We start from the raw sequence: 131,065 nt of genomic DNA, 5'->3' as shown, positions 1-131,065 counted from the left end.
TTACGGTTTGTGCTTTTCAAGCTGTGAGTTGCTTTCTGTACTTACGCAGGGACCCGGAAAACTCTAAAACTAAACTTGTGTTTAAATGGGAGGAAAATGCTGACCACAAGCCAATAGTATTTAAACTGTTTAAAATAACTGTATCTGAACGAAATACAAGTACCCGCTTGCTTGGTGGCAGCCTACCTGAATTTACTGCTTTTACTTCAACTTATTTTCTTAACAAAACTCAGCCACCAGAAAAAAAGCTAGTACTTCATACTTTGCCAGGAGACTTTATATGCAAACATTTTTTAGTCACTCTTGCTGGCAGGGGTGTACTGTTGTGTAGTGTCAAATTGATATTAAATGTGAATTAATGCATTAGATTAATTAGAGTAAGAGAAGACAAATTTTTTCTTTACTTCTTATAGGCAGTACCTAACTCTTTTATGTTCAGGAAACCCATTTACTGATAGGTTTTTATTTTACAAAAAATCAGACTAAGGAATTGATAATGTGAAATTGTGAGTACTCTTGTTTCCTCCTTAGCACTCGTGCCATGGTTTCCAGAGTACACTGATAAAACCTCAATTATTAAATCAAATGCAGTTTCAAGTGCATCCTTTGAAAGATCAGACCTGAAAGGCTTATGGCCTATGCTTCCATTATTTTCACTAGCACTAGATGCCCAAGGGAAAAAGATTATATATATATATATATATATATATACATACGTAGAAAGATGTAAATATACAAGTGAACTCTTAATGTGACGAAAGACTCACAAATGTGTATTTCACACATGGAGTTGAAGGGATCTTAGCCGCTTTTGCCAGCGTTCACAATTCAGTAACTTCGCCCAAACTTTCTGCATTTAATGTGGAAAAACATTTCTTTCTTATGTCCAATTACTTTAACAGCACGGTTTCTTGCTCATTTTATTCTCATTTTGTCTTTTTTTTTCCTTTTGTTATTGAGAAAAAGACTTCATATGTAACAGTAACTAAAGATTGCCAAAAACTCAACAGCAAGATTTTTTTTCCTTATGGAACTGTAGCAGCTATCCCACAAGATGGAGCAGCTAATAAATTAATTTGGTTCCCAGTTATAATAAAGATTGTTTAAAGGAATACCTGCTAGAAAGGACACCTGTGTATGGAGGCACGTAAGCTGAGTGCTTTCTGAAAGAACAGTTGTGAGGAACTGTTGTTTGCTGGTTAAAGCAGGGTCTCTGAGTCTCTGCCTACAAAAAGCAAAATGTTGGTCTAGTAATTAAAAAGGTCATGGACTAGTGAATTCATGTTGGATTTCACCAAAGGTTGTTTGAAACGAACTTTCTGCTGTTGCCAGAATGGACAAATCCTAAATGGTAAGTGCAAAAAAGGGTAAGTAGTAAAACTGGTTTTCTAAGACTGAACCACAAAAGAATATATAGAACAGCAACTGAGTTCTTTTCTAACTGACAAGTATTAATAGACTGCAAAACTTTTAAAGAGTTTATTTTTTCTGGACTTGATCTGACATGTCTGTAGCAATGACTCACCAATAATAACAGAATTGTATCAACAATTCAGAGAGGATCACTTGAGGCTCTCTGGTTGCTAGACTTGGCATTTCTACAGCTATGGTATTTATTTCTGCTTTACTGAAATTACAAAACAATGACCAAAATCTTCAGGTTATTATATTCTTATAGAATATAGAGTTAGAAATAATATAGAAAATAATTTTATGTCAGTGCATTCAAATATTTATAGATTTAATAAAGTAGTCAAAGTGCTTGATTTGGCTAATAAAAGATTAACAACTGCAAAAATAGATTGCTTTTTTTTAGGATTGATTTTTTTAATAAAAGGAACTAAGCATCCTAGCAGAGTGAAGAGTTACAATAATGTGATTGCTAAGAACCACTTGGTATAGCTTAGTAACTTATTTAGTAAACTGGGAGTACAAATGCCTTATTCCTGCCTGAGTGGCGAAGGAATAGTGTTGTTGAGAACATGGTATTTTTAGGGAAGAGTCAGGGCACATTCTTCTCAGGAAGAAAAAAGGAAACATGGGAGGGAAAGCTAAAATTCACTGGAATTATTCCAAAAAGTGACTCAGGAACTCTGGCTTACTTGAGATGATGCAGGAGAAGCAATGCATTCCACATTATGGGCTTGCAGGCTCTCCAGACAGTCTCCAGTAACAGCTGCTTGCCAGAAGACAGGCAAGAAAATTACTCTGTTAACGTGTTTACTTGGATGATGCAAATTCAGACTCATACATTGGCAATTTTCCCTATTATCTTCTGTATCTGCAGTTAGTCTCAACTTTGGATTTTGCCCACCTCTAACATGCATTTGCAGCATGGTTGCACACATTTCCATGCTCTGGGGCAATGGAAATCTAGGAAACTCCTGAACGTTGACACCACACTCCTCCTATTTTAGCCCTTTGTAATGGGGCCATTACAGCTTCTACAACTACAGCTTCAACAACTACAACTTCCACAGAGGTATTTCTAAAAATGCCACTGCCTATTTTTTGTACTGCCTGAAAGCTGGCTTGATTTTATGGCTGTCTTAGGAACATTTTGTTTTGTGGACCAAAGCAGCATACTTCCAGCATTTCTACTTCAACAGAATCACTTTTGATTTTCTGCTTCACCATGACATCTCAATGACCGGAGAGAGGACAGAGAAGTAGAAATGGGATCCCAAAAATGCTAGCCCTTTATTTGTATTTGATAAATATAGCTGTTTAGAGACCCAGATGGAATTTCCCAGCCTAGAAATTTAAAAGATAGGAAGGAGTGACTTCTCTTGATAAGATTTGCTTTGAGGGTACAAAGAGTGCACATCCTGCCTTTCTCTTGTCACTTGAGCACATACTCACTGGCAAGTGATGAGTGGTAGGGAAGAAAACAAGAAAGCACAAGCCAAATAAGAAGTGAAAGCAGTAAAACTTTACAATCTTGCTTTGACAATTCCAACTATTGTCCCACAGTTCCACAACTTCAAAAAGCTTATACAAAATAATTACTAGGAAAATATCCTACAACTCAGAGAAGCAAAATGTTTATAGATTGAAGACCAAAAAAAGAGTTTCATTGCACAGGTAACAATGACTGGCCTATGACCAGGATAACATTCTGGACAAAAGGTGCACTATGTGTCTTATTTTAACTCAGAAAAAGCTCTTTCTAGGGTGGAGAATAAGTAAAAATCATTTATTGGAAGAGTCTTGCTCCATAGTCACAATTTGCAATTTGCAAAGTCAAATTAAAATTAATTTGACCTTTACTATTGATGTTCTCAATAGCAAAGGTCAAATGGTTCTGTTGCTTAGGCATGGAACTCAGTACCAAAAAGAGTAAAAGAATCATCCTGGTTTGTTTGTGCCATTCAAACATTGATTACCTGAACTCCTTTGTCTGGATTACTTCTGGTAAGATAACTTCTACGGAGGTATTTCTAAAGCTTCCACAACAGTCAGTTAAATTAGCTGCCAGAACAAAACTGACTGGACAATCTCAGCACTTTTGTTTGTTTATAAAATGAACAGCCACCAGGTTTCTGAAAAACTCATCCAAATGCTTTAAGGGATACTGTAACTTATCTGGAATATCCAGGTCTAAGGCTTAGATCTTAAATTACTTGTCCAGCATGGAAAAAAAAAGATAAAATTGTAGCTGGTAAAAGACTCTAATCTTACTCTAAGTACAGCTCAGAGAAGTCAGTTATCGGTCACTTGAAATTAGAAACACTTCCTCTATTAAAAATTTACATGAGAAGCAAAAAATAATGGCCTATGGTGGCATGGTGTGTTGCTTAGATGAGCATTTATGTACAGTTATGTTTAGGCTGCTGCTCTCAAAATGTATGAATGGTATAGCAATGATGCCAGCAGTTGCCAAGTACCATACGTGTAATACTGGCAGGAATCCATTGCTACCTCTTCAAAATAATCTGTGAATCTTTGTCTGTTTCGTAGGTCTTTTGTTGGCTGTCTACTTTGAAGTTTTTCCAGGTCTGAAGTCACAGTTATCCTACATCTGACAATGCAGCAGCCCAAAGAAAGAAATGCATGTTAGATCATGTCCCAACAGAAGTGCTAAGAGGGAATATACACTGACAGAGTTGGTAATGTACTGGAAAGATATCATTGTCCCTAGGAAGCTCTGGAACTGAGTAGAGTTTGAACTGCTGTAGAATCTATCCACAGTAATGATTAACAAAACCAGGTGTTTATTGCATCCTTGCAAGGACACTTGAAAGTCCCATACAGGATAGTTTCATTTTTATGTGGGGGGTTATTTTCCAAACAGATTATCAAGTGCGTCATTCAGCCCTCAGCAGTCAACTGTATCATGTTGAGTGCCCACCCCAAGTAAACATGAAATCCACTCAGACATCATAGCTGTGCTAAGGATTGCTTCTGATTCTGCACCAATCTGATATTTGCACCAGGCAGGCAAGAAGAGGTGGAAGAACAGGAAATGCAGAGAAATACAGGCCAGAGTTACTAATGGTACTGCCTGAAATCTCTTCTGCATTACAGATATTCCATAAAGAGCATTTCACTTTGTCTAACAAATTATTTTGCACTTTGTTCTGGTTTGGTTTATTTAAAAATCTCTAAGCCTTAGCATTTCTTCAATTATAATTATTTTTTAAATTGTTCATCATTACTTGTTAAAACTAGGCTTCATATTCAGCTCAATGGAATTTTGTGTCTGATCTTGTTATTTGCTGCTTTAATGGGGTAAACCAGTTTGAGCTATAGGAATTAATGGAAGTCTTCTGAGAGATACAGTTGTAGCTTAAGTAAAATCCACTTGAGAAGATTCCTAAATGGGACTTTTGGGATACTGGATGTAATCAAAGCTTGTTGAAATCAGTGGGAACTGGAAGCATTTTGCAATTGGGAGATTTAGGTTCATAGGAGGCAAATTAAAATAAACATTTATGTCAGTTTTTATGCTTTACAGAGACAAAAGTAAAGTTTTTCTGACCATAATATTAAGATGACCTGTGTGCCTCATAAGCTAATGACAATCTGGCAAGATTATGCATGAGTGCATTCATCAGAAGATTTAGGGCTTGGATCTTCTCTTAGATGCTGTGAATTGTGAAATTTAACAATACAAGTGTTCTACTTGCCATTGTGAGTAGAATGAGTAACCAGTTAAATCCTGAGGGCAGGTCACACCAAATCCATGCAAACTAAAGCTAAATATCTTTATACAAGTGCTGCTCAAGTCAAGCTTTTCTTTAAAATGTCAGGGTGTATTTTTAGGGGATTAAAGACAATAATGAATAAATATATTTGCATCCCACTCCAATCTGGCTTGGTCTCCATGTCTCTACGTAGGTATTTCCAACACTTTAGTAAGTATGGTGTTTGAATTGGCAGTATTCTACCGAAACTATTTTAAGTTTCATAAAACCATTTCCTTTCATTTTCTAGGCCTCAGTTTAAGTGTGAGATACCAGAGAGATCAAATGCTAGCCAGAGTACATAGTATTTTTTTCTCTCAATCAATTAACGAATTTCTAATTCATATGGAGGTTAACACTATATATATTTTTAAAGTAAGCCAATCAAATACCAGAACATTAGTGTTGAATATATGTTCGGCGTATCCTCCTACCACATTTGGCAGGCTTCAGAGCCAGCTGAATGTTCTACACCAAAACAAAAAGTAACTGCTGACTACGTGACTTGACCAAGCTGGTCTAATCTATCATGTATATTTTTGGCAGGTCTATTGTCTCTTTAGCAATTCTGTTTTTTTTCCTTCTGTTTTCCTCCCTAACTTCCCTACAATGGGCCTTTTCATACCTATTGGAATTGTCTAAGTTTTATGCATTCCCCTTCTTTGCTAGTGGACATTTGATATATTTGTGCTATTCAACAGAACAACGTCCATATCCTCCTGCATACTTAGGCCAGACTCCACATATGAAACTGCTTAGTATCTGTACTATATTTGGAGCGCTCAGTCAATCCAGTGAGAAGGGGGCGATCATGATGGCAAGACTGTGCTCCAGGTAAGTACATCAGTATCTTTAAGTGCACTTCTCCTCCTCTGCATTTTCTGTGCGCGCTGTCTGTCTCTTCCTAGCAGCACTCCTACTTCATCTATAAGTGCTTATGACTGTGGTGGCTTATCTTTCTGGCGGGTCTGTGAACTCCCCAACCTCCACAACAGCCTCTCGGCACAAAACCCGTGACCACCCGCTCACTTCCTGGGCTGCCGGGGAGAGCGCAGTCGGGCTGCCACCATGGCAGGGGACAGGCTGACACAGAAAATTATTTTCTAAGGCGGATTTCTGACTGCGACGGGACGCTCGCAGAGGGCAGGGTGGAGGGGCGCGGAGGATCGCGGAGTGCCGCCCTGCTCCCGCCCCTGCTGCGTCCATCCCGCCCCGTCCTGTCCCGTCTCGTCCCCTCCCGTGCCCGCCGAGCCCGAGCCCGCGCACAAGCCCGACCCCACCCGGCCGCCGGCCTGCCCCTCCTTCGCGGCGCTCGCTGCCGCGCACGGGGCTCGAAAGATGGAGGACTACGGGCGATTCTTAGCGCTCCTGGCCTCTTCGCTGCTGGTCGGCTTCGTGTCGGTCATCCTCTCCCTCGTCTGGGTCTTCCACTACCGCGAGGGGCTGAGCTGGGACGGCAGCGCGGCGGAATTCAACTGGCACCCCGTCCTCATCATCACGGGCTTCGTCTTCATTCAGGGCATCGGTGCGTCGGGGGCCGGGTCGGCGCGGAGCTGCGGGGGAGCCGGGCCTGCCTGGGGCCGGGGTGGCGCGGCCGGGGCTGCGCGGCGCGGGAGGCTCCGGGCGGAGCCGCCGGCACAGCCCGCGACCGGGAGCGGTCACGGCGGGAGCGCAGCAGTCGCTCCGCAGTGCAGGGAAGCCAGCGCTCCCGGGAAGGGACAAAGAGTCCCTTGTAATAAGCCAAAATTGCTACATATGGAGTTTGGGTTGTTTTGGGTTTTTTTTTTTCTGCAAGCACTTGTTTATCCTGGCCCGAGGATTGCCATGTACTTTGAGTAATGCCTGCGAGGTGTGTTTTTCCTAGGCAGCTGGAATTTATGCAAGTTGAAAATCGAAATGCCAGAAATGTTGCCCTAGGAAAGTTTCTCTTCTGGCTCTCTTCCATGTCCCAAGAAGAGAAAGCAAAGTTCAGTACTACAGAAGCTTGATCCAGGAACAGGGTTTTTGCCAGAAAAAAATGCAGCACCACAAGCATTATTAAAATTCAGTTTTCTTCAGGCTAGACTTAGGATGAATTGTTTTGTAAAGCATTTATTCTGTTGCTTAAATAACATATAATCTTTAAGATACAGGGTTGCTGCTTTTTTTTTTTTTTTTAATTTTATTTATTTCTTTATGAGTGTATGGACTTTGGATTTCATAGAGTTCAGTCGTGGACTAACATTTTCCCATTACACTTCCAGCCAGTCAAAAGGCTGGAAGATGCTAAAGGCTGTCTTGTTCTGGCTATGAAAAGAATGTTGTGATTTGAACATACACTGTAAATTTTTGGTTTTGAGTGGGAGTGGGACTGTTCTCAGCCTTCTTGTGGCTTCAAGCTGCAAACCAGTATTGAGCAATAAACCATATTTTGAAGTTGTTTTACATAATATTGCTCAACAGGAAGTGTAATTGCAGGCTATAAATAAGCAATGAAAACCACCTGTTGACTTCACTAAGATCTATACTACTTAATGTGCTCAACCTATTTTTTTTTAATAAATAAGCATAGAACTTTTGAAGAAAATAGGCAGAGGCTTTCTGCAGCTTTTTCCTACGTATTTTCTATTTTTTTTCCTCTGACACTCAGTTTCTTCCCTGTGTCACAGAGAAAGGGTGTTGCCCCAAGCCCTGTTTTGCTAAGGATATACATAAAGTAAATGGAAGTTTACCATAGCTAAGAAACCACATGCATACAAGGAATTCATTAATAATACAGCATAATTTAGGGAGGAACTCCTATTACATAATAGGAAAAGCAAAGTTGGAGACTGAAGGGGTATTGTAGTAAATCAGATGAAATACCAACAGATAAGATACCACTGTGGATCTGATTCAAATTTGGCTGATGGAAGTCTGCCGCTGAATTCAAAGCAATTTGGATGAGAGTGAGAAATCAGATACCTCTTTGGACACATACAAGAAAGATAAGTAGTTGAAAGAAGGAAGGTGTAGCTAAAAAAAAACTTGGTTAAATTTAAGTAGAGGATTTAAAATAATAATTAAACCAATTGTTTCTTGAGTTTATTAGTCTATACAAAGGATGGAAATGTTGTATTGTTGGTCAATAACTCTAGAATTTTGCCCTGTGCATTTGTAAAAGGACAGATGTCCCATGCCATATAAAAATATTGCAAGGTAACTCTGCTCTGTCTGATGTGTTTTAAAATAATAGTTCAAAACAGGAGTAAGGTCTGAGTCAAAAAGCTCAGTCCAGGGTGCCTAGACTGTCAAATTTCTTAACAGTACTAGAAATGTTCTGCCTTGAGAAGGCTCTTCATGAAGCTGCTTCACCATGTCACCAGCAAACATTCTAATTGAATGTTTTAACCTGGGCTGTTTAATTTTGACATGAAATTACACATCACATCTGAGTATGTTTTTAAGAGCTTGTACTCACTGAAAGGTGAATCTTCCTTCTCTCTCCAGACTGTCTTCTTTCCTCCTGCAGATTAGAAAAGCACCACTTATGAGAAAGCCAGGGAGAAAGACACAGAAGGGGTGATGGGGAAATAAAACTGTCTTTTCACAGTGATTAACAAATCTGCTGAAATTTCAATGCGTAAGTTCACACAAAGCCCTCACAGAAAGATGAAGATGATTAAACCAAACTATAATACCATTTCTATGGCCTGGGCTGTGGCATGTAACATGGTAATGAATGTTAACAACCGGCCAAACCATTACTCATTTGGTAATGAATGGTATTGTTAACAACTGGCCAAACCATTAGTCAGTTATTCCTTGGTTTTCTATTGTAATGTTGATGGGAAACAACTTTGAAAATTCAAGGCCCAAACAGAGATCTGAGACTATGTGAACAAGTGACTAGGGAGTTTGATAGTGCTTTTGGAAGTTAAATAACCTAGATGACAACAAAAAAATCTTGCATAAAAATTTTAGCCCAGACTTGGCCCTCTGAGATCAAAGACTAAAAACTGAGATAAGAACCTATGCTCATTAAGTTTTCTTCATACAGAGTCCAGTACTCTGCTGCACCATGAATAAATTATTGACAATACTGTGGGACATATGGTAAGAAGAATTTATTAGGAATATCCTCATGGGACGTTGAAATTTGTTTTGGGGCCTTTTGACATATCTGATTTACAAAATTAGAAGTCATTATCATTAGTACTAAATTGGTTAATAATAGTCTAATGCAGGATATTATTGCCAGCTGGCTGAACATGAGCCAGTGTGTGCCCAGGTGGCCAAGAAGGCCAACTTGTATTTGTTAAATACTTTTGTCTCTAAAGTCAGATTATGATTCCCTTACGCTGAAGAGCATTTTCCCATTCAAAGTAGTCTTATTGATATCAATGTAATAGACAGTCATATCAGTATCTATGCAATTAGAGAATAGCATTATCCAAAGTTGCAAAGAGAATAAATATTATAAAATAATCTACATGCTTTCTCAACAAGTGATCTTCTCAATATAAAAATCGGGCTATATTGCTCCAATCTGACTAGTAGCAGAAAAATCAAAACCCTATGCCAAATCCCTGTTAAATCAATTTAATGACTGAGGAAAAGATGACACCAAGTTATTTACTGGGTTTTTTTTTTGAAACACACTTAAGTTTGTGGGATTTTTTATAATTGAGAAGAAATCCCTAAGAAGCTATATTTAAGCCTCAGTTGTATTTTCAGAGTATGCTATGCTAAGTGTATGAGAAAAAAACCTTTTAACAGACTTTTTAGAAGACTTAAGGTTGGATTTTGCTGTAATTTACAATGTACCTATGTGAATTATGCATAATTATTAACATCTGAAAGAAATTATTCTATAAGGCCTAAAATCTTGTTTCTCTTCTTTCTTCAGCTATTATTGTGTACAGATTGCCCTGGACCTGGAAGTGCAGCAAACTCCTAATGAAGTTCATACATGCTGGATTAAATACTATAGCTATGATTCTTGCAATTGTTTCTATGGTAGCCGTGTTTGATTTCCACAATGCCAAGAACATTCCTAACATGTACAGTCTGCACAGCTGGATTGGGCTGACTGCTGTTATATTTTATTCTCTCCAGGTCAGAATCTAACTGTATTTATAAACAGGTTGTAAATTTGAAGAATGTTTTTAGTAATTCAGGCAAAATAGGCTCTTGCTAGTACACTGTAACTACTGGGATAGCCATTTTACACTCTGATTTGGCAAATTATTATGTAAATGTACAAATACTGGATCACTGACTTTGAAGAAAAATGCATTTTTAAGCCTATTTTGTTTATTTGCTGGCATAATGGCCATTAACCTACAATACAGTTACAGTGTAGTGTGTTTCTAAGCCCTGTTAACTCCTGAATTTACAGCAAGTTACTTGGTTTGTTGGCAGCATATTTAAATACAGTTAGAGCATTTATTAAGGAAGTCTCAAATGAAGAAACAGCGTGCGTTTGTTTGTTTGTTTGTTTGTTTGTTTTTCAGCTATCATAAATTTAAATAGTCACTTGGCCTCAAGACTTTTCTAATCACCAAAACAAGTTCATCAGGGAGCAGTAGAGATGTAAAGGATCTGACACCTGAATGAGCTACTACTGGCTAACCAGTTTTCCTGAATCGGCAGAACTTTGATAGATGTTTGTGGGCATGCTTTTAACTGCTCCTCTTGGCAGAGAATTAGCATTATTGTAATGTAAAATGAACTAACTTAATGTGTTTTGCATTTGGCAAAGAAGAGTAACCATGCCCTGAAATTTACAGAACACATACAGATGCTTCTGCATATACATTCTGAACCCCCTATACTGTTATTACACTACGGAAATTTATTTTGTTCCTTCAAATATTTTTTTCCCAAAACACTAAAAAGAAAAAAAGACTTAATTATCTATGATCAAGCACAGGAAAGCCTCAGCTAAGGTATTTGGGTTCTGGACTTTATTCTTCACTGCTCAGGCCAAGAGGTACAGGAAACAGCATTGAAATAGTGTTTTTAATATTTATAAAAAAAGAAAGCATGTTGCAGCGTTGTTGAGTATATTCTCTACAGCTGAATAAATAAAGAAGAATGAATATGAATGAATAAGAAAAAACCACTTTAAAATTAAGTTTGTCCTAATAATGCAGCTATTTCAAGGAAGTCTGTGTTGCCACATCACTGAGTATCAGTATTTTTTCTAATGGTTAAATGAAGAATTGTGACTAAAATCTTAGTTCTACTTTTCATTTTGCTACTATAAACATGATCAATGTCACTTAATGCCTTGCCTGTCACATCAAAAGATTCTTGGTGTTCCTTCCTCCAATCTGGGATGTAAATCTCCAGTCAGAGACTGATGTTTGTTAAGCAACTGAGCACTATAAAGAATAGTCATAAAGCAGTGTCTTTGTTAACAGAGAAATCACTTGGCACTTACCAGAAGGGGCATGTCAGTCGTATGCTCACATAATACTCTGCCTGCAATATTGTAACTATATTGTAATTAGCCAAATGTAGGTTAATACAGTATAGTACACTGACATAAATGTAAGAATAGGGCAAAAATGTAGAAAAGTAAAAAGCAACAAACCCAAAGAAATTCTGGAAAAGTAATTTGTGGGCTGGAAAAGCTATTTTCCATTGCAAGACTTTAAAAACTCCAGCTGTTTAGAAGATCTAAGATTAAGAGATGATTTGATTATGGTGTACTAAAAAGCTGCCCAGGGAGAAAATATCAGGCTCTCTAATCCATTATGGAAAGATAAAGCAAGGACTGAGTTAAAGCAGGATGAAATACAAATTCATGCACTCTGCCTAATTTAGCAGCAGGGATGAGTAACAGCAAAACAAACTAAAGAAGGGCTGCAACCTCAGCATGACTGGGCAAGCCTGTGGATGCAGCCATGGCACATGATGGGTTATTTTCCATCACAAAATTAGTGCTAATAGGAGGACTAATGACCCTGAACAACTTGATGCCACCCATACATGTCTTCACTCTGTAAATGCCATGTGATCAATATATTGAGAGACCATTCCCCTTCTAAAGATAGGCACTTAAATTTAACTGAAATTCTAACAAGATAAAATTATATAATCCACTCAAGTCAGAAGGTTAGACTGTCTTCTGGTGTTCCTTTATGTGCAAATATGCAATAGAGAGAACAGGACTCAACGAGACTGTGAAAGTGTGGCTCCTCACACCTTTACTATATTAGTGAATTAGTGACACTGAAAACTTGTGATTCCAGTACTTGGTTTGGTTGGAGTTTTAGCAATATCAGTAAGTTTGGACACTGATATTACGTAGGATAATTTATAAAATATTTAATGTCTGCTTCCCAAGTGCTAATCCAGAATTTTGCTTTGATTTTGATAGGAAACACATTCAAAAATAGAAATGCCAATTATTTTCAAATTTTTACCTGAAGACATAATAGAATGGAATTTTATTATTATGTTTGTTCTGCTTGAGGAGTGCAGCTTGTTTTCCATCTAGCCCTAACTATGAATCTGTTTTGGTCGTAGCTGTTCTTGGGTTTTGCTGTCTTTCTGCTCCCGTTTGCTCCAGTTCGTCTCCGCGTAGCTCTCATGCCAATACACGTTTATTCAGGTCTCACCATCTTTGCAACAGTGATTGCAACAGCTCTCATGGGAATCACAGAAAAGCTTATATTTGCATTGTAAGTATTTGTTTCCACTTGTTTATTAAGGCTATTCATTGCAAATACACTTCCATTTGCCCAGAATAATAAGCATCCAGTACTGGGACACTGTTTTGTTTTGTTTGTATTAAAAGACCTACCTAGCTGGAGACTGCTGTTTTTATAACAGGATTGTCTTTAAAACAACCTTTTCTGACCTCTTCTTTCTTTTTCCCCTTTCAAAGGACAAATCCTGCATACAGTGAATCCCCACCAGAAGCAACTTTGGTCAACTGCCTTGGTCTTTTGCTTGTCATATTTGGTTCACTTATTTTGTGGATGGCAAGCAGGCCCCATTGGAAGCGGCCCGCAGCAGAGAATGCTAAAATTCTGAGGCCCATTGGAGCAACTCCTGAAGGCACAGAAGTAGAATCCACAATGACAAACAGTAGTAATGCAGATAAATCTGATCTGAGGAGCAATACTGAAGCAGCCAGAAAACAAAACATCAAACATGATGAAGCAGGACTAAGATCAACTATGTAAAGAAAATACACAGAATAGAAGTACTATTATACCTCCAAATTCCCCCTGGTGAGGGTCATTCTAATGTAGTTATATTGATATATAAGTAGGTTGGGGGTTCATTTTCAGTATGGCTTGCTGAAAGATACTCAAGTTTTCTGCATATGTATTTAAATTGCTGTAAGTCCCAAGCATATTTTATTGGTCCATGACTAGTGCATGCCTTGTTTAAAAAAACAAGAGCATGAATGACATCACATAATGGGAAAATCACATAATTGGAAACTGTCTTACATATCACTTCTTAATTTAATGCTTATATCTCTTATAGTCATGAAAAATTTAACAAGATTCCAACTAAATTTTGCTCTTGAGTGCTTTTGCAAGTTATGAATCAGCCATGAAGTATACCACATAGAATAATTTAGTTTGTCACACACAACATTTCCTGGTAATGTTCACTTTTTTAAAGCTCTGATTTCTCTAGCTGATTAACCCCTTGACTGGCTGCTTGAGGTCATTCTGCACTTTACAGAGTTGCTTCATAAAAATGTTTATTCTAAAATTTTTAATTAAAAAAAAAGAAAAGTTTGCTAGATATCTTCATAAAATGTTATACTTCCTTTAGAAACTTCTGGGGGTTTTTGGAGTTGTTTTTTTTTTAAATCAGAATGTATCTGTTGACCTTTCAACAAATTCTTCCAAATACACTGTATACAGATAATATTTGGCTTTGAATTATGTGCAATTATTAGTGTAATCTAAGAAATGTTAAGACATCCAAATGCAGAATTTGTCTTATTTAAAAGCTATAGAAACACACTTAGAAAATGTATCACTTAAACTAAGTCTTCCTTTTATCCCAGAAGGCAGCATTTTAGTATCTTTATTTGATTGCACAGTTCTGTTGATTTATGGTACTAGACTAGAAATTAGGAGGTTAGAAACCAGAAAAATCAGCTATTAGTCTCACAGAAAAAAAATTGTCTTCAAGTGAGAAATACTTTCTCTGAGCCACAGGTGAGCTTTGTTCTTTTAATAAAATGCTGCCTGTTAACGGAAAGCCAGTTTGGGTATCTCCACACTGACATCAAAAGCATTATTATCACAGGCATGAAGACATGCTTTAGTCTGTAAGAAATCTATACAAACTCTATGACTTTTTAATTTGAAATTACAGTTTTAAAGAATGCAATTTTCTCTAAATAGTGAAGAGTCCCTACTGGCACTTTACCTTTATAGCTCTTTCTAGTAATTGAAGTATTAATGTATTATGCTCATTCAGTAATTTCACAGATACAAACAATATTTATACTTTTACTATTATGGAAGAAAAATTATAGTAGATTATTTGGACTGCACATGTCCAAAATGATGAGCCATTCTATTATCTCTTGTAAAAGCTGCAGAGCCCACTACAAATACAAATTTACCACTGTTCATGCTGGAATATAGATAGTTGCAGACAGCAAATAATTTCCTATTTTTAAATACTACATAAATTTTTATCTACTCCAGCTTTTAAAAACATTTTAATACATTAGCCTTCAACAAATGTGCCATTTTTGTAGTTCACTGTGTGTTAGTACAAACTATTTTGGACATTTGAGTTATTTTGGGTCTTCTCTGACAAGAAGTGCCTCAGTTCCTGGTATTTGATTTGTAATAATATTTTATTATTTGGTGAATGCAGTATAGAAAGCTAGCATAATAAAATATTTTAAAAACTTTTCTGCTGCACCATTTGGTACTCAAGGACCACATCCCAGAGTTCTATGGTTTCACTTATGTTTGTGGGTGACTGGGAACAACCTCACATTGGTGTATTTTTCCACTGTAGAAAAGACCTGCTTTTAATGTACAATTCAGGTATGACAGAAGGAACACTAATCTAAACTGCTAAACTAATGTGTGAGCATTCCTCCAGTCCCACTATGTGCAATGAATCAAACAGTGAAGCATGACAGAGAAAGTGAATAAAAGAGGTCACTTGCAGTAATTTACTATGTGGCTTTCTATACTGCACTCACACAGGCAACAGCATTTTAAATTGTTATGTATTGGCCTGTTACTGTGTCTCATCCACCTGTGAAAATGAGCTCACTCGATCCTTGCATAGTACTAGCTCACATAATAAAAGCATATGTTTGTATGGAAAGTAGTCAGTTGCCTAGGGATTGTTCTGGAAGAAAGTAACGGTACAGTGTACTGGAAAAAACACAGAATCCATGACTTCTTTTGTTACAGCACTGAGTTGAATGTATTGAAATGAACAGCTTTTAGGTGCTTGGTTCTATATGCTGTTAAATAAGCAGCATGCCTTCTGGTTTCCATTTTATTCCATGTACTGTTCAAGGGGAATGCTACTTGAAAAAAGAATGGTGGCATTTCTTTACTTCTCTATTCTCATGAAGCGCAAGGTACAAGTAACACCAAGGTTGTGGGGTCAAACCCCAGATGGGCCATTTCCTTAAGGGCTGGACTCGATAATCATTCTGGGTCCCTTCCAATTGCAACCATTCTGTGATTCTGTGATATAAAACTAACTGAAAAGCAAGAATTAGCAACCTTTTGAGGGGAGCCTCCCAGAACATAATTTAGGTTTTCAACTTAGAGGTTAAACATGATAGTAGCAACTCAGCGGAAGCTGGAAGATTCCATTTGGGGAATTGATAATCAGTGATATCTCATGGGCATTCTGGCTGCTGATCTTTGGAAGGCTCCCATGAGATGCAGTAGCTGTGAGCTCCTAAACCTTGATCAACCTTGGTGTGTGCAATTTAAAATTGACAAAACATACTATAGACTTCTGGCTTAATTCTAAATTGATTTAAAAGGCCTCTAAGTATCCTTGTAAAAAAATGAGGTTAGTTCAATGTTAAATAAAAATGCATAGGTACTATGCTTAGGTATTACTCTTTGGAGAGTAATAGTCCTAAACCTGCTCCTCAAAGTGGCCTTCCATTAACTTTCCTGTCATGCAAACTTTCTTACCTGTATTTATGAGTTATATAAATACAGTAGCAACATAGGAAATGAAAATGTATTTTCAGAGATACAAATGGAAGGTAGAACTCTAGCTTTTTCATTGGGTATTTTTCTGCATGTTTGGAAATCGTCTATATGGTTGTTTTTACAGGAACGTGGTTGTAGAGCTTACATTCCAGGTTTGGATTCCTATTAAAAACAGGAAGTTACAAAACCTAACATTGAAAGTGCTATCTTTTTAAGTTGCCTGGGAAAAAAAAATACTGTATTTACATGCTGTCATACAGTACTATGCACAGAAGCAGAAGAGTGTTTTTTCCAACATTAAGGAACTGAGAAATGATGGTGCAAATTAGATTCTAAAATTGAATGTAATTACATGTATACATCTTACTACATGTAGCCAAGAATATTGCATATGATAATGTAAATATGGATTACTTGTTTACATGGATATTTTATTGAGTGACTAAGATATTGCCAAATATTTTCTATTTCAGAAGTCTCTCTCTTTTGCTTTTATTTCAGAACATTCCTTCCTCTGTTTTTAACTGTTCACAAGAATCTAAAAATTTATTTTATTATCCAAAGTACTTATTTGTAGATGAGAGCAAATATTTAATTATAATGCCTGTTTTCCTTATTCTTTTTTATATATTAATAAAAGTGATTTTTTGAGCTTGTGATACTACTGAGTACAGATTTTTATTATGGTACCAAAGTATAACTTTATAAATTTTGATAAAAATCAAATTATTCGTAAATTACTTTTTGAAAACAGGAGGACAGTTGTACAAAGTTTCTTACATGTGTCTTAATTCCAACTATTTATGCTGATCTTTATGATGAAATTTATGTAGCCTGTAGTCTTAGGAATATAGTATTTAACAGAAAGAATTCACTGTATAAACAATTAGTATTTCACCTTCTGACCATAACAGAATTTCCTCAGCAGTTGTTAGAGGGAGGTAAAGAACAAACCAAAACTATCCTGTCATGAGAATGCAATTGGGAAGATCAAGAATTCTGATATTTAATGGTAACATAATGCACTGTAAGACTGAAATACCCTCAGATAAGTAACAGCCAGACTAAGCACAGACCCCATAGAATCCTACCCAATTCAACATCCGCATATCAAGTTACTCATAAATAGGCTAATGATCATAAAATGCTATAAAAGTAAAATCATCTGTATGAATATATTAGTAACAACTAAGTATTAAGGTATTCTTGAGTTTAATAAGTTTAATTGAAAATTCTCCTGAAAGCATAGAGCATAAATTATTTGTGAATACGATAAGCTGTTGGCTAAAATTTTCCAACATTTTCATCATCATGGATTAAAAAAACCATACCATTACAAACATCAATGTAGCGGAAAACCTGTTGTATTCAAACCTAACATTCAAACCTGTATTTAAAATTGAAAGAGGGGACACAAATTTTGGTAGGAGGACTAAATTTGTGTGGAAAAATGTATTTTTTTTTAAGTAGTGGAGGGAACCCTTGTAACTTACAATACAGATATTTGCACTGTGTTAGGGTATGAGCAACACTTGTGATCTCTGTAAGACTAGTGGGCAGTAATGAGGGGTAAACTATTAATCAGGTAGAATTTCGAGTCCAGGTCAACAAAACAGATGACAACTATTCCAGGCAATTCAGCGAAGAGAAGAGGAGAGGAGAGGAGAGGAGAGGAGAGGAGAGGAGAGGAGAGGAGAGGAGAGGAGAGGAGAGGTAATGTTGAAAAATCCAGTTACTACTATATACAAACCAGAAATCTAAAAAAATGACAGGGCCCCAGTGAACTGTTATAGAAGAAGCAAAAACAATGGGTATAAATTTCAACAAGCTCAGTTATGCTCACCAAATGTACTCATCATAGAGCCTCAGCCAACATATGTTAGCATGTTTACAGCTGAGTCCATGGTCACTTACACTGACTAATCATTGGCTCTCAAATTTCATTATTTTGCTGGTCACCAAGTCATGTCATAGTTGCAAATACAGCTGTCAAATAAAAGTTTTCAAAATGTTTGCAATTTGTAGTTCAATTCTCACAAGCTTTTCATTCAACAAAATAAAAAACTCCATTGAGTAGTACTCAAATTCTGCAGGATATAATCAAATATTAGAGTGATTAATAGTGTGATGGTCTGTTTTTGTGGCAGATGATCCTGCTCATATGTGCATACAAGCAGTAATCCACTAGGTGGCAAGCACTACCAAAACGGCCTTTGGATTGTAACTCCACAGAGTTACTTCACTTTGAAAAAAAAGGTATTTTTAAGAATTGCTTCCAGAGTTCTTAGCTATCTTCAGGGAAAGGAGAATTCCCTGTTACTCCAGTCTCTGACTGCACTTGTACTCCATTTGTACCTGCTTTTAGAATGAAGTCAAATATTCTGGCACAGAATCACACAGAGTGCTTTTGATTCCTTCCTTCGTAAGCCTATGTCAGCCATCATGGAGTCTTTGTACTCTGTTTGAACCTCTATTTTATTTTCAACTGTAATTCAGGTACTAACTATAGGAAACTCTATCAAGGAATCTACACATGGTTTGAGCTCATCACAGCAATGCCTTGGTCTTCCTAAGTGAAGAGGTGACTACAATCCTGTGAGCATTCAGAAATTTCTGCACATGTTCCTACAAACTGTATTATTTTGCACTTTCTAACATTATGCTTTCCAAGCCACTGAGGTACATGTGCTCCATTCACTAATTAACATTCCCCTCTTATTCCAAACTCCTTTCTCCAGTTCTTCTGAGGACATTTTACTCCTATCTTTGTATTCCCTGAATCTCTGCTCTAGCAACAAAATCTTTATATTTCTCAATATATTTTCTCTGGTTTAAAACCTAATCAATCTCTCATCCTGGGGAGGGTAGCTCACTTTAGTCTGAGTAGGACAGTTCTCCTAATGCCTTAAAGGACTAATTCACTCTGAAGTAAGCTCCTGTGGAACGTAATAAATGGTTATAAAGACATTTTGTACATCAGCCCAATAAGTACAAATTCAAATTATATCGCAAACCCTACTATCAGTTTTATTACATTGTCACCTTGCTTATGATAGTTATTTTTATTATATTTAGTGTTCTTTTGCCTATCTGTAAATATTTAAACATCCCTAAGCAAATAATAACAGTAATAAAAAATAACTTGGGGTTTTGATCTAAAATTTTGAATTTTCAATTAAAAATATTTTTGAGGCTTTAGAGCCAGTCTGTAGATAAAATACACAAAATTAATTCCACCAGCTACATCCAACGATTTTTGGTTACTTTGTAATTTCAAGTCTGACTCATTTTGAGAGAAGACAGCTTGTGTAGCCTCTATGTAAAACACTAGGAAAAGAAGAAACTTCAATTTGTTCTCTTTATAGATTTGTTTATTCAGAAAGAAGCTTTGAAATAAAAGGCTTTGAAAGGCTGGCTGAATAAGGAGTTGTCATTCTTTGAAGCCATATTATCTTTAAAAATACAAGGAAACCTGAGGGTTTGTTTCTAATGAGTAGAATCCTTTATTTTTGAAAGAAAATAAATGGAAGAGTTTGAAAAGATTTTTTTTCTTGTAGTTTTTTTTTCCTCCTCCTGGAGCTGCCTGTTGCTCTTATGTGGAAGCTTCCTGCTGATCTGACTTTTTATTCTGCTGTGAGACTGATGCCAAGATTTACAATTGCTACGGATAGGAACTGGATTTAGCATAAGGAAGATAACTGCTTTTCCCCCAGGGAGAGGCAGAAAAGGGAAAGACAGAGTGGGGCACATAGACAATAATATCTGAAGCTATATTCTTGGTCAATTATTTTATTCATCCTCAATTTTAGATTATGCTCCAACTCATAAAAGGCAAGAAAGCTACTGGTCTCAAGGCAGGAACACAGATAAGCAAAGAAACTATTTGTGGTTTCATGCAAATGTCCAACTATAATGGAAGCAATGTACTGTTTTTATATAGAAGTGACACAGTGCCCCTTGTAATGTAAGTGTAATTAACAAAAACTCTCATCAGAATCTGTCAGACAGAGATTTGCCTTCTACACAGTGTCCTTCAGCAGAGAGAAAAGGGTGAGTGTAGAACTGTGCATCATTACAATTATTTTAGCAATTCATTGTCTGTATAGCCTTTTGCACATTCTGCAGTTTTTAATTACCTTCTCTAGACATTTAAACAGGGCAAGATTTTTGCTTATAAGGCAGACTTGTGCAACTTGAAATTATTTACAGCCAGCTGTCAGACAGCTGTCTTCTGTTAACCCACAGTGCCCACAGAAAATGCAATTTTTTGAGACACTAGAAAAAGTTTGCATCAAAATGCAGGGAATTTCCCAAGCAAGGCAAGACTCCACCCTAAAAGCAAGACAGCAAAATGTAAAACCCTAAACTAAGTCTCAATTTGCCATGATTTGCAAAGAAAATAAATTCTTCTCGTAAATCCACCCAAAGATAAAATTATGCATACTTCTTTGTTGCTTGAAATAAGGAAAAATCTCATCTAGAAAGTGAGCTTAACATTCTGCAAGTCAATACGGTTTATGCATTGTTATCATACACATGCAGCCATTTATTACAGAATAAACAAAATGAAAACTCTTTTATGTTTTACTAGGTCAAGAAGCACTGGGAAAGACTTGCTTCAATTCATCGCAGTGTCACTTGAAATCTAGCTTTCATTAACATGAAGCTTCCTTTCTGGATATACAACCAAATCACACTGAATTTGATCACAGAGAGCTCATCCAATTAGCTTTCATTGACTTAAATATATGCTTCTGTTTCTTAGCTGTTGTCAGTTTTACAACAGTATTTTTTATTCAAGGTTGGCAAAAAGCATTTAACCATATCTTAACTGGACTTGGCTGCACAGTTCTGGCTGGTGGCAGATTCTGCTAAAATCTCTTGACTCTTCAGAATAGTTTTGTGTATGATAAACCCTCATCCACTATCTTTATGCAGCTGTACACAGGATCAAATCAAAATCAAGGTAAAAAAAGCTTGCAGAAGGAATCAGTGAACAGTGTTTAAGAGAGAACTGAGTTTCTAAAGGAAATTTTAAAATGTGTCACAGGTTTCCTGATGGTATGACAAGTCTAACATACTGTAGAGTAAGCCTTCCATCTGAACGTGTGGCAGGAGAAATACAAAACACAAAGTTAAAAAAATCCAGTAAAATTGTGAAGTCTTTTGTGGTATTGATTCTACAGATCACATTACCTCTTGAGTTCAGAGACAGAATCTCATATGCAATCCTTTTCCAAACAAAACAGGCATCCTAGTAAAAGACAGTTGTGTGGTCTAGCACAATGTTCTAGAAGGTGTTTGAGATATATGCAATATATGTGGGATGTTCCTGCATCAATATATTCTAGCATCATGGTTTTGCACACCCTTCAGTACAAAATCAGTTCTAATTTATACCCCACACCTTTATTCAGCAGTCTCAGAAGCTTCATCCTGCACACTTCCCCAGTGTCCTGCCACCTATTTTTGCACACCTAGCTGTCTTTCTGTTATTTGCTTGGCACAGTCTCTTTTCACTTGAAGCTAAGTACGGAATAAAACATTTCTCTTTAAACGCCTATCCTCTCTCTTTTTCTGTGGTTAGCCTACACACTTGGTAGCCTTCTGTTTACCTTTCAAGCTATTTCAGAACATAACAACATTTTTGCTCTAATTTTAGAACCTTAATCAGGACTTCTTTCTTGCATTCACATGCAAAACAACAGCAAAACCTCACTGTTCCTTTAAAAACTCAGAACACCAAGGTTTGATCAGTATTCCGAAAGAAGTCCTTTAAAAATGGAAATCTGGGGAACACTTACTTTTGAGCACTACAGTACAGAGCAGAGATCTTTGGCATACTGATGACAGAATCTGCAGAGTCCCTTTTAGCTCTCTGGGGAGTCCTACAAATTTGAGATGCAGCAGTCCATGGTTCAATTACTTGCTGGAATGGATTCTCCACAAGTAGGGATAATCCTTCATTTGATGTTTATTCACTTGGACACATTTCTCTATTTCATACTGGCCATTCCAGGCATTGCAATGCTTATTTTTTCTTCCCAGAATGTGTTTCTGCATTAGCTGATATTATTACACTTATTTGGATGAAATGGCACTTTTCTTTTATGAACTTCTCATTAGCTTAAAATAACTTTTCAAATAAATTATCTCTAGACCAATACCTATTGTGCTTGTTCTCAGGCTGTCACATTTTTTTCTGTTTTTAGTTTGAAGAGAACCACTCAGTAGTTCGTGAGGATCAGACTTTAAAGTATATAAAGATACAGTTGGTTTCATTAAATACTTATCAAATGCAGTAGTTCCTTATTTTTATTATTTTTAAAAATTTTTCCCTCCTAATTATAATAACCCCTCAAACACCACTTTTAATTTTTTCCTGTTTTGAAATTCCTCCTGAAGTTTATCTTCTCTCTGGTTTTGTAATAACTTTAAGGTATTTAGACCATCTTTTGTCTTGACTCAGTATCTGAATTTATTAAATAAAATTAATAACAACCTCAACATCTTTACTACAGGAACTATGCATAAGGTAACATGCATACTGTATGAAGTATTGCTATGTTACCTACATTACATAATTTTCGTTTATAGAAAAATTGTAATAATAAATATGCTGTCTCATATCTAGGTAAAATACAGCTTAATCACAAATTAGAAAACACAAAATACACGTTAATGCTGTAATTTTTAAATCTATAAAAGCAGTAGTTATACTGCTAAGATTTCAAAAGAATATGTTCTAGGTAAATAGAGCACAGTGAAACACACATATTATGACCTCATGGTGATACAGATAAATATACACTTCACAATAATGCAGTTTAAGGAAACAAGCTATGGCACCTGAATGACAGCAGATGAAGAGGGCAGAAATGGAGAAATTCGCTTTATGCAAATCTTACCCGTACCACCTGCCAGCTTGTGTCATTCTTCAGCCATCACTGGATCTCCTGTGAGCAATGAAATATTCAAAATTAATACCAATCAGAACAAGCCAGTCTTTTTACACTAAATACTGTTTAATCTTTCTTAATAATTATATTTTTTGTATCCACTATTACTGAACTTTAGTTGGTTAAGAAAATTCTAAAGCATTTTCAACATTTTCTTAGCAGACACTAAATCAGAATTTCAAATTGATACAGTATCACATAAAAAGTCTATTTAAAATTAATTTTAGTCCATGTCCTGACAGAGCAATTTCTCATTGCTCAACTTCCTAGTACCAGCACTGTTCTTCACAGTGCAGAAACAATCCAAAACACACAGAATCACGCCAGCATTCTATCGAGTCCCACATGTTCTAGCAAATAAAACAAGGTGGTTTGACAATCACAGATTGTCATGACTGCTTAATCTTTCTGGATAAATAAAAGCCAGCAAATTTAAGCATCTTATTTAATTTTGCACAATATTGTGGGATTTATTTTAACAAAATGAACTCTAAGGCCTAATTGATTGGTTTCCATCTGTAATTTAGAGAAAGATTTTCAAAGGCATGAAAGCCTATTAAGAACGCATTTAATTGATTTTTGGAAAGAGCTGGGGTCTTGATGCAGCATTTACTGCACTCAGCAGTGAAATTTCCATTGATTTCAATAAGAACAGGTTCATACCTGCAGACACCTAGCTGCTATTTATGCATTCACAATAGCCCCTCCATAGCTAGAGATTTCTTCCCTTTGTTTTTGTAAAAATAATCTACACACTTTTGTATGTACACTCAGTACAATTTGCTTTATAGTAAAAGAATAAAAAAGTCACATTTCCAAAGGTAATGAAAATTTTAACATTGAAGAGTGAACACAGTGCAACTGCCATTCAGTTTTATGATGCCTCTCTTCACTGAAGTCAATGGCATTATTTATGAGTAAAACAACCAAAATGTTGAATATGTAGTTACTAGGTACTAAGAAGATTACTCAAACAAGTTTGAGTAATTATACACAGAACTATGGTGTTACTGCTGCAAAAGTGAGGGAAATGCTACAAAATATTCAATTCTATCAATAAATGAAACACTGATTTTATTCTGGTTTATTTAGAAAAGAAATGGAACAGAATATTTTTAAAGTATTCCTGTCTAAGAAATAAGGCTTTTCAGAGAATTGTCTCACTGATATGTGCAAAGATCAAAAAGGGGTGGTAGTGTTAGCATTCCAAATTCATTTAGATGAAACAATAAGATAATTAGGTGTAAAAAATGCACAGTCTTATGTTCAATGCAGTAAAGGATCAATTTCATCTAAAGGCAAGTGGAGTGTACACTATATCATCTGATCCAAAGGAGTGACCTTCTTGATTCAAATGCAAAATGCCTGTGCCTATTGCAGATGGAATTTACCAGGACAAAATGTTCAATAGAAAGATTACATTTCCACTGGGGCAGAAAGGTATTTGTCAGTGTCTCATTACAGTTTTGATACAGACATCTTGGATTTCAATTAGCATTGAGATAGAACAATAATCCAGCATTGAAAATACAGACAACCCTTTGTTTCTTACACCATTATATGTGGATTTTTGTTTCATTTGCAATAAGATATTGTAAGATTTCCAAAAGAAATAAATAGAAGTAAATAACATTCCAGCCATTTTAGTGTCAGCAGTATCACTTAGTGATTGTCTGTGTGATAACTTTGCACTAGGAGGTGAGGGTGACATAATTTACATTTCTTCCAGCATAAATGAAAAGTGCTGAATTCTTTGAACCGTGAGTGTCCCATCAGTTCCTCTACCCTCACTATCCCACCTCCTATTATTAACATAGCATATCCACTCTGATGCTTTTGATCCTTTTCCAGGAAAAGTAGTTTGCTTTCCCTGTGGAAATAAATATGAAATTTGCTTTAGTGCATATCAGGAGTTCAAACAACAGCCCATAAAAATTTCTACCCTATTGAGGTCATATTTTAACTTCATAAATTTAGAGCTTGCCTTCACTTAAAATGCTTACTTCTAAATACTGTTTGATATTTAAGAAAACTTGGTTCTTCTGAACTGATCATGGGACTAAGAGAAGGAAGGGAAATTTTTAACCATCAATTGAGTATCTGTGACTAATCTTAAATCAACTCCTGTAAAACTCTGTGTAGTATTTGTCCCCTTTACTTCACACCTGTGTCACAAGGATAACTCTGCCAGCTTCTGAAATGTGGCAGGAAGAAAAGCTCAGAAACCACATAGGTATGATTCAGTTGTTGATCTCCTTGTCAGGACAAAAGTTATGAACTATTCCATGCAGATATGATTTTAATAACACTCCAAATTATATATGGTGCCTTCCACTCAAAAGGCTTCCTTTCAAATATCAAATCACATAGCCTTAGCAGTAAGGAATATTGCTATTGAAATCAGGTCACTTAATTTAACACACTAAGCAACTAAGAGAAAATAAAGACATATTTGTAACCTGGTAACCAGTGACACAAACTGTGTTACCCAGGGCAAAACACTGCTCTTCCTCCCATGATATCAAGGTGAAAAAGATAAGGCTTAAGTCACTTGACCCCACAATTCCAGAGCAAAGGCAAGAGCTGGAGAAATGTTCCTTTTAAGATGAATTTTTTCAGGTACTAGCAACAAGCTTTTTTGGCTCAGAGAAAGAAATACTACAAAATGCTAGATTTATTAATAAACATAAAAATTAAACCCAGAAAATGATAAAATCTCAGGGATCTGAATTTTTTACTTCCTCTTGGACTCTTAATTGTTGTCATAGATATATCACAACAGCTGATCAGTACCTGTCTGTGGACATATATGATCAATTAAGCATACATAACAGATGTTTTTACATCACTCCTGAATTGCAGCCATTTTTAGTATAACTAATAGTGAGAATTCTCTATTACTATAGTGAAATTTAAAATAATTTTTGTGATTAATGACAGTATTGCTTGAATATCACACACTTCCACTGACTTCAAAACCAGCCATAAATACATTCTGCTCCTACAAACATGTCTGTTAATGTGTTGAGCTTGTTAGCATTAGAGACATACACAATAGGAACAAAACTAATGCTGTTTATTTCTTGCCATATTGCTATAAAAAATTAAACAGATTAGACCATGCCTTGTATATGTAATACAGAACAAAACCTACCAAATTATATGTGTAGATTTGTTCCAGAAGAATATATATGTGTGTGTGTGTGTGTTTGTGTGTGTGTGAACTTGTATAGACTTAAGTCAGTGTCCATGTTTCCCATGACACATGGTTTTGAGAGGCAATAGATCCAAATTTTTCTTCAAAAAATGCTTTTAACCATAGGTGTCATCACCACAGGTCTTGACAGATGTTAGTGTTCATCTTTCCATTGAGTCAAATCTTGCCATCTCCTTTCTGCTCAAGTGCTTTGTAAATATGGAGCCTGGCTTCTGCTAGTAATAAATGCATTTTCAACTATCTACTGCCTTGCAACTTATGTTAAAAGTAAAGATTTAAGCTAAGTAGTAGGGGATATTGTGAGAATAATTTTACATTAAAAAATTGATGCTTATGTCTTTGCTTCATAGTTTAGCTGCACTCTGAATGCATGTAATTTTTCAGGGCTTCTGCCAACACATTGGCAAGTTTCTCATGAAAGAACCAGAAAAGGAAAAAAAATTATTTCTGTCTTTAGTAAAATGACTCCATGTTCCCAGTCTTTATTGAATAGACCTTACTGATGCTGTGAGTCAGTGACTCATCTAAGTTCTTAACAATGTGAAAATACAAAAATTTAACTGTTAGAGCTAACAGTTACAATAGATAAAAAACTGCACACTTTCTGTCTCCTTATTTACCCTCTGATCTTTTTGCTAACATAATCCATACAAAAGGAATCTGTTATCATCCTAACAAATATTCAAATGTATTTTCCTCTTTTGATGAGTACACAAACTTCCATAAAAGTCAGTAGAGACAGGTGCACAAACTGAGGGCAGAATATAGCCTAGCATACAATACACCTGAAAATAGTTCCTTTGGGCTGATCTCTTGGCACTTCTCATACTTTCTCATAAAATCACTTGAACTAGTGCAGGTTTTGGTGAATTACAGTATTCACTAAGAAGATCTCATTATCTCCTGTCTTAACCACACAACAGAAAAAAATTGAGAGTACCATATCAGACCACACTGAGAAAGGAGAACTTGGAATTTTTCAGCTGGTTAACCTGTTTTCTACAGTGCATGGCAGGGAATCACCCTCAAGTGCTGGACCATTCACTAGTGTATATTTTGTGCTAAAGGTTACCAGACTGCAAAAGGGTTCTTATGTCAGAAAGGACCCATCATTCATCATCACCTTATTTTGACACGACAGAAAATAAATATGTCCATCTAGCAGGAACAGGAAAGAGGGGAGAAACTCTTACAAAATGTATGAAGGTTATTAAATTATCAGAAGCCATCTAAACAACAAAGGGTTTTTCTAAACTTTTTGAGGTACAGTATAAATCCTGACTCACATGGAACACTACAGTGGAGTAAATAATCAAGACTGATTCCTGCAGCAATTGAAGTTTTCCTAGCAGCTATCCCAGCGAAGTACCAACCAACCTGTTCACTTTATTGTACCTAGCAGGACTGCTACAAAGCCAGGCTGCCAATGAAGCCTTTTTCCAGGACTTGTCAGGACAAGTTTCAAAAATACACTTGCCAGGCATAACTATTTGTAGATCCAGTCATTGCAAATAAATTATTCCAATTCTGTAATAGCAGAAAAATTAACCTGCTCTGGGGTTATAGCCTCCAAACGTTTCGTTTCACAGGGTGTTGTGAACAGCAATCTTCCCTACAATTCTGCTTTGGTAGGCACAGTTCTGGCAGATCAGCAGGCTGGGGGACCCTGCACTCCCCTGAGACAGAAGTCAGCAGCACTAGCCCAGCAGTAACCAAAAACAGGTACAGGATTCTGATAGAGGTTTCCATTGGATACAAAGGACAATATACTTATTTATTTAGGACGAGTGGGAAACAGCAAAGTCACTTGCTACCAGTTTGGAGCTGCATCAAAATGAGCTGTGTAAGTTCACTCCTGCAGGACGCTCACGGTGGGATCCGCCAAGTCGCCAGGGCGGCCCAACGCCACCGGCTACCGAGCACCATCTGCGGCGGCCATTTTGTCACGGCCTGACGCCCACACCGCACCAGGCTCTTACACTCGTTATCGCCAGGTCACTGCAGGGATCATGGCTACCGGCCGCACCTGGGCCCCGCGGTTAAAACCGTACAGTTCCACCGACGTGACTGGTTTTCACGCTCGGCTGCAGGAGGGGACTAACGTGGATCGTCCCTCACTGCCCGGAAGCCAAAGCAGAGGCGAGGGCGCTGTCCCGCACAGGGATCCCGCACACGGATCCCGCCTCAGCCCGCCCTGCCTGCCGGGGCCGCTGCCGGGGCGTCCCTGAGGGGAGCTCCCCGCGCGTCCCCGCCCCCAGCGAACCGGGGCACGGCGCGCCTGCGCGCACGCATTCCACGGCAGGCGGTGGCGCTCGCTCTCCGCGCCCTGCGGGCGCCGAGTGCAGGGTGCTACCGTGTCCCCACTCCAGAAGACTACAACTCCCATCATGCAACGCGTGGCAGCGCCGCGGCCACGCCCGGGGAGCATCGGCGACGAGAGCCTTCCAGCGGTGCGCGCTGCATGCTGGGTGTCGTTGTTCTCTAAGCGATTTCGCCAGCGAGTGCCCCGCCAGAGGGGTGTGGCGCCGGGCCTCGGGAACCGCCCGGTTCCTGCGTCGCTTCGCGCTCGTTCTCCGTGTTAATTCCTTTCCGATTGCCGGCCCTGACGGTGCGGACGAATGGGGTATTGGGTGTTTTACTGCACAGATCTCAGTGTCCTTCCGCACTTTCCGTAGATTTCCGCGCATTCCGCAACGCCTTCGGAGCTGGTTTGACCCTCGGCGTCTGCCGTCAGCAGCCGCCTGCCAGCTGTCGGCGCCTTTGTGCGGCGGCGGAAGGGGCGCGGGGCCGGGGGCGGCGGGCGCAGGGCAGGAGCTGCGGGAGGAGCCGCGGGCAGGTGCGCGGGGGGCCGAGGCGCGCCCAGCGCTGCTGCCGCCGGGTGGGAACGCGCCTTCCTTCGGCCTCGCCCTGTGCAGCGAGGGCTGTGGCAGCCGGGTGGGGCCGGGGGCGGTGCGGCTCGCTGGGTCGCAGAGGCCGGGAGTGCCGCCTTCTCCCGGCCGCGGGGCGTGGGGCGACCCTGTCCGGGTTGCCGGGCGCTCTCCCCGGGCCGGCCACTGTGGGGTTTGGGTGGGGACTTTGGTTCTGGCGACACCAGGTACGCACCGCGGTCATCTCCAGGCGGGATGGGCTGGGCTCCCCTCCCCTCGGCTCCGCTCGGTTTGTGCTGCCGGCACTGGACGGGCGGCAATCCATGGTGTGACAACGCGCTTTTCTACTGCTGCTTTAAAGGGACACGGGAGTGCCATTGGAAAATGCTGACAGTGGTTATTTATTTATTAGCACCTTAGTGCTAACAGACAGCGTGAAGGAATACATACATCCGGTATACATGTTACTAGATGTGGGGTCAGACGTATGAGGCTTTTTGCATCCCTTTCTGTGCTTAGCTGTGCAAACACTTGCAAGTATTCTTTATTTTGAACTAGCACACAGTCATATTACTAATGCCTAATCTTGTATATTTATTGTCAATCTTACTGTAAAAGCATTTATAGTCGTCTCATTTGTTGTAGGACCACTTGTGCATTTTCTTTGCTGACTTGACTTTGCTTAAAAATAGTGAAATTAAGTTCTTCTTCACCTAGCGCTTTCGCACAGTTTTTTTACCTGTGTTCTTAAGTCTTTGTGAAGTTCTAAACCTAGAGGGTTTCCACCTTTTGTTGTTGACCTTCATGTTTGTATTTGAGTTAGTTACATAGAAAACTTTTTGTAGCATTTTTGTCTTAAAACGATCCACCAATTTATTAGCAGGATAACAGTTTTGAAAAAAAAGTTATAATGCACGTGTTTTACAGTTTTCTTTGACCACACACTTGTACTTGCATTGCCTTATCATTTATAGTAATCCTACTAAATGTTTTAATAAATCTTTACTTTGAATCATATAATGGTCTGTAGAAGGATATATAACTTACATACTGTTAAGTTATAGCCTGCCAATATTTAGCTGTTGAAGTGAAAAATGACAGAGAAATATTGTCTTGCAGCTTTTCTTGCTGTTTTCAGTCTTGCAGGTGGTTTTGTAGCTGCAAAAATCTTATGGCAAGATCAAATAGTCACATCAGTGCCCAAGGTTTCTTTCAAAGTAGTTTCTTCAAAGAGCATCAGACCTACCTTAGAAATGGATGCTGTCATCATGTCATGTTTATATCTGTTAATTTTAAATCAATCACTTTAGTATTGAGAATGTGTTAAGTGAAAGAAAAATAGAAATAGGAATGTGGGTTTTTTCAATTATTGTTGACTCGGGCTTCTGGTAAGCTGGTTTTGGTAAGCTAGGAAGCTAGGGTAGTTTCTTTGCAGATAGCTTCTGGAAAGAAAAGCTGCTATCTTGGGAAAACAAAACAAAACAAAAAAACCCACCCCAAAAACCCACCCAAACAAAAGCCAAACAGTGACATGATTTCTGTTGCTCAGTGTTTCAGCCATGTCTGACAAAAGCGAGCTGAAGGCGGAGTTGGAGCGCAAGAAACAACGATTAGCTCAAATCAGAGAGGAGAAGAAGAGAAAGGAGGAAGAAAGAAAGAAGAAAGAAGTAAGAAATAATTTTCACTTTACCTTGCATATGTTACTTGCCTGAAATTTAAGAGTAGGTTCACATAATCTACCAATCATTTTCTGTGTCCTGTTCAGGGAGTGTCTGTTTAATGGTTGGTGCTAATATAAATGTAGCACTTTAATTTTCTAATAATGTAAACACCTACTCTTTTCTTTTTAACCGTCTGTATGAGAAACTGGATTTAAAAAAATAAATTAGTATCTTACACTAGCATAACATTCAGATTTCTAGAACTATCTCTGTGCATGTGCCATCATTAAACAAATCACTCTGATCCATTGCATGAAAGCTCTGCTTAATGAGTTGTGATAGGTCTAATCTAAAGAACTAATTTCTGAAGTATGGTTCTGAGGATGTCTGTAGGAGTTATCTGACTGCCAGTATTGTCATTATACAAACACTGTGCTATGCTCTCCTGCTCTTTGGCCTATCTATAGGCTGAATTTTAAAATGAGCAACACTCAGGATATATATGGTGCTTGTATGTTACATTGAGTTTGTTACAGTCTTCTGGATTTCTCTCTGCTGTGTAGGTGATAATCAGTGATAGATTACTGTTTCTCCTGAATGCAAATTGTATCTCATAAAAGAAACTTCTACTGGTATGTTTCGGGTACTTTTTCATTACTTCTCTCTGTTTTGGTTATGATCTATTTGGCGTTCTAAATCAGCATATGACTGAAGACTGGGCAGCTGCCAACCACATGATTCAGACAAAAAGGAGAAAGAAATAGCTCAAATTATGTCCTAATGACCTTGTAGCAGTGTATTGCCAGAATTGCTCTTTTAAAAAGCAGCTAAGAGTAGAAAGATACAGAGTATTTGGCATCTTTTGCAATAGAGCTTGCACTATTTCTAAATCAGAGGGTGGGGGTGTAATTTTTTATATCTAGCAGATAACACAAAGAAAACTACTTTTGTTTGACACAGTTATTGTCATTTTAAAATAGGAACCACATGACTATCTCTAAAATACTTTTACACCCAGGTACAGGATGGTTTTGTCATTATTTGCATTTTACAGTGCTTAGGATTAGTGTAAAAAAGGTACTCTTAATCTTATAAAGTGTAAGTCATTTTGGCAAATACACAGACACTTTTTGCATGTTTATAGATGTCCTTTAAAGACAGTACCAAAACTTTGGAACATTGTTATTCCTGTCTGTTTACTTTATCTGCTAAAAAGAACCATCAGAATTACTGACATTGAATATCTAGTATACTTGATAGGTTTCAGTATTACAAAAACCCTGTGGGGTCTCAAAAGAAATGAAAGGTTAAAGGCTGTAACTTATTTATTAAATAATTTTTAGACTGACCAGAAGAAAGAAGTTCTTCCAGTACAAGAAGAATCTGATCTTGAAAAGAAGAGAAGAGAAGCAGAAGCATTGCTTCAGAGCATGGGGTTGACACCTGAGTCTCCTGTTGGTAGGAATGTTACTGTTTGTTTGAAATAAATGTTTGGGAGATTTTTGTGTAGTCTTTTTTTTTTTGGATGAAGTGTTTTTTGGTGCTTTGTGTTGGTTTTCTTTTTTGTGGTAGTGGGCTTTTTTGGTTTTGTTTTTTTTTTTAGGATTGAGGTATTTATATAACTAACATAATAATTCTCTGGCCACTTTTTCAGGGGTTATACATGTCTGGGTTTTATACTCTTTTGTCCTTCATATCTGTTATAAATGTCAAATGATGTGCTTCAGTACACATTACATAACATTATTTTATAAAATAACACCATTCACACTTAGTGGATTATTTGAAGTATATTAGTTAAAATATAATGTATGCATTTTCTTTTCCACTCCTATTTTTCATGCTCATTATTCTCCTGTATTTTTTTTCCTTACTCTTTTCCACAATGCCAAATTTCAATGCTGATATTTTTGTATGGAATTGGCTTGTTTCTTTTCCACATCTTTTACACCCTAGTTTTTCTTATCTCAAATGCCTGACTGACTTTGATGGAGCAATAACAACACTAAGTATAAAAATTAGCTTCCAAGGGTGATGATTGGTATCTGTGCAGCTCTTGGATGTGGTAGCATATTGGCTCTTGCTTTTTGCCTTTACTTAGGGACATCCCTATGGAAGATGAAAGCAAGGAACATGATAATGGAACTCTGCTTTTTGTCTCCAATTCTGAAATCAAAGCAGTTTAAAGCTTGTCAGTTTGGCTTCTTGGGGCTCTATTCAACTGGGTTTGTAAATAAAATAGTAATAATTACTTACACATATATCTGCGATTATATTTTCATAATTGCTTTTGTGTAATCCTGAAGTGTTCAGAAGTGAACAGCATTATAGCTGCTCAGATTCCAACAGCCCCAGCAGTCATTTTTGGTAATTCAAACTGTTTTAATAGTTGAGAGACTCCATTTGGCTGTGTTAGCACCAGTGTGCAGCTGTTTAAGAAATCAGTTCTGACCAGCCACAGATTTTCTTTGCTAGACTAATAGTTGAACAGTTCCCTTGCATATAGTGTGCTAAGGCGGTTGATTGAATTTTTGTAGGAATGTATGTGGTTGTTGATTTTTTTCACATCTGGCAGAGAATCTATAGCCAGTATAGGACAGTATAGCCAGTCCTCAAAGCAGGTTAATGTGTATGCTTAGACGAGGTGTTCATGAAAAGCTCAGAGGTGCTGACATGCAAGAGGGGGCACACCCCTGCATGTTGTGTTTAATTCCACTGAACTGCTACTTAATCACACCCTTCAGTGTACACAGGGAATTCAGTCTGTCTCCTTTTGAGATAACCAGGTCTGATATTGATCCTCAATCAAGTTAAAATGTCCTACTTGCCTGCAGTTAGCATGCCAAAGGCTCGAGCTGCTTTTCTGCTGACTGGGTGCCAGCAAGTGCAGTGATTGTGTGCCTGAAGTGATGCTGACTCGTGGCTGAGCTGATTGGTGTGCAGCTGAGGTAGCTTGTGCTCACACTGTCAGTGGAGGGGGGTTGCTTGACATTATATTCTTTCCTAGAAAATTGTGTTAATCCTAAGGCAATTCCTGTGCTGTTAACTTCTAGAGAGAGAGTGTTCTGTTAGAGGAGAAGGGACTGTATCAGTGTTAGTACGGTTTGATATCTGCCATACTAACTATATAAGAAGCCTTAAGTTAGTGAACCAGAATTATTTTCAAAAAGATTTTACAGTTTAATCCGCTGGGGTAGGTGAAATTCCATCAGGTCTTCGTAAGACTGTTGGTCCTTCAGTGGGGCTCGGCTCAGTTTTGGGCAGGGTTTCCCGAGAATCGCTTTCTCCACAAGAGAGCGCTGCAGCACCAGCCCTGGCCCTGCGAGTGGCGCTGGGGCCGCGACCTCACCGCGTCCCGAAAATGCACACAGATGGCAAAGCAAAGGCCTGGGGCAGCTCCTCTGCTCTAGATTAACCTGGCGAGGATGAGTTAAGAATTTATATATTCTTACATGCCCCCAGTTGTATAAGTATAAAGTCTAAATGTGTGTATGTATGAATTTATGAAAAACAACTCAAGACCTATAAAAAAGGTCTCTCCCCTAGGAGGAATGAAATTTTTAATAAATTGAAGAATTCACTGTTACTTTGGCAAAATTAAGGGAGAATTTTTGTCAATCAGAGCCGTGTCTCTGTTTTGAGATGGGGTAGAAAACTTCTTTAGAATTCACAATATACTTGTGATTTCTAAAAATTCTGTAGAAACCTTGCAGACCTGAATACAGAGTTCTCCCATGCTTAACCGCCGACAGAGTAGGCAGCAGTTTAAATAATTTGTGTTCGGTTGATTAAAGGGTTTTTTAAAGGTTGCTAAGCAGTGAATGCTTTACATATTGCTGAAAAAGGAAGCATATAAATACCTTCAAAATTCCCTTGATTCTTGTGTTTAAACCATAAGTTTCATTAGAAAATGACCATTTCTAAAAAACAAAAGTTGAAAGAAATACCAAAGTAGCTTTGTATTTGTATCAGATTGCATGATGTCATTCACTGTGTATCACTTCCAGAAAGAGTGTTACTTTTCAAATGGTAAGTGCAGTCTTCATCTACTAGCAGGAAATGGACTGACACTTAAGAATTTAAATATACTGGTACTAGACTGTTTACTGTCCAGCAAAAAAAAAAAGTCATTCTCAAGACCTAATACTAGAAACTTTGTAATACACAAGATTTATGTTGATTTGATTCAAACTAGAACAAAAATAACAGGATGCTGTATGACACAGCCACTTTTTTGGTCCACAATTTGGTGATTATATGTTTTGAAATAACTTTGCCAGTTAAACACATTCATTGTCTAATCTTTAAGAAAGACTAATGTCAGAGCTGTATTAACAACTCTTTTTTCTATATTTAAGCAACATGAGTCAGTGGAAATTATCCTTTGGAAATCAGTGTCATCATTTGTCAAAAGTTCAATTTAAAAATATTTTTTTCAATTCATTTTCTCTTAAATGTCTTCCCCTCCATGTCTTTTTGTATTCTCCAGCTGCATAAATACCAAACAATTGCATGAAAATCCAGCATGAATTGTTAACATTGTCTTTTCCCCTCTCTTTCTGCTGTTCATTTTCATCCATGTTTTTCTTTCGTTTGCCATCACTTTTTTTTTAATCCTTCATTTTTAATTAATTTGCAAACATCCTAAGCTGTGCATCCTCTGCGAGTAGTAACAGCGGATACCTGTCTGTTTCACTATTTAGTCCCTCCTCCTACCTCTCCGTCCTCCAAATCCGTGAGTACGCCCAGCGAGGCTGGCAGCCAGGACTCGGGGGATGGCGCTGTTGGATCCAGGTACGTCACTTTCCTTGCCCTGTTCCTTTGCTCAAGACCTGGGTTCTGAGTAATTAAGCTTTAGAAGAAATCAAGGTTAATTATTTGATTATAATAAAATGAGTTTACAGTGTTGAATCTGACAAAAGTGACTGTTTTGCAGAAATACTTTACTTTAAAATTTGAAATGCAACTATACTTCCTGATTTGCCAGCATTAATGTGGAGTTGTTTAAACTTGCAAGTTTGAAGTAAAATGAGTATCTTGGGACAATAACAAACTCAAAAACTCCTACACTCTTCCCAGCTTCCTCTAAAGGAGGATGGGTATGGATGATTTGCTTTTCCCCATACCTGGTTGATCTGATAAAAGGTGCTGTCTACAAACTTTGCATTACTTCTGATTTTATTTTTCCCTTACTTAGAACCATATTTCTCATTATTTTACTTCATCTGTGTAGTACAACTACAGCACTTGGAATCTTTTCTTTTGTCAAAACATAGCTCCATCTTAGTACAGCCACTGTCGTTTTGACCTTTTTTGAGTGCCAGTACTTGTCACCTTTGTTTGACCAGTTCTTTGAGTGGTTTGAGACATTCTGCTCTAAAGAAGAGTCAGATAAATATTTCTGTTAAACTTTTCAAGTGGTGATATATGGGTGATAAGATGTGAAAGTGCCACTTCCAAAGGGTATTTCTACTGTTTCCTATGCACAGTCTGCAAACAAGAGCAGTAGCTGCCTATTAATATTGGTAAGATATTCTCAGCAAGTGATGTTTATGTACTTGAAATTTAGTAAGTGTAGACTGTGGATGAAGTTTAGTTAAAGCACTGTAACTGTAGCAGTTATCAGTTACTGTTGTCATTTTGGAAAAGGAGTCAAAGGTTAGACTGCTTTGAAACATCTTATAAAAAGACTGCAGTAACATCTTGTATGCATGTGGATTATGCATGAATAACAATATACATCTTAATCTGAAAGTATTCAAGAGACTAATGACCTGAACAAAGGTTACGTGGTGTCTGTTTCTAAGTAGAAATCGCTCATTTAAAACAGAATATATCAGACAGCAGATGTGAACCCAGACTTTTTGTTAAGAGTGCTCAGGTATGATCTTGTTTGCCTGTCGTGTTAATTAACCAATATAATTGTTCCTTAATTGAGTGGCAAGCAAATTTTAATTATTTTAAATTGTTGTTTATTGCTTATTAAGTTGTCTTTTAAGAATATATTTATATATCTGTTTATGTTCACTAGAAGAAAAAAACCAAGAAGTATTTGATGATGACTTTTTAAAAGAAAATATTTTCTTTCCATTCACACCTAATTTAAATTCAGTATGAAACCATATGCATAGGCCACATACCTGGAATGGAATGCCACATTGTATACTGCATTTATTTCCACCTCATCCATGCACTGCACTCTGACTGTGTTCTCAAACATAGTAATGCAATGTTGTATGTAGGCATTTTCTTATGAAGCCTTGAGAAAACCCATATCCTGAGCTCCAAAAGCTTCATGCATTTTCAAACTTTAAATCTGTCCCAGGATTTTGATCTTTAAGGCATGGAGGTATGAATATACAGCTAAATTGAAGGCATTATGGGGTCCCTGTTGGAATCCCCTTGCTTGTTCTCCCACCAGTGGGTTCTTCCCTTCCCCCATGGGTGTCTACATCCTGGTTTATTAGTACAAGTTCATACATTTTGAACATGAAAGTTGGACTCAATGATATCCCTTGGTGTTACACGTGGCATTTCATAGGTGACTCTTACCAATATGAGATATATTTATAATATATCTCATCACCTCCTCTGTGATGCTGAATCTTGTCAGTAGCTCTTTCAGTAAGTAGTAGAGCAGCATTCAGACTGTGCTCCTGCTGTTACTTCCATCTGTCTTGCTTAATTTTCATTAGTGAAGAGTCTTGTTTCCTAGTTTGCTTCTGGTTCTTTCTCTTTTTTTCCTCAGTCAAGAATGCAAGTCCAACACTCAAAAAGAATAGAATACAGCTGGTTTACTTTTAGGGTGGTGGATGCTTCATGGAATTAGTTTAAAAACAGAAAATATTTTTGGATATATAGGAATTGTTAGGAAAGTGCCTGAATACAGAGAAATCTGAACATATGTGGAAGAATGGGAAATTTGTTCACTGAAGTTTGTAGATAAATTCATTTAACTGAAGGCAAAACAAACTGAAAACAAACAGTATTTTGCATTATTTTGGTACATATATAAGAGGTAAATTTTATCTTAGAATGTTACCTTTATTTAAAAGAGTATCTCTGAGAAGTATTTAACTGTATCTCCTGTACTACTTGTTGGCTTCAACTATTTTAAAGGACTGTCCCTGGTCCCACTGAAGCAGGAAAATGAAAATAATGCTTTGAAAGCAGGAAAACTACCTCATTAAGGGCTAGATCTTAAAGAGGTGCAGAAGTTGGAGCATTTTATGTTTATAGCCTTTCCCCCAAGTTCCCCTCAAACATGATTGAAAAAGTTGAGAAAATATTGGACAGGTATTGTGGTGATGCAGCATCTGTATCTGAAGCTAAGGTATTCTTTGCAACATGAATGTTGAGATGGTGGTTTGGTTTTGTTTATGGTTGTACAACATATAAGCAATACCCAGCTTCAAGTCTCAGGGACCAAATTAAACCCTTAAGCTTAAGTCTCTTTGGTCAAGAAAGACAGCAGAGATCTAATGAATAAGTATGCTCAAAGTAATTAACTTTAGGCTAAAATGATGGGTTCTCTAATGCACAAAAGATATTAAAAGGTTTTGGAGATTTGGGTATTACGCTGCTGCTGTGGATGCAGTTGTCTGGCTATGCATGAAGATGGTGGATTTGTAATTCCTAATCAAGTTATCATTAATAGTCCTAATGCACACTTTCCCCTAGAACAAGGTCGTGCATGGCACACTCATATTTATGAGCTTTTATGGCATTGCGTGTATATTTTTCAGATCAACATTAACTTTAGAAATTCTGCACCTAGTTAATAGAAAATTACCATGTATGGGATGAAAATGTAAAATTGTCTTTTATTGACTTATCATAGTAAAATATTGCATATTCTTTTTTTTTTAATTCAGAAACATTATTTTTACAAATGCAGATAGCATATGAGAATGTCAGAAAAAAACCCATGTAGGTTAATCTGCTAATCTCTTACAAGTGTGTTTCTAAAATTCTGCCTAAGCCTGATAACCAGTAGACTAGATGAAAATTTCTGAAGAAGGGATGAAGGCTAGAAATGAAGGTAGAGGGAATATTGACTTCCCCCTTCCTATTTCTTCTAGTACAACTTGAAATGGATCCATTCTGTTTGTTATTCCACGTGACTTAGAAACATATTATTAATATAAAGCCCACAATTTATAAGAGATTTTAAGTGTCTTAGATGGAGTTGGCTCTAACTCAGATGACACTTCCAAGCCCAAGGCAGTGCTTAACCCACAATTACTGCAATGTCACATCTTGGAAACTCTAGCAGTTCTTTATCCCAGTGGAAATGCTTTTTTTGCCCCACTACCAAAAGGCTTATGTGTTGACTCATTTCCTTTACCAATATGACAGTTTCCTCCACATATTTACTGCTCTGGGCAAATTTATGTTATGTTAACAAATCTGTCTTCATATAACTTGAAGAAATCTGAAGATATTTTGAAAGGAATTTCAAGTTTTCATTGGTTCTTATCAGTATTTAAAATACTTTTATTTGCCTTTCATTAAGGCAACATTTGTTTGCAGACCTTTAATTTTCAACCTTTAAAATAATTTAATTCTTTGCTAATAGCTCTGAATTCTGTTTGCTTCTTAACTTTTGTATTTACTGCATGTGTAATTGCACTGAATGTTTGCTGAATTTCCCTTAACTGATGTTGCATTGCCTTGTTTCTTGTGAACAATATAATAACTATAAGCTTGCTGTAACTCTAGAATTTCATAGTGTATATTTGCTTCACTAATCTCTGGCCTTTTTTGCTAATGCTGCATGATTGTTCAACCTGGGGTACCAGGACGCTGCATTGGGATACTGATCCATCAGTTCTTCAGCTCCACTCTGATTCCGATCTGGGGTATTGCATAGATTTCTTATATTCTCTCTTTCATGTGCTTATGGATAATAAGTATGAGCATTTTTTCCTATAAGACTTATAGTTGTTGTTGTTAAGAAACTGTTTTGTAGTTAATAGAAATTCGCTGTCGCTAGACTTAGCACGGTTTGCTTGCAATATTATTTAATATACATTAGATGCTTATTTCCAATAAACACAAGCTGTGATTTCTTTGAGTCTTTCTTTGAGAAAATATAAACTTCAAGAAGTCGTTTATTTAAAATAAAAAGGTTAGCATGACTGTATTTAAAAACAGAGCATCTCCCATCTTCTTACAAATATGTTTATAAAAGCTGTAGCTCATTATAAGCGCTAACTAAAACCTGTATTGTGTGCTGAGAATTATGATTCTGCCACCAAAACCTTTCAAAAGGAGTTATTCTTCTGCTTTTCTCTTGGGAGAGGAGGGATAAAAAGAAACTAAATCTGATATAGGTAAATTGTTGGATCGTTGCAGTATTATTACAGTATATACCGCAATTAGGTTTTACAGAAGGTACAATGCCTGAATTAATATTGGGCAGGTTTTGTAATATATTATGTGTTGTATGATGCTAACTATATCTACCTTCATGAAAGTCAGAAAGCTCAGAGGTTTTCACTATTGTACTCTGAAATGATGTATTATGGCTAAATTATTTGTCAGTGTGAGTTCCGGGTCAGCCTGGCAGTTCTGCATTCTAGGTAGTATCTTAGAGGTGGACAAAAAAGGGCAGCAAAGTTAAAAGACTAGGAAATGCTTTTTCCTTTAGAATAGCTAAGTTGATTTGCAAGCTTTATAATCCTAGAACTGTTGCTGTACAAGCATGACTTGGGAGTAGATCTGCACCCCTGATAATAGAGATGTATCATATATGTGGCAGTATTCTGGTCAAGCACAAAGAGCAAAAATTTTAAATTATATCCTAATGTCCAGATATTTATATGTGCACATCTTCCTTCTTGCCACAGATGTATAAATAGTTGCCTATTTTAAATAATAATGATAAAATAGTAGTCATAATCGTGTGACTTGTTCGCAGTTTCCACTGGATTTAAGTTTGATTAAACAGTGCTGTGACTTAATGACTTGGGTATTATTCTAAGCAAAATGTGAAATAATAAAATTCAATTGTTTTTTTCTGATTTTTAGACGTGGACCTGTTAAACTTGGAATGGCCAAAATTACACAAGTTGACTTTCCTCCTCGAGAAGTTGTTACCTACACAAAGGAGACACAAACACCTGTCATGACTCAGCCCAAGGAAGGTGAATGGTTAATTTATTACTATTAAGTTATTTTTGGTTTCTTTTAATATAATAATGATGACTGCCTGAATTAGAACTAGCACTTGTGATCTGGAAACTTAATAAGGTAAATGAAGTTTGATTTGTGAGATAATTTATATGAATTCTATTACTAAATTTTTGTAGGTTTTGCTTAACTGTTACTGTTGTTCTGCATCTCTTTTAACATCACTCTTGCTACTAATATGTGGTATTTTCACACTCCTAGTATATATTCAGATTAAACAGCAAGTTGCTTAATTAGCTGACAGCAGATAAATAAATGGGATATATTTTGCATTTATGATGTTTAAGAATCCACATGTAACTTGGCACCTGGAGGACAGGGAGGTGATTTGAGGCAACTGGCATGGCTTTAACAAGGGCAACTCCTGCCTGACCAACCTTCTACCATGGAGTGACTACATCAGAGCACAAGGGAAGTGTACAGGGTCTGTCTGGATTTCTCTAAGGCCTTTGACATGATCCCCCCAACATCCTTCTCTCTAAATTGGACAGAGATGGATTTGATGGGTGGACTGTTAGGATAAGGAATTGGTTGAATGGTTGCATCCAGAGGTCAACAGCTCAGAGTCCTGGTGTACATCAGGGACAAGTGGTGTCTCTGAGGGGTCCATATGGGACCAGTGGTATTTATTATCTCCATCACTGACAATGAGGATTGATTGCACCCTCAGCACAGCTGCAGGTGACACCAAGCTGAGTGGGGTGGTTGACATGCCTGAAGGCTGGGATGCCACCCAGAGGGACCTGGAGAAGCTCAGGAAGTAGCCCAAAAGAAAGCCAAGCATATCCTGGGCTGCATCCTCAGCAGCATGGCCAGCAGGTCCAGGGAGGTGACCCTGCCCCTCTCCTCTGCTCCTGGAGAGCTGCATCCAGCTCTGGAGAGGAGCCTTGCCCAAGGGCATGTGCTGACTGGACAAGGGGTAATGGCTTTCAACTGGAAGAGATTAGATTAGATATCAGGAGGAAATTCTTTGCTTTGTGGGTGGTGAGGCACTGGAACAGGTTGCCCAGAAAAGCTGTGGTTGCCCCATCCCTGCATGTGTTCAAGGCCAGGTTAGATGGGGCTTTGAGCAGTCTGATGTAGGGGAAGGTATCCCTGCCCATGGGCTGGGGGTTGGAACTAAATAATCTTTAAAGGTCATCTTCCAATCCCTAATATTCTATGAACTTATTGAAGGCTGTGTATCATACAACAAACTTAGGAATTAACCCCTCTACTTCTTAAGAATTTAAATTTTTACACCTGAAGCTTGTACTTTGAGTTTTAAAAGAAGGAACTAATTTATTTATAACTTAGGCAGTGTCTGTTTTCAGCAATTGAACACAGGCTTTCTTTCAGTCATGACTTAAACAAGTCATGTTTTGAAAAGTCAAACTTTTCAAAAAATAAACTTTTCTGAAGAAAATATGTTTGGCTAGCAGATTTACTTTTCAATGCTGAAACACTTAAATTTGTCTGCAAATGAAAGTATTAGTCTTGACCTAGTTTGTGTGTCGTTCTAGAACAAAATCTCTTGGTTGTTTAATATGGCTGACTTTGAGTATGTGTCTATGTTAGCAATTTTAGGACCTACTTCTACATTCATAATTTTGCATTTCCCTGCTCTTTGGTATGTGAACTTTTGGGTCTTTATGCAAGGATATATCTTTCAAATTTCATTATTCAGTGAGCCAGAGGATATGATTTTTCTCTTAACTGTGTTTCTTTTCTATTCTTCATTTTATCTCTATCCCTGCACAGGTAGATGTTTGGGGTCTTCCCGCTTCCATTTCTCCCATGAGCTCAAGATTTCCTTTCTCTAATCCCTCGGGTCTTTTTTCCTCCCCTCTGTCAGGTTCATGGAATCTGAAGACTTAGGTCACAGTTTAGGTACTTGAAGAGTTCTACTTCTGCTGCCTGCTGACAGTAGAAATTGCTTGGGATTGTATGATCTGAGTTTCACAGTAGATAGGCTGTAGTGGAGTGGAACAGTGGTCGTCTCTATTTCTGCATTTACCAGAAAGTGGTCTCAATGCATGCATTGTCTCCTGATCCATTCCACCTTACAAATACTGATTTTTTGAGGGCCATCATAATTTTAAAAAATATATTTATTTCATATCCTTCACAAAATTCACAGGTGTCTTTTCATCATTTTGGTGTTGAAGATCCTTTTAAGGTTTATCTTAAGACCACCTGAACACATTAATAACAAAGCTCTATGTTCCCATTTTTCAATGAAATCCGAAATAGGACATAGGTTTAAAAAGAAGAATAAATCATGCTACATACAAAAAAGGAGTCACTAGGTAGGATATTTTTCTTGATAAAAGAAAATTTTAAATTAAAACAATTGACAAAAGCAATACGCTGAATTTGCAGGGTGCAATTAGATAAATTTAAATTCTGTAAAATCTATCTTATTGATTCTCATTTATTCTCACAGTCTGAGTTGTGCTTATCTGGGTGCATATACTGTGAACAAAAATAGCCTTGTGAAGTACACTTGAAAGTGGAGCTTGCAACTGAACTTACACCTGCAGTAGCTCCCTTGTCCAGCAGCAATTTCCATCTGAGCTGGGTTAGCCCACTGTTCACAGCTTCTTATAAAGTGAAGTGAACTGGACCCTTCATAATATATTTTGAGATTTTAAAGTGCTGTTGGAGCCGTGCTTTTGAAGAAGGAGAACAGAAGCAATTTTTTATTACATATGCTCTGCTGTCATTCTGCTTGTTTAGGTCCACTTGTGCAAAGACCTGATTTGGTGGGGGAGGACAGCACATAAAATAAAACCAACAAACCCACAGCAAAACACCAAACTAGATAGTTCTCTTTGTTCCAGTTCTGTATGCTGCTGTGGTTGTGTAGTTACATTGTAAGCTAAATTAAGAAGCATTCCAAGTACAGCTAGTCTGTCTGGTGAGACAGATAGGAAATAGAAGTAAACTAGTTTTAGATTAAAACCATTCCTAGTGTTCTGGAAATATTTGGGGCAACACGTACCAGGTGAGTTAAATAGGAAAAACTTCATGTCCTCAAATAAAACCAGGCATTAATTAATTTTGAAATGTGGCAGCTTCCTTAGGATATGAAGGCATTTAGTGTTCTAACAGTTCTCACAACTTCCATTATTTTATTGCAGTACTAAGATGTTGATTTATTATGACCTCAAAGTATTTGAGAAACTGCCTTAGGAAGGTTGATTCTTGTATATTAGAAAACAACAAAATTGAGATCTCTCCTAGAAATCAGTTAATCCCAAGAAAGGTGGGTGTATAGGGGAATATGATTTTGTTCAGCTGTCACAATTAAGGCTTTCCAGGACTAACTGGGTACATTGCTGCTTAGTGCTGCTGTACAATACTGTGCATGTACAATCACAGCTAGCTGCAGACAGCATTAGTGCATTAACTCCACTCTTTAAGGAATAATTGTCTGCTAATATCTCCAGGACACAGAATTAAAATATTAAGCAGAGTAATAAAAATATGATGTATAGAATTTGCTTCTTGGATGCTGGTACAATATTTTAATTTTAATATTTTTCAAAGAAATAATGGACCACTGTATATTCATGTATGATCCTTGTGGGTCCCTTCGAACTCAGAATATCCTGTGATTCTGTATTAGCTAGTACATGCCTTAAATGTACAGAAATACAGATAGGAAAACTCGATGTGAAGACATTCAGCTTAACAAAAGCCACCCATTTCACAGGTGATTTAACTTTGATTAACCTACTCTGCAGCAACAGATTACTCAGACAACTGCAACTACACTCTACAGTGTCATTGCTAGCAAAGCACTGCTTTTCTTTCTGCCTTGCCAAAATACATCACAATTTTGATGTTAACCCAAAGTAGAAATTCAGTGGTTCATTAAATCTGTTTTTAGCATTCATTGGCAAGACATTTGTTTCTATTAAAGATTGCATAAAAATAGCAGCTACTTTACTGCTCAGTTTGTAACCTTAGATCCTCTGATTGCCTGTCAGAAACAACATGGAGTTGATCTCTTAGCATATTATAATGAATATTCATTGATATGTTGATGTGACATAGAGTCCCATTTCCTGTCTTGGAGGCCCTGTGACTTTTCCAAGTCTTTGCAGCCTTTTTTTAATCTGAAATCATATTTGGTACACTGACAATTGGAGTGGCTTAAAATGCCAGTAGATACAGTCAGTAATAAATAAGGTGCATGCAGTTATGGAGTGCCCTTGAGCTTTCAAATTTAGGTAGCTGACTTGAGATAAATGCTGTGCATGACAGTTTCATGGGTTCTTGACTTAGTAGACTGGAACTTTTTCAGAGATAGTGTGCCCAGTGTTTCAGCGTTTTCTGGGTAGTGTATTATTGTTATGCTAATTCCTTGCAAATTCTGGTATCTGGTCTGCTATTAAATAAATTCAAGATGAAGGAGAGACAAGAAATGTTTGTTTAAATTACTTTTCCTATCTCTATTTTTTTGGTCCATAACCTTAATGGTGCCTTTTTTTGTGAACTGTGAGAAAGCTTCCTGGGTTTGGAATAGAAAGCATTCTAGTTTTGGATAATGAGGTCAAGAACTTGTATATGTGGGGAATTTTTTTTTTCATTTTGGGGTTTTTTTCCTCCAGATCCCTTAATAAGAAAGTTTGTGTGTGATTCTTCTTTAGAGAGAAGGTTTTAGATTTATGCAGTTACAGATAAATCAGTGAGATGACATGTTCAGTTTCAAGACTGATACTTTGAGAATATTAGAATAAATGCTGTATCCTGCATTTAAATGCAGTAGTATCAGCTGGCTTTATGCAGTGAAAGTACTGTGAAGGAATTTAGAGCTCTGTATAATATATACCATTTATGTTTCAAACATTAAAAGGCAAGAGCAATCAACTATATGATCTTTTGAATAAAATATGTAGATTAGAAGGTCATATAGCACTAAGGGGTTGACCATCTACATTTGACAAGAATTTGACTCCTGTCACTGAAAATGGTACTTAGAATCAGTGCAGTATGACTAATGGGGGGTTGGGCTGAAATTTCTAATTTGGTACTTTCAAAGCTAGAATAATGTATACAGGGTGACCCAAAACCGAATTTCTAAATTTGAAGGCATCATTTATTTGTGCAAGATTGATTGGCAGGGCAAAAAAGAGGGGGATTTTGATCCAAGTGGCCATAATCTGAATACACGATCCTGTATGTGTTGTTCTCAAAGTCATGTGTGTTAACTCATATTGCCTTTTTTTAATTAATCATTGTTCACACCTGTAGTTATTTGACATGAAGAGTTCCCTTGTTTAAAATGGCCACAAGTGATACAGTTTTCAGGTTCCGAGTCCACTGTGCATGCGAATCCATCGAAAAAGGAGCAGTGTCTTTCTGTTTCTTTGCGTGATTATTTTGCCGAAAAAAGCTTTCATTTTTTTTAAGTAGCACAAAAGCTGTAATTGGCATGCTTTGTAAGGAAGTGTCAATGTGCAAGAGAGTGGAGATCACTAAGAATTCTTTTACGGGTTCTTTCCCCTTTGCACCACCGCCTCCTCAGCAGGGTCACTGAGATCACTAGCTTTTCTTGAAATGGCCATTTTCACTGGCAGGTGCATTATACCCTGTATTTTCAGATTGTTTTTCCATTCTGAATGTTTGGCAGGTTGATTGCTCTGGCTGCATTGACGGAGAAAGGGCTGACAAATGCGGTTGGGCTGGCTGAAAAGACAGTGATTACTGTTTTCCTTTGTGGCTGATTGAGGCCCTTGAAAGGAAAGATTTTAACCTTCACCATTTGGTTCAAAAGTATGAGCATATATTGAAATCATTCATGCCATTTATCCTAGTTCTGTAAACTTGTCAGAACGTAAAAATCGCTCAATTTCAAGTAATGTAGGATTGGCATACGTCATTATCATTTTGATTAAGTTGGAGTTTGTATTATTGTGTGCATTATACAGTGTCATTTAAAGCTTTCTTTCCTGCAGGTACAGTTATATTTTTATTGCCTATACTATGGAGTTAGAAAGATTTTCAGCCCTCTTTAAATCTATCACTATGTGTGTGGTTTGGCAGCTGGTATGGCCTACAAGCTGTATTTTGTTTGCAGGGTAAAGGCTTGTCTGTAGACCTCCTGGAGTGCTGGTAATTGCACAGGCTTGCCATTGGGGAAAGACATGATTGGAAGCAGTCAGGCAGAAAAGTGTTGTGCCATCCCATTGCCACCTCATAGCAGAGAGACAATCCTTGCAGTACCATCTGGTTGTTGCTATCTAGTCAGCTGGCCTGGCTGCTGGGACCATGGCTTGGCAGCTGGTTCCCATCCCTTGACCACCCCTTTTTTTTTTTTACTCTTTTTGTATGCATGCATGTGGATTTTGGTTTTTTTTTTACTTTTTGTGTTAGATAACTTTGAACATGGGTCAGGAAGATGGCTGCAACAAACAAGCCTAGTCCCTGTTGAATGCTGTCTCATTATTTGTGATGAGGCATGCAGCAGTTTCCTGCTGCCATTCCCTTATAAGCAGATGACGTAGCTGTTTAACCAATAAAAACAAGTCTCTTCAGAAGCTTATTGTAGAAAGTGGATGAAGAAAAGCCAGCATATCCCAAAATTCTAAGTAATTTAAAGGTATTTTCTGGCTTACAGTATTCAAAGAATAAAATATAGAAATGCAGAAAGTGATGTAAGCCTTGTCAGTATTCCTGAACATTAACATTTTATGTTATTCATTGCAATTAGGGAAAACACATTTTCCTGTAAAGTTTTCATTGCCAAACATGATACAGATAATGAGACTTGCATCTAGAATGACAGAAAAAATGTAATCTCTCTGCTATTATCTTTAGCAAAATTTGCCTCTCAGAATAGCAACTTGAAAGCTAATGTAAGCCATCTTCATGCCATGGGCAGACCCATTAGACTGATGCTTTCAGATCATAAGTAAGCAGCTGTTCGGTAGACTGTTTTAGACATTTGATTTTTCTTTATTCCGCAGCATTAATGTGTCAGTGTGTTACACAGAACACACATCCACTGCATGGTTCTGTGTGGAATCATAACTGCCTGTAAGACAGATTGCCACTTTGGATTCTTTACAGTTTCCTGCGTTTCTTATTTCAGTTTATGCAACTGCATAACTCAGTGCAACTGATACCCAGGTGTACAGTGTTCCAATGATATTTTGGTTTGTGATAATGTTATCCTTGGCATTACATTTTACAAATGCAACAATTTTAAGCTACATGATACCATTTTACATCAGCTTATTTGAGTTTCATATAGAATGTTACTGTTCCCCTTTAGAAACACTGATGGTCTTACCATAATGTTTCTCCTTAGATGAGGAGGAGGAAGATGATGTGGTTGCACCAAAACCATTAGTTGAACCTGAAGAAGAAAAAACATTGAAAAAAGAGGAGGAGGAAGAAGGTACAGTTCATCTCAAGACATTTTGAGTGCTGTAAAGAAAGTCATCAATACGTTTTAAAACTTTTTGTTCTGTTAATTTAAAACTAATTTTGTTGTTAAATACTAATTAACCAGCAAAACATGAAACGCAAAAATTATTAAAAATAATTATAAATACTGTTTTTCTTTCTTGAAAAGAATTGGTGAAACCGTGCAGTCCAGAAAATAACTGTATAAATTTTTTTCAGCCGCCCCTCATGAACTCACAGAGGAGGAAAAGCAACAAATTTTGCATTCTGAAGAATTTTTAAGTTTTTTTGACCACTCCACAAGGATTGTTGAAAGAGCCCTTTCTGAGCAAATCAACATTTTCTTTGACTACAGTGGAAGAGACTTAGAGGACAAAGAAGGGTAATGTGAATGTTAAATACGTTTCTGTGAATTTCCAATACTTCTAATTGAAAAAGGGATCTAAGATTAATATCTCCAAATTGTCTTTATAGAGAGATTCAAGCGGGAGCAAAACTGTCCTTAAACAGGCAGTTTTTTGATGAACGTTGGTCAAAGCATCGTGTTGTCAGTTGTCTGGATTGGTCATCTCAGGTAAAAAACAATGCTTAAAGTAAACAGTTGACTTTGTGAATTGTTGTAGTTCTGTGCATTTGATTCCCATAAAAGCACAGTTGATACAGGCTGTATTTCTAAAGGTGTTCCTGACATGCTCCATGGTTTGCAAAAAGTAGACAGAGCTGTTAATCTTTAGTGAGAGGTAGCAAAAGGTTTGGATTGTGAAGAAAGTTGGTTTTGGTTTATGGACTGCTTGGTAGAGCTAACTCAGCTTCACTAAAAAGAAGGCTCACTTAAATGTAATGGGTTTTAGAGTTAAAAGAAAGTTATGATGAGAGAACAAGACTAATGTGTATGTTAATGCTGATGTCGGAGCTAAATTAGCAACAATTGCAGTTTTTGCTGACAATATTTCATGCCTTTATAATGCAAGGTGTTTTTAACCCTATTTTGGCAAAAGAAAATAAAGATTCTAGGATTACCTGGACCATCAGCCAGTCATCTTGCTTACTTTGAGTCTTTTTCACTTACCATGCAGTATCCAGAATTACTTGTAGCCTCTTACAACAACAATGAGGATGCGCCTCACGAGCCCGATGGGGTGGCCCTTGTATGGAATATGAAGTACAAGAAAACTACCCCAGAGTATGTCTTTCACTGCCAGGTATGATTCTGTCTTGGGAAGGATTTTATGTTGATGAATTTGGACAAGTACCATCCTTATGTTTGTCAATATATTAATTTCATTGGGCTGACATTCACTTTAACTATATTTGCCAACAGATGTTAATAGCTAGACACTTCAGCTGAGAAATATTATTCTGTTCCAGAATTTCTGGCATCATTCAGAATTCAGTTTTGTTTGAGAACTCCTTTTTTTGTTTAAAAAAACAGGAAAACTTTCTTGTCTAATGGTTGAACCACAAAGGTTTGTATGTAAGGGGCTTGAGTGGGATTGTATACTACGGCTTAGTTTACTGAATAAAATGAAGACAGCCTGAGGAAATGGAACAAGGATGAAAACTAGGAACATATACATCAAGAAAAAGGCAGATGGAGGTTTTCTCGTAGTTTTCTGAAAGATAAAAACATGCAAATCTCTTCCATTATGCCAATCTCTTCCATTATGCCAAGCCCAGGATATCCACGTTTTTCCTATCATTTTGGAAAATTACACAGTTGAATCAAAATTTAACCTCATTGTCACATTACTGTCAAAGCCCAGATTGCAAAAGTAACTCTGTTATATCAAAATGTATTCCTACATTCTCTAAGAAGTAATGACTACAGAATGTGGCAAAACATTATTAAAATCTCGTGTGTTACCAGGCCTTCCTTTGCTAATAAACTGTGCTAGGAGGAATACAGATGAATGCATGTGAAAGAAAAGAGGAGGAAAACTTCATTTTGTAATTATAAATTGAAACAAAAAGACTGTTGAGGGGTTACAAAGGGTGGGTGAATCCTTAAGTAGTTGGGCAGTGAAATAATGTACTGAATAAATTTAGGCGAAGAAGTTGTTCTGATATTTGGCCTCATTTCCTTTAGTTTTAGACATAGTGTCACTGAATGATCGTTCATATATTTTGTTGTTTTTTTTCCTTTCAGTCTGCAGTGATGTCAGCTACATTTGCAAAATTCCATCCCAATCTGGTGGTTGGTGGCACATACTCGGGCCAGATAGTGCTGTGGGATAATCGCAGCAATAAGAGAACCCCAGTGCAGAGAACGCCACTGTCAGCTGCTGCTCACACGGTAGGAGGTGAAATGTCTTCAAGGACTGTGCCCTCTTGAGAAGTGTTTAATGTCTAGGAAATTCTGTCCAGTGCACTTGATTGGCAATGTTTGTGTCCATATTTTGACACTTAGGAACCAGGCTATTCATAAAAATCAGAATGTCAGAAAAAACAAGTATCAGTTTTTTAGGGGACTGTCATATGTACTTTAGATTGGGATCAATCTTTTGTGCTTTGTTAAATGGTGAAGTCATATATTAATTATACTGTAGAATAATTATACCAGAACTTGGTATTACTTCTAAATTCTTTTCTGATAATATTTTGTTTCTTAGCACCCAGTGTACTGTGTAAATGTTGTTGGGACCCAGAATGCTCATAATTTGATTAGTATCTCAACTGATGGGAAAATATGCTCTTGGAGCTTGGATATGCTTTCCCAACCACAGGTAAGATAACTTTTGATAAATAAATAAATAAATAATGTATATTCTAGATTAATATTTTATATAAAAAGTCAGTTGATCTAATAAACATTAATCAACACTTTCCCCACACAGGTAGCTTGATATTTGATAAAATATTTCTCCACCTGTGGAATCAAATATTTTCTGTTGTTTCTTTTGTGTAGTTTTGGTGTACTTGTGTTAGTGGTGAACACAAATGTATTAAGCAAACTTCCTTATTCCTACCCAATCTATCTGAATAAAATAAAAGGAAAAGCTTTCTACTGGGAAATCTAAAAGATTTTGTAGGTGTTAATGTTTCTTTTTATGAAGTAAGTTGCTGATATTTTCACTACAGGATAGCATGGAGCTGGTTCACAAACAGTCCAAGGCTGTGGCTGTTACCTGCATGTCTTTCCCTATTGGAGATGTCAACAACTTTGTTGTTGGCAGTGAAGAAGGCTCAGTGTACACTGCATGTCGTCATGGCAGGTGAATACAAACTTCAGTTCTTCAAAGGAAGTAAAAATAGTGGAAGGATGAGTTCCTGCATGCTTTACAGTCAACATTTTTTTTTAAGTTCATACTTTCTCCTTTGCACTGAAGGAGTTCAGAGTGTCTCTGTCAGAAATCCAGTGCACTTTTTCCTGACCAAGAGCTTCATTAAAAAAAGAAATGGTTGGAATATTGAATTGGTGTTATGAGTTGTTTGTGTTGATGAGGACAGCCTAGGTCACCATGGTTTTATTCATTTGAATTGTAGCAGAACATTCCAAACTTCCTATCAGTTTTGTAGATAATTGTACAGTAACATCACGCACAGATCTTAAATTGGCTGGCTGTTCTCCTGCTGTTCAATCTATTTTGAAATTGTCTGACTGTATCTTATCAATTGCTTTCTTAAATACAATTGAGTGTCCAGGTTTCATCTCAAATACACATCACCTTGCTGCACAGCTTTTTTGATTCCAAAATACCCAAAATTGTATCACTTTTGTGTAACATACTTCCCATCTGTTTCCCTCCTTTTTCATCACCCTTGATAGGAGGATATTAGGGATATATTGTTACTGGTTTATGTCTGAACCTCGAGCCCTTAAAGTATATGCAACTTCTCTTAATTTCATTGGCGTTTCATGCTTATTCCTGAGTCTGGTTTTTATTCTTTGGATTAATTGAAGTTGTGGCTACTGCTTGGAGGACAACGTAGTTAAATGTGTGGACTGGTACCTGAATGAGTCTCCTGTCCCTAGGATATATTTTGGCATTTACAGTTAGTAGAAAATACATGTTGAACTTTAGGTCTATTTTCAAGCCTGGTCTTCTGTGATCCTGTTGTGGTGAAGGCTTTTGCAGTGAGGTAACATCCATGTAAGGCAGCAAAATCTTGTGGCTGTATTTAAATTGCATTTCAGTGCTATCTCTGTCTGCAGATGTTTGATTTCCAAATCAATTAACCTTGGTTGTATATTCTGAAACAGCAAAGCTGGAATCAGTGAGATGTTTGAAGGACACCAGGGACCAATCACAGGTATCAACTGCCATGCAGCAGTTGGACCTGTAGACTTCTCACATCTTTTTGTCACCTCTTCTTTTGACTGGACAGTAAAGCTTTGGACAACGAAGGTAACTTAGATAGTTCAGTGGTTTTCTTCATAGCCCTTGACACAAGGTGGTGCTATAATGTAAGCTACTTAAGGAAGTTCACAAACCTGAAGTCAAATTGTGTGAAGTTCTGAGGTTCTTAGCTGCAGTCCTGCAAAGAGGAAACAGCTGATGAGCAGAACTAAGATTAACAGCATAAAACGTCGCTTTCAGCTTGAACATCATTTGTGTATTTCTGATCCATTCAACTTTTGCCCTTTGTTATCAACAATGATTACAATGTAATCAAATGTAAATCATGTTATAAAGTCAATTATCTCATATATTCATAAGGCAAATGTTTTGCTACAATTTTTTGGAGGAATAAGGGACAGCACCAAAACTAATGTCAACTAAACTTGATGAGGTCACCAATGAAATATCTGTCATTTCCATTGCCAGAATTACTTCTTTCTCTGTTAGACTGATGCCCTGAGGAATGCAAAGCAGAGGAAGCAGAGTTAAAATCTCTGTGTAATAGTCACTGAATTATCATTGCCTTGATTTACAAGATTCTTAAATCATTAAATTTACAATTTATAATTGGCTTGCTATTGATTGTTTTATAGCAGCAGCCAGAAAAATGGGCTGCCTGCTTTGGAAAAAAAAAGCATACCTTTAATAATAAAAAGCTTTAGGTTTTGGCTGATTTTTGCAGTGGCATTTTTTAAAGAAAGTCAAAATGCAAACCACTTTTTACTTATTGCTGGTACTACTGTTGAACAGGTATTTTGCCTTACCTGTTAGTTTTATAATTTTGAAATGTAGGGTTTGGGTATCACATTGTTATCTTTGCTTCTTTTCAGAATAACAAACCTCTCTACTCCTTTGAAGACAATTCTGATTATGTTTATGATGTGATGTGGTCTCCAACTCACCCTGCCTTGTTTGCCTGTGTGGATGGGATGGGCAGGCTTGACCTGTGGAATCTCAATAATGATACTGAGGTGAGAAGTCAGGTTAACTGTCAAATGCAGCTGGAAAATTGTTTGTACTCTTAAAAAGTTGGGTGTTTACCATAGTTTGTGGGGTTTTTTAACCACAGCTTGTTTTTTTGCTGTTATTTTTAAATATTCTGTTGTTCCAGTAGTTTCTGTGTAGTAGATAGCATTCTTTGATTACAGGATTACAAATGACTCCTCTTAACAGCAGTAATTAAATTGTTTTACCTATAACAAGAGAGCAAAGCATCTGTTGTTGTAACACTGATCCATGTTGTGGAAGTGATTATAGACCTCCCACCCTGAGGCCTTGTCAGCCTACAGCTTAACAGTGTGAACAAACCTGTTACCACACACCACTGCTGTTCCTATTGCCACAGTAATACTGCAGTGAAAGGGCCATTTGTTCCTAACTTAGTGAATTGAGTGTTTGCTTTTCTGATGTGGCTTATAAACTTCATTATAGTGGAAACCTTTTCCAAAATTTGCTGGAGGAAGATCAGAGGAGAAACCTTGACAGATACTTAGTACCTAAATTTCAGTACCTGAAAACTACACATAGGAGAAAGTTGTAGGACCAACCATATGCCAGCCTATGGCTTTAAATTGGAATTACCTGTTCTAGCCTTTTGGACAGGGCTTGACCTGCCAAAACAGCTGCTTTCATCTCTGTCCTGTGTCATCATCTTCCTGAGATCCCAGGGTGCCTTGTCACTGCCTGAAAGCATGTCTGGGCCTCCCGTCCCACAAGAAAAGTGCAGATGAGCCTTTTGATAGCCGATGTTTGTACTTTGGCCAAGGGACAGATGTTTTGGTCATGTCACTGGTGATAGCTTAAGGCCACTGAGGTGTTTGTGTTGTGAACCATGTCTTTGATCTGTGTACCGTGCACCAGTTGAAGTGTTGGGCACTTCTTTTGCTGCAGCACAGATGCCCCGGGTGTGTTCTGTTATCTTTAGCTTATGGATACCTGATGCATTTTTAGCAATGTGTTTGAAATTGGTGCAGGTGCCCACTGCAAGCATTGCCGTGGAGGGCAATCCTGCTCTGAACCGTGTGAGATGGACACATTCTGGGAGAGAGATTGCTGTAGGAGATTCAGAGGGACAAATAGTTATATATGACGTGGGAGAGGTATGTATGTCATGCATTGTGCAAAGTGTATTGCAAACACTCGGGTTTCTTTATTTAGCAGCTTGGCTTTCATTTTTTTCTCCTGTCATTAGAGGAAGAATAATTAAGTTTCATTTGTATTTTTGAATTAATATTTCCTAGTAGTGTTTTATTTAAGGTGTTCTAGCGTAACTTTTTAGCATGCTGTCATCCAGTCAAAAAGAAAAAGCTTTACTTTAAGGCTGTTGGAATAAAAATCAGTGGTTTTTTAATAGAAATTTTATCTTCTATTTAACTGTGGCGCATGTGAATTCTGATCCTAGCTTGAGAAAAAACAAACAAAATATTTTGTAGTGGAGCAGCCTTGATTTTGTTCTTACAGGGAAGGGGTTGCTCTTGCAAGTATGTGTACTGCAGTAGTACAGGGCTAATGGATGAGGATATAGCTTTAGCATTCCCTTTGAAGGCAGTCTCTCAGGTGGACATACATAGCACAAGCTTATAATAATGTGATTTTATACTTCAGTGCAGGAGTCTCAAATTCTGCTTCTTTATTAGTTAGAGTTTTTGATGCTTAGACTAAAATAAAGGTAAGCTTCTCTGGAACGGGAACCTCTTGTGAACATGATGGACGTGCTGTGCCATTCAGCAGGAGCTGAGCTTTGTTTCTCAGGAGGTTTCAGTAACACTGTCTGTCACAGCAAATCGCCGTTCCCCGCGGGGACGAGTGGACGCGCTTCGGGCGGACGCTGGCAGAGATCAACGCCAACAGGGCCGACGCCGAGGAGGAGGCTGCGACCCGCATCCCGGCCTAGAGCTGCCTGCCTGCCTGCAGGGGAGGTAAACCCCACAGGGTCAGCTCTAATCACAGCACAGGGAGGAAGAGATGGATCAACAATGGACTTTGAAATGTATTAAGATCACTGAAAATCAGATCTTGCATTGTTTTGTTTTATATATGAATTACAAGCACATTCTTGGATCTGTGTAACTTTTAATACACTTTGACTTTGCAGGGATCTTCTTTTGCTGAAACACTAACCTGGTATAAATTTGCTACTTGGCTTCTGTAAAGTCCAATCTGAAACAGTATCTTTCTGAAAAGTAAAAGTTTTGCTCCTAAAACTTTCTGTATTACAGACTAACCTTCATTAGGTAGTAAATCTCTGAAGCATTCTTTACTTTGAACTCTTCAAATTACCCATGATATGCATGCATATGTTCCAAGTTTCATTGTTTATATATAGATAAGCCTCAGACTCTGGTAGTGGGTAATATATGTGAATAAAAATTTGTCTGTAGTTAGAAACTTATGTGATAATCAGACCTGAATTAATGAAATACATATTTAATACCAATTTCCTTTTGTTTGAATTGGTGCATTAAAAAGTGAGACTGATTCATAAATAAATACTATATGAGCACGTGTCAGCTGCCCTGACCTCTAATCTGTGTCCCTGCAGTAGTTCAAAGCTTCTGGGAGCTGATCCTGTTGTTTTACTCCCACATCACAGGCTTGTTTTCTACCCTCAGCCACCCCTTACTGCCATGGCAATTGGCCAGTAGCAAAAAGGCTCCTGCAAATTTTACTTTCCCAAAGGATAAGGAACTAGACTTAATTTCTATAGTATGATGATTTTCATTCTGTTAACTACAGACTTGCTACTAGTTTTCTGTACTAAGTTCAAGATTATTATTATTATTGATTTTGAACATTTTTATTGAAACAAGACTTCTTAATGCCTTGAAACAGAATGGTTGTAATTTCTGTTAAAGGTTACTTTTTTTTTCTTTCTTAGCACATTATGAAGTTTTCTATCAGGATGGGTTGCAGGGGGGCTGTTTCTTTTGGGTTGTTTTTTTTTTTAATAAATACTGTGAGTTTTACTAATTAGGCACTAAATCAGTTTTTTATTCTTTAATTTAGGACTCTACATTAGTTCTTAATGTGTTATAAGCTTATTGTTTTGCCATAAAAGCTGGTTTTATATGCTTAAAAATTGGAAATAGGTTTATATTCCTCAATCAGTTTCATGTTTAACTTTTCTGTTTAGTTTTGAGGGTTTTTTTTTCTCTTTTTTCTCTTAGTTCTGTTATTATGAGCAGCTTGTGGAGACACAGCAGTAACAACAATTGTTTCTTCAGGAAGTGTTCTTTTTTGGTGGGTCTGGAAGTAAAATGTGTTTAAGCTTCCATTGGTGTTAGTATTTCAAGAGTGTGTGTCCCTCCCTTTCCAACACAGCCATGCTGCTCCTGGTGCAGACATTTATCCTGTGTGTTCTCCTCAACCCTGCAGCAGCAGCTGTCTTCAGCTGAGAAGCATGTGAACTATGTAAGAACAGGCACAGCATGAGATGGTTTGTACCTTTGGGCAGAGGAATTCTTAACAGCAGAAGTTCTCTTGGTTTGATGGTTTTAAAGGGAGGGGCTGCTTGGGTTTTGGTTGGTTGTTCTTGTGGGGCTTTTCAAGATTACTTTTCACTGAATACATTTCCCTCCCACTTTTATTTTCAGACATCCAGTAGGTAAGGCTTTCTTTCACATACATGCAGCTCACATGGCATTAGTTTTGTGTAGTTTCAACCTTCTAATAATTCTCAATTATTAAATTTAATACTACTCTATCTTTATTCCTGCTTGTGGTCCTCCCTCACAGAATAGCTGAGTACAGATCAAAAATGCAAAAGCCATACCTGCAACGTTAAGACCAAAAGTGATGCTAGATGCTATAAATATAAGGATTCTGGGAGTCAAACTGTCTGGTTTTGGAGCTGTAAGAAATACAAATGCTGTTGTGCATTGTCAGGTCTCCTAAGCCTTGATGAAGGCAGTCAACAAGCTGTGACTAAGATTAAATGCAGTGGGGTCCCCACCATTTTTGTCTCTATTTAGAAAAGCGCAACAGAGAATTCATAGCTACAGAAGAGAGTTCCCAGAAGCCTGTCTCTATCCAGAAAACAGGACAGAACAAGAAATTGCTTAAACACAATACAACAAATAAAGAAGGAAGCCTTCTAATGGGGTTATTCATATTGCAGAAAAGTGATCAAACTTCTAAGGTCAGTGTATTGTCACCTCTGGCTCACTACATATTATTCAGCACCCAAATAATTTTTAGCTTCCTTAGAGGCTAGAGCTGGAGAAAGGCTGGTCTGTGTAGTGTTCAGTTCTTAATAAGCCATTTCTTCATAAACTGGCTTAATCCCTGATGGGCCTGTTGTTACCTAAGTAAAAAAACAGAACCTGACATCAGTTTATACCCTTTGGATATGGTCTATTCCAGGATGTTTAACCCTGTAAGAAACATGTCAAACTTCAGTACGCAAGGCTGATAACCACCCATCTCATCTCTGGCCGCAAGGACAGCGTGATTAATTTTCTTCCACAACAGCAGAAATTTCAACTCCCTTATTTCTTCTGACATTTTTGCATTTCAGTATTATACCCAGGAAACTTTTGGTGGACACTAAGCCAGAAATAGTTCAGCCTTTCACTTTCTCTTCTTCCTTTACTTTCACTTACCTGTAAATATAAACAATGAGTTTTGCATATAAAATTAATACAAAAGTAAGTAGGTTTACAGAATAACCTAATCTCATGGTAAAACAATCTAGAAATAAAGAGAATACTTTCAATTTTTTGTAACAAGTTTTCTATTCAGGGAAAAAAAAGCACTCTGAGTAATAAACTCTGTAAAAATTCTTGAGTGTGCCAGTAATTGGCAAATCTCTCATTGTATTTTGAATATGCTACCACAGAAGTAGTATCTATTACACATTTAGTATTGCCATGTATTTTGAGAGAATTCCTTGTCACAAAGTAGTGCTGCAAAATAAAACATTGCATGTGCTCATCTAATTACCAGGTTCTCTAACACAAGCCAGCACACTGCATTTCAATTCCTTTGCTGTAACTAGCAGTGGAGGGCATTCCTGCAGAGCTCTGTCCTTTCCTGTCCATTCATTAAATGGGTGCATCTGATCTTCACATTTCCTCTGTGGAGGGAAACACAATCATACCAGACAACTTCCTGTAAATGCAAAGAAGCGAACGGATGCACGCGTTTTTAAACATTTTATTGTCACGATTGTTAACAAAACACCTTCAAAACATCTGTACATTTCAAACTATTTTGAACTGCAATACCCATTATATAAATGTACGTGTATAGATGCCCTGATGTCTCTGTACAAAGATGTACAATATGTACAGTAACATTAAATGCAAGCTGTACAAGGCAAAGTCTAGGCTACAGCTTCATGCCCCTGGTTAAAACAAGGCAGAGAACCACAGCTTCAATCAGTTCCTTGTGTGTAAATAAATAAATGCAGGTATGTATGAATATTTGAAAGGAGCAATCAGATTTGCAAGCTCAGTTCAGCTAGAACACATGCAGCTGACTGGAAAATAATACAGCAGTACTCTTGTGAACTCTTCCCACTGCATCACTTTGTTCATTTGAAACATCTTTTCAGGGCTCAGCAGCTACCGTGTGCTTGAGCTGAGGTGGCGGCAGGAGCTCGAAACTTTGGAAGATATAAACCAAATTTATTTTCTATACCAGCAAATGTAGCTGTAGCAAGTCTGTATCCTCCTATATGTGCAGGGTTAACAGGAGGAAGATCTGAAATTCTTGTTTTTGGGGTAGATTCTGATCCAGCGGGTTTGCTGTTTGAACAAAGAAAAAAGGTCATTTTGTTAGTCTAGATTTCATAAGAAAGGACTTTAAATAGACTTATTCAGGCTTAAATACTTAAGTCTTTTGTCTGAATATGGAAGACTGTTAAAGCTGACCTTGATTAATTACTCTTATGGTGAGGTGAATGAGGTCAGACCACTACTTCATTTTAAATCAAACCCAAAATTGAAGTTACATTTTTATGGATACTTTTGTAAATTCTTTTAGCTTCCAGTGTCACAAGGAAAATGGACAAAACTATCTTGCTACCATGGAAATGCAAATTAGTGTACTGAAATAAATATTAAATGGCTCTTTATCTCCTCATCTGTTTAGAAGTGGCATGCAAGTTTTCCTCAATTATATAAGGATGGGGCAATTTTTTACATGCTGCAATTTTAAGTACAGGTGCTCAAAGTCAACAAGTTCTAATGGGTCTTAGGCACGAAAAAGTTTGGGTTTTTTTCTTCACATTTGGCAGTTGTTTTATGCAAGCTAAATAGCAAATATTTGACTTACTGGCCTCCAAAGTCAACATACAACCATCTCTGCAGAAGCTCGTAAGTGACCAAAGTAACACCAAACTGGGGTGAAGATCTGAACACCCGAGCTGTTAAATATTACAAATCATAGTGTTAAACAAATAAAACAATTCCTCAGGAGAGAAGCGAAACATTTTTAACAAGGTATTATATTTTTCACAATCAGACCCTGTAAATACTGCTCTGATTTGAGTCTTTAACAAAGCAAATGCTAATTTGCAGATTTGGGGTCAGCCCTAATAATTTTTTTTCTCACCTCCAGCTCCCTTCCACAAAGCTGAAGGGCCTTCTTCCCTTAGAATCTTTCTGAAGCAGTCAATAACTCCACTGTATGTTGTCTGACCAGCGCGAGCTGCCACTTGCAGTCTTGTCTTGATGACATCAGCAGGGGTTACCAAAGAAGCAGCAGGCACACCTTTTAGAAGAAAACCACATTTAATTTGCACAAAGGATCTTGTAAAAGATGAAACATTTCCAAGTGAAAAATACAAGTGCAAACTTTCCTATTTTTTACAAGGGCTAGACATCACAAAAAATGCAGGTTCTTACTCTTGATGCTTATATAAACTGTTGTGCCTGAGAAAATAATTCTTCTAAATTTAAAGGCTGAAACTGGTAGTAAAGGAAATAAACTATCAAAACCCATTCTCAGCATCTTCTAGTGGTCTGGCTGTAGCAGTAGCTGGAAACAAGATAAAATTGGCTATATATGTATAAAAATTAGTTGTGCAAATTTATTGTATTTGTTTATACTCTACAACATCTTTTGCAAATTACATGGGTGATTGACTTGGAAATTGAATCCTATGCCTCCATTTGTTAAAGGTGTTGATGAGAAAAACTACTGCTTAAAGCCTCTATTCTATAGAAATATGTCTGAACTGCTGGTTGGACTGTTCTGTAGAAGAATAGATGCTGCTTACTTCAGTAGGCAAGCCATAAAAAGACTGAGGACAATGAAGGTGTTTTACAAGTCTGCTTAGTACCAACAGCGTGATATTAGCCAACAGTGATGGAAGAACAAATCTCCACTTCCAAGGCACCTCGGCTTTCTAGTCAAAGGAAAGGAGAAAGTTTTCAGAACTGTACTCCACAGTATATAACTGTGTTATCTGAGATATTTCTGAATACTTCTAAATACTATAAAAACTTAATCCCTCTAAAAAGAGGAACCATCTTCTGACTCAAGATAATGAAATTAATTTTGACTCCTGTTAAACTTTAACAACTGGTTAACACTGAATTAAAAATGTTAACAAGTAACTGGTTGCATAGGTGAAGTGTCACTGACCAATCCAGGAGGTTTTATACAAAAACAGAAGCACTGCAGTTAAGGCTGCAAGCATACACAGACAGCAATCATATGCAGATTTTCCTGACAGGCAGATCCCTTCAGACTGTATTCTTGCCTGCTGTGCACGTGGAACCGGGACTGAGTGAGCAATTGAGAATGTGAAATTTGCAATTCAGAGAGGCAAATTCCTATACATGCTATAAAACTAGGCCTATGAAATTTACATACATTTTAATAGGGTTCATCCCTTAGTATGAGCAACACAGAAACACTAATGAAACAAAGAGAAACTGTGAAGCTTGCAGTCTAAAAAGTCTTATAGGAGATAAAAATTAATAATATATATGAGTATTTGTATGTATATAAGCTAAATAATTTTCCATTTCTGGCAGCTCTGCAATACTAAAGAATGAACAGGGCTACAAATCTGTTAGATGTTTCCTAGGTGGTGTTCCTTCCCTCTGGCACGAGGAACACACCAACTGGCACAGAGAAGGTGCAGCCAAGCTTATGTATCAAGTCCAATGTGGGAAACTGCTATTCACACACAGGCACTCACAACTGGTGTAAATATCTATACAGTGATTCCTTACAACTGTAACAAGTAGCAAAGGGTCTTGCTCAGCCCAGTGGTGATTCTGAACTGCAGATGCTCACACTGAATCATTCACAGTTGCAAGGCTGTGTGCAGATACCTGGTTTTCATCTGCCGAGCTCATCCTTGGCAGTGCAGAATCTGGCCATCTCTATCTGTATGTTTAAATATCCACCACTATAGTTCCTACATTTACTATTTTTATACCCCTTGCCTTTAGCAAAAACTTTTTATCACAGCTGCATATTGTCTTTATACTAAACTTGTTTGAGATGCTGTAAAATATCTTAAATTTCAGAGTATAGTACTTCAGCTTCTTGACAAACTAATGCCCTATTTTCAGCAATTATATTACAACAAAGTTTCATTTCAGTTACTCCACAATCCAAACCTGGGTAAGTCATTTTCTTCTTAGCTCTTACGATCTCTCATTTTATGTTCATCAAAGATTCAAATTAGCCTTCAACTCTGAGAGCTCAGTAACAAGTAAAACCCCATTGAGACAGACAGATCAAATTTGACTACAAGTTGCTGAGCTGCATTACGCTGTTTATCCACATTATGCAAATGTAATTAGCTCTCATCAAAATTACATCGCCTCCCACTAAGGATAACAGTGATCAAATTTAGATTAAATCAGATACAATGGTACAGTACCCTTCCTTTATATGGGGCTACTGAATGAATATTGAATATTACTCACTAAAAGAAAAGAAAATTACTTTTAGGAAACATTCTGCAAAATTACCTGCAATGGCTCCAGCTGCAAGGAGATTAAGCCCTCCCACATGGCCACTTTCATCAGCAAACATCATTTTACTATGAGCATAAACCGGAAAGTAGATTGCAGAAAAGGGAATGTCTCTGAGGAAACATGCTTTGGCACCCTGACACAGAGAAAAGAGACACAATGCAAATAAATTCTGTAAATAAGGCTAAAATTGATATCCAGCAAGCAGCCTGAGCCCGGAAAGTACAAAGTCATTTGATCTACTACCATAAACAACACAGAAAATAAAATGTCTCAGGAAACAGATGATACAGAAAACTTGAAAATAAGGATAAAGCATATCTAAACTAAGTGTCTGGAATGAGGAAGATTCAAGGTTCATGTACAATTTTGGTAACTTATACATTACATCAATCCTGACATCAGTACATAGGATAAATGCTTTTTACACACTATGTGTCCAAAGGCAATGAAAGAAGTGACAGAGATCAGTCCTTATGTCTTTCTGACAACTAGGGAAACAGCAAGACCAGTCCCTGCCAGCCTTTATTCCACCAAACACAAAAGCACTACTAAAATACCAGTGAGCACTATAAGACCTCACCAAAGAAGCTGCACTGGAAGATTAGCAAAAAGAGAAAAAACCACTGCAAACTGGGTACTGTTTAATAAGGAAACACAATGGTCACGAATCTCATCTACCAAATCCAAAACAAAATCTTCAGCTCTAAAAGTAAATGTGCACATTTTTATAGTATTATTGCAGGTCTATGGGCAAATCACATAAAGCAATGTTTTGTAAGTGCACAGCTAATATAACTGCTGAATTTACGTATTACCCCTTGCACTGGCAGAAGATACAGGAAGAAACACTCTTCCTTGTTTAAGGAAACTAATAGCTTCTGCTCCATTACACCTGATCTGTAATGATGGCAGTAAGTATACCTGCAGGGAAGGAATCTGTTGAATGGCATTTTGCTGAAGTACCATACAGAACAGGCTTTTTTCAGTGGAATTTATTGACAAATCCCACCACTTAACTTCTTAAAAATCTGAATCCTACTAAACTTCACTACTGTTTCACTGCCATCAAATTATTAAGACAAAGAGAATATCCTGCTGCAAAGATAACAATAGAGATACAGAGATTCAAAATAAATATAAGAAAAACGCACAGGGAAAGCTAAAGAAACTTTTCACAAAACCCCACCAAATGAAATGAGCAGTGCCAGAAGCCAGCAGGTCTGCAATACAGGGCTCCCTGTAGCTTGGCATAAAAGCCCAAAGGATAGAATGGGGGAGTATTTTTTGTATCCCACTGCCATTAATATAGAAGTGAGTTTTCTTCAGTTTTCCACTGTGGGGCTGCCCTGCAGGAAGAGATTGGTTTTAAATTCAAAAGATGTCTTTGTTTTTAATAGGTTTTGTTTCAACAGTGTAGAAGTTTAGCATAAAATGATGAAGGCACTCAAAGCAGAAGTACATACCTTATAAAGACCAAGAAAGCCTAAATCTTTTATAACAGACAGAGCACTGACTCTGGGTCCTGTAGTAATTTCTCCTGCTACCTGCAACCGAATCTTTACAATCTCCAGAGGATTAGTGAAGATGACCTGGGAACCTCCTGCCTGCAAACCCAAAGAAAAAGAAAGTAAATTGCATTGCTAGAGCATGTGGCGACATATCGACTTTTGCAAGGTGATGAGTGCCTTCACTTCTCACTGCATTGGCTGATTTTCTCATGTAAAAATATATGAGAGAGATTTAATAAAGCAGCTGTCTGGAAGTCAAAAGACCTGAATCAGAAATCATGAGTTTGTAAAAATAGATTTTTACATATATATTTTTATAGCCCCCTGAGGTGAATTAATTCAGTTCGTCTCTGCTTTTCTCCTCAACATCACTTTCTAGAAGTCATTAAGTGTTTAAAAGTCTATCAGATATTACAGGAAATACTAAACTAAAATAATCATTACACTTGTACTACTAGAGCATCAAATACACTTAAAGACCTTATGTTTATTCAATAATAATCCATCACCAATGTGTAGACATGCTATTTGCATCTAGAAGTGATGCTGTTTAAAAGGTAAATTTGCATTTATAGTGTAATTTTAAATTAGTAGAAAAGGTGTTTGGAGTTTTGTTTAGCAGCCTGTAATAGTCCTAAGTGGAAACAAAATATAAAATTTAAATAGGAAGACTAATATTTCAAAATATGATACTAGATAGAAACAGGAGTCATATCTTTGAGCTGGGCATGACAGATTTTACTTGAAGGAAATACTCTGTTGGCAGTGTTGAAGGACTGTCTTGCAAACTTCCTAGCAGTAGCATTGTAAAGCTGCTTCTGACCCTGCACTTTAGCCAAAGACTTTCAAAGAACTGTGTCCCAGGTTTGAGAGAGATTCAATCTGACAGTTTGGTTTCAGCGTTTTTAAACCTCTTTAGAATGACATGTTTAGACTTCTTCCTGGCTTGCTGTAGGTACTATCATTTACTTCTGAAGAAGTTTGTGGTTCATCACAATCCAGCCATATTCTACTAAGCTTGTTATGCTCCCCTCTTCCTAAGCCATCTTTTATAATTTAAAAATTAAACCCAGTTCCTTAAAAATTGTGGCATATAACCGCTTGAATACAGCCAACTCTAAAAAGCATTTCTTGCACAATATATAAGCTCCTCTTAATTCTGATCGATTCCTCCAACCCATCAAATTTTAGCGAAGTAAACAGATGCAGAACATCTGCAGTTAAAATTTTTTACCACTTCTAAATTGCCCAAGCAATAAACTCTTTTTGTGATGCTGGGGGGCTGGGAGGGGGCTGTGCATACAGGGGTGTGGTGAAGTCAATATTCTGATACAGCATTTCCTGAAGAACCTGCATGGTGTTCTCTGCTAACTGATTGACAACTGATGAACACTAATCCTGTCTGCATATAGCACAATCTTCCTCTCTGCAGCAGCAGGCAGAATAAATGTGAGATTAGCCCTGATACACAGTTTAGAAGCTGGCAATCTCAATTATTCTAGCCTAGAGACAAAAGAGCATTGCAACCCTCATCAGCTCTTACTGAGAGTGACCCAGCACTTCAGCAGTGTCTATGGCCTGGGGGCAAGAAGCATCAATGCCTTCACTGAGCAAACAGCCCATACTTCACTGAGCCTCTACTGAGGACTGACAGCCTTTTACTGCAAACCCTGTTTATTACTTCACTCAATATTGACACTGAAAATCATCACTGCAACAGCTTCGCTGAAGCACCTTGACCAAAACAGTGGGAGATCAACTGCTGCTTTTGAATAATTATTTCCATTGTAGTAATTGCTGTCTTTAACACTTCCCACTCAAATATTGAGTCTATACAGCTCATCTTAATTTTATTCCCTCACTTCTTCACCTCTCTGAAATCAAATCAAAGCCTATGTTTTTGTGGACATTTGATGCAATCATCAGGAAGACCACAAGAACTTCCAGGCAAGCCAAAGTGATTCCCATCTTCTACGTTCCTTGAACTTACTGCACTGTGTTTGCTCAGTTATCTGACACCATTCCTACGTCCAAAGGCATTCTTCAGACTCTCTTTACTTCTCATCTCACCTTCTCCAGTTCATACACACCTATGCATGCAAGATGAAATGGCTGTCTCGCTAAGTAAAGTTCCAATCTAAATAAAATTTATAAAATTTCCATCTGGCAAATTCTGTTAACCTTTTTTTTTTTGTTTGTATTGCATTAAGCATAAAAACAATTTCAAATGTTTACCATTTCCCTGTATCTTTTAAAAAATAATTTTGGTAGATAAAATGTTAAGCAGTGTGTTCTCGCTACATAATACAATGGACCACACAAAAAAATTCAAGTAACTTTAGATTGCAACACTAAGCTAGAAATTCACTCCTTCTATACAAATAGCAGCTACTCACCTATTAAATATGTATTATTTGTTTACATGTATAAGTGAAATTCCATTTTTTATTTTTAATGTTAAAAATTAGCACATCCTGCAGAGCAGCCAAAATAACTCTTCCTATTTGCCCAACAGCCACCACAGAAACACAAATAGGCCAATTTGTAAACATTTCTATTTTCTAACCTGAATTCAATCTTCCTGTAACTAACATTTTCTTCTCCTAGGTGCACAGGCACCTACCTTTCTGTTAAAATCAGCCATAGTCCTCTTCTGATACAGAAAGCAAAATACACTGAACACAGCACATTTTAATAATTTAGTAGCAACACTAATTAGAAATACAATGTTACAAATTCTGTCTAGTAAAAATGGAATTACGTACTCCATCAGTATTACAAGATGATTTGGTGGTCAGGTTATTAAGCGAAATAAAATACAAGGAAAACCCTACACTTATATTATCAGTAGAAAACCCATTGAAAAGCTCTTTAATTACATCAACACTTTGAACATTGAGTATTTACAGTGCTGACTGACTTCTCAACAGGCAGCTTTCTCAAAAAGAGCTGTCGCCACCGAGATACCCAGTTAAATAGTCCCTATTAGCAGTATGTCCTTCTATCCAAGCCTTGACTTTGGCTGTTTTACTTGGAGCTTGGCAAACTTTTCAGCCCTGCAGTGATTTGATTCACAGGAAGAGGAGCATTGCATTCAGTGGAGTGGCACATATGAGTTAGGTCCCTCAACACATCACAAGCACAGGCAGGACAAGTTTTGACTTTAATACAGAATATGTAACACAAGAAAACTCCCATTTTCACTGTGTAGTTTTAAAAGAATGAACGCAAGGGTGGTTTTTCAGTTTGTGTTTTCTATTTAAGTAAAAGGTGTGACAAAGGACGTGTGAGGCAGAGGAGAGTGCTGCCTTGGGGAGGAGAGGAGCACTCTGCAGAAAAGGATGCAGAGGAGAATGACACAAAGGATCTCCAAATAAAAATGAACTGGAAGCACGTAGGTTTGCAGTACAAACCTCCACACTCCTGTGCAAATCATTAGCAATCAGCATCATTCTTTTTCAAAGTCTCTTACTTCAGCTGTCAGCTCTGTATGTTAAATACATGTGCAAGTGTATATGCACACAGAGGTATACATTGCACTCCCTGAATTGCTTTTGGAGATGGTGCAGTAAATCTAGATTGCTCTCTCATAAATCCTCGCTTCACATATAAATTGCAACAGACACTTTAAAAAAGGTTGACAAATTTGTTTCTGAATGGAGGTTATTCATACACATCAAAAATACCAGTAATAAAAGCTTCTACTTAACCTTAATGTCATGTAAAATAACTCTACAAGGAGCAAATAAAGGAACTAAATCTGACAGCAAAGGTTATGAGAGAAAAGATGTAGTTTGAGATCCCACAGCAAACGCCCCATGACATGCCAAAGGCTGAAGGAAATACACAAATGACCTTGCAACATGAGACCTCTTGCCCTTTCCAATTCCACCCGAGAGGCATATGCTCCAAAGGGGAGAGGCCTGCTTCAAGCCCTTCCTTCCTTCCTTTTAGAAACCACCACATCCTGGACCACAACTGTGTCCCAAAGAAGCAGCTAAAATAAGATGTTACTTAAAACAGTCTTGTTTAAAAACATCAAAAGAACTTGCATTTCTTTCTCTAGGCAAAGCTGACATGGTTCATGAACCTAGAGTGAGCTTACTGTCTCTTTCATTAAACAATCATTTTCTCCCCGATTTTAAATGTCCACAATAGAAATCAAGATAAAGTAGTAAAGTTAAATTCTGCTTCTAACTTATTTTTTTAAAGTATAACAAAAGAAGTAACATGTCTTCAGGGTCTCGAAGGAAAAGCAGTCTGTAACTGTATTTTTGTTCTTGTTAAACAAAGCCATTAACATTTAACATTATTTTTTCCAAACAAAATATTTGACACATTCCTATTTGCCTGATACACCTATATGCATTTTTGTGTGTATGTATATATATATGCATAAATATGTATGAAAATTATTTCTTAAAAGTATACCAAAAATATTTGGACTGAATCTTAGATTCAATGTTTATCAAACTTCAAAATCAGTGGTAAATCTGAATCTCTCTGTGTACATATGTGCAAACACAAACACACATCCCAACCTCTAATTATCAACGGATGCATTGCCTACATCTCCAAAGGTTCTCAAGACCCTTTTTGCCTGGCACCCCAAATAATCTTTCTTCCTACAACATAAAGCAAAAACATCTCTCTGATGAAACACAATTCATCCATTCAAAATGTTAAGCACCACGCACAGCATGGGAAGAATCTATTTATTCCCACATAACTCAAAGAATTACAGCCTAAACTCACAGTATCTCTGTCTAGTGGAACAGTAACCATGAATCATTTGCACAGCATTAGGTGTCTGCTTCAGCACTGCTTCCCAAGTGAGGAAGAGCAGCTCCCTAGAGCACCTTGCCCTTCACCATGTACTCACATGTGCCATGCATGTAAGCTCCTCTGGGAAGCACTGTCCATATCAGGCATGGGCTCTCTGCTCCCCAGGCCTCTGTTGGGATAGAGGAAAGCATTGCCAAAGCCTCACTCAGTCTCCCTGCAACTCAAAGCTAATGGGAGCTGAAAACTTCAGGAATGCAGGTTAATCACTGAATTACAGCAGAATGTAATTCAATTAATTACAGTAACAGTAGGGAAAGAAATTGTTTGCCCTGAACATGTGTAAATATGGATAGTGCTGTTAATGATTAACAAACCAGCATACTTCAGGCAGGTAGGAAGATGGGATATCAGTTTCATCCATCAGGGACAAGAGCCCTTTCATTGACAGGTACGACCTGACTGCTGTAACTGAGCTGCCCGACGTAGCTGCTCTGCAGTTTTCAAATACAGCTACAGCTTGAGAGCAGCTGGGAATATTTGGGCTCTGACAGAGCAGACCCTGCACTTCCCAGTGACATTTACATTGCCCAGCAGCAGCAGGAAGGTTTAGAGGAGCATAGGGCACAGGCTGCCTGCGGGAGGTCCCTGCCCTGCAGGGAGGAAGGAAAGACAACAGACAGGCAGCTGACCACACGAACAGGCACTGCCTGGGAGGAAGTCTTTGGCAGCTGCTGTGAGAATGACAATGTTTCTCCTTTCTGCCAGCACTGCTTTACTCCACAAGCTGACAGAAGCTGAGAATGACTGGAGCCTGAGCAGTAAGATTTTGGCCAAAGCGATTCAGTCTCTGTGTCAGCATTTCTGGAGGAGGGTCATCCCTTTGCTGGACAGTACAGCACTGCTTCCAGACACTGCAGAGCTGAGGATACTGGCCAGCCTACACAGGGTCTCTGAACCACCACTGTCTTAATGTCAAAGGTTTCACCTGTCCTTGTGTGTGGGTCTTAGAAGACTGTAACACCGTACATAAGCTTTGATACAGCACTGCCATCCAGAGAGGAGAATTTGCCACATCTGCTGGAACCTTTCCCAAGCTGCCTCCACTTCCTCACAAGAACTCTTTTGATTGCTGTTTGAGGACTGAGGCACGCACAATGTGCTTCTGTATAACCTGCAAGAGGGAAGGCTTTTAAAAGTATGAAAGGTCTCTGCTGTAAGCTCTGTAAAATGGCTGAAAATATGCCTTGCTCATCTTGCTCATCCACCAGCAGTTCCATACCAGACATGATCCAAAACTGCATTATTCCTGTTAATGAGGAGATAGTTCAACACTAAACACAGTGAGGGTCAGAGACAGTAGTAAGCCCATCTCTGAGAACTACATGTGGGAACAATGCTATTTCTTCTGATATTATGACAAGGTAAAAAAGTATGGTTTTATTTTAGCCTATATTTATTGTATACTATTAGCAAAATACTAAAGTGTTTAAAGTAACAGTAACAAAAAGCAGCAAAACCCTGAGCTATCCAAATCTAAATGCTGAAAATAATTTTGGCATATATAAAATCCAAACATTCCCACATTAACGCCTCATTTTGTACTAACAGAGAGAGAAGGAAGAGAATAAAGGAAAAATAAAAGGTAGCATCACCCAAACACAAAGCCTTTTGCGCCCCTACTTGTGGCCCTTCCTTGGATGGAATTGTTGGTTGCACCCCATAATATTTTCTAGAAAAACAGAACACAGTAACAACAGAAGTGTGACAACCAACATTACTTCCAAACAAGTCAACACAGAAAACAGCTGTCAAAATGAGAATGAAAAGGTCTGAGGATGAAAAAAGAGAGACTAATGTCTAATTGCCCCTGCTTTAGCCAACTGATACTTTCAGACTCTTAACCTTACAGGCTTCCAAACAAAGCTTCTGCTATCCAGGAAGAAGTGGAATTGCTAAAATTGAACTAAGCAGCAGCAGAGACAAAAAATTCTTCAGCTGGTAAGATATCAGATGATCCAGAGGAAGCTCAAAGAAACACCCCTCAGGTTGCTAAACTGTGACCAACAGTTCTATAATTTTGTTGAAAATTCTCCCAGATTGAGTCAGATTAATACTACCTTGAAAAAGAAGATGAAAATACCAGCTCAGACGGTCAGCTAGAAGGTGCTGTGTTTGGACAGACTAGAAATATGGTCATCTTCAAAAAAAACACCCAAATCTCTGAAAGCTTATCTGAAACTCAATTTCTCCCCAATTTTTGCATGTTCACTACAGTAAGACAATGAAATTATTTTGAAACAGGAGTACCTAGCAAGTGAAAAAGGCTCTAATATAGATTGAATTTAGTATTATATATTTCAGTACAAAATAATAAAATTATCAGATGTTTAACTTTAATTATGAATTTAAGCACAACACAACCACAAATGAATTCTACTCTCTATAGAGATGACCTGTATTTGCTTTCTGTGTTACTGAGCTTTCCAGAAAAAGGTTATTCTTCTGCTAGCTATGCATTAGAGCTGCTTTCTCACATTTCTCAGAAAATAAACTTTGTACACTGACAGGTGAAGACTCAAGCAAGTACCAGGCTGCCAAATTCAATCAGGCAGAACTATAAGCAGCCTCCCTTCAGGGCTGTTTCTTTGAATTAAAAGTTTGCAGAGGTCAACAACCTTTCTGCCCCAGGTTTTGTTGTAAGCCAAGGAGGTTTTATACCAGCCTGTCAGCCTACTCAACTGGAAGTCATTAGTGTTCTCTGCTACAAAAGAAACCCAACTCAAGCCCTAAACATATTATAGGGTTAACAACTGTCGGGGAATCCCACAAATGAAATTAGCCAACGTGCAAAACCAAAAGAAATCCAGCATCAATATCAACTCAAACCATTTACAGATTGCTAAAACATCCACTGAATTACAGCCCTCAATTTCAACAAAAACATGGCTTGTTTTTTAACTGTATTTGGATGAGGGACGTAATTAGCATCTGGAGTAACATAGCTGCATTTACACAAAGTTATTTAAACAGACAATTCACTTACACATGTTACATGAAAGCTAAGGCTATATTGTTCATTTTTCTCATCATTTCACAACAGTAAAAATTTCACATACAGCAAGTTGAAGAGTGTATTTCTTTTCCTTCTTAAAATCTTCAGCAAGCATTAGATTTCCTTAAACCATTCTAGACATCTCCATCCCTCCCCTGAAGGAAATTTAATCATGCCTATAACCCATTCTCAAGGAGCACCTGTATCTTCCCAAACTAATGATGAATGGCAACCCAGTAGAACATATGGAGAGGGAGAACAGGGCACCCTCTTCTTCAGACTTTGTGAATGAAACCACTGCTGAAACTGAAAGTTATAAACTGGGCCAAAACAAGTTGCTTAAGCACATGGTTCCAAGAGAACTTAATTCAGAAGTATGCTATGCTTTCCAAACAGAAACAGTACTTTTTTTAGTTCTTGTGACTGGGAGAAAAAAAAGAGCACTCCTGCTCAAATTGACAAAGCACACCCATTAACTGTCATTCCAACTATTCTGGACGTGACTGAGAATCAATTTTTCCTAGCAATACAGGACAGATACTTACACAGCCTCCAGCAAGGATCTCTGCAGGCAATGGAATGGAACCATCTTTCTTGGTAAATTTGTCTCTGACAAAGTCATTAACCTAATAAAGATACAATATATTAAACACTAGTTTAAGTTATTCTTCTTCCTTATTAATACATATCAAGTAAATCTGTAGCCATATATGTTAGAATGCTTGTAAGTAGTCATCTCTCACACATTTTAGGAAATAAATCCTGTGCATGTTAACAAACAAAAAGGATGCCAGGGAGGAAAGAAAAAAAAAAAACAAGATACGTACAGTTAGCTTAATAGCCTTTTCTGGAGCAACACCTATCAGCTGTGGTAACAAGCCTATAGAAACAAAGACATCATAAGGCAACATTATCTTCCTAATAGAGAAAATAGTATTTTATCAGCGATGTACAGAAATGCCTTTCTGCACAGGGACTATCCTTTGAGGTTGATGGCATTTAAGTATGGGATGCTGCCAGAGCACTGCATATTCATACCAGTATAATTGTATATTACAATTTCTGTTGAAAATTATAATGAAATGTGTGACCAGATCTGTCTTCCTCAACTAAGTCAAGCATGATGCTGTTGCTGTACAGAAGGAAAAAAGTTTAGCAACCAAACATAAACCTTGGATATGTCTACTACAGAAGAGTTTGTTTGACTTTTTTAGCCCCTTAGCATCATTTTCCTATAAAGCTTGCAATCACTTTTTAAAATGGGACAGTAATTGTGAGATAGACACGTGACTATGATAAAATATCACCTCACTTCTACTTGACTCACTAACCTGGGTTTTCTGAAGACTCAAGTCAACTAAGGGTAAGAAGATTTTCTCTTGTTCAGTTCAACATGATAGCATGAACTTCTTTAAACCCTACAACTAATGAGCATTTTTTAATCTTACTAAGAGGAGGGATTAGTGGACAGAAACTGATTTTGGCAAGGCCCTTGCTCCTGGAAAATAGCTACTATGAAAGTGAACTGTCATTTGAAAAATGCACATGCACTTTTCTAGGAACTAATAGGTTTAAGGAAAAAATCAGTAGATGGCAGTCTTAACTTCCAAACATAACACATCATAACAGCATCTGTTATTTTTAAACCCATCTTCTCCACGGTCATTTTGGCATAGGTATAGATCATAAAACTTAAAAGAATGTTATTTTTATTGGATATGGTCACTTCCTAATGTTATTCCATGGTTATGGAATATCATTTTGTCAAAACTGCTTGCCAGTTAACTAACAGAAAAAGCTCACAGCAACAAAACTGCATCAATGCCACCCTCCACTATTTGTTAAGCACAGAGAAATCATAGTTAAAAATTCAAAATTCCCAGAAGTTCTCATTCTGCAGAAATTTTTTATTACTTCCTTAAAAGGAAGCTCAGAACAAAGGTGCCTTAATAGAAAGTGCAGCAGGTAATACACACAGTGTAGCGTGTTCTTCCAACACAGTACTTTCTGTGCCATTTCCAGACTTACTATGCTGAGGAAAGGTAACTATTAAACACAAAGAAAGGTTGACAGTAACAAAAAGAAGTGGTGCCCTCCCAGTCCGAATTTCCAATCTACCATGAAAAGACAATCCAGTTCTGCAATGCCTGTACTTCAGAAAACCAAAACCACCAGACAAAACACTGCAAGGCAATCTCCCCACTTCCTTTTCTCATGTAGCTGAACTCACTGGGCACACACATTTGGTATGCCAGAGAACCTGGGACACAGCATGGGCCAGTAGGGACCTGAGAAGAAACTTCATTAATTCTGAAGTTGGATGCCAAGACTTATAAGTGTCTTTATTTTCTTGACCAAAAATCTAAGTTTTTATTTAGAATTATAACATTTCCAGTTTGTGTTTAGTTCTATTTTTTGAACTGCAGGAAACAACTACATTGTACCACTATATTATGGTATAGATGTATTGTGGTATTACAATGCAATTAGGATAATTCAGCTCAGGAATACAAGGATCCAGTAACAGACCCACAGTAAACTCCATAAGTGTTTCTGCTGTTTAGTTTAACATACTTCCAACAGACCATCTAAATCTCTTAGTCCAAATCTTGGCATCATGCTGACCATTAACTGTAATAGTGCCAAAACAACTACTTGAACTTTTTATCCTAAACAATCTTAGAAGCAATTATTAAACAGGCTATTAAAAACTTTAGCAAACTGACATTCTTTCAAAGAAGAATATTTTTTTCAAGTGTAAAACACTGGTTTTAACTCATCAATGGAATCATCCTTGATTTCCAAGTGCTTGAGTAAGGTCAGAAACAAAAATAAAATAACAAGTTATTTTAAATGCTGCTGTGCAAAAATAGAGTGGGAGGCAAGAAAAAGAAAACAGTACTGTAGAACAGCACTGAAGAATCAGTCTCACAGATGTAACTCAAGTATTTGCTTTTAGGAAAGACTTAACATCCAAAAAAGAAAACAATTTACCAGTAAGACATAATTTACACAGACTACAGCTATTTCATTAACTTTGCACCCACATATTCCTTCCCTTATTTACTTGCAGAGCAAACTCCTGAAAGACCACAAAACACTCTTTAGCAGACTTTCACATGTAAAAACTTCTTAGATACTGTCCATAAAGGACACTGCCCAGTGTCTTTAGTGCCAGAACACATCACAAAGCAGAACAAAATGCTATAGCCATCATGTGAGTTTGCTGCAGCTAAAGAAGCAGGTGTGCCAATTAATAAATACCTTGCTGATCCTTATGAAAACTGTGAACTTCAGCAAGTTATGGGAAATTAGAATTAAAAATAGAGAATTCAACTAAGTATCTCTTCAGAAGGCTGGCAAGCATGTACCCTGTATGTAAGTCACCTTACCAAAGTGATTAGAACTCAGCCTAGTTGATAAAAAGCTGAATTCTTTACCTGTATCTTGGAGTTTTATTCTTTTACAAAATTACAATTTTCTGAGTTTCACTGATGATATTTTAAAGTAAAACAGAGCAACATAATTCAACAGCAGAATGCAACTTCTGTTCACAAGATAAAATTATAAAACAAGTCCAACTACCAGCACAAGTATGAGGCGCAAGGTCTTGCATCCAGTTTACAGATACATTTCCAAGTTACTGTCTTTTGTCTATTAAAAAAATATTTGCTGCAAAACCAATCTTTATTCCTCAGATGATAATTTGCTCCTCATGTCCGACCCCAGCCAAAAGTTGCAATCCTCAATTTGTGAGATTACAATTATATCCTCAACACTTACACCCCAAGAATTAGGTCTTTAAGTTACTTAAGCAGCAAGGAGCAAATCACTAGCAACAACAAAAAAAACCCCAATTTTCCCCAGCAATTGTTTATGATGAAGGGTGTGCAATGGAGAAAAATAATGAGCTCAGAAATGAAAGCAAAATTAGACATGATACCAAGTATTCTGATTTTCCCTTAGGAAACTAGCTGTTGAGGTATTAAAATAAAAACAGGGTGACAGAAAATTACTGACTTTATATAGATATACATATATTTTTTAATTCACTTACCTCTGTAAAGACCAAAAAAGCCTTCAAAACGCAAAACCTTTTTAAAGCAGTCAAAGCTGTTTTTATACATCAACTCTCCTACAACTGAACCTGTGGAGCGCTGATTCTGCATACGAGTTTTCACCAGGTCTATGGGATACACTGCAGTAGCACCAACAGCTGCAAGAAAGCATCCACAGCATTATTTCTGCAACATCATTGCTGGTGTTATTGTGGTGATTTTCTATTTAAACACAAAGAATATATAAGCTGGTAAGACCTCTGGTATGGTGGAGATAAGAAAGAACAATAATGAAGATCTAGGAAAAGAGTCTCAAGGAGAATGGCTTACACTGTTACAGAAAACAAGGTGTGCAGAATGAAGAACACTCATCTGAATTACTAAGGAAACTTGTTACTGGCGTAGTTTCAAAGGACTGTGGAGGGGTTCTAGAATCCAAGTGATAAGGAAAGAAACGGAATAGCACAACCAAAATGGTTCCAACATCCAATTTTACACATGTATAACCAAGACATTCACCTTGCATGAGATAAGTAGTCTGGCCAAACAGTGTTCAAGTACCCCAAGCTTGGAAACAGAAAGCAGAATATTACTCACCTCCAGCAATTGAGCCTAAAGTGAACCTGTAAGCTGACTCAGCTATCTGGAGCCAAATAGGTCTGCCTGATTCTCCAAAAGATTGCTGTGTGAGGAAAAAAGAAATGAAAAAAAGCTTGAAAATCTGCACAGGAAAACAAAGGCATCTGTGAATTGCTTTTACAATGGTACAGAAAGAATCTGATAAAAATCAGTAGCTTTATTTTCAGGAGGAAGAAGAAAAAGCAATTACTAGATAATGTCTATTGTGCCTAATGGATGAAGCACATTTTCCAAATACTACTTCTAGAAAATATTCCTTACATACTCCTAGTTGTGCCAAACCAGTACTCCAGTATAACCAGAACAATGATGCTCAAGAAAAGGAAGACAGAAACTCTAAACAACTTTACTATTTTCTGTTCTGTTGGCTTTGAATTTGTAAGGCATGGAACTCCCTTTTGACTCAAATAAAATTCAGTATTTCAAAAAGAATTCACAGAATATCTCACAGACAGGCTCTATCAGCACAGGACATCATTTAAGACTACATATCCATTAATGCATAGCACAAACATGAGATTTCATGTCTTCAAAACAGAAGACAAGACTTTTCCGTGCAGTGCTAATTTACAGAGTAATGCTGACCTCAATCCTTTCAATTACACTATTATAAATGTGTTAAGTACTCTAAATAATACAGTCTGCACAGAAAATATCTTCAGGGACTCATAATTATGTTATTAAATGGCTATTAGAAACAAGGTAACTGAACTGATTAACAAGACATGTTCACAAACCTGCACTATAAAATATGTAAGATGGACCAAAGTTTAATCCAAACATAAACAAGACAATTAGAGAGAAATTGATATTATGCAGTATAACTTGTCTGGGCTAAGGGGCCAAGATATTAACTGTTAAATTCCATAGCAAAGCAGATACTAAAGTCCACTTTCCAAACACAAATCTGTTTTTCCTAAAAGCACCCTGTACTGTTAGCAGATGTCCTTCTTCCAGGACAGCTGGAATGTCCAGAACTCAGATGGATATTAGGAATTTTCACAAAGATTACCACACACACACTTCTCAGCTCCCTGTCCAAGGCTCCCCAGCCAAGGCAGCTCAGCTCACTGAAGCCCCACAGAATGTCAGCACCTGCCTGAGCACAAGCTCAGGGCTGGGGTTACACTGATGTGCAAAACCCTGCCCACACTGCAAAGGCATTACACGGTATGCACACAACACGGGACATGAGCCCATGAGGTCATTACCTGTAAAAAACCATGGATTATATTTGATACCCTTTTTCCACAGAATAAAAAGGTACAGCTAAAACCACTTCCCTTCACAAGAAACTCTCCTCCCTCACAATATAGCTTAACAGAGAAGAATAGAGAAATTCTAGGTAGCACTAAAATTACACACTGCACATGCAGACCAGCATAAAAAAAGCATAAATCAAATGTACTGCCTTTACAAGCAATAGAAGCAATAAATCCAAAGAATATCTTCATTATTGTAAAACCACTATGCTTTCCTATTAAAAAAAAACCAAAAACCCTCCAAAGGATAATAAAACCAAAATAACCATGAAAATAAATTATAAAATTCAGATACATTTCTTTTGATTCATGTAAATAAAAGACACATGCAATAATATACCCCAAAAAGCCTTAGAAGCAGAACTAGTTCTTCATTCCACTGAAATTTTCTCCTAGCTTAGCACACCTGCTGCCTTTCAGTTGGTTTAAGATTATTCTTTTTGCTCGAAGCCTCACACGGTTCTCATCAAAATCCAATCATTCAATTTAGACATTAATCTTAGTGAATGCAACGCTGAATGTTAAAAATCAAATTCTTTCTGAAGGAAATGTCACTTTTATATTATTAAATAAGTGTTCACAAAGTTTTCAGTTTACTTGTGTGTTCAGATGGATATGTAAATGAATGTAATTAATGCTATAGCTTTCAAATCATGAATATTTATAAAGAGAAAATTACTGTAGCTGTCATCCCCATAGGATATTCAGCTGCTAAGCTTTAAAAAAATCTTACACAATGAAAAAAATTGACAATAAAGTAAACATGGTTGAAAGCAGGCTAATTTTCATTTCTACCAAATCTATACAGAGTGATTTTATGTAAAAATTTAGATTTTTCTTTACAAAAGGATTTTTAAATCATATAAAACTGATTACAGAATTGGTTTCATTTCCCAGGGACAGCTGGACCACACTGAGATGATATTTGCTCTTCATGAACCGGTATCTTTCATTTTGTCAATACACTTAATTTACTGTTCACTTAAGATAAGGTCTAATAAAAGACTGTTCCTCATAAATTAAATAAAATGAAATTATTTTGCTTTCTGGTGTCTGGTTTTAACACACAATGTAGAGTAAGATGAAAATATAATGTACTACTTCAAGAGTATGAAAAGAGTATATTCTGTTCTAGTGATGAGGAAACTTATCAGTGAGCTCATTCTGAAAGAGTGCCAAGCTACAAAGGTAGTTCTGGAAAGTGAAGTAAGTCAGTATTTTGTCCACTCAGAGAGGTGAGTATGAAGAACACATTTATAAGCTTTACGTTTAATATTCATATCTTTTACTACCTGTATTGAGATTGTGTGGCACAGCTGGGGGTGGGGGATACAAGGGTGGCTTTGTGAGAAGCTGCCAGAAGCTTCCCTCATGTCTGATAGAGCCAACACACACTGCTGGCCAAGGCCAAGTCCATCAGTGGCAGTGGCAGCACCTCTGGGACAATGTATTTAAGAAGGGGGAACAAAGCCTGTGCAATGGCAGCTGGCAAGAGGAGAGAGAACATATGAGAGAAACAATTCTGCTGGTACAAAGGTCAGTGAATGAGCAGGAGGAGGTGCTCCTGGCACTGCAGTAGAGATTGCCCTGCAGAGCCTGTAGGACCCCACACAGGAACGGGGGGATGCATCCCAAGGAGGCTGCAAGTGCATGGAGGACCCATGGGAATGTATTCCTGAGAGATTGCACCATGTGGGAGGGACACACACTGCAGTTTGTAAACAACTGGGCTCCACAGGAAGGACTCACACTGGAGAAGTTCATGGAGGGCTGTGCCCTGTGAAAAGGCTTTTCAGGAGTGAACAAATTATTCATGGTAAGGAATCCAAGTATCCATACATGCTCATATCTAAACAAGCCATGCTGATATCTCATATCTTGTCTAGTCACATACAGTATCTAATAGCCTGCCCCATTTCTATCCTTACAGCAATACACACAGCACACTCCACTTGTCAGGAATCTGTTTAAAGTGCATTATTCTTATTTTTTATTTGCAAGTATATGCTAACATTCACTCAATTCCAATTTTTTTTTCTTCTACCCACCTGCCTCTGGAGCTCTGCCAGGTTATAAGGCAATGCACCTTCAGCCAGTGGTGCTATTCTCTCAATATCTGCCAAAGTTAAGCGCCTTTACAAAGGCAGAGAAAAGGAAATTATGGTTAGATGAAGCATCAAACATATTAAGTACAGTATTGCTGGCCACACCCCACAAACCACATCTGAGTTTAAAAAAAGACACTTGTCATATCTGAATGCAGACCTAACTAGTCTGCTGTAATGCATAAAAGAATGCTTGGGGATGAAAGGAACATGGATTATTCAGAAGCAAGTTCTTCACTACTAGTAATAAGGAATGTAATACACAAATGAAACCATTTCTAGCTATTTCTATGTAAGATTTTGCATGCATTAAAGATCCATGCAAAACATCAGCCAGTGCATTTGTAGCCTTTCAGGAGTATTGTATTTTGCTACTTCATATGTATACCTATAATACAACAATTAATAATTGTGCCTGACATGCACAATTCACTTACAAAACCCATGGACACAACAGAATCAGTTTATATTGAACAAATTACTGTAACAAACACAATATCCTTTTAAATTAGGACAAAAGTAAGAGGTCACATAGAAAATACAAAAATTATGATTGCAAAATGGTAAAATTCATGATTATGTTACCCAGTAACACTGTACAAGTCTGTAAGTTGGTAGAGAATATCTATTTCCAGTGGTGTAATTTGTCCAAAGTGGATGGCAGAGTGTGTAAACTCCTCTGGATTTAAAAAGGAAAGAGAAATACAACATTTGTGTTATTTGTCAAACCTCCTCTTTGAATCCTTTCAAATAACTTTAAAAAAAATTAGCAAGCTTAACAAAACAACACCAATTTGTGATTCTTGCTTCTGAACTTTTGCAAAACAGAACATAACAGAAAAATGGTCCATTATTCACAGCTTTAAGGGCAACTGACTCATCTATTCCCATCATGTCCAGAGTTCTTCCTCTCATAGCTCTGGGTGACTCCAAGCTTAGATATTCATCTGGCCAAATTACACAATATGTTTATGACATAATTGGCAAGTTGCAGTTAACAAGTCTGAGCAGTGAAAACACAGCAGCCTTTCTTCTCTGTACAAATCCAAGCAAGATGTATTTATGCATCTGTACCAAAACACATTGCTAAGCAATTTGTTAGGACAATTTGGAGGATGAGAACAGGCCTTTTATGCTCTTCTTTAGGGAAAAATATGCAGAGCATATGAATATATGCTAAACAAAGAAGAAGAAAAATTTAAAAAATAACTTGGCATGCTTTTTACCACACAATGGTTTGGCTGGTCCCATCCATATAGGTAATAAAACTGGTGATAAAATCTGTCACAAAATGGCTACAAAAGCACTCTGCTTATGTCTGTGAAAAGACTGAAATACAGCAACCTTTCACATGCACAGGGATTTGTTATGTACTAACTGGCATCATCTATATATAAAACCACTCAGATTTTTAAACTTAACCCACTCCACCACGTTCCCTAGTAACTTCCTATCTCTAAGCAACAATGCATCGCTTTCAAGGAGCTGTAAAATCCTCAGTATTATACTGACTTGCAGTTACTCATTCAAACAGTAACTCCTGCCATAATCTTCTCTTTAATGAGCTAACTGAAAATACTTACTAACCTCTGAGGATGAAAATCATCCACAGATAAAAAAAACACTTTCCCAGTGGCCATAAACTGACTTCTGACTCACCTTAACCCATGTGCATCACCAATTACAAAACGGACCAAATTAAAAAATTAATAAACTGTAGGAAATGTATCTTACCTTTTGTGACTTCAACATCTCTTCTTGTACCTGCTATATTACTGTATATCTTCCTAACAAGATCCATGTTATTCAAAAGGGCATTAAATGCATTGAAAAAGGAGAAGCTGACCTGATGTGATACAGTTCCACCAGCTACCTTTAAAAATAAAATGGAAACAGTTAAGTGCCCTAAGCACGTTTACATCTTATTACAATCACAGAAACATTCATTTGAGCAAATTATTAAAGAATTAAAGATATCTTTCTATTCCTGTAATTTTTAATAGAAACATGAGGGGAGAATTATTAAACAGGATACTATTTTTGTGGTAAAGATTGACACTAGGAAACGATTAGGAAATAATCACATAAGTAGGTTATTGTTGAAGTTATCTGATAGACACATTGAAAGTGCCACCAAGTAATCTTCTGAAAGAGAAATGCATGTGAATGCAAACGCCTTTAGATAAAGGCGCTAAGTGATTTCTTGCATCACATACATCAATGACCATTTACTTCAAAGTCTAAAGTTAGTAGATACTCTAAATTTTATAGAAGACAGTACGCCTTATAATAAGGCAAGGCAAGATTTATAGGTAAGATAGTAAGATAAAAGTTATTACTTTATCTTCTATATAAATTTAATTCTTTTGTAATTTTCATACTACATATTTTCAGATTATAACTTGTATGTTATTACTTTACCTACAGATCTTGCCAAACTATCAGGGCTGTAACCATTCTACCTCTAGAATCTACATACTGATTTTCCAAACTCTGATCTGAAAAAGAAAGAATATAAGAGTATATAAAAGGACAAAATTGTAAGTAGTCTTCAGCTCCTGAGATATCATATATTCAAATACAAAAACTGGACACTTTTGTCCTAAATAACTTCCATTGGATTTGATTATTTTAGGGGCCTTTTCCTATATGGTTCTACAATTCTATGATTATTTTTGTACCAAGTACTTTGCCCTGCTCAGGTGGAAAGCATAGTAGACTAACTCAAACTGCTTCCAACAGCACTTTAAACATGCAAACCAGACTGCCAACCTTTTCACTACTGCAGCCAAGGAATGCTGCCATGTTTCACCCTGCCCACTCTATTATGAAGCTGATAATCTGTAGCACCGAGGTAGTGAGTGATAAACAGGTAGAATTCAAAGTGGGAGAGAAGCTGTGCCATCTCCAAACATCACAGCTATTAAACACTGAATTCAAGGCACTTTTTGTTAACACTTACTGAAACTAAATTTTCTTCCACAAATGGAGTTAGCATATGGGAGCGAATGGTAACCATGATCTCATTGAAGTCCAGCCCAGTTATCAGACCACTTTTATTTTTGTCCTTCATTGCAAAGGCTTGTCTTGCATGTTCTGACTGCAGCTCCTAGAATGAATATTCAGAGATAGCAGATTAGAAGCAAATTCTGTAACCCACTGTTCACAAAACTTTCACTAATTTCATATTCTTATGCTCCAACAGGTCTGTGCATATAGACAATAAATAGTGTAACTACAGTTTAAACTTCAAGGCTAGCTCAACTAAAATAAGAAGTCTGCATACTGATTTAATCCACAGATTCATTCCTCTGTCAAAGAAAAGCTTCAATTCAACTGTAAAGAAATATGCACTTTCACTAAATGATTTAAGAAATGAACTTCACGTACCCATGTCCTGCTTGCTATCTATTCCTAATTAAATACTTAAGTGCTAGAAAAACTTCTTATATTGATCTTGAAGACACAAAGTGAGGTGATCTCTTACATATCCAAGATGAAATATGACTGGGCTATTATATACTAACTCACTGGAAAGTACTTGAAAATAAACAGGAGGACAGTGAAAATTATATAATATGGATTTAGATTGCCCCAAACAGCTATCTCCCATAATGTCACAAATGGTCACTCATTTCAGACAATTTAAAACTCCCATACAAACTGTAAAAACCTTCATACAAAGATCACTGTGGTAACCTAACCTCAAGATAATAACGATAGTTGTGAATTCTATGTCCAGAAAAAGTTGTTTCCTTCTATTCAAGCAAACAATAAAGCCCAGTCAGCTGTCATTCAGACCTCTAGAAGCCACTAAAAAAATAACCACGTTGTGACAGACAGTAAGAAGAGGGCAAACTGTCTATCTTATATCACCCTTACAGTAATTTCTCAACTCTCATAACCTCATGAACAACATTTTCTAGATCAAGGTACAACAAACCCACTCCGATTCAAGCCCCAAACCCCAGAAGATGGTGTTAGACCAAAAGAGAAAAACAATCCTATATAAAAAGGGATAAAAATACCCAAATTGTGTTCATACTGAAATTACTGCAACCCATTTTTTTTAATCATACAATGACAGTAAGAAGCTACTGTATCTTACAGGGCAGTATCTTGGAAACACAAACATAAAACCAGAACAGACATTTATCACTCTGCTCTTGGAAGCAAGTGCAGAGGAGGGCCATAAAAATGAGAGAAAAAGAAAACAGAAGGCCTGGAGAGGAAAAGAAAACAGAAGGATCCTTTCCTTACTGCAGCCTTTCAATACTTATAGGAGGCTTATCAGAAAGACGGTGACAGACTTTTTAGTAGGGCCTGCTGTGAAAGGACAAGGGTAATGATTCTAAACTAAACAAGGGTGGTAAAGCACTGGAACAGGTTGCCCAGGGAGGTGGTAGATGTTTCATCCCTAAACACACTCAAGCTCAGGTTGAATAGAGCTCTGAGCAACCTCAACTAGTTGAAGACATCCCTGCAGATTGCAGGGGGATTGGACTAGATGACCTTTAAACATCCCTTACAACCCCAAATATCCTGTGATCCTATGAGATATTTTTATCTTCGGCAATAATTACAGATTATGTCAAAGCACATCTATCACTCCTTACTTTTAAGACAATACATACAAAACTTTTCTTCCATCAAAGGCAGATCTAGAAGTGCATAATCTATTTTTCTTCCCATCTACTAGACAGGCGAATTTAAGTTATATCACAAGGTGGTCATTGTATGTTAATTTATGGAATTCAGTGCAATTATCAGCAACTCTGTGAACTTCCTTTCCATGAATTACAATGTAAATTTCTCCTAATTTGCTCTTTCTCCATCCTTTATAGATGACATTTTCCCTTCCTTCCTTCTAGTATAATGTTCAGTTCATAATATGTTTTAACTGTAACTTTTTGACTTAGCACAAACTGCAGTTCAACAAGTGAAATTCTTTAAAGCCCAATCCCCTAAAGGGTAGTTCAGCAACATCACAAGATTTTACCTCCTGCAAGCTGGCTGCATTTAACACCAAACTCCCAGTATGTGTGTGGTAGCATGCATGCCAGTGAGAGAAAAAAGTGATAAGTATTAGAATGTTTATAGAAAAAAAGAAATAGTACAGAACCTAAAACCTCTATAGTAGTTTTAATGGTCAATAATAACTGGCTATATTAAGAATCCTAACTTTCTCTGGTAGAGTTTAGTTTTGCTATTGAAGTCCTATGACAGAAAAAGCAGACCCTCAAACCAGTTTAACAACAATCAGTAAAATAGTTATTTTCATAAACAGTATGTTTTGTTCCATTCTTTTAAAGAATGGTATTCAAATTACAGCACAATGAGTACACACTGCTTACAAAACCAGTATGGAGAAATAACAGTTCATCATTTGCTGTAAGGATAAGTATCAGAAAAGGATGATCAGAATAAACTCAAAATTTATAATGGTATTAGCGTATTAATAAAAGTTAAATGAATTTCAGTTCCAGATTTGGAACAAGGTTAGTAACTGACCTGAAGAAACTGAGTGAACTCTGAATAGTTAAGATGCTTCTTCCTGTTATGTCCAAAATGCAGTCGAATAAACTCACAGTCCCAGTTGAACGGGATTTGAAGATGAATAAGTGTTTGTTCAAATATATCTTTGACATTTGCTTTGGGGAGGGAAAAACAACAGGTGAGCCTTGGGATACAATAAATCTACAAACATTCCAGAAAGAATACAAAAAAATTATGATTTCAGCAACTGTTTAAGAAGTGTTTTAGCTTGTTAAAAATAATTGCTAACCAAACCTTTACAGACCTGTAAAAGAACACATTTGAGATACAAATGATACTTTTTGTATTATTGCATAAAACCATGGAGTGCATGTTTTATTTAGTTTTAATTAAGAAGCAATTTGCCTCATACATGAAAAATAAAAGCAATTTTGCATTCTGATATTAAAATCAATAGTGGTTCTCTGTCTCTGCCAGGAGTCAAATTAAGCCCTTTATCAAGAGCACAAATACCTGCACTACAATCTCAGGCAATATTTGTCATACTAAGTATGGTTTGATTGAAACTTGATTATTACAATCACACTGTCTGAATATGGCTATTGAAGATAGGTATAAGAAATGACATCTAAAACATATCATTAACTCAGCAGAAAGCACGTTATTAGATGCTTTTGATAAGGCCTTAGCACAAAAATCAAATCCTATAAAACATAATTGGTAGTCTCAGTTATTAAAATGTTTTAAGTAAGTGAAGATAGAGATGTCCTCCTTCAAATGAAGTAAAGAAAAAACCTGCCATTTCAGATGGAGTTCTCCACATGTATACTGTACAACTGAAATCTCAATGCTAAACATATTATCTGAATTCAGGCAAAAACCTCATCTGAAAAACAGCACGCATTATTCATACACAGCACTGCCATGCTGCAAAACAAGCTTGCTTTTTGTGCAGATTACCAAACACGTGAACTGTATAACAGGACATCTACCCATAACACATGAACACTTTTCAAAATTTCCCTCACAGTACCTGAAATGGTTTATCAGCCCAGAATCTGTTAACAGCAAAATAAAATGTGGCACACAGTTAAAATTTAAACAAAATACAAAATATTCTAGCTGATAACACAGCCTTTATAAGTTTAAACAGTTCTGCAAGACAGAATGCAGTAATAACCTTAATTACCATTTGAGAACTCTATCAAGACCCATTTACTTGAAGTAAATGTATTGCTTCCTCTATGCTAAAGGACTACTTGATTCATTCATAGTTTTAATTCTGTAGCCTATTAGTTCTAGACCAAATCTAGGAAATCCACAACATGTTTTTATCTTTTCAGTGAGAAAAGGAAGGGAAATGTCCAGAATACATGTCTCAAAAGAGGTACAAAGTCAGATTCCTCGACTAGATCACTGCCATCACAGTTAGACTGAGGTTATATATTCTCAGGGCAGATTGTGGCTAGTAATTAACCCTTATATAAAGGTCAAACACAAGAGTCAAAACCCTACAGTTTAAACCAGTTTTCACCACAAGGTAGGCTAAAGGACTTGTCAGAGCCAACAAAAAACCTAAAAAAACTATTCTGACAATTTCTAACTGTCTACTCATACCTACTCACCAGTATCAATGTGCAAGGTGAGCGTTAAGAAAAAAAGAGAGAAAGCACTAAATACATAGTGCTAAATTATTTTATTTTGCCATACTTCCTCTGAAAGTTCTGTTTGCTGTAGATTTATTCATCACAGTTGCAGATCAAGGAATCAACGTATGCACATTTAAATTCCCCACTTACCACTAATTCACTGCAGCTTCTGGCCAAGCTAGAGTCTCCATGTACTACAAACACAAACAGGTCAGTGCAGCTCATTATGGAGCCTGAAAAATGGCAATGAACCGTGAACAGAGCAGAAGACAGGCAGGCTTCACTGGCTCTACTGGCTCGGCTACCAACGCACAAACAGGGTGTTAACTGGCTGCTACTTCCGTGGATGCAAACCTGACTGCTAACTCACACTGAGCTCCCCCAATGGAAACTGAGAAAACGTGCTGAAGCAGCCAGAAAATTTAAATCTTATTTTCACTTGTTTCCAATAATTGCTTCTCTTAACCTTAGAGAAAGGTAAAAAAAGCCTCATTTTTTCCTTTAAAAATTTTATTTTCTTACTCATCCATGTTCACTGAGACGGATTTTGCACTTGTTTTTAGTGAGACTTAAGCCCCTGGTGTTTTCATAACTCTCAAGCATTTAACTGTATAGTACTTAAAAAAAAAAGAATCAATTTCCTACACTCAATTTTTTTCTTCATAAAAACATTTACAAGTACTCATCAAAATATCTGAAGTCAAGACTAATCAGCATATAAAAATTATAGTTAAATTAATTAATAAATTTATATTCAATACTTGAGTGCATTGATACTTGATGAATTCCAGAAATCGCTAACCAGCTTTAATAAACAGTATCCAAACTGGCTTGCTGCCTCTGAAAACTGAGGGGCCTTACCCATTTCTCTTTTCCAAGCAATCTCTCACACTTAGTACATTCTGCTTGTATTACAATAGTCTGGGTCTGAGGATATGCTCTGGTAAATAATGCTTAACTACTTCCATGTTGGCTTGGTTTATGAAACACTTGGGATACAGAAGCAAAACTGTGCACTTGTTCTGAAAAACCACTGAGCCACAGAATGGTTTAAGATGGAATGAACCCAAAGATCTTGTTGCAGCCCCCCTGACACAGGCAGGGACACCTTCCACTAGACCAGGTTGCTCAGAACTCCATCCAACCTGACCTTGAGCACCTCCAGGGACGGGGCACCCACATCTTCTCTGGGAAACCTATGCCAGTGCCTCACCACCCCCACAGCAAAGTAACTGATCCAGTTAAACCCACGGAAACATTAAATACCATTTACCAAAGCCACCTGAGCTTCTCAAACACCTCCTGTTAAAACTTACTATGTCTACCCAAGAGCAGGGCTGCTTTCTTCACAACTTATCAACAATACCTTTATATAAGCAAATTCTGTTGACTCTTCTTTTACATTAATGAAAATAGCCAACACCACAGCTAACAACTTGTGTGATGAGAAGCAGCAAACAGCCAATAACATTGCAGAAATTATACACAATGTGATCATCACCTACACTTTCACCACTCTGAATTATCAACAAATGCCCAATTTTTGATTTTTTTTTTCACGGTAGAAGCAAAGCACTAACAACAAAGAAAACAGGCAACATTAATGTACAGATGCTGGCTTTGCTGGTTTTTTTTTTTCATCTTCCTCAGTCAAAACCTAGTAATGCTTCTAAATTAAGAAAAACTACAAGTGTTTCAAATTTCCAACTGAGCTATTCTGCAGGGGGCAAACAGCAAATTATTTTTCAAGCCTTTCATTTTAGTAGGACATTTTACAGAACGCATTCATTGTCCCTGTCAATACATGTTGCTCATTTACTAATGTCTTCTACTCTTTGCTCACCTTTCTGTAGTGGAATTCTTTCCTACTGAGCTGATAACTTTCTTTCCAGGCTTACAGTAATGCATTTTCCTCTCAGATAGGCATACAAGTCAGCAGCCTGATGACATACTCAACTTACCATCAGCCCCAGGAACAATAAACCTACTACTCTAGTGTACTAGTACATTACCTCCAAGGCGACACACGTTCTCACAAGATTGCTTCAGAATTTCCCCACCCAATCATTTTAAACAAATTATAGATGCTTGGAGCAGCTATCTGCAGGCAGCACACACATGACTGGCTCAACTTCCATCAAACACTGTTACCTATCAGGCTCAGAAAAACAGTACAGAACCCCAAAGATCCTAGGCAATAATCAATTTCATATAAGGAGGAAGAATACTTTAAATTATAAACACTATGCGGTCTCGTTGGTGGCCCATTGCGGGATGAGCTCCATACTCCCAGTAAACCTTGCAGCAGTACCTATTATTTATTTTGACTTATCAGCTCCCCAAGAAGCAGAGTGGAAAGCTCATACAATTCTAGTGCCATCAACCCGTTAGCAGAGTTTGCCATTCCCTCATAACGGTGATAAAAAGCAATCACACTTCTTAGGGACAAAAAAATATAAGTGTTAAGTTTTAAGCAGCAGCATAAGTATGGTAAAGATTTGTTGTTTAACAGGGTTGTTTTGGGTTTCTTTAGATCTGTCTACTCAGTAATCTATTGTCCAATTTGTGCATATTTCATGCCTAATGTACAAAATAAATTTTAAGATTTATATGTTGCTGTTGTTCACTATTTCTGCTATCAGCATATTTTCACTTTGAAGGATAAAATAAGGAGCCACAGTTCAGGGCAGAAAGACATCTTTGCAGCACCTGATGCAGAAGCTTATTAAAGTAATCCAAATGTAATACAATAATTACTTTAATGTGAGAAAGCTTAACTAGAAATAGTTACATTTTATTTCTACTCTTATTTTAAAAGGATTACTGATTCTACTGAAAGATGAATGACAGCCATAATAAAAAGTTGTCGATACATATAATCTTAAAATGAAGTTCTCCTTTTCTGTTCCCTCTTGTTAACTATGGTTTTGAAAAAAAATTAGTAGTAGTAGTAGTATTAAGAGGGGTTCCCATTCTACATTGCTCAAAAGCATTCAAAACTGTAGTTTAAGCCCCCCAAAAAAATCATACAACACAAAAGGAAAAAAGAAAGTCCTAACAGTGATGTTTCCAACATTATCTGCATGTGTTAAGCAAAAGACACTTTGAAAACAGGCAACTAACTAGTAGGACTAGTAGTTAGTTAGAGGCAACTAACTAGTAGAACAGGAGACCAAAAAAAAATAGCAGCTCTTATAGCACTTGATGAAAGGTTTATAGTACTTGATGAAAACATGGATTTTTCCCTCATATGCTCATGTCTGTAGTCATGTGATCATGAGTATTTTTCTGTTTATTTTAAAATATATATCCAGCCTTTATGGTTGCCAGTAATACTTTTGAAAGCAGAACTTTGAAGTTTAAATCCAAATATTAGCATTTTCAACCCAGCTGCCCTTTTAGAAAGGGTGAAGGAGTGAGTACTAGAAGTGATCCCTGGTCCCTGAGAAACAATAGTCATATGCAAAGCATGAACATGTATTCAACTCCTTTCTCTTGCTCATCTTCTTCCAGTGTTCTCAAACTCTATGTCCTGATTAAGGGAAACCTGAAATTTCTCAGATTAAAACTTGTTTAAGTAACAGACTGGGCAAAACTTCAGTATCCCTGTATACTCAAATTCTGAAACTATTAAATTGCTGGTTATTATTTCAGTTCACCAATATTGCACTATTTTCACATAGTTCCATTATAAGGCATCTGGTTGCCTTCCTCCCTCCAGTGCCTTTGAAGAAGATGCTGTTATACTTGGCAAAATATTTGTAATTAGATTTTGAATGCAGGATGTTTTTAAAAGCCTTAAATTCAGTTCCATAAATATTTTCCAATTATCTCCAAAATCATTCTGAATACAGAAGACTCACAAACACATTTTCGTTCTATCCCTCTAGCCATACCAGCATACGTATTTAACTGAAAAAGCATCTCTGAAACTCCCCAGTTTATCAGAGAATGGCTCTCTTTGTGGTGACTCTACAAGGAAGAACAGCTGGAAAGTGCCTTGAAATTGTATATTCCAATTAAAAGTGATGCAGTCCAGATCACTGTATGGTGTGCCAGAGAGATAAACTACAAAGAATCCTTTTACTTTCAGTTAGACAACCTATTTTTCAGAGAAGTTTGGCAGATAATCACAGACTTCACCTTTTAAACACAGTAGAGATTATCTGCTTCAACATCAGAAAAAAACAATAGCTTAAGCAGATTTAATATTCAGGTTTGCTTTAACCTGAATTCAGGTCAGAAGATCTGAACAGAATAGAAATAAAAATAATATCCGTTAGTACAATAGTATTAATTTTATGAGTGTTTTTGAATATTTCACTCAGGTTAAGTAGCACAGTCAATACATGCCATAATCAAAGGAGCAAAGCGCTTGTCAGTCTCCTATGGCTACAGACAGCAACCTGAAAAAAAAATCACTAGTCTTCATCAGCTTTAGCTGTTAGCATTTAATTATTTTATGGATAATGCAGTATTGTAAGGGCTCAGCAGCAACATATTTTGCATAAAATATTCACCTAGGAAGCATTCATGAAGATGTAGGAGCATTTGGTTAGAAATTAATGCTTTTTCTCTATTTCTCCACGATTAAAAACTTGTTTAAACTACACTGTCACTTGTATCAATGGGTTAATAAACAGTCTTTTTACTGCTTTTTATTCACCAAGCTGACAGCAAGTCCAGTGCAGCTGAAACATGTAGAGAGTACTGAGCATGCTGTGCAGTTTGCTCGGGTAAAGTAGGTCCAGTTTCATGTCCTTGCAATGGACCTAGTTTACAAACGTTGCAGAATATCAACTACACATTTATGGCAGTCATTCATACAGGATTTCTGGACGTCCAAAGCTCCTGGAAAAGCGTCCCAAAGCAGTAAGAAAACAGTAGATGACATTAAAGTGACAGAAGACTTCATGTTTCAACATATGATATGGCAGACAAAGACACTGATTAACTCCAAGTGAAAGTATTTCTACAAAATAGCTTCTACAGTCTTCTTCTAAGGCAGTTCTTCTGTGACACAATTAATAATTTGATCACTGGAGAGTTGGAAGCTAAGTATTTTAAGAGACAAGTAGCAGACTGAGGCTCAAGAGGGCTGTAAAATGCTGAAGTGCTTGAGAATGGTTCAAAATCATGTCAGTAAATAAATCCTACACAGAAGCAAACCCAACTAGAGTAGCTTGCTTCTGAAAACTGAGACAGCTCTAAAATTCAACAAGCACACTTAAGTTCTCCCAGATCACTGAAAATTTGAGTAGATGAGAGTATTTTTTGAGAACATGTTATCTCACACAAGGCCAGTGTTGGTTCTAGTAACTAGACTGACCTAAGTTGATTCTGTCCCTTGCTTTGGATGCAGAATGCAGAAAAACCTCAGCAAATCCATGTTGCTTCTGGCAAGACTTAGTGGTTTGAGACAGCTTTGGCATCAATGCAATCACATCCACAGAGCATTTCATCTGAGCTAGAAAATCTTGACTTGCGTTTGCTGTCATAACTCGGTCTACCTGCAGACCAGGTACATTACACAGTCTATAAAAGACCTGACTTGTCTGAGAGTGAGTCTCACACCAATTATTGGCTGAACTTACTCCATTTCAGTATATTTCCAATAATTTACTAAAACCTTCAACTTTAAAACTTATGTTTCTATAGTATCCTGTTTTCACATGAAACTAAACTCCGTGCCTTTCTGTTTACATGGTATGAAAATGAAAGGGTGCAGGTCTCATCTAGAAAACTGCCATAAGACTGACTTGGAAATTGACTGCAGGGTTACCATATTCTGAAGATGTCACAGATCATCATTCACATTTTTCACAGCTGTAATAATATGTATGATACACGTATGAAGCAAAAGTAAGTAGTCCATGTTACAAGCAAACAAACAAAGACAAAAAAGCAGCAGTAAATGTGGGAACTGCAGCACAAAAAATATGTCATCTTACCATATGTCATCTTACTAACATAATGTTAAATATAGTAATAATTGCAATATAATTAATTTTGTAAAAAACATCCAAGAAACCAATAGTAAATTTAAAATTCCCTCAAGAATTTCCTTTTCAAGATTTATCAGCCCTACAAAAAAATCAGCAAGGACGATAAAGTAAATTGGTGGTTTTTTCTGTTTTACAATTTCTCTTTTCTGTTTTCTTTTAGACTTAGATAAAAATAACAATTCTCAGTCTAACTGAGGAATTTGTATACAATCTGAAATAGCTTATTGCTCAATTATGGAATCAGATATTTCAAGTGTTCTCATGATATCTACCAAGTTCGAACCCCCATTTTGTAAGATTATTAAAAAAACCATCGTTAACATGGTCACACTGATTGTAGTAGTTTGTCCAATTCCTAATGACTGCATTCACCTTTATTTAAATTCTAAAACATTTTCTTTTCAAGATGTTGTGCATCCAAACTGCTTAGTATCTGACTCTTCAGTTAATGATGTAATTTAACAGGCACCATAAGTCAAACAATTTGTTTCCATAAAAAGACCTTTGTTTTTTTTCCCAACAAGTTACAGCAATTTTCATAATAATGAAATAGTACAAACAGCAAGTGGTTACAAATCCAAGCATAGTTTGCATTTTCTTTATTGAGTGCTTTATTCTTTTGGATAGAAATAACATTTAATTCTCATTCCATTTTATTAAAATTCTTACCATTGATTTATCTAATTCTCATAAACACGAAGTTTTAAAAATAAAGCCTAGTCTTCCTTAAACTGCAATGTTAATAACAGCTATTTAGCAAATCACAAAGCAGTATAGTTAGCCTCAAGACTTTGGTCTAATTACTAACTTACGTGATTAGGTAACAAAACCAAAGGCCAGATTTTCTTCCTAATTTTGCAAATATATAATCGAGTTGTAAGTTACACTCATAACATTAAAGTAAGATTTGCTCCTCAAGAAAAGGAACAGGAAATCAAATTTTTAGAGCTCCTTAATTTCTATATTGAGTTCTTACTGTATGAAATGACAATTACTCAGAAACATGTGAAGATCCAGAACATAACTTAAAACTCCCTCATGGCTGAAGGAGTTTGAAGTCCAGGATACAGAATTTTACTTAGGATGACAATGAACATCACTGTATTTACTACTTCAGGAAAATGAAAAATCTTGATTCAAGAAGACAGAGAAAAACATATTTTGTCTCTGTGTACTTCTTAGGCTTGAACTGAGAGAGGAGGAAAAAGTTCTACTCATGCAGAGTCTTAGAAAAACAGTACAGTACTGCACAAAATGCATTTCTTATGCACCTGTGGTCATGAATCACTATTATGATAGACACTACTATAATCAGTTTCTTAAAACTGTTTTTCTTTTAGATATTCTTACCAAATGTTACTTCTCCACTGCCATTCCTGTCAAATAACTGAAAAGCAACAATGAATATTGCATCTGGAGTACACAAAACAGATTCAAATGCCAAAAATTCTTGGAAGGAAATTAACCTAGAAAGGAAAACAGAAAAGTTATAAAGATTTTTTTTAATTGTTCATAACACCAATGATAATTTACATTTTATACTCTAGAAAACAGTGTGATCCAAATATTAAATAAAATTCTAACTTAAGATAACTAATGCTCTAGAGACTGAAAAGTATGTTATATTTAAGGAGTTAACATTTATGCAACTTATTTCTTCCTCTATGAAGCAAATGAATTCTCACTGAACACCTACAAGTTATTACTTTTTAATTATAAATGTAACCAGCACCTGAAAATTAAGATATAAAAACACCACAAAAATCCTAACAACATGAAATTTACAGGTCTGTCATTCTATTACTACATACGTATTTCCACTGAGAAAAGATACTGTAATGCAAGTACAGAAATACACTATAAAACATACATTTTCTTAAAACAAAACATAACATTCATAAAAAACCAACAGGTTCAGAAAAAAATACACTTTACTATGCATATGGAAAGAATACTACACTCCAAAAATAACATGAACCACCAAGTCATGAACTCAGGGCCAAACATAAAACATCTGGGCTCAAGGACAGACAGCACAAGGCAGGGAAGGATCTGAGTGTCACAGCAGATCCCAGGATTCTGAGCTGTGTGTGCAACACAGTCACTGTGCACAACTCAGGCTGCACACGTAAATCCAGGTCCTTGTGGTCACCACAGACAAACTCAGACTTGAATGTATGCACAGATATCTTATTAGGGCAAGTAACTTTTCTAGAGGAACTCTGCTTATTCTGACTAACACAAAAAAGCCCTTCAGAAGGCATCCTAATGCTGTATGTATGAATTGCTGCAGAAAGATAAACCTGAAGCTAAGCACAGATAAAGGATAATGTTGGCACAAGAAAATATGGGATAAATGACAGGATATATATTTTAGCATTAAATAATCAATGGAAGGAAGAATTTCAATTTCATCTTTTATATTTAACAAAAAATGTACTATATATCAGTAAATGCTGTTAAAGCAGAGAATATCACTGTTTCCTAGAAATTTTCCTAGAAAATGTATATAATTGATCTCAACTTAGTACTCATCATATGAGATCATTAGCTCATAGTGATTACTTCAAACATTACTACTTACTGCTAAAGAGACAAGTATAAAGTCTATTCCCCACAGGACAAAAAAAAGAGTAGAAAAATCACAATATTCACACTATTCATTACTATATCTAGTCTTTCTCTAAGTACACATGAAGCAGAATTGAGATACTTTAAAAAGGTTAAATATGTTAACATTCTTGTATATATGCACTGCACAAGAAAGACAGGAAGAATACAAAATTATCATATTTACCAAATTTTAGCCAGAAAAATCAGAGATATGAGAATGGCTCTTCGCATGCAAAGTCAATCTCATCCAAAGCATGATCTTGATAAATAAAGGGTTAGCATCAAAGAAACAAATGTTCCTTTAAAATAATCGTAAATACTATCATTTAAAATATATCTCACATACATGCATAAAGTTGACACACAAATTAACTCTTAACCAGGAAGCTTTATAACTGACAAAATCAAGTGCTGATCTCTGCAGAAGGCACTCGTAGAAGCCTGAACCTGAAAGGAGACATCTTCAGCAGTCTCACTGTAACAGTGCCTACAGCAAGAGGAGATAGCAGCTTCAATTTCCTTCCCACATATTCAACTTGCAATGCCTAAGAGCAGGGATAGCTCTGGGATCCTCCATTAGCCACCAGGGCAGAGATAACAGGAGCTGGATTAAACAGCATGATGAAGCTTCCCACCCAATCACTACTCAAGTATTATCCAGTGAACCCACTTCATTACAGAGTCCATAACAATACCAAATCACTCACCTTTCGTTTTATCTGTAACATCTAAAAAAATTTCTTTTCCTCTGAGTTCTTCTGTACTGCTACCCTTCAAAAGCACACAAAGTAACCCTTGTGTCTGCCATTATTCTCTTTCCTTTTTTCCTACTGCAAGTCTTTCCTAATTTTTCCCCATACACCACAGCTTTTTAGACATTATGTATAGCTCTGTTGTGACTCCCCATTAGCTGAAATATCAACTCTTTCTTGGGGACTTCATTTACAAACATATTTCCAGATTTAAGAATTATATACTGATTAAAACAGTATCCAGAAACAAGCAGTTAAAATGAGAATTTTGAATTACTACTGTGAAATTTTGTAGGTCTGAAGAGGGAGCAAAATATTTTAGCTGGTTTTAGCACATATATATGCGTAAGTATATTCTTCAGAGAGGGTATTTATCCTATCCTAAAACCAGTGCCTGCAGTCTGGAGACACAGGAGTGCTTTCAGCATCAATGAAATCCTATTGTACTAAATAGATAACAGGCAAGTTTAAAGTAAATTCTAATTTAGAGGACATCACATAAATTTCTAAGAACACGCACTTGTAACAATGAGGAATAAACACTTTGGAAATGAACAGTCAGCTGTTTTAAGAACTACCTTAATGAGCTCCACTAAAGCAAACCAGTCTTGTACAGCAGTAACAGGAGAAAGCAATAGTGCTCTGGAACAGTTAAGTAAGGATCAAGTTACCATGAGAAAAAAAGTAAAACAACTTTTTTTTAAACGCATGCCTACAGAGAGCCAGTTCCAAAATGTGTTGTTTCTGCAAAGTGCCAAACTTAAACCTAAAAGAAATAAAAAAATATTAACAATGGAAGCAACCACCATCAACACTCTTGAGTATTTATTTCAAGGGCAAGCAAGGCTAAGAGAATATGATAGCAGATATAGGAATGAAATTTTGTAACAGAACCCAAAGCTTCTCAACGACTTGCTGCATGACATTGGGCTGTCACTTAATGTAAAAGTATATATACAGAACAGGACTACAGCTATGTCCTTGGACTTCATAAAGTCAGTCCTTAGAAAGATGTAATGCATCCCAGAATTCAGTTTAAGACCACAGTAGTTATTAATGCTATTAGAGTCTGGATTTCGATCTATTATAGCTCACTACGAATGAAAGAATGTGAATGTAAAAAAAAACTGACATTGATAATGGGGCTCTAACAAATTCTTCACATTAAATATAGATTGAATGTAGGTTAAAACCTTTAGGAAAAAACTTTCAGACAAGTATTCAAACAGATAAACATTTTACGCTTTGAACTATATGGCAGTGCAAAATAAAAATCCCACTCTTCCCATAAAGAAGGTGGTAAAGCACACTTACCCATACTTGATTATCTCACTTCAAATACTACCCAGATTTTTTTAAAAGCAATAAACAAAAAAACAAAAAAAAATCTTATTTACAGGGAAAGTAACAAAAAGCAGTATCTAAAAGTTCTGTTCTAGCATTAAAACAAACTGATTTCCTACTGTAAGAAAGACCCTAAAAGATATTTTCTGAAGAGCTGCACATCACAAAAGATAAACAACAGCTTTCAGAGAAACAATATGCTAAGCATGTTGGCTTACTTTATCAATTAAACTATTTTGAACAGATACATACAAAATTACCTTTTCAATCCATAATAAAACAAGACACCGAAGCCATATATTGGAAACAGACAGGTTACTAACATTTATCTAATATATGTATAATCAAATGTATTATCAAAGTGCTGCAGCCTTATGAAAAGAAAAATCATGAGGCATTACATCAAACAGGAAATCCTATTTTTGTCATTTAGGGTAAGAAGTATTTAGCACATACAATTTCATTTCCATAGCACAGATACTGTGCAAGCTGCTTAGGATACTAAGCAAACGAATAAAATGTTCTATAGCAGAACACATGAAAACAAAATTTAAGTAACCAAGAAAGTGAAGGAGCTTTCAATTTAAAATAAGTTATATTTACATATTTACCAATGTATTGTCTACTATTTTAATGGCATGTTCTTCTCAACAAAATAACCATTCACTTCTGCATTCCTGACCTCTTCTCTGATCCATCTTAACCTGCTCACTTTACGTTAACAATGTCTGGGCCTCTTACTACAATCCAAGGCCAAAACCAGAAGCCCAGTCATATACAGCAAAAGAAAAGGCTCCTTGGAAGACAAATGAGTTAGAGGGCACTACCTCAACAGAGCAGGCATTTTGTAAAGTGGTTTCAGGGAACTGTCTAAAAGCAAGCAGGAGCATCTGTAAGCAGAGTTGGAAAAGCTTTATGTGGTGTGACCTGATCTTCGATAGGCAAACAACTTCTTCCTTCATCAAATCACTAGTGTCTCTCTTTTCTAATAGTCAGCCTTTTAAAAAGACTTCAGTGGTCGGATTTGAATTGCACACTACAGAAATAAGAAAGCTCTTCCATATTTTTGTGTTTAATTACAGGTACTGAAGACTCTACACAGTACCTGATGATGGACGTGGACATACAGAAAAGAACTTTTCTAAGGCAACTGTACTACACTTACCTTACCTGCTGTTTAACTTCCTCAGCTTCTGTAGAATTTAACAAAATATCCTCAAAATAAATCTCAGCTTAAAAGAATCCATGTCAAACACTGTAATTTTTTCTCAGCTTTCACAAATTTATAGTCTATTGTACTTGTGAAAAAATCTTCTCATTTAAATAAGTATGAAGTGTAATAAAATCAATAATGTATTTTAGAAGATTAAGTTATCACACTCATCCACTCACACATTTAACAATGCAAGTTTCAAATGGAAAGCAAAATTCTCACCCATCCTTAGTTTGATCTGCCACTCCAGCCAACAGCTGCACTGTTTTAGGGTTGTGATGCGGATCTGTATGAAGTCCTAGGTATTTCTGCACAAAATCCTCTGGGGTCATGTAATGCTCCCCATCCTTCTCAACGCTTGCATACTAGAGTAAAAATAAAAAACCAAAGCCACACAAACAAAAATTAATCAGTTTAGATGCTTATTATTGGTGAACCAGTATCTTCTAATTAAAAGAAAAATACATATTTCAGAAAGTGTCAGGTAATTGTGAAAACTTATATAAATTACAACCATGGTATAGTATTCCATTTGCAGCTACACTGAAAACACAGCACATAAATTTTCTTACAATTTCTAGTAGCAGGTATCTTTTGAATAATTGTTCCTGATCTTTACTATAATTATTTTGGAAAACATAAATTATTCATTTTCTCTTTTTGTGAGAAATAAATGTTCAGATTAATTTTTATCCTGAAAGTAATGTTTTTAAGGAAAAATACACACATAGACATGGCTTGCTTAGGCATCTCGTGTATCTCTTCCACAGTATCAGCCCCTCACATCACCTCATCACCTTTTGCTCTTCCACCCTGCAGCTGTGATGACAGCTGTTTGCAAGACAGCACTGTAAACCACATTACTGAATCTATGGAGAATTAAAATAGAGTACTTCCACTAAAACAGGAACACAAAGCACTGGACAGGAATCCCCTAATTGAGCACCACTGCCAATATGACAGCACAAGGAAACCGTGGCTTCCTTGAATCAACTCTGAAAGGTTCTCTTCTCAGCCATACACACACGTGACTGAAAAACACCTTATGAAGCACAATTCTGCTGCAAGACATGAAATCCAAAGAAAATGTTATGTTTGAAGGCCCATCAAACATGCAGAGTATGGAGTATATCTTCAAGAATCACCGAAGTCAGCTGACAGTAGAGTGCATATCGAAGACAGTCACAATCTAAACACCAACTTTTTTTGTCCAGACACCAATTTCTCTGAGTTTATCATAAATAATAATTTATAATAATACCTTCCACAATAAAAACTTTTTGGAGGAAGTTTTGTTAAAAATATTGAGACAAAAATAATTAACTGACAGATGCATTGAACTCCATATGAGAAGGTCATGGCATTTTGGAAGAGTTTGGCAGAAAGTCAATAAATTAAGGCCTGACAAAGTAGCTAAGCATGGAAAAATACATTAGTCCTATATTTGCACCATATAACTTAAATCAAGAATCTTTTAGCCCAAAAAAGGCAATTTTAAATTATAGCTTAATTTGAGTATAAAACATAATACATCAATTAAATCTCTGTTCTTCTCAGTCTTGTACTCTATTACTTTATAACACAAACTTCTAGTATACATTTGTAGATTGCCTCAGGTAAGCACCTGATGAATTTCCACGAGACTTTTAAATAAAACATCCTCACATAAGACAAACATACAAACCCCCTACTCTAGTTTACAAGCTGGTGTTATGTATCACCACACTTTCAGAAACAATGCTTTGGAAATCTCTTTTTGTCCCTTCTCCACCTTGCTTCAACAGGTTACACTTGAATTCAACAGGTAGGGAATAATTCAACAATATTTTCCAAAGATTGACTGTGTCTTGTCTAAGAAAAATAATGAAGGTTCACTAAGAAACCTTATAACAGTTTTTCCACCCAATTCTTTTATCTTTCGTTATAATTTGTTTAAAAATTTGATTTTTTGTGGTTGTTACTGAAGTCTGTGGTTAGCAAACACCTAAGAGGTAACTTATTTGATGGTGCACAGACATGAAATTTCAATGCCTGTATTTCATAGTTACAGGATTAAGAGAAATAACAAATTTTTTAAATGCAAATCAAACTTTATCTTTTTAACAGTTTAAAACAGTTAGAAGAAGCAGATAGCACACTCTAGAAGTTCTGAAGAGAAAGGTACAAGGTAAACTGCACGGCAGAGGGCACGTACCACATTAGAAGACATGCATGATCAGAAGGAAATTTAAGCAGACTCTCTATGATTAAGGTGGATGGTGACAAGGCCTAGAGCTCACATCTTCCCTTCTAACCATTTCCAAGGGAAGCCAAATTTAGGAAGGAATGCACGACCTTTAGCTGAAGTTCACAAAAGAGCCCAGCACTCCCAGCAAGGAGTAGAACATATCTGACCTCGAAACACTTGCAATATTTATTAACAAGACTACCCACAACTTAGTCTTGCAAAGAATTATTCTCTTTAATTTTAAAGCCTGCAACTAAGTTCAATTTCTAAGCATCAAAGAAGCCCACAATTTCAAACTCAACAGAACGCAGAAGAAAAAGCTTTTTTCTAAGTTGTTTTTTTACTGCAAAATCTCAGATACTTAAAGAGAGAGAGGAGTGCTTCATATTTTTCATTCCTCAGAGTATCAAACAATCCACAACTTCATTTGAATGTTTCTTTGAAGAAAACAAGACGGACATGGGGAAGAGCAAAAAGCCTTTTAAGCATACTGTCTGTTTTTTAGGTCAATAAAACACGTACTGTCAGGAAGAAAATTTCAACAGCCAGCGGTACAACGTTCTTCCTCTCTGCTGTTGTCTGTATGACCACTATCAAGAACTTCAATCGCTTATTTCCAGAAGCAAGAACTTCTACTGATTGGATGTCAAGAATCATAATGAGTTCACATTTACAACTGAATAATGTTTTGACACCTCATTTCACTTTTCTTCATTCAAAAGTGGAGAAACATTTTGTGAAAAGTTGGGAAAAAGACGTTCTAGAATCACATTGTTATACTGTATTAATACATATTTTTATGTTGCGAATTTTATTAACATACCCTAGTGTAATCTTTATCTACAAAAGCTGAATGCCATGTCAATCAAATAGGAACCTGCGTCGGAGTATCTTTTACTAGAAACTAAATGTTGAGCTTCCACAGTTTGATGCCAGCATTCTAAGTGTTTGCACTCCAGCAATGTCATAGTGTAATCCGGTATGCAGAAGAAAAGGCCACCAAAATTATGGCTGGGATATAACTCCTCTCTCTCAGGCAAAAAGCTTTCTCTACTTATCATATATAGAAATTGCTAGATGGTATAGTAGAACCAGAAGATACATATAAATAGTTAAATAATAGACTTTATTATTTACAGTATTAGCTCTAATTTTATTCTCCTAATTTTTTAAATAGAGAAAAGCTTCATGAATATACTGTGTAACACTCAACATTAGGGGGAAAAAACTTATTTTAGTACTTATTAAATATTGGTGGCCATAATATGGACCTAAAATACAGTTCTTATTCTTTTTATTATTCCATATGACTGCTTCAAACCTTATCATTAAAGTTTTAGGATTGACTGGATTTTCCTTTCTGATCATGCTTTACTGAAACTAAGCGAGTGGAGAAACCTTCATACTATTATTTATATATGCCAATTCTAAAACCTTGCAAGGGATAATATTACAAAATACATAAATCTTGAGAAATCAATTTTAAGTTCTAAAAACATTGCCAGTGGTCCAACCATTTGTACGAACACATTTAAACCCCAAGGACAAAGCATACAGTCATGTAAGAGGAATTTTTTTGTGTTCTGCAAAGGTGTATTTTAAAAAAAAACCCTGTACTCCGTTATAATTATTTGCTTTTTAGAAAATTAGAAAATACTTCAGGAACTTATTTAATATTATAATTTGGAAATGGTATCACACTTTGTGCCAGCAGCAGTTTCTCCTCAATGCCTGACACCCCCGTCAATACACTAAGCCTGCAAAGTGAACTTCTAAGTGTCCCACCAGCACGACACGAGTTTGATGCCATGGCAAACTGCTGAAAGGGCAAAACACAGAAGTCTGACACTCAAACAACATTAGATCTTTTTACCTGCAAGAAAATATTTCGTAGTTCAGCAGGATCCGCTCTTTTAGTTGAATGCACCTGTAAACACAAGCAAATTAATGCTTCGCTTAGCCGGGCTGCTGTCAGAGCGCAGATAAGCCCACCGCGCCGGCCACGGGCGGCAATCCGGGGTCCCTGTCAGACCCACAGGCCCAGGCTCAGCCATGCCCGCGCTGCCGCGGGACGGCACAGGGCTCCGCGCCGGTGACAGCTCCCAGTGACGGGCTGGCTGCGAGCGGCGCGGCGCCCCAGCCCCACAGGACGAACGCCACCGCCGCCCCGGGGACCCCGCCCGCGCCCCCCGGGGCACTTCGGCGGGCGGAGGCAGCGCGGGCACCGCTGCCGCTCCCCGGGGCCGCCCCGCCATCGCCGCCCCCGCGGCGCCGTTCCCCGGCCCCCGCGGGAATCCCGCAGCAGCGGCTGCGGCAGCGGCCGCCTCCCCCCGCCGCCCGCCTGCCCGCGGCCCCGCGCGGGATCCGCCCGGCTCCTCCTGCCACCAGCGGCGGAGCGGGAGAGTCACCTTGACCGCCATGCTGCGCCCGCCGAGGAGGTGGAGCCAGCCCGCCGCCCGCCGCCCGCCGCGCCGCCGCAGCAGCCGCCGCCTCAGCGCAGCGCTGTAGGCGAGCGCCCTGCCCTGCCCTGCCCCGCCCCGCCGGGTGCCGAGGCGGCTGCAGCCCGGTGCCGGTCCTTGCGGGGACTGCTGGTGACACCTCCACAGTGCAAAACGGAGCCGCTTTAAATGCTGCTCAGTCTTATTTGTGGCGTAAGAGATGCAGCCGTGCCCCTGAGTCTCACAAGAGGTGAGTGTACCTGTTGGTTTTAAGTGCTGAAAGTGTTCATAGACTGAGGTTCTGGCAGCTTGGCTGCAAATCGGTTGTAGCTCCGTATTTCTAGCATAGAACCAGAGGCCCAAAATCTGGCTGGAATTCAGTAACTTCTGACAGGGTCTTATAATCCTTTATCAGCAGAGCACATATATGCTTTATACTTCAAAATTAAAAGCATGCAGGCCAAAGCCTTAAGAAAGGGAAGGTTTATACTTTATTCCAGCAGTTCAATCACAGCGCTTATAAAAGCTGACTTAAGTGCATATTTTGTCTTGCTGTGCTATTTCAAGGGCCCAACAAAGTGTCTTTTATTAGATGCCACTGGAAAACACAAAAAGGGCAGATTCTGGTACTCCTCAAATAATATAGTGAGATATTGAAATACAATACTGAACTGCTAGCTTATAATGGTGGTCATGAAACAATGACTCAAGTTTAAAACAACTTTTCTCTGGTAAACAACTTTTTTTAGTTACGTGTCAACAGAAAGTTTCTGCATATAACTTAAGAGTTCATATACTACATATATACCTATGTCCCAGCTGACAGCAGGAACAGTTTTGCTAGAAATCTGCCTATTTGATAAGCATCTGACCACTCAAGCATCTTGTTCAACAAATCCATATATGTACATGCTAGCTGCAGAGTGTCATGGTTTAACCCTAGCCAGCAGCCAAGACCCACACAGTCACTCACTTGTTCCCCCACCAGCAGGACTGGTGAGAGAATGGGAAAGGTAAAAAGTAGAAAACTCGTGGGTTGAGACACAGTTTAATAGGAGAAGCAAAAGCCACTCATACAAGCAAAGCAAAAAAAGGAATTACTTCACTGCCATGGGTTGGAAGGTGATCAGCCATCTGCAGGAGAGCAGATATAGTAGTTACCTGTAGTAGTTACCTGGGAAGACAAACATCATCACCCCAAACATCCCCTCCGTTCTTCCTTCTTCTCCTCACCTTATATACTGAGCATGATGGCATCTGGTCAAAAATATGCCTTTGTCACGTGGGGACACCTCTCCTAGCTGCGTCTCTTCCCAACCTTTCATTCAGCCCCAATATCCTTACCAGCACGGCAGTACAGCCCCAACATCCTTACCAGCTCGGCAGTACAGCCCCAACATCCTTACCAGCTCGGCAGTACAGCCCCAATATCCTTACCAGCTCGGCAGTACAGCCCCAACATCCTTACCAGCACGGCAGTACAGCCCTAATATCCTTACCAGCAAGGCAGCAAATGCCTTGGCTCTATGAAAGCCTTGCTCAGCGATAACAAAAACATCTTTATGTTATCTACGCTGTGTTCAGCACAAATCACAGAATAAGCTGAGTTGGAAGGGACCCTCAAAGATCGAACTCACTACCCCCACACAAGCCACTGTAAAAAGTAATTCTACCCCAGGCCAAACCAGCACAGCAAGTACCAAAGTGCATCAAAAGCCAGGCCTTCGAAAGAAAACGGCAGAAATCCCCACGTTCCTTCCCGCAGTAGCTGCGGCAAGCGGTTCAGCGTTGAGCGTTTTATTTTTTTACTAATGACAAAGCTCCGGTTGTTTGCTCGGCCAAAGCGGAACTGTCAGCGAGGTCTGTGCGTGAAGAAGGAGCGGAAGCGGCCCCTCGCAAGCGGCTGCCGCGCCAGGGCAGCGCTCCGTGCGGGCACGGCCGGCGGCACCGGGACAGCGACGCGGAGCCGCCGCACGTGACAGTGGCGCGAGCACCACTGCGCACGCGCGTCAGCCGCCCCGCGTTCTAGGGGGGACGGGGCGGGGCCGGCCACGCGAGCCAGCGCGAGGCTCGAGGCAGCGTCGGGCATGCGCGCGGGGTGCGCGCGCCGCACGGGGCAGCCATTGTCCCCCCGCCGCGTTTCGGCGGGCGGAAGCGGAAGCGCTTGTGCGCGCGCACTCATTTCCGCCGGGCGGGCGCGCGGCTCGATTCGCTGCGCGCGCGGCTCGGACATGGCGGGTGAGTCCCGGCCCGGCGCTCGGGAGCTGTGGCAGCCTCGCCGTGAGGGCAGGGGGCCCGGGGATAGCGCTGTCACCGCGGCGCAGGGCAGGGGAGCGTGAGCTCGGGGCCGGCGGATGCGGGTGAAGACGGAGCGCGGGCGGACGGGGAGTAGGCTGTGAGGGAGGGAAGCCCGGCTGTCTCTGCCGCCCGGTTCCCATGGCCCCGCTCCTGCGTGTCTCCGGCTTATGGCCCCACGGTCTGTAGTGTTAAACGAGTGCGTGTCCGTGGCCACGAGTTTGCTGGCGGTGGGCAGCGAGTTAAAAACCCGAAAGTGTTCTTATTTCAAGTTTGCTGCCGGAAGTAAGGTGTAGAAGAACTTTCTTATGGTACTCCAGAAATAAAGGGGGGCTATGTTTGTGAAGCATTTTGAACACGCCTGAGGTGAAACCTGTCTTCTGGCCTAGATTAGGCTTTGGAAATCAGATGAAATACAGTTTATTTGCATTTTAGTTCCTCGTCCGTTCTGGAAGAGTAGTCTGGCTAAATAATTGCTAGTGGTGTACGTGCCACTCTAGTTCATTAACAGCAGTTTATGAAAATGACTTAATGCAAACATATGAAATGTCCTGACACGTGTTACTTATAATATGTTATACTGAATTCTTATTCAGTATAACATGGTTTAATAGCACATGTGAAAATTCATAGTAACTTAGAGTACTTAATGTTTTTATAGTAATGATTTTAATTCTCAGAAACTAAAAAGAGATACTTGTATGTTTTCTAGTTCCAGAAGAGTGTGTGAAATAGATCTCTTTATCCTCTTTAACTTTTTTTTTCCAGGACTTACTACTACAGAGAAGAAGCTGGCTGAATACAAATGTAATACAAATGAGGCAATTCAGCTGAAGCTAGGTAATGCCACTTTTTAATATTGTACAAGCGATACTGAAGTATTCCAGTATCTTCCTATGAAATATATACATGTATTCATCTGTGTCAGTTTCTCAGTTCTAGTCTGATTACTGGTTTGATACTCACAGATCAAGTAGCGTGTACCTAAATTGTACAGGATGCCTTCATTTCTTTTGTATGCCACTCTCACATAGTTTCTTAACTTGAGTTGTCTGACTCTAGTGGAAAGGTGCATGAACAGCTAGCAGGGCTTCTATGGATAAACAAATGAAAGATGGTAACTTGGTCATGGTCTGTTCTTTTTATTTTCTCAGTTCGCTTTCCTGAAGATTTGGAGGATGAGAACACAACGTTTAATCCAGAGTACAGCCATCAAGTGTTTGGAGATGAGTAAGTTAGGGTTTCCAGATTTAAACTAATAGGTCCCAAAGGGCAAATTTGTTTCCAAATCATTAAAAGCCAAAAATTTTTTGCTAATACTGAGTGCAGGGTAAGAAGTGCTGGCCTGGTGCTGCTGCTGCCTTTGCTGATAGAGGCCAGGGTGCCACTGGCCTTCGTGGCCACCTCGGCACACACTGACTCATTCATGTCCAGTCCATGGTCAGCCAGCACCCCCAGCTCCTTTTCCAGCTGCTCTTCCCCAAGTCTGTCACTTGTCGTGACCCAAGTCCAGCAGATCAGCACTCCTGTCCAGCCTGGTGTTGACTGCAATCTGACTTATGGAGCATTCAGATCACTGATAAAGGCATTAAATGGGACTGTCCTCAGCCCTGAGCCCTGGGAACACCACAGGGGAGCAGCTGTCTGGTGCATTTCACTCCATTCCCCACCACTCCCTGGGCATGGCCATGCAGACAGTGAGGAGTACGCCTGTTCAGGCCATGAGCAGCTGCTTTCTCCAGAAGAACTCTGATATCAAAGTATTTCCTAAAGTGTAGGTGGAAAAGTATTGTTTCTTTTATTTTGAGTATGCAGAATTAATTAGTGCTGAAATGTCATTTATTATTTTCAGTAGAGTATTTTCATTCTGGAGTCTGGCCATAGACTGAAGAAAAAAAAACAAACCAAAAAACCCAAACAAACCTAAGGTGAATCCACCTACATGTTTCTGTGGACTTCTTTGTGTTTCTTAATTTCAATTTCCTTTTGAAAGCATTCTAAGTACCCCAATTAGAATGAACTACCTATATTAAATGTAACAAATTAGTTACACTAATAGATGTCTACTGCAGCTATCATTGACAATAATTATAATTTTAGTAATCAGAGAACTCTCCGATCTGTTAGTTTAGCTAACAAGCAAATTCTTCTTCTGGCACATACATTTCAGATTTTAAATTATGAATGTACTACCATAAAGGAAAAATCCCAGTACAAAAAAATTTTAGCTATGCTTTAATTTTAAAAAAATGCCCTGTTTCTTTGTGAACATTATTTTTTTTCAGAAGATAAATTTTCTATTCTTCATAAGAGTATACAGTTTGTGTTCAGGCAGCTCATATTTTCAAACTGTAAAAAAGCTTTAGTATTCTATACTTCATTTTGCATATACTAATTTCTGGTTGCATTGGATAACTAAACAGAAACTGTCAACTGAAAACTCCACAAATTGCTATACTTGGTTATTTGTGCTTTGTACATTACAGATTGAAGTAGTTTACTCCAAAATATTATACTGCACTGCAAAGTAATTTTAATAAATGTTAGCAATCAATTAATGTAAATAACTGTTAATGAGTTAAAGCTGTTGAAAAAGCCTAAACTCAGTATGAGCTGTTTCGGGTATTCTCTCCTGAGCTGTCACAGTAAGGACTCACTGAGCGCAGAATATTTCCACTAGAGGAGCGAAATAATAGAAGCAGTGTAAGGCATTATCTCTGTCCTATAGCACACATCCAGTTTGATTCCCTTTTCCTATTAGGAAGGTAACTTTACCTTACCAGGAAAGTTTATGTGAATGTCACATGAAATTAAGTCACTGTGATGTTTTGTTTTGTATCGAGCTCCTGGTTGGTATTTTCTCCTTTCTCAGTGAAGTTGCTTTTGGCTATAAGGGACTCAAGATCCTCCTGTATTACATTGCTGGAAACCTGTCTACACTCTTCCGCATTGAATACACATCAAGAGTAAATGAAAAGTTTGACTGTGTGGAGGTAAGTGCAGGTTTGCCTCTGTCTTTAACATAACGTTGAGAAGGTTTACTTTGGTTCTAGGTTTAGTAATTTCCCACCTAGACATGGTTTAAATTAAAGGGAACAAAACAAAGCTTCTGTTTGCTAAGCTAATAAAAAGCTTTGAACTTCATTTCCCATTCCCTGTCAACAGTACAATCAAAATTGTGTCAAACAGAACAGTCAGATGTGAGGTGCTGATGCCAAAGCCAGTTCCACAAAATAAACTTGGCGAGTTTGTATTTTCATATTAACTTTGACCAGGAGGAGAACTAGTATTGGTGGGGCTAATGATGGAAAGAAGCAGTGAGGAGGAAAAGGAGATTTCTGTAAGAACTTCATGAGAAACTATGCTTGACTGTGTCTCTAAACATGGAGAACAAGTAGGGCAGTAAACAGATTATAAACTTCTGTATGGGTATCATGTATGCTTTACATCTTTCTTAAAGGAATGTGATAATACAATTACCTGCAGGGTTTTTGTTTGGTTATTTCTTCTTTTTTGTGCAGATTTTCTGAGCTTATAAAATACTTGTAGAATAGCTTTTCTTTTTCCTCTCCTACTGTCTACTTGTTCTCCAAATATGACTTCAAACTCCATTTAAGTTACTACTTTCAAATTCATTGGAGTTTATTTAAATAAATTCAAGGAAAGGCCTACTGTAAAAGGAGAAATACATTAGAATGACTTCATTAAAATTATATTAAAGATTTTCTCTTCCTTGTTTTGAAGGTGTATTAGAATATACTCGGTTCAACAGGCTAAGTTCCTGGACATGTCTGAAATACTTTGGAGGCTAGAGCAGCATGTCTTAGAAGTGAAAGGTCATGCACTTCAATTGTAAGGATTTCTTGGAAATAAGGAAAAAAAGGAAAGGCTGTTGGCTGTGTAGTAAACATATTAAAATCCAGTTGTCCAATCTTTCAGTGATATAATTTCAAAATAGAACAGGAATCTGCACCATAGCACCTTTTTACTTCATCTGTTTTCTGTACAAATGGCAAACCCAGTTTACTTCTCTAGAGGTCTAAACAAGGTCTGTCTTCCCCTATGCTCACTGCAGTTTTTTGATTGATCAAAATGGTTGCTTTTTTCAAGGCCTGTTTCCTATACTGAATTATTCTTCCAGTTCCTTTAAGGACTGAGATGGGGACAAAAAAGATCTTTTTGAGCTGCACTTGTGTTTGCTGTCCAGAGCATTTACATGCCTTGACTGAAGGGAAGAATGTGGTTGCTTACCCTGTGCTTCCCTTAGTGTTACTAGTACTGTACAGTCAAATAAGCTGCTTGTATTGCTATATCTAAACATATGTAGGAAAAAATACATGACTGTAGTCAATCTTCTTCTGCATTTGTATTTGCCATCAGTTTATCCCCCCTAAGATAACGCATTTGTAGAGGTTAAAACGTAAGCTGTCATTACAGCAGTATGTTGATTTGAATGCATGTTAACATTTATGTTTCTAAGTCAACTATTTGCTGATCTCTCCTCCTGATGATAATTATAGTAAGATGCAGACTATGTGCTACACATGACAGATAGGCCTGTGCTGTGAATAGATGGTGTTTAGGAAAGGACAGCAGTTTCTGCCTTTGCCATAACTGGTTCCAAGCAGGTTGGTATTAATGCTCCACAAAGTTATTCACAGCTGAGGATTTTGTACCCAAATACCCGTACAAGCCCATTCAGCAGCAGGTGGTTTTATTCTGTAATATTGAGTTTGGTTTCATTATTGCTAAAGCAGCTGCTGCTGTCCCTGCTAGGGACTGACAGAAATATTCATCCCAATACCACTTTTTTTTTTTCTCTAAGATCTTTTTTGACATTTGAGATACAATCCTGAAATGTCAAAAGGTGGAAGTCCGGTCATATTTATGCATCTTAACGTGGTTTAGATCCATCTTTAAGGAAATTGTGTTATTGGGGAAGCCTCAGCAAAGTATGATCATGTTTTGAAAAAAAGCTGGCACTTCATTTAGTGAAAATAGACAAAATTTACCCCTTGAATGGCGTTAATTCTTTCAAATAACAGAAGAGAAACTGCTTTCTTCTAGTGTAAATATTAATAGCAATGACCTCTGAATTGCTTGCTGCTTTGAGATTTGCAGCTGTTCCAGTATCTTCCTTTTTTCTGCATTTTATGATGATATAGGGGTAAAGTATTTCACTAAACTGTATATCTCACTTTGCATCTAGCGTATGCATTTGCTTTATACAAAAGTTAATTAAAAAGTATTGGTTCAGTATTTGGTGCTTTTGTAACGTAATACTGCTGATCACTCAATTTCTCCCCTCTGAAGTATGTGCATACAATTTTTAGAGAAATTCAACTCTCAAGTATGCTTCTATAGTTATTTTAAATTAAGTCACTTTGAAACAGCATCTACGTGGTATGCAAATGTCATAGCTGCCTATTAGTATAATACTAATTTCTAAATTAAAATTACCCAGAGTCAAATGTGATGCACAAAGAGACATTACCCACTTAAACAGTCCTGCTACAAAACAAGTGTAGTTACAAGCCCATTCCAAATTTCCTGTCGTCACCTTACGTGATTGTGATTATGAAGGTAATGTATTACAGGCAGCACTTCATGAACCATAAGCTTAACAACTCTTGGCCAGCTTAATACAGGTTTTTAATTCAGGCATGCTTCGTTTTAAGTTGCTTTGCCTATGTTAAACATTGCTGTAGTAGTCACAAGGATTGTTTTTCTGAGGAGAAATTTGTGTGCATCCATTCCAGTTTCTAAAATACGAGTGTCTTGTTCTGATTAAAAAAAAAAAAAATTTCACCAATATCAAAGAAATGCACAAGGGAAGGCAGTAAACACATTTTGGTAGGTCCAGATTATGGGCTCCTCAGAGAGAAGTGTTTGAAAAGGACCTACTTAGTAATGAATGTTTCCATTTAAAAGTACAGGTTTTAATGAAATAAATTATTTTTTATGTGGTTGATCTATTGAGATTCCAGTATTTCATGTCTTATTAACTGAAAATTGCATGGTTTGCCGCTGCTCAAACTGAGGATTATGGGAGTTGCTCTGTAAGAAGGAGAGATCCTGTTAACCCTAAAAATAATTGAAGAATGTATTTTCTTGTGTCAGATCCCATTCCAAGGGAAGAGAATTTTTAGGAGGCAGTAGGTGAAAATATGTTGTAGTGATACAGAATCAAGAAGTATTATCTGGTGCTTTATTTGCTAAGCCTCTGGCATATTTTAATTCTTTCTGCTGTATTGAAAACAAGACTTCTCTGGTGGCAGCCAGTGATGGATGTGCTACCTTACACTTGTGCAGGTCACAGTTTGGCTTCCTTCTTACTTTTAATGAAGAAACTTACAAGTGTGAGGGGAAGCAAAATAATTAAACATTATGTATATCATACTTCATGCTGTATATTCACCCTTTTTATATGTCGTCCACGTTTCATCTAAGTTATTGTACTGTTGCTTGGAAATACTGTTTTAATTCTAGATTATTTTTGCGTGCTTATTCAGCTATAGAAAATGCAAATTGCTACAGATTCTTTCTTAGTTGTGATTTCTTACAGCTCTGTCAGTAGAGCAGACATAAGAGCTGTGTAAACAATGCATTTACACAATTTTAAAAAAGGCATTTCTAAATTGTGTTCCATATAAATGTTTTTAATGTAATTCATTGATTCAGAAGAAGTGGCTGGTTTTGTGTAATCCCTCTTAAATCAGCAAATGTAAAGAAAACGTATTTTAGGTAATATTGGTTTATGAGGAATAGTGAAGGCACCAACAAATTGTCTTTGTTTTGAGAATGAAATGAGTTTAAAGACTGTACACATTTTTACTAAATTCTTACACCAGGTACTGTAGAGTTGTATTTTAACTGCTTAATAGCTCTCTCTCCAAATATAAATGTTGGTAGTACCAAACCATTAAGAATAAAACTTGTTTGTGCTGAACTAAGTCTATCTTTCTCTACGCTAAAAATGTAACTGAATGATAAAGTGCTATTCATTTGCAGGTGCATTGCTTCTGCTTAAGGGCCCATGGTTGAAAGGACAGGAATTAGTAGCATGTTGTATTAGCCTTTTGTAGTGTATTTTGTTCTAAGCATCTTAATTTCCCTGTTTTGAATGCTAAGTAGCAAGAGTCTTGGTTTTGAACTAATACCCATCATGCATGTAAACGGTGTGAAAGAGCTGCTTAGTAAGTTAACACAAAGTGTTCTTGTGTCCGCCCTTGTGGAAATAGATACAATACAAACATTACAGCTGAACTCGCGGCAAACTCCATTAAGTAAAAACCTGGATTCATTGTCCAGAGGAAAGTTTGAATTGAATGTAAGCTCATTTTGTTGAATGTAATGTCAGGCTTTTAGGGGTTGTATTGAGGAGTATGGTTTTGTTAAGTTGAGACCAATTCATTAAGTTTTATTGCCTGGTGAGAAGCAGTAATACGTTATTGTGAAGCTTCATCAAATATTCATGGTTAAAAAGAAGTAGTAAATGTATTCAATCAAGTGGTCTTTTGGGGGTCTGAAAAGGATTATGAAGTCTGCTCAGCTGATAGTTTCTAACTTTGGCTATCTGAAAAGAGTAATCTCTGAATTAAATTTTGGTGTCAGAATATTTTGTCTTCCACAGTATGTTAGACTACAGGTCAGATTTGCTGACAGTATTCATAAGTTGTAGTATTTTATGTCAAACTTTGTTTTCAAAACTTCCTTTTATTAGAATGCAGGATGTGGTTGTCTGAGTTTGTACTGTTTTGCAGCTGATTCTATAGACAGGCATTTCAAGCAGGGGGCCGTAAGAATGCCAGAGTGTGCTTGCTGTCACTTCCCTGTTTGGGAGCTACCGTTTTTGGTCTTTGTCCCTTTTTCTCTGCTTAGTTCTGCATCACCTAATACCTCTTGTAACTGCTTGTTTGGGAACCTGAGTTCTGCAAGGCTGTGTAGATAGGCTAGTCTTGGGGAATTGCTGTCTAGAAAGTCTTGGCTTTTGAACATGGTGCACTTACAGAATAACTACCAATGCTCTTAGTCAAGCTTGAACAAATATATCAATCTCTAAGCATAAAAATGTTCATGAACTTAGGCTGTAGCCAAGAGTTTTTTGATGCTTAAAAAGGCTGGATTGTGACATTTCTGATCTCATGAGTGTGGCTCCTTTACTTGCTGGAAGACCAAGAATGCTTGCTTTTTCTTTTTTCTCTTTCCTTTTTGTTTTTTTAGTTACTGGTAGATATAGTGTGTCTCGTATATTCATTTCTGAAACACAACACTGCTGTCTTTTTCTAATTTTCCACTGATCCTTCCCCTTTTTGTAATCTCCAGGCAGATGATGTGGAAAGTAAAATTAGAGAAATCATTCCGCCTGGTTTTTGCACAAACTCAGATGACTTTGTGTCTCTGCTGGAGAAAGAGGTCAACTTCAAGCCCTTTGGAATGCTGTTACACACATATTCTATCCATAATGAGGAAGCTGGTGAAGATATAACATATCAGATATACAAGGTATGGAAAATTTAGTTAAATATCTGCTTTTGAGCAACCAAATTCAGTTTTATTTTGCAGAGATGCACCTTCTATAGTGACTCAACTGTAGTGTATAAATACTATAATTTTATCAGTTTGTTAATCTTTAACATGCTTTTTTATATGAGAGAATTTAATTAGGTTTTGCATAGATTTTCCTCTTGCATCTGTGATAGGTTTCACCTGACTTCTCCTGGCTTTTTCCCTAGGCTGACATGACATGTCCAGGCTTTCGAGAATATCATGAAAGGCTTCAGACGTTCTTGATGTGGTTTATTGAAACTGCTAGCTTTATTGATGTAGATGATGAAAGATGGAACTACTTTCTAGTGTAAGTACAGCTCTAAAGCAACAGTGGACCTTATTACCTCCACAAAGCCTGCGTTTTAATTGTGGCTGGCCAATTATTGGAGCAGTATAATGATATTTTTCCCAGGAAAGAAAAAACATTGTTTATGAGGCTTGAGTTTTCCTCCATTATGCTTTGGGAAAGCTTGAGAATAGAGCTGAATTAAATGCTGTTGTCCGTTAGAGCCCTGAATGTAGGCTTAAACAGTAAAATGAGCTTTGCCTGTGTTTTCTTTTACTTGCCACCTATTCATCTTTATAATAGGCAAGTGCACTGAAGTGCTGTAAAGAGGTCTGATTTATCCAAGTTGCTGCACACCAATTAAGTGAATTGTACATTCAGAACATAGCAGGTGTACCCATTGGGCCCTCACAGAGTAGCTTGCTGACACTGAAAATTCAGTTGGAGAATGGAAAAGAAAATGGACACTGCATGGGAGCGCAACTGTAATTGACCTGCTTGGCTTTCTGTTTTATCTGCAGATTTGAGAAGTATAATAAGGATGGAGCTACGCTCTTTGCGACCGTAGGCTACATGACAGTCTATAATTACTATGTGTACCCAGACAAAACCCGGCCACGTGTAAGGTAATTGGCGGTGTAACTCGTGCCTTGCCTTTTATTTCAGAAGAGGGAACTGCTGAAGTTCCCAATACTTGTTTATAATAGTGTTGATTTGTTTAAAAAAATCCCCATTATTAGCTGTCTATGCACTGATTTTTTTCATTGTTGCCTTCTTGAAGCGGAGGGAATCTCAAACAAGTTTTGAATATTTAACAGTTTTAAGATTCTGTTAAAAATCATGTTTTAACATGAAGATTGCACATACCTTAATCTAAAATGAAATACCATTTTATTTTTAAGACTTTGAGTTATGTTTCCAAATGCTTACATTTGAACTGGAAATGCATTCCTTTGTCTGTAGCCAGATGCTGATCTTGCCGCCATTCCAGGGAGAAGGCCATGGTGCTCAGCTGCTTGAAACAGTTCATAGATACTATATGTCTTCTCCTACAGTACTTGATATAACAGGTTTGTGTTACATTTTTAATAAGGAACTTTACAGGTTGTTAGCCCACAAGCTAACTTTTATGTTCATTTGTGTGAATTTAAAGCCTTTTGAAGATTTAGCTTCTGCTCAGTTCAGGATTAATAGTACCCTAGTTTACAGAGGTGTATGTGGTGTAGCTTTTAACTCAGAGAACAGCACACCAGGAAAATTCAATCCCTAGCATGAACGGATTACCAGCTAATTAACTATTTTATTGTGAGATACACAGCTGAGTTTGCCAGGAGATCAAGGTTTGTCAAATTTCAAATTCCTTGTTCAACTTACCCCTATTAGCCAAAACTCAAATTTGAGGGGAGACACAACACACCTAACTAAAATAGCATATTTAATATTAGTGTGCACACTGAAATTTCACAGACAACAAGAGTTTATAGAGAACTTGTGGTCTAGAAGCACATATTGCTGGCTGAAGGTATCCATGATATTAGGTGTGCGTGCACAAATACCTGAAAATGGAAGATTCTGGAAATGGCAGATAAAGAGTCCATGTGCATAACAAAACTAGCATTGAAAATTGCCACAGGCATGACATCAGTCCTGTGGTTTCAAGTCTAGTATAGGAAGAAATGCAGTTCAAACACATGTTTACCATTCAACTCTATGTGTAGTCTCATTTTGGTTATAAATAACTCTCCATTCTAATTAAAATCCAATAGACCACTTGCTTTCATAATGCGTTGTTGCCAGATCATTGTAACAAAATAATCCACCTCATAATTTCAATCCAGTTTGTGGGAACCTAAGAAAGTATAATTTAGTTCATGCAACAGGAACTCATGTGCATCATGCATTTTTCCTTTTTATAGTACAAACCTTTATGTAGCTTTTATAATTGAGGATGAGCAAAGTCTTAACTTGCTACTGCATAAATCCCATGGCATGTTCCTGGCTCAGTGCCTTAAGCAGGGTTGTAGAAAACAGTAAAAGTGCACTAAAACGTTGGTCCATCTTTTTGTGGAATGAAGCAGGAGAAAGCTTGCAATATTCTGCATGGCACTCAAATTATGAAAGTTAAGACTCTTAGAGAAGTATTTATTGTCCTTTTTGAGGGGGACATTAGACTTGGACCATGGCCAGGATATTTAATTACATATCACCTAAAATTGTGAAATAAAGCCTTTAACTTTTCTAGAAATTAAAATCTAATTAATTTCTTTGAAAAAGCTAATTATTTACTAATTAAAATTACTTCTGAGTTTCACGTTTGCAGCAAATATTTTGTTCTACTTATACCTTGTCGTCCTGACACAAGCAAAATATATGCTGCTAGTGTTTACTGGAAACTGCCTCATTCTTCTTTTAACTACTCTGAATGCAAAAGAATTAATCAATTTGCTTTAGTGCACTTCTCCAATCTTTTTTGCAGAATAAGTGCTATAAGGCTTGCCATACAACATTAGGCCACTCATACACAATATGTCTTAACCCAACCCAGAAAAATAAATTGTTCGTTGTGCTGTGCCACATACACTACGTGGCAAAAGCTTCTATCCCAGTCCTTCTTGGTCGCTTTGTTTTGTTCTTGATCATCCTAAAACTGCAAGTTTTAACTATTTACAGTCTTAAAACTAAAGGAAAATGCAGCTGGGATGTTAGCAATAAACTCCACAATGCTAGCTTCCAGAAAAATGAGTGTTGAAGGGGAAGCATGGCCCTGCTACTTGTTTGTAGTGAGCTTGTCGGAGGCAAGGAAAAAAATATATTCAAAATGTTGTACATATTTTCCTTTTGCATTAAATAGTTGCATATGCGCTCATGTTGATCTTAACTGTGGCTATTTCTCCATTTCAGTGTTTTTTTCTATAGAACAGTTTTAATAGCTATGCTCTCTTTTTAAGTAAAATGGAAGTAACTTGAAATCATGATGAGCTTTTGCTTAGGTCCTTTCAGCCTTGTAATTTTGAATAATCTTGTTCTTTGGCTTCTTGTAGCTTTTCCTGCCTTCCCTGCTAACAAAGACTAACTCCTGCTCAATACATATCTTCAACTAGTTTACTTGTATACAATAGGATATTTTCACTAATCTTTTCCCACATTTTCCCTTTTGTTTGTCTTTTAATAGTTCTACCACTGTCAAATATAGAATAGGTGAAAGATACAAGAAAAAAGGTTTATAGGCTAGTCTTTTCCCAAGGAGTTAAATGGGTTTAAACAAGTCCATTTCACAATACATATGTACAATATGTACAGCACTGCATACACAAACTATTAGAAGTTTCTCTTAATGTGACCTGTTTGATGTCTACTGTCAAACATCAAAACCTTTGATAACAGTGCTTACAGTTAAGCACAGTTGTTTATATACTGATGGATAGTGCATCTGCTTTTGTTTTCCATAGTTCTTTGTAATTACATACCAGAGATGAGAAAACAAATAATGGTGATAAGCTTCTTTTTTTATTCTTTCTAGCTGAAGATCCTTCTGAGAACTATGTGAAGCTTAGAGACTTTGTTCTTGTAAAGCTCTGTCAAGATTTGGTTTGCTTTTCCCCAGTAAAGTTAATGCAAGGTTTCAGTCAAGAAATGGTGACGGAAGCTCAACAAAAATTGAAAATAAATAAGGTATTAAATCAGTACAGTTGTAGTTGGACATATTCTTATCAAACTAGTACAATACAATTTAAACTTATAGAGATACATGGAATTTACACTCTCACTTATTTTGACACTTGTTAAGGATGTATCAGGAGATAGATGTAGGAGATACCATCCTACATGGTTTTAGATAATTGCCTTTTTTAGCTGCAAATTCTATTGTAATAGAATTTGATATGGTTTTGATTTCTTTCAAGAGTGTGCAAGTAAGTGTTGCTTTGGGAATGCAGAATGCTAAAGTGGCAAACAACTTACTAATGCAACTCTAAAGACTTGGAGAACTAAAGAGTTAAATTGAACAATTAAATTTGATGGTAATCTTGAGTTATTAAACTCATTTTTGAGTACGGCAGTGAAATAGCAAAGCTGCTTAATTAAAAATGTATTTGAGTGTGTTGTACTGAAGACTTTAAACCTTGAGGGATGGGCAGTGTGAAGCCATATTCAGATGTGTTCATGAAAATGGTATAGCTTATATAAGGAAACTACATCTGCAGCCTTCTGTATTTTAAATCTGAAAGAATAAATAAATTTCGTTTGGTTTTTTAACAATATATAAACATGTGGTAATGTAGCAAACAAACCACTTTGTTTTTGTTGTGTTGTTCAGAAACAAATAATTGGTCTTAAATGCAAGTTAAGACTAAAATAGTAGCAATGTAATTTTCTCCCCAGATGTTATACTTTCTGATCCTGATAGCAAAGGCATTCAGTTTTTCCATTTACTAATTAATTTTCTTCCCCAGTAAACAGGAAAGTGTATATATTGTTGTTTCATATTTATAACTTTCAGGGGGCCTTGTGAAGGGCAGTAGATACGTGTGGATTAAAATCAGCAAAGAAGATAGTGCTTGGTATTGCTTCACATCACTCTAGTTCCAGTCCTTGTTCTTAGAAATGTGTTTGGACTCTGGCTTCTGGGCTTTCTGCTGTTCACTTACAGCAAGTCCTTGAAGTACCCCTATGGCCGGTGCAACACTTGAGAGATCAGACGCTGGGTGCATGGAAGAAAATTGTTTTCAAGTAAAAAGAAAAATGTTTATTTACTGAAGTCACTAGATAGGACAGATTTATCCTTGCCCCTGTCTTCTAATAAGATAAAGAATTACTCTACTATTTCAGTATTTCTGCACTTGGAGTTCTGTTGAGTGACCTCTTTATTCAAATGTGAATTCTGAATATTCTCCTTTCTGTTCATTAGCAACACACAAGACGAGTTTATGAAATTCTCCGGTTGCGTGCAACAAACATGGGTGATGCAGAGCAGTCCAGAAGCTATCGGTTGGATGTTAAAAGAAGACTGATTGGGCCCTATAAGGTGTATATGACTTAAGTATCATTTAATATTTATTTCAAGGCTAATTATAATTGATTTTACTTTGATTTCCATAAATGTAGTTGATGTCAATTATGTTGCCAATCAACTACTATTAGTTATGCAGTGTTCAGCTGACATATATACAGATGCAGAGGACATTTGTACGTAGCAGCACTGAAGATCCTGTGTTTGGTTCCTGACGTTTCCTGCACAGTTCCAGCAGGAGGTTACCGTTAAGCCTATGCTATCTAGCTACAAGTGGCATTATGCCCAGGTAGGTTTAATGGGGAAAATGGTCAATTTCTTGAAGAGGTTAAAAACATACCTTAAATAGATAAGCCAGAAATTTGAAGAGGTAAAGTTTACACTGCAGACTAGGTATAGTTTAGATTCCTGTTCTAATTTTTTGCTAGGTCTTAATAGAACAGCTTGCTAGAAGTAATCAAGTCACGTCAACATAGGACTAACTCCATGCAGATGGAATATAAAATAATACCAGCAGAAAAATTCAAGCAAGTATTAAACATAGTACCGAGTAATTTTCTTAGTTCCTATTATTTATGCATCCTGGATTTTCAGTGTGGTTGGTCTGCGTTGCATAAACTGAACCTTTGAGATACGGATTTTAAAAATTATATCTTAGTTGTGAAAGGCATCAGTGTTTAAATCAACAGTCAGAAAGGCCACGAATAAATCTAGGTTTATTGCTGTAACTAGCATGTTAGCTACTGTTGTCAATTAAGTATTTGCCAAGCAAACCAAAATCCTGCATATAAAGGTAAACAGAGCACAAGGATGACCTTGATTAGCTTGAAAACCTTCCTAAAGCAGCATTTACCCTGTTATACCAAATAGCAAAACTTTGCTTATAGTCACATTGGGCTTACAGGGGCTCTTAGTAGACATGAGAGGCCAGCGTTGAATTATTAAATATTTATCTGATCTGGTGATAACTTCATGTAATGCTGAGTGCCAGAACCTTAATCAAAATACGCTCTCTTTCACAAGTGTCTTGTCTCATTTGCTAAATTTCACTCAGTGTCCACTACAAATAAGGTGATTTTTCATCAATTGTTTTTCATGACTATTACACGGTTTCAATTCACTCACTCTTCACTGAGGTCCTGTAGGCAAAATCCAAAATTTCATAAGCAGCTTTCAATTCTAGTGTTTCTAGCAGGTGTTTCCACTTCAGTTTTTGCACACAATAAGTGCATGGATAATGAATGGATTTTGTATTGCTAAATATGCAATATTGCTACTTTAGAACATGCACTTTTAGTTTTTTGTTATTTCAGTGGGGATTCAAAAGGATCCTTAAAGCAACCAACTCCTTTTTTCCCAGATTTTAAATTTCATGTTCTGAAATAGTCATCTTGTTTATAGTAGTTCTACCTAGTAAATAGCTTACTCATACGTTCATTTTAAACAGTTTCCAATAAATTTTAGTCACACTGCCATTTCCAAAAAGTTTACAAAAATTGTAATGAAACTAACTTTGAGTATAGAGAGGGTAATTTTGAGGGGGGAACCAAACAAATAATCAGGAATATTACTCCATACTCTAATACTAGTGTCATTTTATTACGTAAACTGTTTGATCGCTTCATTTGAACAGTGCTGTACAAATGTAGAATAATTCTAAGTTGATGCTACCTTAGTTTAATAAAAATGGTATTCCATCTTAGAATTATTTCCTGGCTAACAGTAGCAGGGAAAAAAACTATATGCAGAAAGCTCAGGGGAAAAACATGTAATACATCTATGCCCCTTGAAGTCATTATATTAGCAAGGAGGTGGTTGCTAAACATACTGAGACCTTTCTGCATGTGGCAGAACTACATTCTGCATGTGGGATGACTGGTGCAGCAGGGTGTGTTGCTTTCCGTATAAGTAGCACTAATACAGGAAAGAAAATATTTGGTATATTAACAGGGCATCACTCCCTGTTAGTTACTACTCCCAAGGTAGTTTAAAGGATGAGCAGCTTGTGAAATTTCAGTTGCACTGTGGCTTCTCCATTTCTGACAAACTGCATTTTATTAGTAGATTGTGCTGGTAGACATATCTCTTTGATCATGTCTTTGTTTTTCATGTCATCTCTCTTGGAAGTAGATACCAGTGCTGCACTGGATTTTTAATTGTGATACTTTATTTGCTACTTGAATAAGCTTTTCTGCCAGCCCAACAACTTTATCCCAAAGAATCCTCTTGAAGCTGCCCAGGTAAAATGTTACTGATGGCAGTTATCAAAATCTTGTGTACCTGGATATGCTTGTAGTATATTTGGAGGGGGAAAATAGATATTGGAACAACTGGTTATCTGAAACATGCAAAGAGAATTTGCTTTTTAGCAGGAATCTGGAACTTAAAGATGGCCTAATGGTACAGTATCAGATGTAGTGGGCATTTAAAAGCTGGCACCCTTTTTTTCAGAGCTAATGTTTATAATATACACAGACACTCCTGTTGATTAGGCAGACTTTTAATTAATTCTGGAATAAAGTTTTAGTTGTTCTACTAACGGAAGCTTGGCCAAAAGGTATCCATCTCTATTTTCATTTGGGCAGCTCATCATATGTTTTGAGTATCTTACTCATTTTGACTACACAGAGCTAATGTGAATCTAAAATTTAAACATCTATGCTGCTTTTCACATCCTTTCAACAAAGAAATGTTTCTTGATTATTGGCCAGAAATGTGCTTGAACTCCTCATCAGGACTTAAGTACAGAACCTCCTTTTCTGAACTGAACTTTGCCTATCTCTGCAATCTTTGGGATACTGTAAAAGTTTTTCTGGTCTTACTCATTTACCATTCACTGTAGTCTCCACTCCTCCCTCCTGACTCTCAGCATCAATCACAGAATGAAAACAAATACTCCTTTGAGAGATAAGCTTAAAATTAGAGCACAAAAGGGCTTTGATTTTGAGACTGTTAGAAATAGAATAATTTGGTGAAATTTTGTTGTTTTAATACATTGATTCCATAGGTTTTGCAAAGATTTATTGGTAAGACACCAGGCATACATAATACTTTTTTTAAATGAAGTGTTGAATGATATTCTGCTTTTACAAAGCTAAAGAAGACTGAAGAATGAAAAGTACCTGAAGAATTGAATAGTTCAGAAATAGGTATCACCTATATAAAAGTGTATCTGGGTAAAGAAAATACAAAAGTATTTTGAGGTGTTTTTAAGAAACAGGTAAAAATCACATGTGACAGAGCAAAGACAACTTATCTTCCTGTACAAATATGTTTATGCTTATGAATAATCTTACTGCTTTTCAATGCTGTTACTGCTTGTCCCTGGTAACTTGAATAATTTGTAAGAGTTTGTAAAACTTTTTCTGTGTATTGGAGGCTTAAAATTAATTTCTGATAGTCAGTTATAGGGAAATTTTTTGGCTGAATAGTCATGTAATGGGACACCAGTGCAATTAATGTTAATGTAGGACTAAGTATCCTGGTCAGATTTCTACAGTCAACTTTTTTGTGCCTTACATCTTCAGTAGTAGGTGTACTGTTAGACCTAATTTGTTTGGTTAAGGAACAAAATCTGAAACCATTTCTCCTTTCACTAGTTCATTGGCAATACAGAAACTATGAGCCTTTAACAGAACAAAGGTAGTACTAATCAAACATGGTTAGTGCTTCTCTTGGGATTAGGGACATCTTAAAGAACTAAGATACTGAAATAGAATAAATTTTGATGAAACACCATAGTGAAATACCATATTCTTGATAATTACTGGCTGTGTTCAAACTACTGTTTGTTTGATTGCTTAGAAAAAACAGAGAGAACTTGCCAAGATGAGAAGGTGTCTAAGACCAGAGGAGATGACTAATCAGTTGAACCAAATAGACCTAAACTTGCAACGTGAGCAGTTAGAAGAGAGCTTCCAACAGCTTGTTTCAGATTACCGAAGAGTCCTAGAACGACTTGCACAAGCATGAGGATCCTCCTTGTACAGGAAACTTGCAGATATCTATACAGTGTTGTAAAACACATCCTTAATTGCCACTTAACTGCAAAAAAATCTCATGTGACGTTTTAATCACATTAAAGGTGACTTGTGTTCCTGTGCATTTTGAATATTTTCTATTTTTGTGTTGTAGATTTAAAAATGTTGTACTTTAGGTTTTGGGGCACTTCTTGATGAAATAAAAAATGTAGATTCTCAGATACAGTGTTACTTCAATTGTATGAACTTTCTTTTACCCTTCTGTTTTGATCAAGACTTAATAGATAGTTAAATAGCAAGTTAATATATAAATCTAAGCCATCTCCCATTTCTCCTAACTTGATTCTCCTGGGGCTGTTCTCCATGGATCCTGTTGTACAGGGTAGGGCCTGTGCAGGTTTAATGCCACGAACAGGTGACAAAGTTGGTTCTGTGGGCTCTTGGGTGTTTCCTGTGCACAGCCTCTTTACCCTTTGCTGAAAGTGGATCCTGCTGCTGAAAGGAAACAGACCCATTCTGTTTAAGCCTCTAAAGTGCCTCAAGCACATTCTTCTTCAAACCCCCAAATTTTCAGGTTTTTGATTTTCAGGAAGAAACCTCACAGCTAGGGAACCAGCCAAGATTTTGTGAGCACTCCAAAAACAATTCTACTGGTGAAAGAAACATACATTTATAGAAAGCAACTGCCTTTATATAGTTCCTTGATTCTGTTCTGCTATCCATTACTTCTGAGACCTGAGGTTAGTTCATAAATATCCTGTCTGTCCTCCCTCAGAGGAATAAATTGTTACCGTTTCTGGTAGTTCATGCTTTAGAGGATTTAATCTGAGTAAGGATCATTGAAATTTATGAACCATGTTTGATGGTCCTAATGGGATTCAGGTCTAGCTCTCAAAACTGGAGCTTGTAGGTTGACAGTTCTCCACTATCTCATGTGATGTGGAAGAAGTGAAATAATTTTTAAATGTCTAGAATCTGTGGGGTTTTTTGTATTTTCTATTAAATGATTTTTAGAAATTTTAATTCCAGATTAGGTTGTCTTTGGCTGTATGATACGTGTTTCATCTACTGTTGTATCCAAATCTATTAATCAGTAGTAAGAATCATTTAAAGACCTTTCCTGGTAGTAATAGTAAGGCTGAGGTTAAGTTGGGGAACTTGGGGTTTGGTTTTTTTCTGTGGATGGTTTGGTTTTTTTATTGAACGTGTTCAGATCTTGGGGATAAGTCAGAAGTGGGAGAGCTGAACTGAGGAATTGTGCTTAAATTTGGTTCCTGTGTAGAGGTCTAGGATACTTCTGGAGCAGCCTGCACTAACACTCCCTGAGCTTAAGCCATGGAAGAAACTGTAGGACTGACAAGAAGAAGCACTGCCTAATGGGCTGTTTGCCGACTTAGAAATACTGAGCCAAAAAGCACAAAATTGCTTTCCTCAATCACAGTTTCCTTTTGCTATTCACAAATAGCAAAACTTCTCTCACCCAGTGACGAGGGCAGATTTACTTTTTCATAACAGATTTTTTTTTCTTTTTGCATTGACACAGTTTAAAGAGTTTGAATTAGTGCTTCCAGTTCCTTTAGTGGTTTCTCATTCCAGTATGGTCTTGGGAACACTGTAAGATGATGTGATGTGCCTGTGAACTGCAAAATTTCTTGGTGTGAAAAATAGGAATAAACTGCTTCCTAGAGGCCTGGAAACTGAATCCTTCCATCCTGCAGCAGATTACAGCTTCTGCAGCTCTGCTGCCATGAAAGACCTTGTCAGTACCCCCTAATCCATTACAGTAAATTAAGCCAATTATCTGAAGTAATCTTCATCAGCAAATTAAACTAGCCCTGCTGGCTTTGCCTGAAGTGGTCTTAACTGTCTGGACTATCCTTTCCCTTGGCAAAGAGAAGGAGGCAATAATCTTATTGGACAGCTAGAAAACTACAACAGCTCTTCTGACACTGCTGGGGGGCACATGCCAGTTTCCTTCAGTAGGTTTGTGGGGTGCAGCTGTTTGAGCTAACATTTCAGAGACTATGCATTCTTGGTTTAATTGACTAAATACCCACATTTCAGGATGCTGCTGGACAAAGTCCTAGCTTGCCAGTCTGGATATTTTGTTCATGATTTTCAGCAGGATAACTTCACCTACAAGTGAACTGCAGGATGCTTGTCTCAAAAGTACACACAGCAGCAACTCCAGCTGTTCAGTGAGTCACATTGTGAAATTAAAAAGTGTAATACTATTTATAAAAGTTCAGTAAGTTTTGTGTAATGTTAGTATTTCTATATTAATATAACTAAGAACAAGGACCTCCTACTATATTTAAACAAATACTTTGAGGTGTAGAAGAGAACTAGTGTGGTTTGACTTCTGTGTGCTGAGAAGACCGGTGAGCTACTAACAGCTGTCTATTTGGAATTGCAAGTAGGTACTGGAGGGGCTCAATTGTGGATTTGTGAGCTGACAAATTAACACTGAGGCTTAGTAGCAGCTCTTTCACTCTAGGTTGGGGGCATGAGAATTGGATAGCTGAAGCTGAATGCTATTGGAGCCCTCTCCTATTCTGGGCACAATATGATGCTAAAGTAATCCTGGATTAAAAATATTTTTGTTCCTATTATTCTTGGTTTCTTAAGCACTACTGTTCTTTTCAGTTATTACTAGCTAACAGAAACTTAAAGCAAACACTAATAATAGTCTTATTAATAATAGGTTTATGTGACTTTTTATCTGCATTTTGATAAAATCCAGATTCTTTAGTCACTTCACTCAAATTTCAAGTTAAGCATTGCACAACATACTGATAAAGCATTTTAGAGAATTTTTTACATTTCAATATTCAGAATGTACATAAGATCTCTGAGTATATTTATAAAGTTTTTCTTTGTAGATGCTCCTGGCATCAGGATACTGGTATGCTCTCCCATCACTTACAAATCCAGCTGTGGTAACAGTGAATCTACTTCAAAAAATACAGTAAAATAGCGAATTTAGTTCAATTGACAGACACAAGTTTTCTTCCAATGTGAAGATATTGTCAATGGTGCTAATACAAGATTTTGTCCTAAGAGGTAAATAAAGCTCTGAAAAGTGTTTTATGTTCAGAAACCTGGGTCAAACTGTTCCCTTTCAGGTATTTTGAAATATAAAAGTTACCTACTGCAGATAATAGGAAACAACTTCTTGTTCAACAACTAGTAATCCCAAGAAATACAACAGAATACCTATAGCTGCAGAACCGAGAAAGCAAACTACCAGGATCTGCAGGATTTGAAGGACACTAACTGCTGTAGTTGGAGGAATAAAGGTCTGTGTGTCGCTGAAGGAGTGTCTTGGGCAGCAAATGGCTTTGCCTCCTATGAACCAGCACACAAAGCTGCTATGTGGCAGTTTAGGCAATTCAAGACTGACCTATTGTCTCTCCCTGCAATAGCAGCAGGAGGGTAAGCAGCCCATAATGTCTGTATGAAGGATTTGTGTGTGCTTATATAGATTTTTTTCAATTCCTTCTTTTGTCTCTCACTGGGACTTTGTTGTTCTTTATGCTTCTCCTTTATCATATTTCATGGCTGTCAGACACTAGAAAGCTTGAAAATCTTATGTTGCATATTTTGCCATTTTACTTTTCCTCACAGCATCAGTTCTGACCTGCTTTTTTCAGTATCAAACTGTTGGAACTAGAAATACCTGTTACATTGGTAAGCCTATCACATAAAACCTTGAAGTTTTAGTTTTCAAATTTAAAATTATTCTGTACTGCTACTGCTTTGTGAAATGTTGCTTGCTAGGATAATTTGGACTTTAAGTTGAAAAAAAAGACAGCATAATAAATATTAACATCTGTATCTCATAAGCAAGTATGTGTTGCAGATATTTCCATTTTCTGGGGAAAAAAACAGCCTAAAGTCATCAAAATATTTTTCCCCAAGCTGTCACTCATGATTTTCAGTAATTTCAGCTGGTTTATACTCTCCAATGATCAGAAAGATTTCACTCTAACCCTGGGTTCTTTCTATTAAAACATTCTATTTACAAAAGGCAGTTAACCACACCAGTGACAATATTTGAAATTGTGAGGCTAAAAATTTAGTGCAGCCAGTAAAAATGGAAGGCTATTACACGAAGCAGTACAAATAGATACAAGCTTGGCTCAGGCAGGCCACGCTATCTGCCATCATACTGGCTTACAACTGGTGGGAAAATTGTAGGAATCAGTTTGCCTCCCTATCACTCATCTTTTTTACAGTGTAAAAAGAAAAATATTGCAACTATCAGTTTTACTCATAGCTACTTATTCAAATACATGCTTACCAGGTTCTTTGGTTCTTGCACTAAAGCCTTCAGTGATACACCTTGCAAGAAACAAGATTACACACTGTAGCCGAGCTTCTTTTACATCTAGAATGGTACAAGCTAGGTACAAAGGATCATTAATCTAACAGTTTTCATATTTCCATGTTCAAAATACGTTTAATTCTCCAGAGGCAGAGAGAAAAGGTTGGGAAAAATGTCCTACATTGACTCTCCAAAGCTCGTTTCAGATATAAAGCTCCCACCCAAACTGGAGGAATCTCAGGTAGTGCCACCATGAAGACAAAGCCTTGGGAAGAGGATTCAGAATTCCCTCTTTGCCTGTACAAAAAATCTATATAGCAGGGGCAGTACTGTGCACTGTTTTCTTTCTGAGAGTAGCACTAGCTTCTTTCTTCAGTAAATAAAGAACATGTAATGCTGTAAACAATCCTCACACAGGAGATATGTGCTCCATTTGTGGTTGTTGCACAGTTTGAGCTGAAGAGATAAAACATAAAGAAAATCTAGATCAATGGGAAGAGCTTGACATCCCTTTTTTGTTTCTAAATGGTAGGGCAATAAGGGAGATATTCCATGTTCAATAGCTGCTATTTTTAGATGCTTTCCTTCTTTCTAGTTAGGCTTTTCTCTGAGCTATATGGGGTGTTCGTGTTTTAAAACTTCATAGTTTCATAGAAAAGAGTAAATCTTTGCCTAGAATGAATTTAATATGATGGGGATCTGTAAATAAGTTATTTTTCTTTCCCTCAAGGTGCAATGTAAATTTTATTTAGTGTAGCTTTACCTGGTTATATATATTTTGTATCACTAATGTAGGAGATTTCTGGGTTTTTGCAAGTTCAGGGCTCCAAACTCTCTGACCCTGGATCAGATGAACATCAGTGCTGAAAAAAAGAACACCTATTTGTGATTAGAGCAGGACCTAAACAGCACCAGTCTCATCAGCAAAAGCTGCTGTGGAATTAAATCATCTTTTAAGACAATCTTAGATAGGAAAGTCTAAGCCTAACCTCAGCTTTTATACTTAAACTAGCAGTGTGTTTCTGTATTGCTCTATAAAAGACTGTGTGTGCATAAGATACAACTGTTGTCTTACAGGCTGCTACAGACTGCTTTGAAACTTGCATTAAAAACCTAGCTTTATGTCTTCTTTAGCACACTTCTGCTTTTAATATCAGCCTGCCCAATTTTGGGAGGAAATAAAGTTGAGATTCTACATTTAGTGCTTGGTGACTTTCACAGCACAGAACCAATGCAAGTGAGATGGGATGTGAAACATTCTTCAAGGAGAGTCTTTCATACATATGTGTTGAATAAACCCTGAGCTGAAAATTAATTTCTCCAAAACTGCCTCTCAACCTGACACTCAGGCCATCTTGAGACATCACTGTCCATCTTAAATATGTCAGGGGGATTTGTCAATTGTAACCAAAAAACAATTATACACATGAAGAAGAAAGTGATGTATTTGCTTTTGGTGACAACTTGAATGCAGTGCAGTGTGATTTTTTTCCAGATTTGCTATGTTAGGATCTGGTATGTCTCTCTTTTCAGAGATATTCACCCCCATTTTACTGCTATAGAGGTCCTAAAAATTAATCTGTTTTTTGTATTTCTTAGCAAAAAGAGAAAACCTGCATCTGAGCATAAATTAGAGACTGTTGTTAGGCTGAAGATGCATCCAGAGACTGCAAAAATTACACAGCTTGCTTGAAATGTAATTGATCGTAATTTGATTGATCCCCTTATTTTCTGGCATGCAAAAATAATTGGTCCAATCTAACCAGTAGTCAGTACCTACAAGTATTTGTGAAATAGCCTGACACTTAAGGACAAGGTAATTACAAAGGTGGTAGCAGCATAACTAGAATTGCCTCCATTTTCTTATGCCATCAACCAATTTTCAGGCTGTTACAATAAAGGAATTTAGGGCTTACAGATGCAGGAAAAAAGCCAAGCATTCACTTCATTTTCTCTAACAGTGGCCTCATTCCACTGAGTAGGAAATACTTGCTGACTCAAATAAGAAAGGTGAGACTAGGCTAGCTTAGAGCTCTCTGTTTTCTTCCTTTAGTGACAGTTGAGGAAAATGTGACTAATTACTCAGCATACATGGATACTTTCATGTGAAGTGTGCTGTTCTCTTTAAGCACACACAAGGACACCCCCTAAAGAGTATATATTGTTTATATATATACTATAATTATCTATAGTAATAATATATAGTAATAATAAGTAAGCAATTATATATAGTTGCTTAGGCCAAGCAGCAAAATATGTGATTGTTTTACACTGCACATTTATGTTACAGAACTAGTGGTTGCGTGTCTGGATTCCTAAAGCCTTGCCAAGATACAAAAGAGGGTAAAATGATGCTCCTGAAAGACAATACTACATTGTAGAATTAGGAGTAAAGTGAAGACGTGCACATTTGGGCCCTGCAAAGGAAATGTGTGCATAGCTCCCACCAGTGAGCAGAGGGGAATGGTGCTCACAAGGTGGAACTGATCGGCTTAGCAATTCTTTCTCTATATTTATTTCTATAGCGTTATTTCTGTGAAAATCTTATAATCATTCT

At 37.3% G+C, this 131,065-nt stretch overlaps 4 protein-coding genes across 10 annotated transcripts; 3 read left to right on the top strand and 1 right to left on the bottom strand.

The window, feature by feature from the left end:
• The first annotated feature begins 6,314 nt into the window (after positions 1-6,314).
• On the top strand, positions 6,315-16,996 carry LOC115905970 (cytochrome b reductase 1). Its single transcript, XM_030952739.1, has 4 exons — positions 6,315-6,711; positions 10,054-10,262; positions 12,684-12,838; positions 13,045-16,996. Exons 1-4 carry the CDS (start codon positions 6,525-6,527, stop codon positions 13,343-13,345), a joined length of 852 nt encoding a protein of 283 aa, XP_030808599.1. The 5' UTR covers positions 6,315-6,524; the 3' UTR covers positions 13,346-16,996.
• An 11,974-nt stretch (positions 16,997-28,970) lies between these two features.
• DYNC1I2 (dynein cytoplasmic 1 intermediate chain 2) lies at positions 28,971-56,477 on the top strand. 4 transcript variants are annotated; one of them, XM_030952909.1, is made up of 17 exons: positions 28,971-29,123; positions 30,932-31,049; positions 32,387-32,501; positions 35,747-35,837; positions 39,845-39,904; positions 41,076-41,191; positions 48,538-48,627; positions 48,855-49,017; positions 49,110-49,209; positions 49,712-49,837; positions 50,782-50,928; positions 51,245-51,358; positions 51,714-51,847; positions 52,837-52,981; positions 53,806-53,946; positions 54,949-55,074; positions 55,755-56,477. In XM_030952909.1, the coding sequence occupies exons 2-17, from the start codon at positions 30,942-30,944 to the stop codon at positions 55,866-55,868; spliced, it is 1,890 nt and encodes a 629-aa protein (XP_030808769.1). In that variant the 5' UTR covers positions 28,971-29,123; positions 30,932-30,941; the 3' UTR covers positions 55,869-56,477. The 4 variants fall into 4 exon arrangements, with proteins under 4 accessions (XP_030808769.1, XP_030808767.1, XP_030808770.1 ...); XM_030952907.1 differs by having other exon boundaries at positions 28,981-29,138; XM_030952908.1 differs by lacking the exon at positions 28,971-29,123 and adding an exon at positions 29,260-29,351.
• Positions 56,478-59,112: 2,635 nt separating this feature from the next.
• Positions 59,113-104,076, bottom strand: SLC25A12 (solute carrier family 25 member 12). Of its 3 annotated transcripts, XM_030952904.1 has the most exons (18): positions 104,033-104,076; positions 103,498-103,551; positions 99,620-99,762; positions 94,826-94,941; positions 85,837-85,976; positions 83,288-83,434; positions 82,060-82,198; positions 80,911-81,004; positions 80,269-80,353; positions 76,917-77,001; positions 76,319-76,477; positions 73,089-73,141; positions 72,807-72,887; positions 64,380-64,520; positions 62,911-63,049; positions 60,530-60,688; positions 60,251-60,341; positions 59,113-59,721 (listed from the first exon to the last, which is right to left on the bottom strand). In XM_030952904.1, the coding sequence occupies exons 1-18, from the start codon at positions 104,042-104,044 to the stop codon at positions 59,532-59,534; spliced, it is 2,028 nt and encodes a 675-aa protein (XP_030808764.1). In that variant the 5' UTR covers positions 104,045-104,076; the 3' UTR covers positions 59,113-59,531. The 3 variants fall into 3 exon arrangements, with proteins under 3 accessions (XP_030808764.1, XP_030808766.1, XP_030808765.1); XM_030952906.1 differs by lacking the exons at positions 103,498-103,551; positions 104,033-104,076 and adding an exon at positions 96,273-97,482 and having other exon boundaries at positions 99,620-99,739; XM_030952905.1 differs by lacking the exons at positions 103,498-103,551; positions 104,033-104,076 and having other exon boundaries at positions 96,273-99,755.
• A 103-nt stretch (positions 104,077-104,179) lies between these two features.
• HAT1 (histone acetyltransferase 1) lies at positions 104,180-124,400 on the top strand. Of its 2 annotated transcripts, none has more exons than XM_030952536.1 (11): positions 104,180-104,312; positions 107,126-107,197; positions 107,512-107,587; positions 109,230-109,350; positions 114,683-114,862; positions 115,093-115,214; positions 115,715-115,819; positions 116,157-116,263; positions 118,714-118,865; positions 120,100-120,216; positions 124,006-124,400. In XM_030952536.1, the coding sequence occupies exons 1-11, from the start codon at positions 104,252-104,254 to the stop codon at positions 124,171-124,173; spliced, it is 1,281 nt and encodes a 426-aa protein (XP_030808396.1). In that variant the 5' UTR covers positions 104,180-104,251; the 3' UTR covers positions 124,174-124,400. The 2 variants fall into 2 exon arrangements, with proteins under 2 accessions (XP_030808396.1, XP_030808397.1); XM_030952537.1 differs by lacking the exon at positions 104,180-104,312 and adding an exon at positions 106,239-106,300.
• The last annotated feature ends 6,665 nt before the right edge of the window (positions 124,401-131,065 follow it).

The sequence above is a fragment of the Camarhynchus parvulus genome, chromosome 7 (assembly GCF_901933205.1).
Source record: "Camarhynchus parvulus chromosome 7, STF_HiC, whole genome shotgun sequence".
Taxonomy (NCBI): Eukaryota; Metazoa; Chordata; class Aves; order Passeriformes; family Thraupidae; genus Camarhynchus; species Camarhynchus parvulus.
This window is presented reverse-complemented; position numbering and strand designations above follow the sequence as displayed.

What these genes read in the sequence shown, in the direction of transcription:
- SLC25A12 (XM_030952904.1), bottom strand. An exon ending in GACTTGTACAGTGTTACTGG is followed by an intron (nt 80,354 to 80,910) that starts GTAACATAATCA and finishes GCCTTTGTAAAG; the next exon opens with GCGCTTAACTTTGGCAGATA. An exon ending in TTTGTGGAAGGGAGCTGGAG is followed by an intron (nt 60,342 to 60,529) that starts GTGAGAAAAAAA and finishes AATATTTAACAG; the next exon opens with CTCGGGTGTTCAGATCTTCA.
- HAT1 (XM_030952536.1), top strand. Translation starts at nt 104,252, where the DNA reads ATGCTGCTCAGTCTTATTTGTGGCGTAAGAGATGCAGCCGTGCCCCTG. An exon ending in GCCCCTGAGTCTCACAAGAG is followed by an intron (nt 104,313 to 107,125) that starts GTGAGTGTACCT and finishes TTTTTTTTCCAG; the next exon opens with GACTTACTACTACAGAGAAG. An exon ending in GGCAATTCAGCTGAAGCTAG is followed by an intron (nt 107,198 to 107,511) that starts GTAATGCCACTT and finishes TTATTTTCTCAG; the next exon opens with TTCGCTTTCCTGAAGATTTG.
- DYNC1I2 (XM_030952907.1), top strand. An exon ending in TGTCAGCTGCTGCTCACACG is followed by an intron (nt 50,929 to 51,244) that starts GTAGGAGGTGAA and finishes TTTGTTTCTTAG; the next exon opens with CACCCAGTGTACTGTGTAAA. An exon ending in TAAAGCTTTGGACAACGAAG is followed by an intron (nt 52,982 to 53,805) that starts GTAACTTAGATA and finishes GCTTCTTTTCAG; the next exon opens with AATAACAAACCTCTCTACTC.
- LOC115905970 (XM_030952739.1), top strand. Translation starts at nt 6,525, where the DNA reads ATGGAGGACTACGGGCGATTCTTAGCGCTCCTGGCCTCTTCGCTGCTG. An exon ending in CGTCTTCATTCAGGGCATCG is followed by an intron (nt 6,712 to 10,053) that starts GTGCGTCGGGGG and finishes TTCTTTCTTCAG; the next exon opens with CTATTATTGTGTACAGATTG. An exon ending in TTATATTTTATTCTCTCCAG is followed by an intron (nt 10,263 to 12,683) that starts GTCAGAATCTAA and finishes TTTTGGTCGTAG; the next exon opens with CTGTTCTTGGGTTTTGCTGT.